General features: G+C 44.4%; 2 protein-coding genes, 1 long non-coding RNA gene and 1 pseudogene across 4 annotated transcripts; 1 reads left to right on the forward strand and 3 right to left on the reverse strand.

Moving 5' to 3' along the window:
- Window positions 1–7,990: 7,990 nt before the first annotated feature.
- On the reverse strand, window positions 7,991–49,973 carry LOC147341349 (zinc finger protein 75D-like). Its single transcript, XM_086389197.1, has 6 exons — window positions 49,390–49,973; window positions 17,414–17,937; window positions 16,048–16,237; window positions 15,255–15,346; window positions 14,800–14,926; window positions 7,991–11,475 (listed from the first exon to the last, which is right to left on the reverse strand). The coding sequence occupies exons 1-6, from the start codon at window positions 49,409–49,411 to the stop codon at window positions 11,249–11,251; spliced, it is 1,182 nt and encodes a 393-aa protein (XP_086245323.1). The 5' UTR covers window positions 49,412–49,973; the 3' UTR covers window positions 7,991–11,248.
- Window positions 49,730–49,965, reverse strand: LOC147341350 (small integral membrane protein 10-like protein 2A; annotated as a pseudogene).
- Window positions 49,974–52,745: 2,772 nt separating the features above from the next.
- Window positions 52,746–87,474, forward strand: LOC147341351 (uncharacterized). Of its 2 annotated transcripts, none has more exons than XR_015159600.1 (3): window positions 52,746–52,914; window positions 84,282–85,669; window positions 86,219–87,474. It is a non-coding gene; the product is annotated as an uncharacterized LOC147341351 (long non-coding RNA). The 2 variants fall into 2 exon arrangements; XR_015159599.1 differs by lacking the exon at window positions 52,746–52,914 and adding an exon at window positions 82,790–83,735.
- Window positions 87,475–126,074: 38,600 nt separating this feature from the next.
- On the reverse strand, window positions 126,075–136,055 carry LOC147341352 (zinc finger protein 75D-like). The gene is made up of 5 exons (XM_086389198.1): window positions 135,501–136,055; window positions 134,135–134,324; window positions 133,342–133,433; window positions 132,887–133,013; window positions 126,075–129,561 (listed from the first exon to the last, which is right to left on the reverse strand). Exons 1-5 carry the CDS (start codon window positions 135,945–135,947, stop codon window positions 129,335–129,337), a joined length of 1,083 nt encoding a protein of 360 aa, XP_086245324.1. The 5' UTR covers window positions 135,948–136,055; the 3' UTR covers window positions 126,075–129,334.
- Window positions 136,056–144,179: the final 8,124 nt, after the last annotated feature.

Consider the following 144,179-nt stretch of genomic DNA (forward strand, 5'->3'; position numbering starts at 1 on the left):
CCCACGAAGTGATGGGACCAGATGCCATGATCTTCGTTTTCTGAATGTTGAGCTTTAAGCCAACTTTTTCACTCTCCTCTTTCACTTTCATCAAGAGGCTTTTTAGTTCCTCTTCACTTTCTGCCATAAGAGTGGTGTCATCTGCATATCTGAGGTTATTGATATTTCTCCCGGCAATCTTGATTCCAGCTTGTGCTTCTTCCAGTCAGTGTTTCTCATGATGTACTCTGCATATAAGTTAAATAAGCAGGGTGACAATATACAGCCTTGACGTACTCCTTTTCCTATTTGGAACCAGTCAGATAACCCCTTATTCTGGCTTGTATATCTGGCACATATATCTTATATATATTCTGGCTCATCTCTGGCTTGAGACCTTGTTTTCAAGGTCTATAGGTGCCTCTCAAGTGCACAGTCTCAACATTAACTGCAGGGTTTTAATCTGTTGCACCTGTCACTTCCATAGTAGTTCCCCCTTCTTTGTTTATTTTGGCTTCCTCTGTTTGCAAGTCTCTTCCATGTCTAATTTCTGCCCTGATACAAGGGGGCGAAGGTGGCCACTTATTTAGGCTCACTTGTTTAGTTGTGTTGTGGGGAGGGAAGGGCACTGCAAACAAATACCACTGGCATGTGTGGGGAGTGCTTGCAGTGGATGGACCACACTGGGTTTGCCACAGCCCAAGGCGGCGTGTCCTTCCTGGGTCCACCCTGCTCAGGCTCCAGGGTGCTCTGCAAGGGCATTGTCCCAAGTGGGCCCTGCATTTTGTGCACTTCCCGGGTCTAAGCCACTCAGGTTCTAGGGTGCTCTGCAGGGGCACAGACCCAGATGGGCTGTGGGTTTTGTGCCTTTCCCAGGTCTGAGCAACTCAGGTAACTGGGCGCTTGGTGAGTGCACTGTCCCAGGTGGGCCATGCATCTTGTGCACCGCCCTGGTCCTGGCCACTTGGTTTCCTAGGTGCACTGTGACAGCCTCAGGTGTGCTACGTATCTCCTCTGGGGAGCTGATCTCAGGTTGTGACACTCCTGGCAGATGTGAACTGTCCAGTATCCCAGAGACATGATTAGCAACTTGGAGCCTGCTCACAGTTTGATAGAAGATGCAGTCTCTGGGGCCAAGATTGCAGCAGCCCCTTGCCTTCCGGCTCTGGCGGTGACACAGCTGCCTCTCTGGCACTGGGGAGGGAGGGCCCTAAATGGCAGCTGGCTTGCTCTCATTTGGTATTCGCTCAATCCTTTGTTCTGTGAGCACACCAGGGGTCATCGTGTAGCATTAGAGCCTTTCACAGGAAAGGATTATTTCTTGTTTTTCATCTCTCTAGCAATCCCACGGTTTAGGTTGCTATCTCACATTGGCTTCCTCAGATTGTCCTCAGGGCATTCAGGCCTGGTCCTTACCGTAAGGACCGATGATGCAGCCTGTACCTCCCAGTCCAGCCCCCACCTGCTGCTGGTGGAAGAGAGTGTCTGTGCCGCTTCTCCATCTCTGCTTGTAGTTGTGGTGAGGCGCATATTCTGTAGGGCATCCCCCCCGTTCTGTTATGTTGCCCGCTGAGATCCCAAAACTCCCCACAGACACACCTATGAAAGGGTTTTCTACAATGTGGAAACTTCTCCTTCACGACTCCCTTTCCAGGACGGGTCTCTGTCCCTAAATCTTTTGTCTGTTTTCATCTTTTATATTTTGTCCTACCTCCTTTTGAATAGATTGGGATGCTTTTCTGGGTGCCTGGTGTCCTCTGCCAGTGTTCAGAAATTATTTTGTGGAAGTTGCTCAACATTCAAATGATCTTTTGATGAATTTGGGGTTGAGAAAGTGGTCTCGCTATCCTTTTCCTCCACCATCTTGGGACCACCCCCCTTCTCTTTCTCATCTTGCCCATATCAAAACTGTCTGTGCTGGATGGCTGTTCCTGTACCTGAAGGTCATGGACACACAACACCCACAAGGCTTTGTGATGTCCTTCAAGAATTCCACATGCAGATGGCGCTGCCCCACTAAGTTTTCCAGTTATATAAGTATCTACAGTCTCACATTGAGATATACTCCCCCTACTTTCTTCCTGTACCCCAAGACCTCTCTTCTCTTTCTTACCTTGCTCTTCTGAAGACAGAGTGTGCAGGAGGAACTGTCCCTGTGACTGAAGGCCTTGGCAACACAATACCCACAGGCTTTTCTGATTTAGTTCAACAAATCCACTAGCAGATGGTGCTGCTCCACTACATATCCTGAATTCTACCTGGCTCTACAGCCTCACATTGACATTTACTCTCCCACTCCCTTCCTGTGCCCCGAGACCTGTCTTTTCTTTCTTCTCTTGCCCTTATCAAACGTGACTGTGCAGGAGTGACTCTCCCTGTCGCTGAAAGCCTTGTTGACACAACACCTCCATGGCTCTCAGATGTAGTTCAAGGAATACACCATCAGAAGGCACTGATTCACTAGCTCTTCGAGTTCTACTTGGCTCCACAGTCTCACAGTGATATCTACTCCCACTCCCTTCCTGTGCCTCAAGACCTCTCTTCTCTTTCTTCTTTTGTCCATATCAAAATTGTGCGAGGGTGACTGTCTCTGTCTGAAGACCTTAGCAACACAATACTCCAAGGGACTTCTGATGTAATTCAAGGAATCCACCAGCAGATGGCTCTTCTCCACTAGCATAGAAATCGGAAGCACAGAATCAGTTAATAGGTTCCTTTTTTTATTTATGTATTTATTTGACTGTGATGGGGTCATCCTTGCTTCAGTGGGCTTTTATCTAGTTGCAGCGATCCAGGGCTTCTCTTGGTTCAATTTTATGAGCTTCTCATTGCTGTGACTTGTTTCCTAGCACAGGCCCTAGTGATGGCTTCAATAGTTGTGGCGCCCTGGCTTAGTTCCCCCTTGGCATGTGGGGTCTTCCTGTACCAGAAATTGAACCTCTGTCCCCTGCACTGGCAGGTGGAATCTTAACCACTGGGACCCCAAGGGAAGACCTGGAAGGTGAAGTCTTAACTACTGGACCACTGTGGAAGTTCCCCCAGGTCATAGATTTAGATGCAGACATATGACGGGAGCTTGGTCCAAGAAACAAAGCATGAACAGGGTGCAACTGACCAAAATCGTGAAGAAGTGCCTGAGCTGAAAATCAAGCAAACTGGCTGCTAACCTTGAATCTCCCACCCCTAGTTCTGTGGCTTTTGTACATCATTGTGAGTCTTTAAATTTTATTTTATTTTTAAACTTTACATAATTGTATTAGTTTTGCCTTAAACTCACTTAAAATACAGTTCACTTATGTTAACCTCTCGGTCCTCAAGCTACCAGGGTGTAGTGCTTCTCAAACTTTAATGTGCATGGAATCACCAGGCATATTATGAAAGTGCAAGTCCTGGTTCAATAGGCCTGTGATGGAGGCCTCAGAGTCAGAAATTCCCAGGTGATGCTAATGCTGCTGGTCCCTAGACCACACTTTGAGTAGCAAGCAAGCATATACTACAGAAGTGGCTTAAGGACTCTCACTGCTGGTGTGGATGGAAGGTCAGAGGCAGAACTTTAGTCACCATGCCCTTGCAGCTTCAGCCAGTGCCTTGCCTTTTGAGGTCCTGAGACTGTGGAGCTCGTCTGATCAGCTCTGAATCAAGCTGATCAGTAACAAAGATTTATCCTGGAGGATAGACTGCTTTCACGTGGTCAATGTTCCCCTTGGTCAGTGTTCATTGATTGATGTAAAATGAGTGGCCAACACATCCCCAGGGCTTTCTGATGTAGTTCATGAGATCCACCAGCAGATGGTAGGTTATTGAGTTACACTAGGCTCTACGGCCTCACATTGACATCCGCTCCTCCCACTCCTATGCTGTGCCCCAAGACCTCACTTCTCTTTCTCCTCTTGCCCTTATCAAAACTGACTCTTCTCAGGTGACTGTTCCTGTTGTTGAGGCCTTAGGAACACATCTCCCCTGGACCTTTCTGATGCAGTTCAAGGAATCCACAAGTAGAAGACGCTGCTCAAATATATTTTCGAGTTATACAAGATTCTATAGCCTCACGTTGACATCCACCACCACCCCCACTCCCTTCCTGTGCCCCCAAAGCTATCTTCTCTTTCTTCTCTTGACCTTATCAAAACTGGCTGTGCAGCAGTGACTGTGTCTGTGGTGAAGCCTTTGGCAACACAACACCCCAAGGGCTTTCTGATATAGTTCAAGGAATCAACCAGCAGATGGTGATGCTCCACTAACATAGATATCAGAACCTCATAATCAGTTCATAGGTTCTTTATAATTTTTTATTTATATATTTACTTTGGCTGTGCTGGGTCTTTGGAGAAGGCAATGGCACCCCACTCAAGTACTCTTGCCTGGAGAATCCCATGGATGGAGGAGCCTGGTGGGCTGCAGTCCATGGGGTCGCTAAGAGTCGGACATGACTGAGCGACTTCACTTTCACTTTTCACTTTCATGCATTGGAGGAGGAAATGGCAACCCACTCCAGTGTTCTTGCCTGGAGAATCCCAGGGACAGGGGAGCCTGGTGGGAGGCTGTCTATGGGGTTGCACAGAGTCGGACACAACTGAAGTGACTTAGCAGCAGCAGCTGGGTCTTTGTTGCTGTGCTGGGCCTTTCTCTAGCTGCGGTGAGCCAGGGATACTCTTTTTTGCAGCGTTCAGACTTCTCATTGCCCTGACTTCTCATTTCAGAGCACAGGACCTAGGGCACCAGGGCTTCCACAGTTGTGGAACCCAGCTTCGTTGCTCCGTGCAAAGTGGAATCTTCCCGGACCAGGGATCGAAGCCACGTGTCATGCACTGGCAGGCTGATTTTCAACCAGTGAACCACCTGGGGAGCCCCCGAGGCTGAAATCTTAACTACTGGACCTCCAGGGAAGTCCCACAAGTCATGGATTTAGATGCAGGGACATGTGACAGGGGCTTTGTCCCAGAAACAAGGCATGAACTTGTCCTCTGGGATCAGAGGGAATCTGCCACAGGGTGCAACTGACCAGAATAGTGCAGAAAAGCCTAAGCCGAAAGTCAGGAAACCTGGCTGCTACCTTGCATCTCCCACCCACTAGTTGTGTAGCTTTGGGTGCATCATTATGAATCTTCCTTAGTTTGTTTGTACAACACAGTTCACTTACGTCAACCTCTTGGCCCTCAAGCTTCCAGGGAGTAGTGCTTCTCAGTACTGCAGTACTTTGCAGGTGGCATGTATTTTGGTGTTGTCTCATGATATCTAGTTAATTTTTGTATGTTATGTGAGTTTTTTTGTTTTTAAAGATGTGCTTTTCCAATGTTTCCAGTATTTTGTTGAAAATGTTATTTTTCTCTGTTGTACTGCATTTACACCTCAGTCAGAAGGCAATAGTCCTTCTGACTTACTTCACTCTGTGTAATAGTTTCATCCATCTCTTAATTAGCTTCCAATTAAAATAAATTTAAAAAAAGGCAATCGTCCATATAGTTTTGAGTATATTGTGAACTCTGTTCTGATCCATTGATCTGTAAATCTATCTTTATACCAAGATCACACTGAATTATTGTTGATCTATATCAAGTTTTGAAATGAAGTAGTATAAATCCTGCATCTTTGTTCTTTTTCAAAAATTTTGGCTCTCCTTAGCCTTTTGTATTTCTATGGAAAGGTGGAATCACTTTGTCAATTTATTTTCAAAGTCCGACTGTTGCTTCATTGGGAATGCATTGAATCTATAGGTCAGTTTTCTAGAGCTCCCATCCAGCAATATTGAGTGTTCAAATCTGTGAGCATGAGATATCAATTTATGTTTGTAGTATTTAATTCCTTCTGTAATTTTCAGTGTACAGGTCTTCCAGAAATTTTGTCAAATTTATCCCAAAGTACTAGTATTTCTGCAAAGAAAACATGTAAATGGCTACCAAACAAATGAACAGATGCTCCACATCATTGAAAGTTGAAAGTGTCAGCTGCTCAGTCATGTCCAACTCTTTTGCAATTCCAGGGACTGTAGCCCACCAGGCTCCTCTGTCCATGAAATTCTCCAGGCAAGAATACCGGAGTGGGTAGCCATTACTTTCTCCAGGGGATCTTCCCAACCTAGGGATCAAACCCTGGTCTCCTGCACTGCAGGCAGATTCTTTACTGTCTGAGCCACCAGGAAGTCCAATTTCACATCATTAGCCTTAGGGAAATGCACATGAAAATTGCTTCACACATACTAGGATAACCGGAAATTAGAAAAGAAAAATAACAACTGTTGGAGAGTGTGGAATCATCATACATTACTAAGTGGGACTGTAAATGGTGCAGCCTCTATGTAAAACAGTTTGGTGAGTTCTTCCATTAGTTAAACACAGAATTAACATGTTATCCAGCAATTCTACTCCTAGTTGTGGACCCCCAAAATTGCAATCAGGTGTTCAAACAAAACCTGTACTTGAATGTCCATAGTAACCCTATTCACAATGGCAAAAAGGTAGAAACAACACAAATGTCCACAAACACATGACTGGATAAATAAAATGTCATATATCCATAAAATGGAATTTTATTCTCCCATTAAAAGAAACATACAATAATGTGAATGAACTACAGATAATGTGAATGAACTACAAAATATTACACTAAGAAGCCAGGTATAAAAGGTTACATATCATATGATTCCATTTGTATGAAATACCCATAAAAAGTATATACATAGAGACAGAAAGCATATTTCTATTTGCCAAGGAGTAGGGTAGGGAGGTAATGAAGACTGACAATGCACATGGTGTTCTCATCTGTGGTGATGGAAATATTCTAGAATTAGATAATGGTGATGGTTACATATTGGGGATGTACTTCATGCTACTGAATTTGATACTTTAAAATGGTTAAAATGGCGACATTTGTTGTGTATTTTGCCACAATAGAAGACCCATCTCATCATAAATTTAAGGATTTGTTCATACTTTCTCAATCTGTTCCACTGATCTACATGACTATCTTTGTACAAGATGCATACTGTTTTGATTGCTGTGGCTTGATGACTTCTGGAATAGGTATGATAAATCCTTCAACTGTTTTCCTTTTTCAAAATGTTTTGGCTATTTAAGGTGATATAAATGTATATTCCGCATACATTTTAAGATCAGCTTGTCAACTTCTACAGGAAATTCAGCTGAGATTTTGATAGATATTGGGCTCAATCTACAGATAAACTTGGGGAAGGTTGTCATATTGAGTCTCCCAATCCATGAACTATCTTTACTAAGTTTAAATTTTCTCAGCTATGTCTTATAATGTTTTAAGTAATTTTTAGTTTTCAGGTCTTATTCATTTTTTATGGGATTTATCCCTAATGTTTTATTCTTTTGAAGGCTATTGTGTATCCAGTTGCTTTCTTAATTTCATTTTTGGAATTTTTGGTGCTAGTATGTACAAGTATAAGTGATATTTTGATGTTGATATTGTGTCCTGTTGGCCTTGCTAAATTTGTTTATGGGTCTAGTGGCTTTTTTGTGTCTGTGCTTTACTTGTTATTTTCTCCATACAGGATGATCTGTGAATAAATAAAGCTTTATTTCTTCCTTTCCAATTCGGATGGATTTGTCAGGGTAGGGGGCTTATTCCATTTGCTCAAGCTTCCACTGCAATGATGAATAGAAATGGCAAGAGTAGACACCATGCATTGTTCCCAATATTAGGAACATTCTTTCACCATTAAATACTATGCACACTGAGGTTTTTTATAGACTATTTGCCAGAAGAATGAGTTCCTAACAATTTCAATGTTCTTAAAAGATGTTAAAATCATGAATGGGTATTGAATTTCACCAAATCCATGTTTTAAATCTTTTGGAATGATTATGTATTACCCCTTTGTTCTCTTAATATGAAGTATAACATTCACTGGTTTCCTGCCATGACCCCACCCAATTATAGCCCTCAGGATGCTCCCCTCCCCCAGCTTCTGGCCACCAGAGTCGGGTGAGCTCACCAACAGACCCTCTCCTCCAAGGGGGCACCACACCAGAAACAAGAGGCCTCCGTGTTTTTTTTTATTGAACTCAAATGATTTTTTTTTATTAACTTAGATAGACACGAGATTTGACAACACTGAAAACAAGAACATTTCTCTGACCAGACTGCGCTGACTGGTGGAGAGTTCATCACACACAGAAAAGGGAAAGCTGTCTTATTCAAGTCGGTGATGGCGTAGAACCTTCACTGCCTGAAAAAGAGATTGCAAATAAATAAAGTACACAGAGAGGAGAGCAGCAGAGGCCTAGTGAGGAGATGAGGAAGAGGTGGGAGAGCAGCAGCAGCAGCAAACTACTCAAGATCAAAATAGTAAGAAAAATAGTGGCAGGAGCACGTGCTGAGGACGTGTCCCCGCCCCTCCCACAGCCAATACCTTTGGGGGCGGACAGCCCCAGCCAGAGCCCCATGGGGAGGGGGGATTCTCTGCAGGTGATGATGGGTCTCTAAGCCCGGGGCCCCTGAATCTCCAACATACTTTCTCCACTTTGGGAAGCGGCCTCCCAGGGCCCAGGCAGCTCCAACAGAGCTGGGAGCCTGGGGAGGACAGGATGCCCGTCCCCCAGAGCACACCCACTGAACAGCTCAGCACCGTCTGCAACGCACAGCCACTCATGTGTGCATAAACACTCACACACACGCATTCACACATGCACACTGACATGTATATTCACACTCTCACACCCGTACCTTCACACACACACATCCGTGCATTCATCTGCACTCATACCCATACACTCATCCACATACACCCACACACACATCCCCACGCTCACACACTCAAGCCCTCATGCATGAACATGCAAATTCACACACACATCCCCACACTCACACATGCACTCAACATGCACACTCACACACCCATTCACACACAGGCACGCACATATTAAGTAAAGACCCTCCCTAGTGCCCTCCCCAGGTCCTCTCAGGCTGGCCCAGGAAGGGGCTGCAGCTGGGCATCCAGTCACACGGAGGATGAGATCCAAACTTGAAAAGGACATATTTATGCATCAGCCCCAAGGAGGCCCCTGGTCCTCCGCTCCTCTCCTCCCCTGCAGCCCATGTCACAGTCTCTCAGCTCCAGGGATGCAGTCCAAAGGCTGGCAGTCTCCCGGAAGTGGTCCTGGAGGGACACAGTTGGGGTGGAGGAGGGGCCACCAGGACCAGGGGTTTCCAGGCAACTTGGCACAAGGGAGGAAGCCATCAGCGCCCTTCCGTCTGTGGGAATCTGCGGGGCGCATGTGGTAGCCTGGGTGCAGCCTCAGGCCTCGGGGTGAGGCAGGCAGAGCTCTTCAGCCGGGCCCTGGGTGGCTGAGAAGGGCACATGGTGTGAGGCTCAGCCCCTCTGTCCCAGGGGCAACCAGGCTGCTGTGGTTCTTAGTCCCAGCAACTGAGGACCAGGACCGCAAGCAATCAGTGAGGGGGCAGATGTGGATGTGGGATGGGGGTGAGGGCCAGGGCCTCTCCCGGCTCCCCTCAGTGCCGCTCCTGGTGCACCAATCAGCAGCACAGCCAGGACCGCTGCAGGCCCATCCAGAGCAGATGCTCCTGTGTGATCCTAGCAGGAGGGGCAGCCTGGAGACAGAGACATGGGGTCATGTGTGGGTCTCAGCTCCACCCCACCCACTTGTATCCCTTCCCTCCTATTACACTCGGCCCCAGGAGCCAGCCGACACCCCCACCCAAACTGAGAGGCCTGTGGCACTCAACACCAAGGAACCCCTGGTTAAGCCTTGCATGGGGCTTGGGTTGGGGTGGGGAGGTTTGTGTGTAAGGACCTTGCTCCCCAAGGGGGTTCTGGGACTCATCTCTCCTGTGACCGTATCAGCTCAGACTGTCCCCCAGTTCTTGCCTGTGACTTGCTCTCACCTTCGCTGCCACGGGCCTCTCTCTCTCTCTAGATCTCTTGGGAGCCTGTGCTCCCCTCCCCCATCCCACTGTGCCAGGTCTCCCAGAGACTGGGGGGCAGGTAGGCCGTGCAGACCCAGAGGCAGGTTCAGCTCCCCCACTTCTGATCTATGTCACAAGGGCAAATGTCTCCCTTCCCAGAGCCCAGCAGGTGGGGAGAACCTGCTCCACCAGAGTGTCTCTAGCTCCATCCTTCCTTCCCCATGCCAGTACTGGATCACCAGGCCACCCCTTCCCTCGGGCTCTCCACCTGGAAGGCCCTGCCTCTCTTCGAGGGGTCAGGCAATTTTCTCGGGTGCTCCCCAGGCAACTCTAGGGTCAGGGGTGCCCCAGGCAGGGATTTGACTCTCTGGACAAGACCACGGAAGGGGCGGTTCACCTTCTATAAAACCAGTTCCTGCAAGAAAAACATGGGGACTTGAGAGTTGCCTCTTCACCCAGAGATGTCCCCGTCTCCCCAGTTGTTGCCTACCCTACAAGCCTCTTCTCCATCTGCTCTCCCACCCCGGCCTGACAGCTGCCCGCCACTCAAGGAGACCCCCACTTTCCCAAATCCTTTGGGACACAGGGGCTGCTGGAGGCTGTCCAGGACTGGAGCAGCGCATTCTGTGGCACCAGGAGGGTACTGGTAGGAGGTGGAGGGAGCGTGGCTGAGATGGGGCAGGGCTGGGAGGAACACGTCTTTCCCACTCTTCCCTGTCCCCTGATGCAAAGCTTTGGAGGGTGGAGAGGAGCAAGAGAGACAGCGGGAGCAGGCAGAGAGCAGTCCCAGAGACCTGCCAGGAGGAAGTCTTGTGAAGGGCTGAGAAAGTGACAGACCTGGGCTTGGGCCAAGAACACAACCATCTGTCCAGGCTGCCTCTCGAGGGGTGGAGGACAAGGGGGCCAGCATCCGCTCTCTTCTAGGGCTTTCTCAGGGCCTCTCCAGGGCCATTTCCCTCCATTCCCCCGTGTTCAGGTGACACTACCGGGGCCATGGGCCGAGGTGATGGGCTGACCCTCCGAGATGCCCAGGAAGCTGCCTCTCATCCCCAAGTTGGAAATATGACAAGGTTGTCCAGAGGGCCTGTGTGCACCCTGCCTTGCCTGCTCTTGGCTTGGCAGCTTTCCAGGCTGGCTTCCACGGGTGCCTTCCTCCCCCAAGCCCCCCAGGGGCTGGATATGTAGATGCCATGGCAACAGCCTCCCTCCAGCCCGCAAGTCCAACCTCTGGCCTCCTACCTTTTCGGTCAGGGTCAATCATTCATGTTTCTAATGAAAAATTTCTTCCTTCTGCTCCCTCCTTAGGCTAAAGTGAAACAACAGGTTGGCTGCACTCAGATAATTTCCTTGAGTTTCATGGAAAGGGCCCGTTTTGAGAGTTTCAGTGCAGTTTGTCACCAGCCACGAAGTGGCTGGCGAGAGCTGGGGCTTCGGGACTGCGAGGTCGTTTCCGTACCCTGCGTGTATCACCGTGATTTTCATTGCCCACTGTTATCTCAGCATCTTTCATTGTGGCCTTTCCTAATACTTCGCATCCTGATGGTTGTATCTCTAATGTAGGAAGAGATACAGGTGGGTCATTTCCAGTGTCATTTGTGAGCTTTAACCCTGTTGGAATAAACAGAAGAATCAGCCATCTGTTTCGCAGAACAAGAAAACTGTCGGCATGGAAGAAAAATCAATGCTGACAGCTTTTTAAAAATACAGGAAACAAGGGATTTTTGGTCCAATCTGGACAAAATGGCACAGACCCATTTTTCCCTGGTCTTCCTTTCTGGGCACAACTACAAATCCATTTAAGAATGCAAGATACAATGAACAGAGAATTCTATAAAGTGGTAAGAGGAAGGCAAAATGGTTTGGGACTCCAGGACTGGAAGAGTAACACAGTAGGTATCTTACATCCCCACATCCAGAAATGTAGGCAACCCAGATCTCGTGTTTTCCAAATCTCAACCGAGCAACAGAAGGGTACCTGAATAGGCTCACTCCATCCGCAATCGGAAACGGGAAACCATCTGACAACATCAGAACTCCAATCGGAGACGTAAGATTGGTCATGCAGAACTAGCAAGATGGACCTAGCTAACCAGCCACTAGCAGCCGGCCCCAGGAAGCCTCTTCATCCCTATGGGTAAGAGATTCCCACTGAGAGACACTCTAGCCTAAGTAAAGATCTTCCTCATTCCTCACTCTCTGGCAGCATGAGCAGGAGCACATGGGAATCCCAGCAGTACCACATAAATCGAGAAGACCAAAATAACATAAAGGCTCTGAAAATTAAGCTGTCACTAGACACATATTCCACAAAGTAGAAAAGACCCAGTGTAGCCAAAATAGGTAAGTAGGTAACATTTTTTAAACGATGAAAGAAATCAAAGAAAACTTGAAAAACATACTGTGTTCATTGTTTGGAAAAATCAACACAGTAAAGAGATCATTCCTCCTCAAATTCACATGTAGTTTAATGTTATTTCTAGCAAAATTCCAAAAAAGTTTCTTATAGGTAAGCGTATTCTAAACTTTACATGGAAAGGGACAGGCCCTAGCATAGCTTAAAATAAAATTAATCTTGACAAAAGAATAAAGTGGGAAGAAAGACTCACACATAACTCGATGGAACAAAACAGATACACAAGTATGCCCAACTGATTTTGACCAAAGTGCAAAAGCAATTCAATGGAGGAAGGCCAGCCTTTTCAATAAACAAGGCTGAAGCAACTGGACCTACACAGGCAAAAAAACAAATGAGCTTCAATCTAAATTTCGTATCTTATATAGAATCTACTCAATATGAATCACAGACTTAAATGCAAACTTAAAAAACTTTTAGGAAAAACTTAGAAAATTTTAGGGATCTATGGCTTGCCCTGATAGCAAACATACAATCAGTAAAAAGAAAAGTGAAAAACTGGGCATCAAAATAAAAAACTTACTCTGTGGAAACCCATGGGAAGCGGATAAAAAGAAAAATATACAGACTTGGGGAAACTACTTGCAAACCATATACGCTAGAAAGCACTACAATCTATACAAGAACTCTCAAAATTCAACAGTTAAAAAACAACCAAATGAAAACCATGGCAAAGGCCGTTCCACTGAAGATAATATAAAGATGGCAAATAAGCACATGAAAAACTACATATCATCAGCTATTAGCGAAATGCAAGTCCAAGCCACAATGAAATAACATTACATACTTAACAGAAAGCCAAAAAATTTTTAAGTGGTAATACTATTAAACAATGGCAAGAATGTGGACAAACGATCACATCCATTGCTGGCTAGGAAGGTCAAATGATGCAGCCACTCTGAAAACCAGTTTAGCATTCAACATCTGATTACCATATGAAACGGCAATTTCACTCTTTCACTCTCTATCCCAGAGAAACGCAAACTTACCATCTCTACACAAAATTCTGTACAGGAATGTTCATGGCAGCTTTATTCACAATAGCCCAAGACTGAAGACAGCAAAAATATCTTTCAATGGTTTATCAATATTACAGAACACTTCTCAGCAGTAAAAATGAATGAACTACTGATACACACAATAACTTAGATGAATTTCCAGGGAATTATTGTGAAGGAGAAAAGTTAATCTCCCAAAGCTCTATTTTTGAAATGACAAAATTTTTAAAAACTGTAAGCAGATCAGTGGTTGGCACAGGTTGGTGACGAGGTAGGGTGTGGGAGGGAAGGGTGTGTTGTTGTATTGATAAAAGGGCAACAGGAAGGATCCTTGTGGTAATGGATCTGCATTGGGGTGGTGAATATACAAACCTCCACGTGATCAAATCTTATATAACTAAATACATACACACCCACCAATGAATACAAGAAAAATGAAAATATGAATAAGGTCAGTGGACTGTACCCACTTTATTATCCTGGTTGTGACATCATGTACGTTTGCAAAAGTTATCACTGAGGAAAATGGGTAAAGTGTATATGGGTTCTTTGTGTTACATTTTAAATATGCATGTGAATCTACAAGTCAGTCAATAAAGAGGTTAATTTTTAAGAATATAGAGGAACAAAATCTTAAAATTGTTAAGCCTTTATAAAGGCTCCTATTAAGGAATTTTCTCCTCTTCCTATATGTACGTTTACCTCAAAGAGACTCTCGAAGAATGTCCTCGAACTCTTAGGGACGTTGGGTCTATGGTTCTTGCCCTTGTGCTAAACAGATCACTTTAAGTTTAGGGTGCAATGATAACACTCTGAGAATAAAACTTGGAGGTCATGGACTGCCATCTAAATTCCAGACTATTTTCAGAAAAAGTGAATAACTCCCTATACTTTTATTTACTCCAAACATTTAAATGGGCAGAATCTTAAACTCAGTATCTTCTTTATATTCTACCGTGGCTGTGGCTGGATGTGCAATGAGGAACCTAGGACCTAACCCTAAGGACACACGGAAACGTCGTGGGACAGGAGTCCTGTGATATTCCAGCAGACCTGGTTAGAGATGAGGCGGCGGAGACCAGGATGGTAAGAGCAGAAGAGGTTGAGACATGGTTGTATTCAGGAGCTCTTTTGAAGACAGAGTTAAGAGTACTTGCTCCCTGATTGGCTGGGGGGTAGGGGATAACCAAAGGACTGGAAAAAAGGATAACTGAGAGTTTTGGGGCCTGAACAACTGGGTAAACTGTGCTTTCTACGGACATGGAAAAGATCTGGCAAGAGTGGGCTTGCAGGGTAGGGCAAGAGTATGATAGATCAAGCAGTCTACTTAGGAGAAAGAGGTGTATCTGTAAAAAGCTCTCCAGGTGATCTGGATCTGCCTTCCCTCTCCCCTCACACCATCAAGCTGAGAACCAACCCACTGCTGGGACACTGGGACACTCTCACAGGTGTGCATTTTCCACGAACTGAGGATGTAACAGATTGCTCAATTGCTGTACAAAGGAAAGGAAGACTCTTTACCTAGAAAGGTGACATCCTCATAGAGTTCTTCCATTACATCAAAGTAGAGGGTTTTCTGATCAGGGGTCATTATTTTCCATTCTTCCTCGGAAAAATACAAGGCCACATCTTCAAATGTCAATGGACGCTAGAGAAGAGAGTAAGCTGTAGTTCAGTACTCGCTACAACAGAAGCCGTCCTATCACTCATTTCTGAATTACATGGGAGGCCAGTTACCAAAAACGTTAAGAGAAGATTCAAGGGAAAAGGAGTGAGAGACAGGAAAGGTGCCCAAGAGATCAGTACACAGCTTGGGAGGTGCCCAATCCCACAGCGCCAATCCTAGTTGTCTAGGGAACACCCGGGGCTAATGTGCCTCAGAGCATCTGCTGTGTAAGGCAGGATCATGGGCAGCAGAGAAAAGCAGACAAGGCCACATTCAGGCTGCCTGAAAATGCTTGTAAAGTACAGCTCACCTGGGACTTAGGCAAGGTGAGCTTAGATGCCAACTTGCAGCTTGGGGTGCTTTTCTCCTCAGAAAAGGTTGGACTCTCTTCAGCAGGCACAGCTGTGGGGAAGGAGCCAGAAAAAAGAATATATTTTCTGTTTAGGAACACCCCAAACCAACTTCTACAGTTTAGGACTCCCTCAGTAAAGACAGCTCACCTTCACGTGTGTGTGTGCACACACGAGCTCACACATGTGCACCACAAGTGGCCTTCTCATAAATTAGAACCAAAAAGCCACCACTCCATAGAACTGGTTCCCAGTTTTCATTAAATGAAAGGAAATCCACTGCTTTTCCTCTCATTAAAGAAAATGTTCACTGAACTAGGCAAGCATTAGAGGTGTTTGAAAATTAAAACCTTGGTGGGAAACATGGGAGATTTCTTTTATCACTTTTTTCCTGGTGTACAATTCTCTTCCCATTCTGCCACTGACAGCCCATTTCTGATCCCAATTTCTCCTCTAACTTCTAATGGTGAGATGACCCCAAACCCCCGCCTTGTCCTTGCTCTACCTTCTTCTCCCCTCTCAAATTTCTATAGAGAAAGGTCCACATTGTGAATATCAGGGTTCTGTGGTTTGGATGCTTCTGTACCCCAGAATGGCCTTCACCTTCACCCACCACGGACCTACTGTACTCCCACTAGACAGTCATCCTAACTGAAAGCATGACTGGGCACCTGGAAAATTCCCATGCAATGCTCCCTGAACCAATTACTATCACAGCTCCCAGGAGAAGATAATTATGATGAAACTCCTCACCTCCTTCATCCACAGGCTGGCTTTCTTTGTGAGTATTCCAGCGCGGATCCTGCAGTACCTGGTATATATTCGAACTTTCTCCCTGGAACACACCCATTGGTTGGGGCTCTGCTGGCTTCCACTTAAAGCCTGGGGCCACTGCTGTTCCTCCCAAGAGCACTGTGTCATTTCCCAGTTGGTGGGTTGTGACCTAAAAATAACCCCCATCCTCATTAGAAAAGAGCTTTTGGTTTCGGGGTGGTGATGGAAGAACAAACAAGAGTAGAGTCCAGGTTTGGGGAGTGTGTAAGGAAATTTTTAAAAATGAAGAGATATTGCGCCATGATTTTCTCACAAGGAACTGTACACATGATCTGGGAAAATCAGATTAAAATGAGAGAAGCTATGACTTGCTTGCCTCCACACCTCCTTGGACAGTCACAGCTCAGGCCAAGAGCAGGGTAGGGGTAGGCTGCCTGTTCTCTCACTGCCTCCAATCTCTTGCTTTCTAGACTTGGATCCTTGCTTTAGTGGACTTTTATTTTCTAGTTTCCTCTAAAGAATAAGAAAATGAATAAAAGAGAGTTTTCTGTCAGTTGGATTTTCCAATCCTCCCACGTCCAGGGAACAATTTCATGGACAAAGGGGATGCAGCGGAGGAAAAAATGGGGGAAGAGCTGGATTCAAATTTCCGCCATACACTTCAGGTGTATAAGACACTTGTGCTCCTCAAGGCGGGGCTCTCAAGGAGAAGTAGGCTGCCATCTCCCCAGGGCAGACCTGGTTACCTACTCACCAGCAAAGCCAAGGCAAAGCATGAAGGCAGGCCACGGAGACGCTTTTCTCCTGGCCCTGCGATGTGTGTTCCCAGCCCAGAGAGCACCACGCCTCAGCATTCTGATTTTCTCCATTTTACTGTGAGCTTATATCTTGTTTCTGATCCTTTTTCCCCTTTTCTTTTTCCATTTCTTCTCTTTCTTTGCAGTCTCCCCAGAAAGGTTTGATTTATACTTTGGCTGCTACACTCTCCTGCCTTTGACCTTTAAAACCCTGCATTTGGAGGTTTTTTCCTCCCTTCCTAGCATTTTCTTGCCTTTTATTTCTTGGCTGCTAAGTCCTGTCTCCTTGGCCATGCTAGGCCAGGCCCACCACCTTCAATTCACCCTGGCCCTAAAGAGGGCAAAATGCATTTCTTTTTCTAAGGCCAGGAAAAGACTCTCAGGAACTCCCCAACCTGGAAGCTGTCACTGCAAGCCTGTGATTTCAGATTGCACTTAGTTATTCTAAAGGAACAACAGAAGAGTGACTTAATCCATCTCATTCTCCAATTATTGACCCCACTTTCACCCTCTTTCACAGTGTACATGTAAGGAATCTTTCTGCTCACCTCATTGCTTATTCCACCACATTCTCTGTGAAAGCGGTCTACCAGGGCCACAGCCTCTTTGACGTTCTGTGGATGATACTTCTGCACCCAGTTCTGGATATGACTGGGCAGAACGTCCAGGAACTGCTCCAGCACCAGCAACTCCAAGATTTGCTCTTTTGAGTGGATCTCTGGCCTCAGCCACTGAGAGCATAATTCCTGCAGTTGGCTGACAGCCTCATACGGTCCAGGTGTGTCATGGTAACAGAAGCTCCGGAAGTGCTGGCGAGCACTCTCAGGATGAAGACTGCCCATCTGTGGGCTGGATTTCTTACTCTTATTGGAACTCTCTTTCACAGACCTCTTAGTCCCCTGTAAAACCTCCACATGTGGGTACAAGCATGCAGGCGCCTTCACAGGGCTCATCATTATTTGCTCTGGGAACAGCTTTTCTTCTATTTGTGACATCCTCCTGGGCCACCTGATAACTGAGGCCTTGTCAGCTTTGGTACAAAACCAATGAGTGGATCTTCTCCCCAAGGGCACTGAGAGAGGGGAGGAAAAAAAAAGTACACGTCAAGAAGAAAGCCACATGACGCACATTTACTTACTTATCAGAGAAGAACAACAGAAAGTTATCAGAAAAGGAGGAACAGAAGTAACCGTTCTGCCTCCTCTTTAAAATTAACTGCCACTCGTGAAGGCTCAAGACTCAGGACATGTTTTCAACCTTTCCTCTGTTACCCAACTTTGAAACAAATATACAACTCTGGAAAGACAAATGTTAGTTCATCACGTTTTCTTTAAGGTTGAGGAATAAAAAACTTACACGCATTTGCTAAAAGGAGCTTTGATGTTATCCAATACTTAATCTGTGCACTTCCTGTCCCACCTTTAAAAAAGGGGGTATTTGACTTTCTCTACATTTTAATAGATCATTCCAGTTTCTTATCCTCAGTGAGATGAGGGACAAATGCTCTGTCCCTTCACCTTTTATGCAGAATGATTCCTTTGCTCCATAGAACATCTAGATTCTCTTTCACATCATATTAATACTTGAAGTGAAACTGAGACACCCAGATCAGAAAAAAATAGAGAAAAAGTAACCTTATTCCTTTCAGCAAGTTTCCCCCTCTAAGCTATTAGATGCCATTAACACTGCTTCTTTGGGACCTCCTGGGAACACACATGAATGTCACTGTGCCCCTTGTTCACAGAAGGCAATGGCACCCCACTCCAGTACTCTTGCCTGGAGAATCCCAGGGAGGGGGGAGCCTGGTGGGCTGCCGTCCATGGGGTCCCACAGAGTCGGACACCACTCAAGCGACTTAGAAGCAGCAGCAGCAACAGCAGCAGCAGCCCCTTTCCACCTGTGTATAAAAATTTCTGCTCACTTTACTAGAAACACTGACAGCTGGCTTTGTTTCCAAGATATCCAAACGTCACACTCTTAAAACACACACACACACACACACACACACGGAGAAACAGGGACGATTAAGGTTGTTCGGAAACAAGAAAGGTCCTAGAAAAGGTAACCCTTGTTACAAGGCTGACAACGGCCTTGAGAGTCTCATTTTCTCAGAGGTGACCCAAGAGAAACAACAACAAGGCTCTTTCAAGGAAGCCACAGGTGTTCAAAGAAATGGCTCGAGAGGTACAGGGATGCTGCCTGCACTTCTCTGTCAGCACAAACTACTGTCTTGGAGGTTGAAATGACCTCTTTCTCGGAGCTTCCCTGCTAGTTCAGTTTGAGTAAAGAATCCGCCTGCAACGCAACGCAGGACACCCCAGTTCGATTCCTAGACCGGGAAGAATTGCTGCAGAAGGGATAGGCCACCCACTCCAGTGTTCTTGGGACTTCCCCTTTGTGGCTCAGGTGGTAAAGAACCCGCCCACAATGTGGGAGACCTAGGTTCGACCCCTGGGTTGGGAAGATCCCCTGGAGATGGGAAACGCTACAGTTTCCCCAGTGTTCTGGCCTGGAGAATTCCACGGACTGCATTCGCAAAGAGTTGGACACAACTGCGCGACTTTCAAGTTCACCAGTCATATGCGCATAAGCCAGCAGAAACGGGCAAGTTTCGCTGGGTGCACTGGTAGGCCTTTTCCGCCCTATGGCCCACCTCCACCTTCTGGGTCCAAAGTACCAAAAGCTCTCCACACACCAGCAGCCCCCGGAGTCTACTTCAGCAGCAACCCTGGGTTTTGTTTCCACACGGTGTCCAGAAGTTTGCTTCCAGAGCTTAGATATGACTGTAGGTGCCTGCCTGAGTACCGGCCTCCTCGAGAACAGGTATCGCTGGGTCTCAGACCCGCCCGCCGCCCGGCAAAGAAGCCACAGCGACATTGAGAAGGCCGCCCGCCCCGGCTAACTTCCGCCCTTTCCCCCACCCCCGCTGGCTCGTGAGGTATCTCTAAGGGTATGGCTCGTGATTTCTCGGCGCTCTCCTGACCAAACCCCCAAGGAAAATCAGCTTCTCGATTACCTCCACCCAGCTCTGGCTTCCGTGGACGCCAATTCCCTCTTCCTGGGCTCGGCTATCAAGTCACCACACCTCACGCCGTCGCGGGGAGGCAGGCAGGTGCGGGTTCCCGCGCCCCCGGGGGCGGTGCCGAGAAGGCGCGAGGCCCCGGGTGCGCGCGGACCTTGCGAGTTCAGTCTCCGGCGTGACCCGTCTAGCCCCTCGAGACGGCACCCCGGCTCGCCATTCTGGGGTCTCGTGCTGTGGGCCGGGCGCCCACCGGAAACGAAAGGACGGCTTCCGGTGGCTGCGTGATAGCCACGCCCATCACCCCCCCCTCCTCTGCCCCCCCAAACCTGCGTAGGCGCGCACACGCGAGTCAGGAAGCGTCCCGCACGGCCGTCCCATCCTGGGGTCAGCCCCGGATGCAGAAAAAAAGGACAGTTCAGGTCACCGAGTCTCGGGCTCACGGGAGTCCTGGCGGCGCCTCGAAGGAGGTTGTCTCCTGCGAGCGTCCGCGATCTCCGCCCCCCCGACTTGCCGGGTGTCTTGCGTCCAGATTACTGCCGAATCGCGTTCCAACAGCCAGTGGCCTTTTCTACCGCGCAGTTCGCCTGGCTAGGACCCTCGTCTCCGAAAGTCATCACTAGGATTGTCCCGGGGACTCGAGTTAGGAGGCTTTTGGTCCTCCTGGCCAGACCCCTCGCTGGATCAGGAGCAGCAGTCCCTGATACTTTTAAAATCCTTTTCTGGTTTGCAGGCACGTGCTTCCCAACTATTATTGTTTATTCTTGATGCTGCTGCTGCTGCTGCCGCCGCCACCGCCAAGTCGCTTGAGTCGTGTCCGACTCTGTGCGACCCCATGGACGGCAGCCCACCAGGCTCCCCCGGTCCCTGGGAGTCTCCAGGCAAGAACACTGGAGTGGGTTGCCATTTTCTTCTCCAATGCATGCAAGTGAAAAGTGAATGTGAAGTCGCTCAGTCGTGTCCGACCCTCAGCGACCCCACAGACTGCAGCCTTCCAGGCTGCTCCGTCCATGGGATTTTCCAGGCAAGAGTACTGGAGTGGGGTGCCACGGCCTTCTCCGTTATTCTTGTTAGCTAGGTTTGAACCTCGTGGTGTCCCTTCCGTTTATATTTCTCTTTGACGTATAAAGAATTTCAGATACAGGACTTGGCGTCCAAAGAGTCACGTGGATTACAGGTGGAAGATTTTAGACCAATTGTAGGTCTCCTGTTGTCACACCCCATGCTTTTGCTACTGAATTATACGTCCCTGAAGGACAGGACTCTTGTTTCATCTTACACGTCCTGTAGTGCTTAGCATAGTTCTTTGGAGAAGGCACTGGATATCTCAGGTTGTCTGTGTCTCCAATTTTCACCATTTACCTAGTACTGATCCATTTGGCGGAGAAGGCTATGGCACCCCACTCCAGTACTCTTGCCTGGAAAATCCCATGGACCGAGGAGCCTGGTAGGCTTCAGTCCATGGGGTCGCTAAGAGTCGGAGAAGTCTGAGCGACTTCACTTTCACTTTTCACTTTCATGTATTGGAGAAGGAAATGGCAACCCACTCCAGTATTCTTGCCTGGAGAATCCAAAAAACAGGGGAGCCTGTTGGGCTTCCGTCTATGGGGTCGCACAGATTCGGACACGACTGAAGCGACTTATCAGCAGCAGAGCCATTTGGACAAAATTTATCTATAAGAATCGAAGAGAAGAAAGTACGTGTAGCTCAGTTGTACGCTGGAGATGAAACTGACCTTAGTGTGAAAAATCAGTGTGAGAAACTCCTCTGGCAAGGATACCAGAGATCTACATGCCAAGGAGGAAAATAAACAAGGAGTGCCTGTCCCCCTTTTCACATGCAAACTAAGATTATACTCAGAAGATAAGGTTAATCCTTATTTGCAGAGCAAAGCTGCCCTAAAGTGTGAGAGGACACCGTGCATTATCTGTGATTGTAAAACTAGTAAACATGTTTGCTTCACCAAGGAGTCGTTTTCAGAATGATTCTTTCAAAGCTGTGTTCCTGAGGTCAGGCATTTTCAACCGAATGTTTTATGACAATGGAAGAAAAGTCAGAGCATTGTTGCTTCTGGATAATTCCAGGCTTACCTTTCAGCTGGGTCACTAACCATTGAGGATGGTCAGATAAAGGCATTTTCTTTTTCCTCTTTTTTAAATAGTGAGATTTGTAAACCATGTGAAATTTAATATTCATCTGCTCAAAGTTATCCCTTATAATTGTCTTCAATAGAAATTAGATTATACAGTTAGCCATTTAGAATGAATGTGGAAATAAGTATAATGATCTCTTCAGTTTTCCTTATAACCTACTATGGCTTATATGCTTCAAAGAAAAGAAAAAAAAAAAGTTTAAATGACTAGAGACTCCAGGAAGACAGGTTGTAATTCACTTAAATTTCATTACATATTATTAATATGATTAGTGGTTTAAGCATACATTGACCCGTTTTAAAACGTTTTTCCATTATAAACCTCTGCATAATTTAAGGTTTATAGTTTACTTATAATTTAAATCCATAACGCCCAGATCCCTTCCATACTTATGTTTTGTCTAATATGTTTGAAACACTAAGTAAAAAAGAGAAACTTTGTAAAATCTGTGTAAAAAGGATTTTCTTTCCTGTAAACACTTCAACTTTGAGTCACCCAAGGAATCAAGATGAGATCCTGAGCAGCAAACAACTTTATAGGTGGACGGAAGAATACTGGAGTGGGTTACCATGTCCTCTTCCAGCGGATCTTCTTGACCCAGGGATGGAACCCGTGTCCCTTACATCTCCTGCATTGGCAGATGGGTTCTTTACCACTAGTGAAAGCTTACAAGAAGAGGGGCTGAATTGGGGACTAGGTGAAGACCCCTGTTGGAATGCCTTTTTAGTGCCTAAGAGCAATTATATGGGCCTCCTCTTTGCTCCGGCGTCAAGGGAAACATTCCAAGTAGGAGCAACATCAGTTTGGTGATATCATAAGATCTGTATGGGGGCTATTACAGTGGCTACAGTGGGGAGAGGGTATATCCTTATGAGACTTACCATTCACATCAATTACCATCTTATCCAGACAGAACTGCATGCTCACTGGTTCCGGTTTTGTTCCCTGTGACTTCTGCACTGATGTTCTGCAGAACCGTGCTGGTCACCCTAACTTTGTCTCACTCTACCAGGAACTGCCCAACACCCCCACAATATCTGAACATGTATTGTGGCTCTCATGTGGTAGGCAAAAGGATCACTTCACATAGGAAGGTGTCAGATTACCTACCACCTTTCTTACCTTAACCAGGGGAGAACTTCAATTCCGGCCTGGAGAACCCTCCCCCTGCCACCCACCACCTCTCATCAATGCCCAGATTACGGAGCCCAGAGTCCCACTCGGTACCTGGTGTGATGCACACCCAGAGCCATATGTTCATCCATCACGCTTGTAGTCATCACAAATAATAACATCTACAAGTGGGTGCTTTTTCAACATACATATCTTACTGAAAAACATAAACATTTTACAAATGCTTCTGCCAGCTGGGTTTGTCTCCTCCAAAACACTTGGGAAAGGGCTTGCATGTATCTTTTCAAGCTAGCATTTTTCTTTTTCTTTTGTGATACATACCCAGGAGTGGAATTGCTGGATCATATGGTAGCTCTATTTTTTTGTTTGTTTGTTTCTGAGGAACATCCATATTGTTTTCCATAGTGGCTGCACCAATTACATTTCCACCAGTGGTGTAGGAAGATTCATATTTCTTCACATTTTTGTCAGTACTTGTTATAGCTCTTCTTTTTCATAATGGCCATTCTAACAAGTGTGACGTGATATCACATTATCATTTTGATTTGCATTTCCCTGATGGTTAAGAGCATAGTGCATCTTTTTTTCTATTTATTTTTTAATTAAAAGATAATTGCTTTACAGAATTTTGTTGTTTTCTGTCAAACCTCAAAATGAATCAGCCATAGGTATATATATGTCCCTTACTTCTTGAACCTCCCTTCTATCTCCCTCCCCATCCCATCCCTCTACTCTAGGTTGTGGGTCTCAAACAGAGACCCTGTTTGATTTCCCTGAAACATACAGCAAATTCCCATTGCCTATCTATTTTACATATGGTAAATTAAGTTTCCATGTTACTCTCTCCATACATTTCACCCTCTTCTGCCCTCTCCCTGTGTCCATTAGTCTGTTCTCTATGTCTGTTTCTCCACTGCTGCCCTACAAATAAATTGTTTGTTACCATCGTTCTAGATGTCGGGTATATGCATTCAGTATAATCGCTCAGTCGTGTCCGACAGTTTCCCATCCCATGGACTGCAGCATGCCAGGCTTCCCTGTCCATCACCAACTCCCGGAGTTTACTCAAATTCATGTCCATTGAGTCGGTGATGCCATCCAACCATCTCATCCTCTGTCATCCCCTTCTCCTCCCGCCTTCAATCTTTCCCAGCATCAGGGTGTTTTCCAACGAGTCAGTTCTTTGCATTGGGTGGCCAAAGTATTGGAGTTTCAGCATCAGCATCAGTCAATGAATATTCAGGACTGACTTCCTTTAGGACTGACTGGTTAGATCTCCTTCCAGTCCAAGAGACTCTGAAGAGTCTCCTCCAACACCACAGTTCAAAAGCATCAATTCTTCAGCGCTCAGCTTTCTTTATAGTCCAACTCTCACATCCATACACGACTACTGGAAAAACCATAGCTTTGACTAGATGGACCTTTGTTGGCAAAGTAATGTCTCTGATTTTTAACATGCTGTCTAGGTTGGTCACAGCTTTTCTTCCATGGAGCAAGCGTCTTTTAATTCCATGCCTGCAATCACCATCTGCAGTGATTTTGGAGCCCAAGAAAATAAAGTCTGTCACTGTGTCCATTGTTTCCCCATCTATTTGCCATGAAGTGATGGGACCAGATGCCATGAGCTTAGTTTCCTGTATGTTGAGTTTTAAGCCAGCTTTTTCTTTCTCCTCTTTCACTTTTACCAAGAGGCTCTTTAGTTCTTCCTCGCTCTCTGCCATAAAGATGGTGTCATCTGCATATCTGAGGTTATTGATATTTCTCCCAGCAATCTTGATTCCAGCTTGTGCTTCATCCAGCCTGGCATTTCTCATGATGTATTCTGCATAGAAGTTAAATAAGCAGGGTGACAATATACAGCCTTGACATGCTCCTTTCCTGCTTTGGAACCAGTCTATTGTTCCATGTACAGTTCTAACTGTTGCTTCTTGACCTTGACCTTCTTGATATATGTATTAGTGTATGACATTTATTTTTCTCTTTCTACTTACTTCACTCTGATAGGCTCTAGTTTCATCCACCTCATTAGAACGGACTTAAATGCATTCCTTTTATGGCTGAGTAATATTCCATTGTGTATATGTACCACAACTTCTTTATCCATTCATCTGACAATGGACATCTAGGTTGCTTCCATGTTCTAGCTATTGTAAATAGTGCTGCAATGAACAGTGGAGTACATGTGTCTTTTTCAATTTTGGTTTCCTCAGGGTGTATGCCTCTGAGTGGGATTGCTTGGTCATACGGTGGTTTTATTCCTGGTTTTTTAAGTAATCTCCATACCATCTTCCATAGTGTCTGTATCAATTTACATTCCCACCAACAGCACAGGAGGGTTCCTTTTTCTCCACATTTATTGTTTGTAGACTTTTTGATGAGGGCCATTCTGACTGGTGTGAGGTGATATCTCATTGTAGTTTTGACTTGCATTTCTCTAATACTAAGGGATGTTGAGCATCTTCTCATGTACTTGTTAGCCATCTGTATGTCTTTGGAGAAATGTCTGTTTAGGTCTTTTCCCCACTTTTTGATTGGGTTGTTTGTTTTTCTGATATTGAGTTGTATGAGCTGCTTATATATTTTGCAAATTAATCCTCTGTCAATTGTTTCATTTGCCATTATTTTCTCCCATTCTGAGGGTTGTCTTTTCACCTTGTTTATAGTTTCCTTTGCTGTGCAAAAGCTTTTAAGTTTAATTAGGTCCCATTTGTTTACTCTTATTTTTCTTTCTATTACTCTAGGAGGTGGATCATAGAGGATCTTGCTTTGATTTATGTCATCAAGTGTTCTGCCTATGTTTTCCTCTAAGAGTTTTATAGTTTCTGGTCTTACATGAATGTCTTTAATCCTTTTTGAGTTTATCTTTGTGTGTGGTGTTAGGAAGTGTTCTAATTTCATTCTGTACATGTAGCTGTCTAGTTTTCCCAGCACCACTTATTGAAAAGGCTATCTTTGCCCCATTGTATATTCTTACCTGCTTTGTCAAAAATAAGGTATGGATAGATGCATGAATTTATTTCTGGATCTTTTTCCATTGGTCTATATTTCTGTTTTTGTGCCAGTACCATACTGTCTTGATGACTGTAGCTTTGTAGTATTATCTGAAGTCAGGAAGGGTGATTCCTCCAGCTCCATTCTTCTTTCTCAAGACCGCTTTGGCTATTCGGGGTCATTTGTGTTTCCAAATGAATTGTGAAATTTTTGTTCTAGTTCTGTGAAAAATGCCATTGGTAATTCAATAGGGATCACATTGAATCTGTATATTGCTTCTGGTAGTATAGTCATGTTCACAATATTGATTCTTCCTACCCAGGAACATGGAATATCTCTCCACCTGTTTTTTTAATCTTTGATTTCTTTCATCAGTGTCTTATAATTTTCTGTATACAGGATACAGTTCTTTTGTCTCCTCGGGTAGGTTTATTCCTATATATTTTATTCTTTTTGTTGCAATGGTGAATAGGATTCATTCCTTAATTTCTTTTCCTGATTTTTCATTGTTAGTGTATAGGGATGCAAGTGATTTCTGTGTATTGATTTTGTATCCTGCAACATTGCTAAATTCACTGATAAGCTCTAGTAATTTTCTGAGAGTATCTTTAGGGTTTTCTATGTATAGTATCATGTCATCTGCAAACAGTGAGAGCTTTACTTCTTCTTTTCCAGTCTGGATTCCTTTTATTTCTTTTTCTTCTCTGATTGCTGTAGCTAGGACTTCCAAAACTATGTTGAATAACAGTGGTGAGAGCATCTTTTAATGTACCTGTTGGCCATCTGGGCTTCCCTGGTAGCTCAGAAGTAAAGAATCTGCCTGCGATGTGAGAGACCTGGGTTTGATCCTTAGGATGGGATGATCCGCTGGAGAAGGGAATGGCAACCCACTCCAGTATTCTTGCCTGGAGAAGTCCATGGACAGAGAAGCCTGGCCAGCTACAGTCCATGGAGTCTGCAAAGAGTCAGACACAAGTGAGTGAGTAACACTGGTCATCTGTATGTCTTTGGGAAAATTTCTATTTGGATCCTCTGCCCAGTTTTAATGGCACTATTCACTTTTCTGCTCTTGAGTTGTATGAGGTTTTAACATATTCTATTTCTTCCTTCAGGTGATCTTCCCTACCCAGGGGTCAAATCTGGGTCTCCTGAGTTGCAGGCAGATTCTTTACCATCTGAGCCACCAGGGAAGTTCCCATATTTTTTTTTTTGGATATTAGCCCCTTATCAGATATATGACATGCAAGTATTTTGACCCATTTCATTTCATTGATGGTTTCCTTTGCTGGGCAGAGGCCTTTCAGTTTAATATAGCCCTGCTTGCTTATTTTTTGCTTTTGTTCCTTTGATTTTGGTGTCAGAACCTCCTGACTTCTTCTGTGACCATGCATAGGAGCATACCAATCACTCTAATTCTGCCTTACCTTAGCAGGGTCAGGAGATTTCCTTAAACATTCTTATAGTCCTCAAATATGTATGTGTGGCCTTTGTGTTGTGGCCCAAAGGATAATTTCTTATAGGGATCTATTTATTTACTTACTCTCTTTCTTTCCTTAATGAATTGTTAAGCCTCAGAAATCACCAGTTATGCAGGGCAGCTTGAGAGACCTGGTATCTCACAGTGGGGCATTTAGTCATCTAGTATCAGGGAGGCAATGAAAAGATGAAGAAAGCATGCTGTTCCTCTAGTATATGCCAGGAAGACTCTCATCTATTGGATTGACATAGGCTTCTTACAGCCACCTGATATGCCCTACAGCACCATCACACAGCACACCACATGGCCTAGTACACTCACTTGCATTGGCTGGAGTCAACTGCAAGTTTCTTTTCCTATAAGGCTGTGTATTGTTCATGGACCTAGAAACTGAAAACATTATTCCTGCATCGGGGATGTCTGAATTATCTCACAAGCCAATAAAATGGAGGAATACAACAGATCCAAAAATTGCTTATTTAGTGTTATTCATAAGGCCTTCCAGTTCACCTTTGAAAGCAATTTCCTGCACGTACTCATATAGGGTTGATTTTGAATTAATTGCATGGTAGTAGGAAAGAGACGGAGAAGGCAAAGGCACCCCACTCCAGTACTCTTGCCTGGAAAATCCCATGGGCGGAGGAGCCTGGTAGGCTGCAGTCCATGGGGTCGCTGAGGGTCGGGCACAACTGAGCGACTTCACTTTCACTTTCCTGCATTGGAGAAGGAAATGGCAACCCACTCCAGTGTTCTTTCCTGGAAAATCCCAGGGACGGGGGAGCCTGGTGGGCTGCCGTCTGTGGGGTCACACAGAGTCGGACACGACTGAAGTGACTTAGCAGCAGCAGCAGGAAAGAGAAGGGGGCAGAGATCGATTCTGATTGCGTATGGGTTGATACTTATTGCTCATAGATGATGAGAACATGCAGTATCTCTGTATTATTTTTCAACTTCCATGTGTTTTGATCATTGTCATGAAGTTTGTGAAATGCAATCTGTTTGGCGAGAAGCTACAAGTTCAGGCCCTGGTGCACACGAAGTGCTCTTTTAGCTCATTAGTCTCTGGAGAGCAAGAAAACAAACCTCACAGTGCACAATGTGCATCAGCGAGACGGGGTCAGAGGTGCTCTGGAGATGCAGTTTCATCCTAAACTTTGGGATTTGTTGAGAGATATTGAGAGAAGAATGGGATGGCTATATTTATGAACCATGTTATCTAGGAGAAGGAGGGTGAACTTGGCATTGGTTGGGGTGGGCCTGAAAACCTGGGAATGGGTAGACAGTGACAGGAAACTTGTAGAGAGTCAACAGCAACATAAGTTGTATCTAAACCGAAGCAAGGCTGATGGGGGATGGATTCAAGAAACAACAGGAAGTGGAGTCTTACTAACTGGATGCATGAGGGAGAAGGACACAGGCAGTAAAGAGACGACTCCTGATTTTGGAGTGGATGGTGGTGACACCACACAAGATAGGGAATCAAAAAAGAAAAGAAGGGTATTTTGGGTTTTTAGAAAAGACAAATTCAACTTGGAACAGTTGACTATGAACACTTGAGTGTGCCCAAAGCAGCTAGATCTCTGATGAGAATCTGCTTGGTTACCACTAAGGGTTGGCTCTTGATATTGCAGGGTAATGAACTCATTTTTGCAAGAGTCAAAAATTAAGATATACTCTCCAGAGACTGATCTACAAGCTAGAATGCCAATCAGAACTACAGTGGGAACTATAATGGTCAGGGTAAAATACCAGCACGAATTAGAAAGCAGAAAGTAGGGAGGAGCCAAGATGGCGGAGGAGTAGGACGGGGAGAACACTTTCTCCCCCACAAATTCATCAAAAGAGCATTTAAATGTCGAGTAAATTCCACAAAACAACTTCTGAATGCCGGCAGAGGACATCAGGCACCCAGAAAAGCAACCCAACTCTTCGAAAGGAGGTAGGAAAAAATATTAAAAACAAATAAAAAAAAGAGACAAAAGAGGGAGGGACGGAGTTCCCTCCCGGGAAGGGAATCTTAAAAAGAGAGAAGTTTCCAAACATCAGGAAACCTTCTCACTGCCGAATCTGTGCCGAGCTTTGGAAGCACAGAGGGCAACATAACAGGGAGAAAAAATAAATAAACAATTTAAAACTCGCAGATTGCGAGCCCTATGGTAACTCCCCCAGCAGAGAAGCAGCGCAGACGCCTGCATCCGCCATTAGCAAACCGGGGCTGGGCAGGGAGGCGCGGCGTGGGCTGCATCGCTGAGAGTAAGAATCTGGCCTGAATACCCTGAGCGCTATCTGAGCGAAATAATTTGAGCTAGCAAACCAGACTGTGGGATACCTACCACGCGAAAAGCCAGCCCTAACCTAAGACCGCCAGGCCCGCGCACGGAACAAAGGACTGAACAGAGATAGCCGGCTGCAGACCTTCCCCCTCCGGTGACAGGCAGCCAGAGCCGGAAGGGGGCAATCGCAGCCCCAGAGAGACATTATCTATAAAATTGTAAGCAGGCTTCTTTGCTAACTAAAACTTCTTGGGGGTCTGGACGGTCAACATCTGCCTGAGAAGGTGCGCCGGTTTTACATCCAGATAACCGAGTGGCGGGGAGGCGATAAGTCGCAGCATTGGCGCTCGCCTGGGAAGAGCAAATTGGCGCTCGGACCTGGGAAGAGCACAAAACGCAGGCCCAACTGAGTCTGCGCCTCTGAGGACTACCCGAGTGCCTGAACCTGAGCGGCTTGGACCTGGGAGGTGCATGCAGCCCAGGGCCAGCCTCGGATTGTTCCCGGCGGAACAACCTAGAGTCCGAGCAGTGTGGACAGGGAGGCTACACGCGCCGTGAGCGGGGGCAGACCCAGGGTGGCTGAGGCACTGCGAGCCCACGCCAGTGTTATTTGTTTGCAGCATCCCTCCCTCCATCCCCACAGCGCGACTGAACAAGTAAGCCTAAAAAAAAAAAAAAAAAAAGTGTCCTCCACCGTGCCCTTTGAGTCAGGGCGGAAACCAGATACTGAAGAGACTAGCAAACAGAAGAAGATATAACAGAGGGAAACGCCTTGGAAGCTACAGGCAATAGATCAAACCCTGTGGTTACTACGGACTACATAGGAAGGGGCCTATAGATCTTGAGAAATATAAATCTGACCAAGGAACTAGCCAAAAATGAACTGAACCCACAACACCCACACAAAAAAAAACAAAAAAGTCCTAGATATATTTTTATTATTTTTACGATCATTCTTTCTTTTTTTTTTTAACTAAAAAAAAAAAAAATTTTAAGTCCTCTATTGTTCCTTTAATTTTCACTTTTATAACCTATTACTTTGCAAAAAAAAAAAAAAAAGACCCTATTTTTTTCTTCTTCAGCAAACTTCATATATATATATTTTATAATTTTTTGACCTTGTTTTTTTTTTTGTTTTGTTTTTTGTTTTTTTCTTCTTTTCTTTAACATTGTATTTTTGAAATTCCAAACTCTACTCTAGATTTTTAATTTTTGCTTTTTGGTATATGTTATCAATTTTGTACCTATAGTTTTTTTTTATATAATTTCTGTGACTTTTTTTTTTCTTTTTTTTTCTTCTTCTCTGTTTCTTTCTCTTCTTCTTTTATATAACATTGTATATCTGAAATTCCAAACTTTACTCTAGATTTTCAATTTATGCTTTTTGGTATTTGGTATCAATTTTGTACCTGTATTTTCTTTATAATTTTTGTGACATTGTTCATATTTGTTTGTTTGTTTTCTCTCTTTATTTTTCTTCTTCTTCTTTTTTTTTTTTAACATTGTATTTTTGAAATTCCAAACTCTACTCTAGATTTTTAATTTTTGCTTTCTGGTATTAGTTATCAATTTTGTACCTGTACTTTCTTTATAATTTTTGCGACCTTGTTTGTTTTTGTTTGTTCGTTTTTTTCTCTCTTTCTTTTCCTTCTTCTTTTCTTTAACATCGTATTTTTGAAATTCCAAACTCTACTCTAGATTTTTAATTTTCGCTTTCTGGTATTAGTTATCAATTTTGTACCTGTACTTTCTTTATAATTTTCGCGACCTTGTTTGTTTTTGTTTGTTCGTTCTTTCTCTCTTTCTTTTCCTTCTTCTTTTCTTTAACATCGTATTTTTGAAATTCCAAACTCTACTCTAGATTTTTAATTTTTGCTTTTATGTATTTGTTACCAATTTTGTACCTTTAAGGACCCAATCTTCAGGACCCATTTTTCACTAGGGAGTGAGATTACTGGCTTGACTGCTCTCTCTCCCTTTGGACCCTCCTTTTTCTCCACCAGGTCGCCTGTGTCTCCTCCCTAACCCCTCTCTACTCTACCCAACTCTGTGAATTTCTGTGTGTTCCAGATGGTGGAGAACACTTAGGGAACTGATTACTGGCTGGATCTGTCTCCCTCCTTTTCATTCCCCCCTTTTATCCTTCTGGCCACCTCTGTTACCTTCCTCCTTCTTCTCTTCTCTGTATAACCCCGTGAACATCTCTGAGTGGTCCAGTTGCGGAGTGCACATAAGGAAGTGACTACTGGCTAGCCCACTCTCTCCACTATTGATTCACCTCATCTCATTTGGGTCACCTCTAACTCCCTCCTCCCTCTTCTCTTCTCCATGTAACCCTGTGAACCTCTCTGAGTGACCCTCACTGTAGAGAAACTTATCATCTTTAATGTAGATGTTTTATCAATGGTGCTGTATAGAAGGAGAAGTTTTGAAACTACTGTAAAAATAAGACTGATAATCGGAAGCAGGAGACTTAAGTCCAAACCCTGACTCCAGGGAACTCCTGACTCCAAGGAACATTCATTGACAGGAGCTCATCAAATGCCTCCATACCGACACTGAAACCAAGCACCACACAAGGGCCAATAAGTTCCAGGGCAAGACATACCAAGCAAATTCTCCAGCAACAAAGGAACACAGCCCTGAGCTTCAAGATACAGGCTGCCCAAAGTCACCCCAAAACTATAGACATCTCATAACTCATTACTGGACATTTCATTGCACTCCAGAGAGAAGAAATACAGCTCCACCCACCAGAACACCGACACAAGCTTCCCTAACCAGGAAACCTTGACAAGCCACCTGTACAAACCCACACACAGTGAGGAAACGCCATAATAAAGAGAACTCCACAAACTGCCAGAATACAGAAAGGACACCCCAAACTCAGCAATTTAAACAAGATGAAGAGACAGAGGAATACTCAGCAGATAAAGGAACAGGATAAATGCCCACCAAACCAAACAAAAGAGGAAGAGATAGGGAATCTACCTGATAAAGAATTCCGAATAATGATAGTGAAATTGATCCAAAATCTTGAAACTAAAATGGAATCACAGATAAATAGCCTGGAGACAAGGATTGAGAAGATGCAAGAAAGGTTTAACAAGGACCTAGAAGAAATAAAAAAGAGTCAATATATAATGAATAATGCAATAAGTGAAATTAAAAACACTCTGGAGGCAAAAGATAGTAGAATAACAGAGGCAGAAGACAGGATTAGTGAATTAGAAGATAGAATGGTAGAAATAAATGAATCAGAGAGGATAAAAGAAAAACGAATTAAAAGAAATGAGGACAATCTCAGAGACCTCCAGGACAATATTAAACGCTACAACATTCGAATCATAGGGGTTCCAGAAGAAGAAGAAGACAAAAAGAAAGACCATGAGAAAATACTTGAGGAGATAATAGTGGAAAACTTCCCTAAAATGGGGAAGGAAATAATCACCCAAGTCCAAGAAACCCAGAGAGTCCCAAACAGGATAAACCCAAGGCGAAACACCCCAAGACACATATTAATCAAATTAACAAAGATCAAACACAAAGAACAAATATTAAAAGCAGCAAGGGAAAAACAGCAAATAACACACAAGGGAATTCCCATAAGGATAACAGCTGATCTTTCAATAGAAACTCTTCAAGCCAGGAGGGAATGGCAAGACATACTTAAAATGATGAAAGAAAATAACCTACAGCCCAGATTATTGTACCCAGCAAGGATCTCATTCAAATATGAAGGAGAAATCAAAAGCTTTTCAGACAAGCAAAAGCTGAGAGAATTCTGCACCACCAAACCAGCTCTCCAACAAATACTAAAGGATATTCTCTAGACAGGAAACACAAAAATGGTGTATAAACTCGAACCCAAAACAATAAAGTAAATGGCAACGGGAACATACTTATCAGTAATTACCTTAAATGTAAATGGGTTGAATGCCCCAACCAAAAGACAAAGACTGGCTGAATGGATACAAAAACAAGACCCCTACATATGTTGTCTACAAGAGACCCACCTCAAAACAGGGGACACATACAGACTGAAAGTGAAGGGCTGGAAAAAGATTTTCCATGCAAATAGGGACCAAAAGAAAGCAGGAGTAGCAATACTCATATCAGATAAAATAGACTTTAAAACAAAGGCTGTGAAAAGAGACAAAGAAGGTCACTACATAATGATCAAAGGATCAATCCAAGAAGAAGATATAACAATTATAAATATATATGCACCCAACACGGGAGCACCACAGTACGTAAGACAAATGCTAACAAGTATGAAAGGAGAAATTAACAATAACACAATAATAGTGGGAGACTTTAATACCCCACTTACACCTATGGGTAGATCAACTAAACAGAAAATTAACAAGGAAACACAAACTTTAAACGATACAATAGACCAGTTAGACCTAATTGATATCTATAGGTCATTTCATCCCAAAACAATGAATTTCACCTTTTTCTCAAGTGCACATGGAACCTTCTCCAGGATAGATCACATCCTGGGCCATAAAGCTAGCCTTGGTAAATTCAAAAAAATAGAAATCATTCCAAGCATTTTTTCTGACCACAATGCAGTAAGATTAGATCTCAATTACAGGAGAAAAACTATTAAAAATTCCAACATATGGAGGCTGAACAACACGCTGCTGAATAACCAACAAATCACAGAAGAAATCAAAAAAGAAATCAAAATTTGCATAGAAACGAATGAAAATGAAAACACAACAACCCAAAACCTGTGGGACACGGTAAAAGCAGTCCTAAGGGGAAAGTTCATAGCAATACAGGCACACCTCAAGAAACAAGAAAAAAGTCAAATAAATAACCTAACTCTACACCTAAAGCAACTAGAAAAGGAAGAAATGAAGAACCCCAGGGTTAGTAGAAGGAAAGAAATCTTAAAAATTAGAGCAGAAATAAATGCAAAAGAAACAAAAGAGACCATAGCAAAAATCAACAAAACCAAAAGCTGGTTCTTTGAAAGGATAAATAAAATTGACAAACCATTAGCCAGACTCATCAAGAAACAAAGGGAGAAAAATCAAATCAACAAAATTAGAAACGAAAATGGAGAGATCACAACAGACAACACAGAAATACAAAGGATCATAAGAGACTACTATCAACAATTATATGCCAATAAAAAGGACAACGTGGAAGAAATGGACAAATTCTTAGAAAAGTACAACTTTCCAAAACTGGACCAGGAAGAAATAGAAAATCTTAACAGACCCATCACAAGCATGGAAATTGAAACTGTAATCAAAAATCTTCCAGCAAACAAAAGCCCCGGTCCAGACGGCTTCACAGCTGAATTCTACCAAAAATTTAGAGAAGAGCTCACACCTATCCTGCTCAAACTCTTCCAGAAAATTGCAGAGGAAGGTAAACTTCCAAACTCATTCTATGAGGCCACCATCACCCTAATACCAAAACCTGACAAAGATCCCACAAAAAAAGAAAACTACAGGCCAATATCACTGATGAACATAGATGCAAAAATCCTTAACAAAATTCTAGCAATCAGAATCCAACAACACATTAAAAAGATCATACACCATGATCAAGTGGGCTTTATCCCAGGGATGCAAGGATTCTTCAATATCCGCAAATCAATCAATGTAATACACCACATCAACAAATTGAAAAATAAAAACCATATGATTATCTCAATAGATGCAGAGAAAGCCTTTGACAAAATTCAACATCCATTTATGATAAAAACTCTCCAGAAAGCAGGAATAGAAGGAACATACCTCAACATAATAAAAGCTATATATGACAAACCCACTGCAAACATTATCCTCAATGGTGAAAAATTGAAAGCATTTCCTCTAAAGTCAGGAACAAGACAAGGGTGCCCACTTTCACCATTACTATTCAACATAGTTTTGGAAGTTTTGGCCACAGCAATCAGAGCAGAAAAAGAAATAAAAGGAATCCAAATTGGAAAAGAAGAAGTAAAACTCTCACTATTTGCAGATGACATGATCCTCTACATAGAAAACCCTAAAGAGTCCACCAGAAAATTACTAGAAATAATCAATGACTACAGTAAAGTTGCAGGATATAAAATCAACACACAGAAATCCCTGGCATTCCTATACACTAATAATGAGAAAACAGAAAGAGAAATTAAGGAAACAATTCCATTCACCATTGCAACGGAAAGAATAAAATACTTAGGAATATATCTACCTAAAGAAACTAAAGACCTATATATAGAAAACTATAAAACACTGGTGAAAGAAATCAAAGAGGACACTAATAGATGGAGAAATATACCATGTTCATGGATTGGAAGAATCAATATAGTGAAAATGAGTATACTACCCAAAGCAATTTATAGATTCAACGCAATGCCTATCAAGCTACCAACAGTATTCTTCACAGAGCTAGAACAAATAATTTCACAATTTGTATGGAAATACAAAAAACCTCGAATAGCCAAAGCGATCTTGAGAAAGAAGAATGGAACTGGAGGAATCAACCTACCTGACTTCAGGCTCTACTACAAAGCCACAGTTATCAAGACAGTATGGTACTGGCACAAAGACAGAAATATTGATCAATGGAATAAAATAGAAAGCCCAGAGATAAATCCACGCACATATGGACACCTTATCTTCGACAAAGGAGGCAAGAATATACAATGGATTAAAGACAATCTCTTTAACAAGTGGTGCTGGGAAATCTGGTCAACCACTTGTAAAAGAATGAAACTGGACCACTTTCTAACACCATACACAAAAATAAACTCAAAATGGATTAAAGATCTAAACGTAAGACCAGAAACTATAAAACTCCTAGAGGAGAACATAGGCAAAACACTCTCTGACATACATCACAGCAGGATCCTCTATGACCCACCTCCCAGAATATTGGAAATAAAAGCAAAAATAAACAAATGGGACCTAATTAACCTTAAAAGCTTCTGCACATCAAAGGAAACTATTAGCAAGGTGAAAAGACAGCCTTCAGAATGGGAGAAAATAATAGCAAATGAAGCAACCGACAAACAACTAATCTCAAAAATATACAAGCAACTCCTACAGCTCAACTCCAGAAAAATAAACGACCCAATCAAAAAATGGGCCAAAGAACTAAATAGACATTTCTCCAAAAAAGACATACAGATGGCTAACAAACACATGAAAAGATGCTCAACATCACTCATTATCAGAGAAATGCAAATCAAAACCACTATGAGGTACCATTTCACACCAGTCAGAATGGCTGCGATCCAAAAGTCTACAAATAATAAATGCTGGAGAGGGTGTGGAGAAAAGGGAACCCTCTTACACTGTTGGTGGGAATGCAAACTAGTACAGCCACTATGGAGAACAGTGTGGAGATTCCTTAAAAAACTGGAAATAGAACTGCCTTATGATCCAGCAACCCCACTGCTGGGCATACACACTGAGGAAACCAGAAGGGAAAGAGACACGTGTACCCCAATGTTCATCGCAGCACTGTTTATAATAGCCAAGACATGGAAGCAACCTAGATGTCCATCAGCAGATGAATGGATAAGAAAGCTGTGGTACATATACACAATGGAGTATTACTCAGCCATGAAAAAGAATACATTTGAATCAGTTCTAATGAGGTGGATGAAACTGGAGCCTATTATACAGAGTGAAGTAAGCCAGAAGGAAAAACATAAATACAGTATACTAACGCACATATATGGAATTTAGAAAGATGGTAACAATAACCCGGTGTACGAGACAGCAAAAGAGACACTGATGTATAGAACAGTCTTATGGACTCTGTGGGAGAGGGAGAGGGTGGGAAGATTTGGGAGAATGGCAATGAAACATGTAAAATATCATGTAGGAAACGAGTTGCCAGTCCAGGTTCGATGCATGATGCTGGATGCTTGGGGCTGGTGCACTGGGATGGCCCAGAGGGATGGTATGGGGAGGGAGGAGGGAGGAGGGTTCGGGATGGGGAACACATGTATACCTGTGGCGGATTCATTTTGATATTTGGCAAAACTAATGCAATTATGTAAAGTTTAAAAATAAAATAAAATTGGAAGAATTAAAAAAAAAAAAAACTAAAAAAAAAAAAAAAAAGAAAGCAGAAAGTATTCTTGAGGGAAAGTGATGCCAGAACAGATGTATTTTAACTGGGGACCTCAGAAGCCCCAGGTGAAAAATAATAGTCTGCAGTTCCATAAATCTTCCAGAGGAAAACAATGTGGTTGACTTTGCAGGTTTAAGTCCTCTGTGGCATAAAAGGCTGAGCAAATCCGTATGCTCCATGGAGCACACAGGTGATGGAAAAGCATAGATAGGGATTGGTGGAGGCAGAGGGCAGAACCGAGGGAGGGCAGGAATCTAGTGGAGCTCTCAGACTTCAGTTGCCCTCCCGGCGGCCCCCCTCCCCGCACCCAGAAGGAGAGGCAGTAGTACCAACTGGCTTGCTCCTGTGGCTGCGGGAGGCCAAAGCTTCAGGTACACCAAAGAGACAGCAGGGGGAGGCTGTGAGGGGGTTTCAGCTGTAGGACACCCTGAAAGTCGCAGGGTGGCTTTGTCTTTCCCAAATCCAGGGAAGGTTGATGAATAGAATCCCTTCCATTTCCTGTGTTCTTTTTTCTTCCTTTGGATCTCGGCTACCCACTCTGTGCAGCTGAGGGCAAGCAGATGAGAACTGGGTGAAGGAGCTACAGATGAGGCGGAAGGAGTGAGTTGTTTCGGATGGTGCGCAGTGAAGGCGCCCCCGCAGCCGGATTCACACAGAAGCTGCCACCTACCGAACCCGTCCCAGGACGAGCCAGGCCCTTACCCATGCTCACGGCCGCACTGGACCCACGACAGTCGCCAGGTGGGTGCTACCCACGCCAATTTGACCAGTCACGAAGCTGCGGCTCAGAAAGGCCGAGTGGCCTGCCCTGGTTAAGTGGTAGAGCTGCTGTGTCTAAATAGAGAGTTTATGCCCTTGACCCTGACACAGTGCTGCGTTTTGACGCCCTGAGACTAAGCAGCTCTTCTGACCAGCTCAGAATCAAGCTGATCACTAACGAAGACGGGTCCTCGTGGATAGACCGCTTCTGCGTGTCAGCCACTGTGCTCAGTGTCCACTGATTGATGTGATGTGAATTGCCAACACAACACCCCCAGGTTTTCTGATATAATTCAAAGAATCCACCAGTAGATGGCGCAGCTCCACTGGGTTTTCGAGTTATAGGAGGCTCTGCACACTCACGTTGACATATATTACTCCCACTTCCTTCGTGTGTCCCAAGGCCTCTCTTCTCTTTCTTATCTTGCCCTTATCAAAACTGGCTGTGCACGGATGACTGTCCCTGTCGCTGAAGGCCTTGGCAACACAACACCTTTAGGGCTTTCTGATGTAGTTCAAGGGATCAACCAGCAGGTGGCGATGCTCCACTCAGAAATCGGAAGAATGTAATCGGTTCCTGCTGCTGCTGCTAAGTCGCTTCAGTCGTGTCCGACTCTGTGCGACCCCATAGATGGCAGCCCACCAGGCCCCGCCGTCCCTGGGATTCTCCAGGCAAGAACACTGGAGTGGGTTGCCATTTCCTCCACCAATGCATGAAAGTGAAAAGTGAAAGTGAAGTCGCTCGGTCGTGTCCGACTCTTAGCGACCCCATGGACTGCAGCCTACCAGGCTCCTCCGTCCATGGGATTTTCCAGGCAAGAGTACTGGTGTGGGGTGCCATTGCGGTTCCTAAGTTATTTATTTTGGCTGTGCTGGGTCTTTTCTCTGGCTACAGCGAGCCAGGGCTACTCTTGGTTTCAGTACGTGGGCTTTTCATTGCCGTGGCTTCTCTTGTTTCGAAGCACAGGCTCTAGTGCCAGAAGGCTTCAACGGTTGTGGCCACCTGGCTTCGTTGCTCTGTGGCAAGTGGGATCTTCCTGGACCAGAGATGGAAGCCTTGTGCAGTGAACTGGCAGGATAATTCTCAACCACTGAACCATCAAGGGAGCACTGGAAGGTGAAATCTTAACTGCTGGATAACCAAGGAAGTCTCACAAGTCATGGATTTAGATGCAAGGACATATGACAGGGGCTTGGTTGCAGAAACAAGACATGAACTTGTCCCCTGGGACCAGAGGGGAATCTGCCACAGGGTGCAACTGATCAGAATCGTGCAGAAAAGCCTGAGCTGAAAGTCAGGAAACCTGGATGCTATTCTTGGCTCTGCCACCCATTAGTTTTGTGGTTTTGGGTACGTCACTGTACGTCCTTTTTCAGTTCATTTAAAATACAGTTTACTTATGTCAACCTCTCGACTCTCAAGATATCAGGGAGTAGTGCTTTTCAAACTCTAATGTGCACTGGAATCACCAGTTATTATGAAAGTGTAAGTCCTAATTCAATAGGCCTGTGGTGGAGGCCTCAGAGTGACAAGTTCCCAGGTGATACTGATGCTGCTGGTCCCTGGACCACACTTTGACTAGCAGGCAAGCGTCCACTACAGAAGTGGCTCAAGGGCGCTCACTGCTGGTGTGGAGGCCAGAGGCAGGACTCTAGTCACCAGCCCCTCCCCAGCTTCAGCAAGAGCAGCTTGTCTTTTGATGTCCTGAGACTGAGCAGCTCTTCTGACCAGCTCTGAATCGAGCTGATCATAACAAAGATGGGGTCTTGTGTACAGACCACTTCCACGAGTCAGTCACCGTGCTCACTGTTCAGTGATTGATGTGTACTGGTTCACATGTTCCTCAGAGAACCATGGAATTACTCACCATCTCGCAGACGAAGTGAACGACAGAGAATCTGAATGTGCTCAGTCGCTCAGTCCTGTCTTACCCTTTATGACCCCCCATGGACCATAGCCCGCCAGGCTCCTCTGTCCTTGAAATTCTCCAGGCAAGAATGCTGGAGTGGGTAGCCATTCCCTTCTCCAGAGGATTTTCCTGACCCAGGGATCGAACCTGCCTCTCAAGCGGGTTTCAAGCAGATTCTTTACCACTCAGCCACCAGGGAAGCCCAGAGAGTCTGAAGGACCTGGCCAAAGTGACTCCGCTCAAGAGTCTGGGTTCGAACCCAGCTAGTTTCCCCTCCCAAGTCTGCTCCAAGCACCACGTGCCTGGTGTATAAGAGGTAATGACAATTTCCAGTACTGCTGGTGTTCTGAAAAGTCCCTGGTGACTTAAGGGGGTACCCTGCATCCCAGATGTATTTGCAAATCTTGTGGTGTGCATAGAAATCTGAAGCACATGGTCAGTTCATAGATTCTTATTTGCTCAAGATCTTGCACCTCCTATAACTTGAAAACCTGTATATCTCGTCCTCACGGTTTGTTCATTACAGAAAGCAAATTCTGCCAAAACTTGGTGAAGGCTCCATGCTCCAGTCCAAGGCTGGCCAGAGCTGGTGGATCCCTTGAACTATATCAGAAAACCCTGTGGGTATTGTGTGACCAAGAACTTCATTGACAGAAGCAGTCATGCATATGCAGTCAGCTTTGTTTTTTAAATTGAAGTACAGCTGATATACAATATTGTGTTAGTTTTAGGAGCACAGCAAAGTGATTCAGTTTTATATACGTATATTCTTTTAAAAACTTTTCTGAGTTATTAGAAAATAGTGAACATCGTTGCCTATGCTTTACAGTAAATCCTTGTTTATTTAATATATAGTAGTGTGTATATGGGAGAAGGCGATGGCATCCCACTCCAGTACTCTTGGCTGGAAAATCCCATGGACAGAGGAGCCTAGTAGGCTGCAGTCCATGGGGTCACGAAGAGTCGGACATGACTGAGCGACTTCGCTTTCACTTTTCACTTTCATGCATTGGAGGAGGAAATGGCAACCTACTCCGGTGTTCTTGCCTAGAGAATCCCAGGGACAGCGGGGCCTGGTGGGCTGCCGTCTATGGGGTCGCACAGAGTCGGACACAACTGAAGTGACTTAGCAGCAGCAGCAGTGTGTATACGTTAATACCATACTCCTAATTTATCAAGTGTTTAATTTCAAAAATATACAAACAAATCAGGAAACTCAATATAAAAAAAATGAAAAAAAATGGGCAGAAAAGCTAAACAGACATTTCTAAAAAAAAGACATAGATGCTAAGGGGATGAGAAGAGAGGTCTTGGGGCACAGAAAGGGAGTGGGAGGAATGGTGCCAAGATGAGGTTGTAGAGCCTCTGCTTTAGCCATATGACTGGGATTCCCAGGGTGACAGAGACTGGCTTTCTGTTAAATTTGACCTTGCAGAAAGGGCGCCCGGCAAGGCAAGGTCAAACTGCAGTATTTCGCAGGTGGCATGTACATGGAGAGTTGCCATCATCATGAAGTCATAGAAAATGAGAAAACAGAAACATAGAGAAAATAGTCTACTGGTCTCAAAACATCAAAGAGAACTGAGAAGTTGCTTCCCTGGGGCCTGCACTACTGTGCCTGTAGGCCAGGAAACGGGTGTAGGGAGGCACAGTGCCATGCCCACATGCCCAGAGCTGGTGATCTGTGGAGCTGGAACCCACCCGGCCTTTCATTCCTGGACTGGGGCTCTGCCCTCTGTACTCCTGGGTGCAAAACCCTGTTGTAGAGAGAGGTAGGAAAAGCAGGATGGAGAACACTCCACGGGGTCTGGGTTAAGGATGTGCACAACATCTGAATAAAAAATGCTTTAAAAAGTGCTCTGATCTGCCGTGGTATTCACCTGGAAACAACTTTCGATAAGACTTTCCAAAAAAATTGCCTCGAGAACATCGATGGAATTACCTTCCAGTTGTATCTGGGGCATTCATTGGAATTCCTGCCACATGTGTCCTGACATTTCTTTTTAATCTGCACCATGTTAAAATGCAATCTTTGGCTGCCAGTCTCTGGGAACTGGGAAAGTCACCTATTGCCGGGGTCCAGCCCTGGCTGATCCAGGGTATTTGAAGGAGAGATGGCCTAGGCGACTATTTATAAGCTAATTAGAGATATAAAGAGTAATAGAATGAGCATAGCTCAGTCGGAAAATTCAGTGGAGAAAAGAGGCTGAGTAGCTTGGTTTACGCGGAAAATCAATATAACCAGTGACACCAGGTTAGCTCTGACCACGGAGGCCGCAGGCGCTCTCTCGAATAGCGGAAGGTGCCCCACCTTAGACACCTTCTCGAGTGGGTCTTAGAAGCCCAGGCAAATAAATGGTCACAGAGGATATCCGCGCTCCAGATCGAGACTTCAGCCAGAAGTTAAAGGGAAGAATGACATGGGGAGACCAAGCGTTGGGGAGCAAGGCCCGTAGCTTTATTTTTAACAGGGGTTTTTATACCCTAAGTTACACATAGAGGATAATAGGGGATGCAAAGTCAGCAGTTTTTGATCCTTATCAAAAACCAGGGTTTCTTTCCTGCAAATGTATCATATACAAATGGTTTAGGTGATTTACATCATCTTCTGGCCAGAAGGCCTATTAACATTTTATGACTCTTGACAAGGACTTATCAACAAAGACTTATTTTCTCTAAGAGTAATTATTTTAAGGTTTGGCACCATCTTCCGAAGATAAAATTGCATTCCTATAGGGCGAATGTGTAATCGGTTTACAACAAAGGAAAGAATTTATTACTTTAAGGGTCTAAAGTTATTAACACCAAGGCCACTACTTATTTTTTCTACATACCAACTATTAATTAATACATATCCAAGGATACAATTCAGGGGATGTGAAAACTTGGCAGCAGGCATTGACTCATCAATGAAATCTTTTACTAGTTTTATTCTGACAGTTTCTAACTCTCTGAGAGGCTCTAAGCTATTTGAATATCTTAAGCTTCCCGAGCCTCTCAAGGCTGGGAGACTGTAAACAATCCTTTGCATAGCTGTAGGAGTCCGGGTAAACTTGTCAGGCGAGTTAGAGAGCCATCTGAGGGGTTTGGATTTAAACACTCCTAATTGCCCAGGAATTTTATTAATTGGAGCTGTAAGTTAACTTTGACAGAGAGAGCGAGATGGTGGTGGGGGACAGCCCCCCAGTAAAGTCAGAGGTGAGAGCACAAAGCAATAAAGTAGGCAGACTCTGGTTTTTTGGGGGTAGATGCTCAAGAATATCTGGGCGGACTCCTGAGGCTCGATCCCGCCTTTGCGTATACCGAGCCTCCTTCCTCATGACCTTTGTCACGAGTGGAATGCCTCACCGGCTCCCGGGAACCTATGGCTCTGCTGGTCTGGGTGGCCAGGCTGCTCTGAGTTAACCTTGGACCTGGAGCTGGCCATAGCAATGACACCCCAGATTACTTCCTGGGTACACGAGGGGTCACATTCCTCCTGGCTGAACCCTCCCATGAGCCCTGCACCTATTATGCTCTCACATGGTCTGTGTGGGCTCCTCTGTCTGGTCCATGGGTTCAGTGCTCAGGGCCTACTTTGGGGTCGGGCATGGAGAGGAGCCCAGGAAATATGTCTTGCCAAATGAGCGGCTCAGGGTCTCTGAAGAATCGCCTTCCCTGAGGCCCTCTGGGTGCCACTGTGACCCCATTATCAGGGTGAATGTTAATGAGCTACAGGGGATGTGTGGCATAAATTGGGGTGTGGGAGGCAGGGCAAGGAGGGATTCCTGAGAAGACCTTGGATTTCTGGGTAAGGGGTGTTGTGGGTGGATGAGCATGGCGGTTGCTGCAGATGGACCCTGTGGTGGCCACAGAGAGGGAGGGCTGTCATGGCAGCCACTGAGGGAAGCCTCGAGAAAGGCTTGGTGACCAGGCAAGGGAGAAGCTGGCCTGAGGTAGCCTTGGGGACTGCTCTGCAGAAGAGGTAGAGGCTCCCAGGTTCAGTCTGGTTCCCAGTGCTGAGGTGGAACACAGCCTCAAGATAATCAGGGGCTTCTGCCACTGTCAGCGGGGCAGTGGGGAGTGAGATTGTCTCTGAGTGCACAGGGTTGGGGGGGATACCCAGTGCCTTGGTGGGGAGCTGTGGCCCATGGAGGCCTACTGTTTGTGGAGGTTGGGAAAGTCGGTCATAGGCCCCAGGAGGCGCTCTGGCCAGAGGGGAAGCCCCACCATGCTGGCTTTCATGGGTAGGCACTGTCTGGGCATCTTCCTCCTGCCTGGTTGGGTGTGGGGGGCAGCAGAAGGGCCAGAATGGGCCTCCCTGGAGGGGCTGGGCAAGTGGGTGCAGGGAGCTGAGAGCTGGATGGGGTGCAGGGTGCAGGCTCAGAAGCAGCCTCAGGCCCAGGAAAATCATGGGTGCCAAGAAGGAGACCCAGAGGCAGCGAGAACACTGGACCAGAAGCCACAGGCTGTGCCTGGGCCCAGATGCTGAGTCAGCCCTTAGCTCAGGGTGGTGGAAGTGAAAGAGCAGAGCAGGAGGTGACAGGAAAGACACAGCAGCAGAGGTCTGGCTGAGACCAGAGGCTGAGGCTAAGGAGGGAGAGCAGACAATCATCTCTTGGGGGGGGCCGAGGGTGCCCAGATAAGGGCTGGGGAGGCTGTGTGCTCTTCCTCCCTGCCTGGGTAGGTGAATGCAGGCGTGGAGGTGGGGTCTGAGCTGGATCCTGGTCTAAGGGTGGGCAGAGTCAGGAGGCAGACAGGGAGGATGGGGAGCAGAGAATGAGTCCCTCCAGTGGGGTGACAGGACCCTCAGGGAATGTCAGGGCCAGGCCTTAAGATCTGCCAGTAGCTCAGAGCCTTGGTCCTGTCGTGGGACTCTGCTTAAGCACAGGTATCAGCCACCCCACCACCTGATGTTTCTGTTTCTGTGCGCAGAAGAGGGCCCTACCTTCCTTCCTCTGAGGTGGGTGCTGTGCTTCTCTGCAGGCCTCCCTCCCACAGCCTCTGACCACCACCCCCGCTCCCTCTGCAGCAGTCTCGGAGTCCCCACCCCGGGCCCTGTGATGGGACAGCTTGAGTCTAAGGTGGAGGGAAGGGAAGCTGGTCTCTGGTCCCCAACGTTGATCTTCTTCAAACCTGGGCACCAACCTGGCTGCCAGGGAAGCGATGGGTCCCTGCCACCTGCTGCTGCAGAGAGGCCTCTGGGTGACACAAAATGATCTGCAGACGGCCCATTTCACCTCACCTACCCCAGCCCATCCTTGGGGTTCAACTGAATTAAGTGCTTTCTAACACCAGGCTTTAAAATAAAGAAAACACTTAGCTGTCTGGTTATTCAAATAGTTTGTGAATGGGACAAACTGGGACACTCGCTACATCTTAGGCCAGGCCTGTGCTGCTGACTTCTCATCATGGGAGCAGCGCTCCAAGTCAAGTCCTGTCTCAGAGCATCTTCTGAACAGGCCACCATCCCTGCCATGACCCTACCCACTTATAGCCCTCAGGATGCTCCCCTGCCCCAGCTTCTGGCCACCAGAGTAGGGTGAGCTCACCCCCAGCCCCTTTCCTCCAAGGGGGCACCACACCAGAAACAAGAGGCCTCCAGTTTTCATTTTATTCAATTCAAAGAATATTTTTTATTAACTTAGACAGACACAAGATGTGACAACACTGGAAACAAGAACATTTCTCTGACCAGACTGCGCTGACTGGTGCAGAGTTCATCACACACAGAAAAGGAACAGTGGTCTTATTCAAGTCAGTGATTGTGTGTAAGCTCCACTGCCTGAAAAACAGACTGCAAATAAAGTGCAAAGAGAGCAGCAGGGGCCCAGTTGGGAGATGAGGAAGAGACGGGAGAGCAGAAGCAGCCAACGACTCAAGATCAAAACGGTAAGAAGAGCAGTGGCAGGAACACGTGCTGAGGACGTGTCCCCGCCCCTCCCACGGCCAACATCTTTGGGGGCGGACAGCCCCAGCCAGAGCCCCACAAGGAGCGGGGATTCTCTGCAGGTGACGAGGGGTCTCTGAGCCTGGGGCCCCTGAATCTCCAACATACTTTCTCCACGTTGGGAAGCAGCCTCCCAGGGCCCAGGCAGCTCCAACAGAGCCACGAGCCCGGAAAGGACAGGGAGCCCGTCCTGCACTGCACACCAGCTAAACAGCTCTGCACCCTCTGCAGCGCATAGTCACTCGTGTGTACACAAGCAATCACACACTTGTGCACAGACACCCATTCACAAATGCACACTGACACATGTATTCACACACACACACTCACATCCGCACATTCACACACAAACATCTGTGCATTCGTGCATCTGTACTCATACCCACACACTCATCCACACACCCCCTCACACACTCACACACTCAAGCCCTCATGCATGTGCATACATACTCGCACATACATGCCCACACCCACCCCACACTCACACATGCACTCAACATGTGCGCTCACACACCCATTCACACACAGGCACACACATATTAAGTAAAGACACTCCCTAGTGCCCTCCCCAGGTCCTCTCAGGCTGGCCCAGGAAGAGGCTGCAGCTGGGGATCCAGTCACCCAGAGGGTGAGATCCGAACTTGAAAAGGGCACATTTACGCATCAGCCCCAAGGAGGCCCCTGTTTCTCTGCTCCTCTCCTCCCCTGCAGCCCAAGTCACAGTCTCTCAGAACTCCAGGGATGCAGTCCAAAGGCTGGCAGTCTCCCGGAAGTGGTCCTGGAGGGACACAGTTGGGGTGGAGGAGGGGCCACCAGGACCAGGGGTTTCCAGGCAACTTGGCACAAGGGAGGAAGCCATCAGCACCATTCCATCTGTGGGAATCTGCGGGGGGCATGTGGTAGCCTGGGTGCAGCCTCAGGCCTCGGGGTGAGGCAGGCAGAGCTCTTCAGCCGGGCCCTGGGTGGCTGAGAAGGGCACATGGTGTGAGGCTCAGCCCCTCTGTCCCAGGGGCAACCAGGCTGCTGTGGTTCTTAGTCCCAGGAACTGAGGACCAGGACCGCAAGCAATCAGTGAGGGGGCAGATGTGGATGTGGGATGGGGGTGAGGGCCAGGGCCTCTCCTGGCTCCCCTCAGTGCCGCTCCTGGTGCACCAGTCAGCAGCACAGCCAGGACCGCTGCAGGCCCATCCAGAGCAGATGCTCCTGTGTGATCCTAGCAGGAGGGGGAGCCTGGAGACAGAGACATGGGGTCATGCGTGGGTCTCAGCTCCACCCCACCCACTTGTATTCCTTCCCTCCTATTACACTCAGCCCCAGGAGCCAGCCGACACCCCCACCCATACTGAGAGACCTGTGCCACTCAACACCAAGGAACCTCTGGTTAAGCCTTGCATGGGGCTTGGGTTGGGTGGGGAGGCCTGACTGTGTGTGAATACCTTGCTCCCCAGGGGTTCTGGGACTCATCTCTCCTGGACCATCTCAGCTTAGACTGTCCCCTGGTTCTTCCCTGTGACTTGCCATACACCCCACCTTCCCTGCCACGGGCCTTTCTCTCTAGATCCCTTGGGAGCCTGTGCTCCCTTCCCCCATCCCACTGTGCCAGGTCTCCCAGAGACTGGGGGGCAGGTGGGGAATTCAGGCCCGGAGGCAGGTTCAGCTCCCCCACTTCTGATCTATGTGACAAGGGCAAATGTCTCCCTTCCCAGAGCCCAGCAGATGGGGAGAACAGAGCTACGCCAGAGTGTCTCTAGCTCCATCCATCCTCCCTCATGCCAGTACTGGATCACCAGGCCACCCCTCCCCTTGGGCTCTCCACCTGGAAGGCCCTGCCTCTCCTTGAGGGGTCAGGCCCTTCTCTCGTGCGCTCCCCAGGCAACTCTAGGGGCAGGGGTGCCCCAGGCAGGGATTTGATTCTCTTGACCACAGAGGGGGCAGTTCACCTTCTATAACACCAGTTCTTGCAAGAAAAACATGGGGACTTGAGAGTTTCCTCCTCACCCAAAGACGTCCCTGTCTCCCCAACTGTCGCCTACCCTACAAGCCTCTTCTCCATCTGCTCTCCCATCCCAGCCTGACAGCTGCCCTCCACTCAAGGAGACCCCCACTTTCCCAAATCCTTTGGGACACAGGGGCTGCTTGAGGCTGTCCAGGACTGGAGCACCGCATTCTGTGGCACCAGGAGGGCACTGATAGGAGGTGGAGGGAGCGTGGCTGAGATGGGGCAGGGCTGGGAGGAACACGTCTTTCCCTCTTCCCTGTCCCCTGATGCAAAGCTTTGGAGGGTGGAGAGGAGCAAGAGAGACAGCAGGAGCAGGCAGAGAGCAGTCCCAGAGACCCGCCAGGAGGAAGTCTTGTGAAGGGCTGAGAAAGAGACAGACCTGGGCTTGGGCCAAGAACACAACCATCCATCCAGGCTGCCTCTCGAGGGGTGGAGGACAAGGGGGCCAGCATCCGCTCTCTTCCAGGGCTTTCTGGGCCTCTCCTGGGCCATTTCCCTCTATTCCCCTGTGTTTAGGTGACACTACCGGGGCCGTGGGCCAAGGTGATGGGCTGACCCTCGGAGATGCCCAGGCAGCTGCCCCTCATCCCCATCTTGGATATATGACAAGGGAGTCCAGAGGGCCTGCATGCACCCTGCCTTGCCTGCTCTCGGCCAGGCAGCTTTCCAGGCTGGTTTCCTCAGGTCCCTTCCTCGTCTCCCCAAGCCACGCGGCAGCCTGGACATCTAGATGTCATGGCCACCACCTCCCTCCAGCCCGCCAAGTCCAACCTCTGGCCTCCTACCTTTTCGGTCGGGGTCAGTCATTCATGTTCCTACTGAAGAATTTCTTCCTTCTGCTCCCCGCTTCGGCCAAAGTGAGGCAACAGGTCGGCTGCACTCAGATAATTTTCTCGAGTTCGATGCAAAGGGCCCGTTTTGAGAGTTTCAGTGCAGTTCGTCACCGGCCGCGAAGTGGCTGGCCAGAGCCGGGGCTCGGTGGCTGCGTCCTCCGCGGAGGTCTAGGGCCCGGAGGCCTGATCCGCTCCTTCCTCGTCCCCCGGAGCGTCCCGGCGGCCCCCGGCCCAGTGATCCTTCATGCTGATGCCCCTGCCGTCGCGGCCGGGCGGAGGTGGTAGCGGGCGTTCACTCGATCCTCACCTGCAGGCGCACGTTGAGCATCACCGGGCCACGATATAGAAATAGGGGAAGTTCCTGCGCAGACGCCAGGCCAGGTCGAAGAAGGCGATCAACGTGCGCGTGAGCCCCTTTCAGAAGGCACCGTAGGAGCCGCGGATCGCGGCTGAGCGCGCCAGCCGCACTGCCACGCCCGACAGGGCCGCTGCTGCCACCGCCGCAGACAGAGCCCCAGACGCCGCCATGGGCCCGGGCCGGCGCGGGCCCCGCGGACCGACCGCAGCACGAGCTGGCGGACAGGTGGACGCGAGGCCTGGAGCCGCTGGCCAACAGCAGTCGCGTCCCACTCCGCCCTGTTCTGCCGCGCCCCGCCTTCAGTCTCCCCTCAGGGGCTGGGCTCCCGATGACTCCTCCGCCACAGCCAAGGCCCCACCTGAGCTGCCTAGGGACAGCTCCGCCCCCTCGCCTGCACGCACATTGGCGACCGCCTGCGCAGCTCCGCCCCTAGCATGGCCCTGCCCCTTGTCCGGTACCACAGAGCTGCTGCCAACGACTCAGCCCCACCCCCGGTACCTGCCCCTCCGAGAAGCCCCGCCTCCTCCCAGACTCCTAAGAGAGCCGGCGGGCCTGAAAGCTTTTTTTTGTCAAGTGCTGCCCTCCTGGGATCCTTTTGCAGAATGCGCTATTCTGCAAGGAAGGCCCACCGGGAGCTCTTTATCCGTTTACACCATCCCCTTTCCCTCACTGTCTCCGCAGAAAATCTGGCCAGCTAGCCACTGCACTTTTAATTCATGTTTTTTTCTGGTAACTCTGCACTGTGGAATTTCACCAAACCTACATGCTCATTTTCCCCCCGTTCATGTGTATTTCGTGAATGCTCCTTTACCCCCATTGTCCTTACCTTTCATCCCATGGTGATTTCTATGCACTCCTCTTAGTCTGTCTTTGCCCTGGATGCTGCGCAAGGTCTTCTCAGCTGTACATTTGCCCTCATTCATTGCTGTTTATCTGCTCTTGGGTTTTAAAGCCCTTTCGTGGTTTCACCTAATGTTTATCTAAACCAAATCCAATTCAAAGTCCATGACATTTTCAGAATTATTGAAATGTGCTTGCTTCATTGTAGTCAGGACTTTTAAAAAGCCGTCTGCATTATGTAAAGATTAAAAATAAAATAAAATTAGAAAAAAAGAAAAGCCGTCTGCAAAAGTTGATTCATGAAGATTTCATCCCAGTTTTCACAAGGAGGGCTGGCCTAAGTTAATACCTTACTAATTCCTCTCAGAATGCCTGTTCAGTCATACTGAATATCTCTGTGACATCTGTATAAATGTTTAAGAAACCCAGCAGATTCATATACACTGATTGAGCAGTTGTCCTGGAGAAGAGAGAGTTTGAGAGGCACTAGGTTATTGGATCACAACAATATAACCATGCATGAATACGAATGCATAAAAAAATCAGGGTAGATAAATGTCACATTATTGAACATCATTTACTCTGGTTAAGGAAGTAGGAAGAAAGACATACCTTTTGTTTTTCGTGTATATGTATGTATATCCATTTGTGTATCTGTAACTATTACTTGTATAATACAACAAAAATATTTGAAACAGAAGGGGCCACATGAATATAGACTTAAGCTACATAGAAACCTTTTTTTTTTTTTTCCTAGACTGGATCCTGCCTCATTCATGTGCAGAGCCTGTTCCCTCCAATCATTTCTGAAACCTCTTCTTGGCCACATCTCATTTATCTTTAGCATTTTATTTTGAAATAATTATAGACTCAGGGAAGTTGCACAAATAGCACAAAAAAGACCTTGTGCCTTTTACCCACGTACCCCAATGGTGACATTTTCTGTAGATGCAGTATAATATTAAAACTAGGAAACTGACACTGGTATATTACTCTTGACTAGACTACAGGCCCAATTCGGGTTTCTCCATTTTTCTAACCTGCATTAATTTGTGTGTATGTGTGCCTGTATCGCTCTAGCAATTTTATCCCATGTCAGGATTCATGCAACCACCACTATGATCAAGATACAAAAATATTCCAACACCACAAAAGAACTGATTTGAGCCACCTCTTTGTACTTACTCAGCAACCCTATACATATTTTGTTAGAGTTTCATCTATTTCATTTCCTTTAGAATGGCTGTAAATGGTACTGTGTGCTTAATTTTGGTTTCCACATGTTCACTTTTCATATACAGAATGCAATTATTTTTAAAATTTATTTATTTGGCTGCACCAAGGTCTTAGTTGTGGCACACAGGATCTTCCGTCTTCGTTGTGGCATGTGGGATCTAATTCCCTACCCAGGGATAGAACCTGAGTCCCCCTGCGCTGGGAGATCAGGGTCTTAGCTACTGAACCACCAGGGAAGTCCCTGCAATTGAATTTTTAATGAAACTTTTTATTTAGAGGTAACTGTAGATTTACATACAGTTGCAAGAAAAAAATAGATCCCGCGTACATTTTACCCAATTTTCCACAGTTTTCCACATCTTTCAAAACTGCAGTATGGTGCAATATCAAAATCAGGACATTGACACAATCTACCGATCTTGTTCAGATTTCCCCAATTTACTTTTTCGTTTGTGTGTGCATGTTTGTGAATTGTTCTATGCAGTTTTATCACATATGTGCGTTCATGCATCCACCATCACAGTCAAGATACAGAACAGTTTCATAACTATAAGGATCCCTCATGTTGCCCTTTTTTTTGACCACACCCACTTCTCTCCTGTTCGCCTTCCTTAATGCTTCACAACCACTAATCTGCTGTCTATTTCTATAATTTAGTCTTTTTGAGAATGTTGTAAAAATGGAATCTTATAGGATGTAACTTTTGGGGATTGGGTTTTTTTTTTTTTTTTTTTTTTTACTTTGGAGATTGGCTTTTTCACTCAGTCTGGGATTTTTTTTTTCTCATTCTTCTTTGGAGAGTCATCCAAGTTGCTGGAAATGTCAAGTGTCAATAGTTCACTGCTTTTATTGCTAAGTTAGTATTCCTTCACATGATTTCACCAGAATTTGTATACCTCCTACCCAAGAAGGACACCAGGGCTTCCAGTTTGGAACTATTAGGGATAAAGCTGCTGTGAATATTTGTTCACTGATTATTGTGTGAACAAAATTTTCTCTTTATCTGGGATAAATGCCCAAGAGTACAATTTCTAAGCTGTATGGTAAGTGCCTGTTTAGTTTCATAAGACTCAGTTAAAATTTCCAATGTGGCTGTAACATTTTACACTCTGGGTCAGCAATTTCTGAATATATTGTTTCTCTACATCCTTGTCAGCCTTTGATGTTATCACTATTTTTAAAAATTTTAGCCGTTATGATAGGTGTATTGTGATATCTTATTGTGGTCTTAATTTATATTGGGGTTAGCCTAAAAGTTAATTGAAACTTTTTGGCTAACCCAATATTTCCCTTATGGCTAATAATGGCAAAAATCTTTTTATGTGCTTATTTTGTATCTGTATATTGTCTGTGCATGCACGCTAAGTCGCTTCAGTTGTGTCTGACTCTTCACGACCCTATGGACTGTAGCCTGCCAGGCTCCTCTGTCCATGGGATTCTCCTGGCAAGAATACTGGAGTGGGTTGCCATGCCCTCCTCCAGGGAATCCATGGATCAAACCCGCATCTCTTATGTCTCCTGCATTGGCAAGTGGGTTCTTTAAAACTAGCGCCACCTGGGAAACCCCATATGTCCTCCTTAGCTAAATGTCTTGTCATGTTCTAATTGAACTGCTTGTTTTTATTATTAAGTTTCGTGAGTTCTATATAATATATTCTAGATATGACTCTTTTGTTGGATAGATGGTTTGCAAATATTTTTCCACCCAATCTGTAGCTTGTATTTTCATTCTGTTAACAAGGGCTTTCTCACAGCACAATTTTTGATTTGATGAGGTCCAATTTATTTATGGATCATGGCTCTGGTATTATATGTCAGAACTTTTTACCAGGCCTTAGGTCTCAAAGATATTCTCCTATGTTTTCTTTTAAATTTTTTAAAGTTTTATTTCACATTTAAGTCTGTAGTCCATTTTGAGTTCATATTTATGTAGGGTTTGGAGGTTTAAATCCAGGTTCACTTTTTGACTAAAAATGCCCAATTGCTGGAGCACAGTTTGTTTAAAAAAGCTATCCCTCCTCCCTTGAATTTTTTTTCTTTCATCTTTGTCAAAAACCAGTGGAGCATATTTCTGTGGGTCTATTTTGATGTTCTCTCTTCTGTTGCTTTGGTCTATGTGTCTATCCATCCTCTCTCCAATATCACACTATTTTGATTACTGTAGCTATAGAGTATATGTTACTATTGGTTAGAGTGATTCCTCACACTTTATTTTTCTTCTTCAACATTTATTTCGCTATTCTAGGGCTGGTGTTCATCTGTACAAATTTTAGGATAAACTTGTCTATGGGTACAAAATGCTTGCTAGCAAGTGTTAAACTTACAGATCAGTTTGGGTGAGAATGGACATCATTTATATGTTTAATATTTCAGTCCATGAACACAGTTGTTATTGTTGCTGTTCAGTCGCTAAGTCATGTCCAGCTCTTTGCAACTCCATGAACTGCAGCAGGCCAAGTTCCCTGTCCTTCACCATCTCCCAGAGTTTTCTCAAACTCAAGTCCATTGCATCGGTGATGCCATCCAACCATCTCATCCTTTGTCATCCCCTTCTCCTCCTGCCTTAAATCTTTTCAAGTTTCAGGGTCTTTTCCAAATAAGTCAGCTCTTCGCATCAGGTAGCCAAAGTATTGGAGCTTCAGCTTCAGCATCAGTCCTTCCAATGAGTATTCAGGATTGATTTCCTTTAGGATTGACTTGTTTGATATCCTTGCAGTCCAAGGGACTTTCAAGAGTCTTCTCCAGAATCATAGTTCGAAAGCATCAGTTCTTTGGCTCTCAGCCTTTTTTATGGTCCAACTCTCACATCTGTACATGACTACTGAAAAACCACAGCATTGACTATATGGACCTCTGTTGGCAAAGCAATGTCTCTGCTTTTTAGTATGTTGTTTAGGTTTGTCAATAGCTTTTCTTCCAAGGAGCAAGCATCTTTTAATTTTGTGTCTGCAGTCACTGTTTGCAGTGATTTTGGAACCCAAGAAAATAAAATCTGTCACTGTCGCAATTTTTTCCCCATCTATTTGCCATGAAGTGATGGGACCAGATGCCATGATCTTGGTTTTTTGAATGTTGAGTTTTAAGCCAGCTTTTTCACTCTCCTCTTTGACCTTCACCAAGAGGCTCTTTAGTTCCTCATTGCTTTCTGCCATTAGGGTGGTGTCATCTGCATATCTGAGGTTGTTAATATTTCTTCTGGCAATCTTGATTCCAGCTTATGACTCATTTGGCATTTCCCATGAGTATATCTCTTTATTTATTTATTTAGATCCTTGATTTCTTTCACCAAAATTTGTATAATTTTCTGCATTCAGATCCTGTACATGTTTAATAAATTTCACCAAAATTTGTATAATTTTCTGCATTCAGATCCTGTGTATGTTTAATAAATATGTTCTTAGGTATTCATTTTCTTTGAAGCAATTATAAATTATATATATATATATATATATATATATATATATTAGTTTACATTTTTACATGCTTATTGTTACCATATAGAAATTATGGAGAATTAATTAGAAGTGTGGTTTTTTTCAACACATTTGGAGACTTTCTTGCTGTCCTTCTGTTATTAATTTCTAGTTTGATCCCATTGTGGTCAGAAATTAAACTCTGTATACTTTCAATTCTTTTAAATACTTAAAGATTTGTTTTATGACTTTAAGAAAAGCATTCTTCTGGAGTGTTTCCAGAGGAAGGCAATGTGGGTGATAAAAGAGCTGGATCCATGTCTTGTGATGAATGGATGAAAGAAACATTTGTGGTTTAGAGCAGCAGAGAATTGGTTGCCAACAGACCTTTTTGGCACCAAGGACTGATTCTGTGGAAGACAATGTTTCCATGGAACAGTGTTGGGGGGTGGTTTCAGGATGACTCAAATGCATTGCATTTATTGTGCACTTTATTCCTATTATTATCACATCAGCTCCACCTCAGATCATTAAGCATTAGATCCCGGAGGTGGGGGACACCTGGTTTAGAGATCAAAGACTTGGAAAGGACATATGACAGCATGTTCAAATACTTGAAAGTTTACCAGGCCCAAGAGAAATGAAATTACCACTGTACTATTGCATGGTTTGGAATTAAGACCGGAGGGCTGCAACCGTCCTTGGTCAACCTAGGGAATGGATAGACTTGAGGAGTAGTGAGACGACTGCCATCTTAAGTATACTAGCATCACCTAGAAATTAATTGTTGGTCTAGGATATTATTAAACTAAGTTTTCCATGATGAGGCCATTAAACTAGATGGCACAAAAGATCCTTCACAGTTCCAGGCTTGGTTGCTTTCAAGTTCACCATTGTTTATGTTATAAAATAAAGTAATTTTAGTTGTTGTGTGTAAGAAGCATAAAACTATGCTTAGAATGAATAAATCTTTAAAACACCATGAAAATTTGAAGTGAGGTTCTTGTGTACAGCATAGAATTTGGTGGTGTTTTTAAAAAATCTACTCTGCTAATTTCTTTTAATTGTTATTCCTACACCATTTACATTTAAAGTAATTATGTCATATTTAAGCTTAAGTCTGCTGCTTTATTATTTGTTTTCTGTTTCTCATTCCTCTGTTTTCCTTTTCTTGCTTTCTTGTAGGACACCTAAGCATTTTTTGGAAATTACTTTTGAATATAGCTCTTCATATGGTTTATTTTATTGTTTTATTTTATAGTTTTCAATGCAATATACATGTGTACATATCCTGGTTTACTGGTATCATCATTTCAATCACTTCATCAAGTAGAAAAATTTTGCTTCCATTTTGGTTCCTCTATCCTCCCACATTTAAATAGAAATAACTTAAGTATTTCCTCTGTGCACATTGAACTCACATCACATGATGGTACAGTTTTTGCTTTAACGATGAAACATGATCTTAAAAAATTCATGAGGAGTATTCTATTTGCCTTAACTTTTACTCACTTTATCGCTCTTCTTTCCTAAAGACCCATCCTTGTTGTGTTATAATTTCCTTTCTGGTTAATTGCCGGGGACAAGCCCCAGCTGATCCAGGGTATTCGAAGGAGAGACGCCCTAGGCGACTATTTATATGCTAATTAGAGATATAAAGAATGATAGAATGAGGATAGCTCAGTAGGAAAATTCAGTGGAGAAAAGAGGCTGAGTAGCTTGGTTTACGCGGGAGACCAATAAAACTTCAAGACAAGAAGTTTGCACCACTTACGTAGGCCGCAGGCACCCTCTCGAATAGCGGAAGGTGCCTCACCCTAGACACCTTCTCGAGTGGGTCTTAGAAGCCCAGGCATAATTAGTAAGCGTGGTGGGTTCTGCGTTCCAGATGGAGACTCAGCTGGAAGTTAAAGGGAAGAATGACATGGGGAGACCAAGCGTTGGGGAGCAAGGCCCGTAGCTTTATTTTTAACAGGGGCTTTTATACCCTAAGTTACACATAGAGGATAATAGGGGATGCAAAGTCAGCAGTCTTTGATTCTTATCAAAAACCAAGGTTTCTTTCCTGCAAATTTATCGTATACAAATGGTTTAGGTGATTTACATCATCTTCTGGCCAGAAGGCCTACTAACATTTTATGACTCTTGACAAGAACTTATCAACAAAGACTTATTTTCTCTAAGAGTAATTATTTTAAGGTTTTGTGCCATCTTCCAAAGATAAAATTGCATTCCTATAGGGCGGATGTGTAATGGGTTTACAACAAAGGAAATAATTTATTACCTTAAGGGTCTAAAGTTACTAACACCAAGGCCACTACTTATTTTTTTCTATATACCAACTATTAATTAATACACATTCAAGGATACAATTCAGGGGATGTGAAAACTTGGCAACAAGCATTGACTCATCAATGAAATCCTTTACTAGTTTATTCCGACAGTTTTTAACTCTCTGAGAGGCTCTAAGCTATTTGAATATCTTAAGCTTCCCATGCCTCTGGAGGCTAGGAGACTGTAAACAATCGTATGCATAGCTGCAGGAGTCCGGGTAAACTTGTCAGGCGAGTTAGAGAGCCATCTGAGGGGTTTGGATTTAAACACTCCTAATTGCCCAGGAACTTTATTAATTGGAGCTGTAAGTTAACTCTTTGACAGAGAGAGAGAGATGGTGGTAGGGGACAGCCCCCAGTAAAGTCAGAGGTGAGAGCACAAAGCAATAAAGTAGGCAGACTCTGGTTTTTTGGGGGGAAAATGCTCGAGAATATCCGGGCGGACTCCTGAGGCTCGATCCCACCTTTGCATATGCCGAGCCTCCTTCCTCATGACCTTTGTCATGAGCGGAATGCCTCACCGGCTCCCGGCATGTCCCCCTTTTTTATTTCTTAAAACAGCCAGATGTAGCTCAGTCGCGAGCCTCTGAATGCTCTGCGGAAGAATCCTGACAATACAAGGAAGAATGATTATTAGAAGTAAAATTAAAACAGCCAATGTAGCATAGCCAAGGAAGGTAGACAGAATATTTTTTCCTGAAATGTAGTTAGAGAATGTATGGAAGAAATCATTTGCTGTTCCAGCGGCAGTAAAATCTAATCGGGAGTGTTCCAGGGTTGCTATTTGATTGTGAAGTTTCCCTAAGTCTAAGCCAATGTCAGAGCTGTTCCAGATACCTGAAATATGGTTTTTAATCTTTTCCCATTCAAAATCTGTCTCATTTACTTTCAGGGGTGTTACACATATCCACCGGTAGTCAGCATGACAGGACAATGCCATTTTCACCTTTAAAGCCTGCAATTCAGTCCCAATATGTATTACTGCTTCCTCTAGGGCATCTACCCTCATTTCTAATTTTCTGTCTATAGCTTCCTGTGTTGCCAATGCTAAAGAAACATTTTTGGACATAGAATCAACATATTGAGCAGTATGTACTTGTTGAGTCAATGATATTGCTGCCACAGTAACAGAAGTAATTGCACTTATCAAAGCTGCTATTCCCAAGATAAGTAAGCCCACAAACCGTCGTGTTCGCATTAAATCCTGCAGTTGTTGTAATACAGCAAGAGCATAATTCAATAAGTGGTTACATCATAAGATAAGGTGGACGTTGTAACATTACAAAGGAGCAAACATTATATTGAGGATTTAAACAAGATGAGAGCATACATTTGTTCACACCACCACCACAAAGGAGCAAACATTATATTGAGGATTTAAACAAGATGAAACAAGGAGCAGCTGAAGGCATCGGCTCGGCGGAGCAGTGTCCGCAGCATCAGGAGGCAGAACGGGAACGGCAGGCTGTGGGCCGCGGCATCTACGGCGGGCAGAGGGGCGGGGTTCGCGGACTCGGGCTAGCCGCTGCCACTTGGGCTCCGGGCGTTTTCCTGTCGCCGGCGGGAGCGCGCTGGTCTGGACTGCATTCCGCGGGCGCGCTTTCCTCTCTGGCCCTCACTCGCCGCACAGACTTCTTGCTCTAGGTCGCAGGGTGCAGCAAGGAGGGTGCGGGGCGCCGCTGGCGGCGTGGAGGAGAGAGCTGGCTGGGGGAGGGGGAGCGAGCGAGTGCGCGCGCCGCGAACCTGGTCTTTGGGGAATGTGACATGACGAATTTTTCTGAGATCCAAATCGGAGAATCTGCATTCTGTAGAAATATATAAGCATACCCTCTCCCACAAGTTAGCAACACATCTGGCCTTTTACACTCTCCAGTAAGGAGGTCTTTTTACTTGACCAGGGGCCGAGTCGTAGCCTGTAATTCAGGCATCTAGTGTCTCATCATTGTAGTCTGCCCCTGTGTGTTTACGTTTAAGTGATTAATTACAATTTGGACATAACTTTTTGTCCAGCTGTTTCCCTAGGGATATGAAATTTATACCTTAAACCAGCTGCATTTTGATGGTGAATTTTGCGAGAATTTTTGGCCTTATCAATCTTTTTATGTAAGTTTAAAACAATTACTTTAGTCAATGCATCTACCAAGGCATTTCCTTCATGTAAAGGGCTGGGCAAGTTGAAATGGACTCTAATATGTCCCACAATATATTTTTTATCTCTGTGTTTAATCTCTTTTTGTAAATCAGATAACAAGGAGAAGATAGTAGTTTTATTTTTTGGAATATTAGCAGTTTCAATATGAGGAAATAACCCCACAATATATCTGGAGTCAGTCAAAAGATTAAAGGTGTGGTCTCTTAAATGTTGAAAAGCCTAAATAACTGCTCAGTCTTGACATTTTATTCCCTTGAATTAAAAGATCTTTTAAAGGCCTTGGAACTGTAACTTCCTGCACCCAAAAGGCTAGATCACTAGATCCAAATGTTTTGTGGCTCCTAGCTTGAGAAGTCAAGTTTTTTCTTGTCTGATAGTAAGGTAAAAGTAAAAGCTGTGTTACTCTTTGACCTTTATTAATTTGTACAGTTTTGTTAGGCGGTGAGATCAAAACTTTTAATTTTTCCAATATAATCAGAATCTACTACACCATGCACCACCGAAATTTCTTTTCTCTCTCTTTTTTTTTTTATTTTGAAAAGAAAGTGAGCTACGCCCCAGGACAAATCTTACAATGTCCTCAGGTAGGGGGCCAGCCACTCCCGTTGGAATTGGAGTAAGCGGCACATCAGGGGTTAATATTGTTGCTAAATCCCCTTTCGCTTTTTTCCTAGCCTGGATGAGACCCCCCTGAGGAGGTTTTCTCTAAGGAGCATGCTCTGCATATTGTGCACGCAGTCTGTTTTAAAAGCTCCACTGTTCAAAAAACTTTTTATCTTCCTCAGGCTTAGGCAACGCTTTGAGAGGCTTTGGGGGCAAAGTGGGGAACTCCTGGGTCCTGGGAAGCACCAACAGAGGTGGTGGCGATCACCTTAAATCAGAAAGTGGTGGATAAGTTTTTTAAAGGTTTGTGCAGAGGGGGAGGGAGCTCTCCAGGGCGCTCGGCCACAGCGTCCTGTAAACCCTCTCCTTCCTCGGGAGGTAAAGCACTTTCTCCCTCCTTTTTTTTTTTTTTTCCAATAGCAGAAATTATGATCTATGCAGAAAGTGGAGACTCACCACCATCTACCACTATAGCCTCCCTCAAAGGCTATTTAACAGCCTCATGACAGGGGTCCAGGACATTTCTAATCATATTTCACAGAGCCAATAAACATTTGTCTATTCTTAGATGCAGAGAAACCCATTTTTTTAAATTTTTTTTTGAGAATATTTTTATTTATTTTGTATCTTCTTTACCCTATCTAAACTGCAGAGGGGACTAGAAAAGAAGCCTCAAGGTTAGGATCAAATTTATCCTCGGGACTAGAGAAAACCCTTCTCCAGGAAACTCCTAGAGGAGGCCCTTTACCCCCACACGGAGGAGGAGGCATGGAGGCATGGGAGCGTCCCGTATTTCTCTTCTCCTGCTCCGGAGATCCTTTAACTGTTTGGTGACTAAATCTTACAAACTGTCTGATCGGGGATGTTTCCCTCAAGCTCCTAGGAGCGGATGGTCTGACAGGGGAAGTTTCTCTTAGGCCTTTTGGGGCATCTTTGTTAAGAGATGCCAATCTCCATCAGAGTGATATTTAGCTGTTATCTCGCCTAAATTCTCTTTTTCTTTTGGGGAAGGCTGATCTTGTTCCTCATCCCTATCTTTAGGTTGTTCCTGAGTAGTCATGGCTGCTAACATTTTTCTTAGTTGCCGATAGTCAGGCGGGTCTTCGTTTTTCTCATTTTCTTCAGGTTTAACTACAGTTTCGACCTCATTTTCCTCTTTAAAAGTTACTCTTTTAGATTCAGGGGCAGGTTTAGCTACAGCATTTTCTTCACTATCACTTTTAAGATGTACATTTTCTGAATCAGGGGCAGGGTCTAAGACATCTCTAATGATATTCCATAAGGAAAAGGCGTCATTAGGCACCTTTTCTGAGCCATGTTCGGCATGGTAAGTTTTTAGCTGTTTTCCTACTTTTTCCCAGACATCTAAGTTAACAGAGCCTTCGTCTGGAAACCAGGGACAGTGCTCTTGTACAAATGAAAAAAAATGATTGAATGGCAGATTTTTTAACTTTGATTCCTCTTTTACCTAATAACTGTAAAATTACTCCTATAAAGAGCTGTCTTTCATTTGATTCAGTATTACCCATGTCAGAAAATTAAGTATAGTAAAAGATTTTGCTTTAAGCTATCAAAAGATCAGGCTTTTCTTTGGCCTTTTAACTTCAGAAACTGTTTTCTCTCTCTAAGTCTAACTCTTTAACACTTTCAACACTTCCCACTCCTCTCGCCCTGTCTATCCTACAGGGGGGACCGCGGCACCCTTGAGTGGGGTCCTAGCCGTCCCGAACACTGGAAGAACAATAGGGCTGGTGACCCAGATTGTTCCGGGGGAGGAACAGTAGGCTGATGGCCCAAACTGTTCCAAGGGAGGAGCAGTAGGGCTGTTGACCCAAAGTGCTCCGTGGGGGAACAAGAGGGCTGATAACCCAGTTGTTCCGAGAACGGGGAGCAATAGGGCTGGTGACCCCAATTGCTGGGAGCTTACCTTCGAAAACACCTGTCTCGGGCGCCACTTGCTGGGGACAGGCCCCAGCTGATCCAGGGTATTCGAAGGAGAGACGGCCTAGGCGACTATTTATATGCTAATTAGAGATATAAAGAATGATAGAATGAGGATAGCTCAGTAGGAAAATTCAGTGGAGAAAAGAGGCTGAGTAGCTTGGTTTACGCGGGAGACCAATAAAACTTCAAGACAAGAAGTTTGCACCACTTACGTAGGCCGCAGGCGCCCTCTCGAATAGCGGAAGGTGCCTCACCCTAGACACCTTCTCGAGTGGGTCTTAGAAGCCCAGGCATAATTAGTAAGCGTGGTGGGTTCCGTGCTCCAGATGGAGACTCAGCTGGAAGTTAAAGGGAAGAATGACATGGGGAGACCAAGCGTTGGGGAGCAAGGCCCGTAGCTTTACTTTAACAGGGGCTTTTATACCCTAAGTTACACATAGAGGATAATAGGGGATGCAAAGTCAGCAGTCTTTGATCCTTATCAAAAACCAAGGTTTCTTTCCTGCAAATTTATCGTATACAAATGGTTTAGGTGATTTACATCATCTTCTGGCCAGAAGGCCTACTAACATTTTATGACTCTTGACAAGAACTTATCAACAAAGACTTATTTTCTCTAAGAGTAATTATTTTAAGGTTTCGTGCCATCTTCCAAAGATAAAATTGCATTCCTATAGGGCGGATGTGTAATGGGTTTACAACAAAGAAAATAATTTATTACCTCAAGGGTCTAAAGTTGCTAACACCAAGGCCACTACTTATTTTTTTCTATATACCAACTATTAATTAATACACATTCAAGGATACAATTCAGGGGATGTGAAAACTTGGCAACAAGCATTGACTCATCAATGAAATCCTTTACTAGTTTATTCCGACAGTTTTTACCTCTCTGAGAGGCTCTAAGCTATTTGAATATGTTAAGCTTCCCGTTCCTCTGGAGGCTAGGAGACTGTAAACAATCGTATGCATAGCTGCAGGAGTCCGGGTAAACTTGTCAGGCGAGTTAGAGAGCCATCTGAGGGGTTTGGATTTAAACACTCCTAATTGCCCAGGAACTTTATTCATTGGAGCTGTAAGTTAACTCTTTGACAGAGAGAGAGAGATGGTGGTAGGGGACAGCCCCCAGTAAAGTCAGAGGTGAGAGCACAAAGCAATAAAGTAGGCAGACTCTGGTTTTTTTGGGGGAAAATGCTCGAGAATATCCGGGCGGACTCCTGAGGCTTGATCCCGCCTTTGCGTATGCCGAGCCTCCTTCCTCATGACCTTTGTCACGAGCAGAATGCCTCACCGGCTCCTGGCAGTTAATGAATTTCCTTAAGCCATTCTTTAAAGGTAGGTCTGTTGGCAACCAACTCTCTTAGATTTCCTTCATCTGAGAATATATTTATTTCACTTTCATTCCTGAAGGTTGTATTTGCTAGATACAGAATTGGCTGTTGACATAAAAAGGAACGAAATGTGCTATTTGAAGAAACATGGATGGATCTAGACACTGTCATACAGAGTGAAGCAAGTCAGAACGAGAAAAACAAATACTGTATATCACTTATATGTGGAATCTAGAAAACTGATGCAGATGAACTTATTTGCAAAGCAGAAATAGAGACACAGATATAGAGAACAAACATATGGATACAAAGAGGGGAAGGGGGTGGGATGAATTGGGAGATTGAGATTGACATATATACTCTACTATGTATAAAATAGATAACTAATGAGAACCTACTTGTATAGCACAGGGAACTCTACTCAATGCTCTGTGGTAACCTAAATGGGAAGGAAACCCAAATCCACAAAAGTTATATGTATATGTATTGGAGATGGAAATGGCAACCAACTTCAGTATTCTTGCCTGGGAAATCCCATGGACAGAGGAGCTAGGCAGGCTACAGTCCATGGGGTTGCAAAAGAGTTGGACATGAATTAGGGACTAAACAACAGCAACATTTATATGTACAGCTGATTCATTTTGCTGCACAGTGAGAAACTAACAAAACATTGTAAAGCAACCATACTCCAATAAAAATTAATTTAAAAATAAAAGCTAAAAACTAATAATAATTGGCTACTGACAGTGGGTAGAAAAGCAAAGGATTGATTAGTCCTGCCCTCTTATTTTCATGAGGAGGTTGAAGCGGGTATTGAAGACCAGCTCCCCACCCAGCCCTGCTGAAACTGCAGAAAAGAGACTTGGAGGAAGGTGACTATTGGCAAAAAGGTGCCCTGCTCTGTTAGGCCACCTTTTCCCAGTCCCTTGGTTATGGGGAAGAGCTTTTCTTGGAGCTTTTCTTTGTTGATGGTTCTGGATTGCAGGCTCCTCCAGTGCCCTTTTGGGGATATGTGAGAGGCAAAATAACACCCAGGGAGTTCACTGCCAGGCCTTTCCTTAAGCCCCAGGGTCCTGATGGAGTCCCTACTTCCACCTTTTCCTGTGTTTGAGGCATAATTAACATACAATGAAATGCAGTGCTAATAAGAACACATTTTGATGAGTTGTGTTAAAAGTATTCATTCCCCTGTGTAGCTATTGCCACAATCAAGATACCGAATATTTCCATCACAGCAGAAATTTCCTTTCTACAGACAATGCCTTCTCTTCATGCCCAGTCCACCCTTGATCTGTTTTCTGTCATTCTACATTTGTTTTTGCTATTATAGATTTGTTATTCTGTTTCACATAAATGGAATTATACACTACGAAATCTAGCTTCCTGTGCTAAGCATATTATTTTTTGTTGTTTTGTTTTTTAATCTTTTTAAATTTGAACTAAAAAGCCTCTTGATGAAAGTGAAAGAGGAGAGTGAAAAAGTTGGCTTAAAGCTCAACATTCAGAAAACGAGGATCATGGCATCTGGTCCCATTACTTCATGGGACATAAATGGGGAAACAGTGGAAACAGTGTCAGACTTTATTTTTTGGGCTCCAAAATCACTGCAGATGGTGATTGCAGCCATAAAATTAAAAGACGCTTACTCCTTGGAAGAAAAGTTATGTCCAACCTAGATAACATATTGAAAAGCAGAGACATTACTTTGCCAACAAAGGTCCGTCTAGCCAAGGCTATGGTTTTTCCAGTGGTCATGTATGGATGTGAGAGTTGGACTGTGAAGAAAGCTGAGCACTGAAGAATTGATGCTTTTGAACTGTGGTGTTGGAGAAGACTCTTGAGAGTCCTTGGACTGCAAGGAGATCCAACCAGTCCATCCTAAAGGAAATCAGTCCTGGGTGTTCATTGGAAGGACTGATGCTAAAGCTGAAACTCCAATACTTTGGTCACCTCATGCGAAGAGTTGACTTACTGGAAAAGACTCTGATGCTGGGAGGGATTGGGGGCAGGAGGAGAAGGGGACGACAGAGGATGAGATGGCTGGATGGCATCACTGACTTGATGAACATGAGTTTGAGTGAACTCCGGGAGTTGGTGATGGACAGGGAGGCCTGGTGTGCTGCGATTCATGGGGTCACAAAGAGTCAGACATGACTGAGCAACTGAACCGAACTGATAGTTGATTTACAATATTATGTTAGTTTCCGGTGTACAGCAAGGTGATTCAGTTATACATACACATGTATTTTTTCCCCAAATTCTTTTCCCATTTAGGTTGTTACATAATATTGAGCAGAATTCTCTGTACTATACTGTAGGTCCTTGTTTTCTTACCCATTTTAAATATAGTAGTGTGCATATAAGCATATTATTTTTGAGATTCATCCTTGTTGTTGCAAGTAAATATTTAATTCCTTTTTATTGCTAAGTAGTGTTCTATTATATGGATATGTCACTAATCACTGAGCAATTCATGTATGGTAATCAGCCTTTAAGACTGCACCTAGTGATCCCAGCTGCTTGGTATCCACTCCCTTGGACCATTGCAGTCTTGAATGTAGGCTTGACCTACTGACATACATTTAATAGCAACCCTTGGCAGTTTGATTCTTTTTTGAAAAATTAATTTGTTTTAATTGGAGGCTAATTATTTTACAATATTGTGGTGGTTTTTACCATACATTGACATGCATCAGACTCGGGTGTACATGTGTTCCCCAACCCTGAACCCCGTCCCACCTCCCTCCCCAGCCCGTCTGAAGTGAAAAGTCGCTCAGTTGTGTCTGCTCAGTTGTGTCCGACTCTTTGTGACCCCCTGGACTATACAGTCCATGGAATTCTCCAGGCCAGATTAATGGAGTGGGTAGCCTTTCCCTTCTCCAGGGGATCTTCCCAACCCAGGGATTGAACCCAGGTCTCCCGCATTGCAGGCAGATTCTTTACCAGATGAGCCACAGGGGAAGCCCAAGGTCTCCCGCATTGCAGGCAGATTCTTTACCAGCTGAGCCACAAGGGAAGCCCAAGAATACTGGAGTGGGTAGCCTATCCCTTCTCCAGTGGATCTTCCTGACTCAAAAATCCAACCAGGTCTCCTACATTGCAGGTGGATTCTTTACCAACTGAACTATCAGGGAAGCCCTTACATATGGTAATAAACATGTTTCAGTGCTGTTCTCTCAAATCATCCCGCCCTCGTGTACTGATATTTCACTGTGGATTTCTTTTGCATTTCCCTTACAAGTAATGATGCTGAGTATCTTTTCATGTGCGTGTTTGCCATTCAGTATCTATTTTCTTGTAGGGTATCCATTCAAATCTTTTACTCCTTTAACAAATTAGCTTGTTTACTTATTATTGAGTTGTAAGAGGGCTTTATGGGTTTCACTGGTCGCTCAGTGGTAAAGAATCTGCCTGCCAATGCCGGAGACATGGGTTTGATCCCTAGGTCAAGAAGATTCCCTGGAGGAAGGCATGGCAACCCACTCCAGTATTCTTGCCTGGGAAATCTAATGGACGAGGAGCCTGGCAGGCTATAGTCTGTGCATTAGCAAAAGAATCGATCGTGACTTAGCAACTAAACAACAACAATAAGAGGGCTTTATATTGGTATATTCTAGATATCAAGCATTTGAGGGATATATGTTTTGAAAGTACTTTTTCCCACTCTGTGGCTTGCCGTTAAGTATCACAAAGTATTTCAAAGATGACTTTTCTTTCAAATTTTGATGAAATTTATCAGTGTTTTCTTTATGGTTCATGGTTTTTGATGCTATGTAAGAAATCTGTGCATGTTAAAAAGTTGCCAAGACCTCCTAAGCCTTGTTTTTTAGTTCTTTTAGTTGTACACTTTGATCTGTTACACACTTCAAAATAATTTTTGGTTTCCCCTGCTCTGCTGCAGTGGTGGCTGGGCACTTCTTGCTCATGGTGCAAAGGACTACCAAGAGAGTAGGCAGGTGGGCCCGCTGGAGTTGTCTGCACACAGGAGAGAATTTGCCTGGTCTGGCCAAATAATGTGTGCATATGGCATGAAATAAAAGAGAATGTTCATTTTATTTTTTTAGCCACTTTTATTGAAGTAAAATTGACTCACAATATAAGGAATATATTTAAAGTATATGATTTAATAACTATTAAAGTATGTATGCCCACTTGAAACTATCAATCAGTACAATCAAGTGAATGTATCCATCACCCACAGGTCTTCTCAGGCCCCTTTGTAATTTCTTCCTCCTGTCCTTTCCTGCTTCCCACTTCTCATCAACCACCGATCTAGTTTCTGTCATTACAGATTCATAGAGGAAGGGGCACTCACCAGCAGCCACAATTGCGGAGGGACACAGCCACTGCGAGAGACACAGTGGAACTGAGTAGGACCCTATGGGGCCATACCCCTCCCCCATATCCTTTACTTTAGTTTCTCTCTGAAGTACCTAGATGATGCTATGTGATGCAAATTTCCTGAGTTTTTCCGATGCTAAACCCACCAAAATCAAATGGATGAAATTAACTGCTTGAGGATCATGATCACTAGCCCCTAGACCTTCTGGCGCCTAAGAATTGATCACCACCAGCCAAGCAGAGAATTGTGCACAAGCTGATCATAGGCCCTGACACATGCCTCCCTCACTTGGCCTTTAAAAATGCTATGCTGCAACCTTCTGGGGAATTCAGGGTTTTAAAGTAGGATGCACTTGTCATCCTTGTATTGGAACCCTTAGGAAAAATGCTGCATTTTCCTTCACCACAACCTGGTGTTAGTATTCTGGCTTGACTGCCTGTGGATGGATGGACCCAAGTTTGGTCTGGTGACAATAATGACAATTCAGGGTTGTGGTAGGGATTAAACACTTTGGCCTCTCCCCTCCCCCATCCTTGGAATTCGTGAAGTTGCTTACCGTTGACCAAACCCAACCACCAGCCAGAGGCTGAGGGAACCCAGTCTGTGAGTTCCAGTCTTCTGGTACACATAGCACACAGCGATAGTTACGTGTACAGAGCATGCACAATAGTCAATTTTTCAGGACCTGTTGTTGGAAAAATTCAATACTGGTTAGCCTAGGGACTTGTGAAGAAAGTGGAGCCAGACCTAATTGTCAAGACCAGCCAGAAAAGTAGTACATCTCTATTTAGGGAGGTAGGAGTACTGGCAGAGGCAGCAATTCTCTCCTATCCTCTGTGCCATCACTAAAGTTGGTGCTGAAATGCATTCCCTGGGTCTCTAGAGACAGGAACTAACAGTAGGGGTAGGGTCACTCCAGGGCATTGCTGATTTGCTCCATAGTAGAGACAACCTACTCCTCTCACTGGTCAGTAGCATCTTTTTCCAGTCTATTTGTGTTCCTCTGTTCACTGTGGGTGCTGCTGTAACAAACAGATTGAGTTTATTAGATGGTTCTCATTTAAAATTAATCTAAGTTTGACCTTCTCAGCATCAAAGTTCTGGTCTTTATTCTTCTAAGCACCAAAGTTCTGGTCTTTATTATTATGATTTACTAAAAAAAAAAAAAAAAAAAAGCCTTATCTTACTTGAGATAAATGCTCCAAGTGGTGTTATCAGAATGTCTTCCATCTCCCTGGTATTGATTAGCCAGTATGTAGCAGGGCTCTGGTAACTGGATCTGAGGACTTGTTTTTGCATTTTTAATCCTCTCAGCTTTGAATCTGTTCAGTTACTACTCAGTTCGTGGTTTGGGAGGAAATATAATTAAGACAGTTAGCTAGCTATTCAATTTAAAAACACACAACCCATGTGATGTGTCATCATCTTATAATCAGTAATCCCATGTGGGGAAAACTATTTCCACTCCTTGCATGTAAAAAATAATTTAACCTTTGATGTTAAAACACGTGGCATAACACAGAAAGCATCTGCAATGAATGAAAGATACTTTCAATAAAACATAATTTACACACAAAAAAGAAAGCCTCACCATAGTAGGAAGCAGCAGGAAGATGGACTGGACAGGAGTGTACAATAGGAGGACTCCTCTGGTGGCTTTGAGGAAGCTCACAGGTTGCTCAGTGGTAAAGAATCTGCCTATTGTGTAGGAGATGCAGGTTCGATCCCTGGGTGAAGAAGATCCCTTGGAGGAGGAAATGGCAACTCACTCCAGTGTTCTTGCCTGGGGAATCCCATGGACAGAGGAGCCTTGGGTCTACAGTCCATGGGGTCACAAAGGGTTGGACAAGACTGACTGAATGTGAATGGCTCAGGTGCCTTTGTCCCTGGGGTGAGGATGTAGATCTAAATATTATTTATTTCATGAATTTTTTGTGGGGGGAGGTCCCAAGGCAGCAGAGGAATAGGCCAGGGAGACCACTTTATTCCCCCCAAATTCATCAAAAGATCATTTGAATGTTGAGCAACTTCTACAAAACAACTTCTGAACGCTGGTGGAGGACACCAGGCACCCAGAAAGGCAGCCCAATCTTTTCAAAAGGAGGTAGGACAAAATATAAAAGACAAAAACAGAAACAAAGGATTTAGGAACAGAGACCCATCCTGGGGAGGGAGGGGTGAAGAAGGAGAAGTTTACACACAACAGAAAACCCTCTCATGGGCACGTCAGTGGGGAGCTTTGGGATCTCAGAGGGTAACATAACTGAAAAAAAAACACCCATAGAATACATGCCTAACCACGAATATTTGTGGAGAAGCAGCTCAGAAGTTCACATCTGGCAGCAGTGAGTGGGGCCTGGGCAGGGAAGCATGGGCTGATTCATCGGTCCTTAGGGTAAGGACCAGACTTGAATGCCCTGAGGACAATCTGAGGGAGTTAATGCGACATAACAACCCAAACCTTGGGATTGCGAATGAGACAAGAAAAAAAAAAAAGGACCTTTCCTACGAAAGGCTCTAATGCCATATGGTGACCCCTGGCATGCTCAGAGAACAAAGGGTTGTGCCCTAGAGAACAAGGAGAACAAGCCCGTTGCTGTTTAGGGCCTTCCCTCCCCAGAGCCAGAGAGGCAGCTGTGTGACAGCCAGAGCCAGAGGGCAAGGGGCTGCTGCCCTCTTGGCCCCAGAGACTGCAGCTTCCACCAAACTGTGAGCAGGCTCCCAGTTGCTAACCGTGTCTTCCTGGAATCCTGGGCAGTTCACATCTGCCAGAAGTGTCACGGCCTGAGATCAGCTCCCCAGAGGAGTCACACAGCACACCTGGAACTGTACCCTCACCTGGGAAACCAAGCAGCCAGACCGGGGAAGTGCATAAAACTCATGGCCCACCGGGTGCTCGCCAAGCACCCAGTCTCCTGAGTGGGTTGGACCAGGGAAGGGCACAAAACTCACAGCCCTTCTGGGTCTGTGGCCTTGTGGAGCACCTGAGAACCTGAATGGCTTAGACCTGGGAAGTGAATAAAACACAGGGCCCACTTGGGACAATTCCCTTGCAGAGCACCCTGGAGCCTGAGCAGCGTGGACCCAGGAAGGACACGCCGCCTTGGGCTGTGGCAAACCCAGTGTGGTCCATCCACTGCAAGCACTCCCCACACATGCCAGTGGTATTTGTTTGCAGTGCCCCTCCCTCCCCACAACACAACTAAACAAGTGAGCCTAAATAAGGGGCCACTTCGCCCCCTTGTATCAGGGCAGAAATTAGACATGGAAGAGACTTGCAAACAGAGGAAGCCAAAATAAACAAAGGGGGAACCACTCTGGAAGTGACAGGTGCAACAGATTAAAACCCTGCAGTTAATGCCGAGACTGTGCACTTGAGAGGCACCTATAGACCTTTTGAGAACAAGTACAAGCCAGAATAAGGGATTATCTGACACTGAACTGACCCCACACTGGCCACAACAGCTCTAGAGAAATACCTAGATATATTTTTACTATTATCATGTTTAGAGTTTTAAAAATTTTGATTCTTTATTACTCCTTTAACTTTCATTTTATAGCCTATAACCTTTCTTTAAAAAAAGCCCTATTTTTAAAGACAATCTCTTCAACAAGTGGTGCTGGGAAAACTGGTCAACCACTTGTAATAGAATGAAACTAGAACACTTTCTAACACCATACACAAAAATAAACTCAAAATGGATTAAAGATTCAAATGCAGGACTAGAAACTATAACATTCCTAGAGGAGAACATATTCAAAGCACTCCCTTACATAAATCACAGTAGGATCCTCTATGACACACCTCCCAGAGTAATGGAAATAAAAGCAAAAATAAACAAATGGGACCTAATTAAAATTAAAAGCTTCTGTACAATAAAGGAAACTATAAGCAAGGTGAAAAGACAGCCTTCAAAATGGCAGAAAATAATAGCAAATGAAGCAACTGACAAAGAATTAATCTCAAAAATATACAAGCAACTCCTGCAGCTCAGTTCCAGAAAAATAAACGACCCAATCAAAAAGTGGGCCAAAGAACTAAATAGACATTTCTCCAAAGAAGACATACAGATGGCTAACAAACACATGAAAAGATGCTCAACATCATTCATTATCAGAGAAATGCAAATCAAACCACAATGAGGTACCATTTCACGCCAGTCAGAATGGCTGCTATCCAAAAGTCTACAAGCAATAAATGCTGGAGAGGATGTGGAGAAAAGGGAACCCTCTTACACTGTTGGTGGGAATGCAAACTAGTACAGCCACTATGGAGAACAGTGTGGAGATTCCTTAAAATAGAAATAGAACTGCCATACGACCCAGCAATCCCACTGCTGGGCGAAACCAGAATTGAAAGAGACACGTGTACCCCCAATGTTCATCGCAGCACTGTTTATAATAGCCAGGACATGGAAGCAACCTAGATGTCCATCAGCAGACGAATGGATAAGAAAGCTGTGGTACATATACACAATGGAGTATTACTCAGCCATTAAAATGAATACATTTGAATCAGTTCTAATGAGGTGGATGAAACTGGAGCCTATTATACAGAGTGAAGTAAGCCAGAAAGAAAAACACCAATACAGTATACTAACACATATATACGGAATTTAGAGAGATGGTAACAATAACCTTGTATGTGAGACAGCAAAAGAGACACAAATGTATAGAACAGTCTTTTGGACTCTGTGGGAGAGGGCGAGGGTGGGAAGATTTGGGAGAATGGCATTGAAACATGTATAATATCATATGTGAAACAAATCGCCAGTCCAGGTTCAATGCATGATACAGGATGCTCTGGGCTGGTGCACTGGGATGACCCAGAGGGATGGTACGGGGAGGGATGTGGGAGGGGTGTTCAGGATGGGGAACACGTGTACACCTGTGGCGGATTCATGTTGATGTATGGCAAAATCAATACAATGTTGTAAAGTAATTAGCCTTTAATTAAAATAAATAAATTTATATTAAAAAACCCCTATTTTAAAAATCAATTCCATATATATTTTTCAATTTTTGTGATTGATTTTGTTTCATATTTTTTATATTGTGTTTTTGAGAGTCTAACTTCTAGGTTTTTAAACTTTGCTTTTTGATATTTGTTATCAATTTTGTACCTTTAAGAATCTAATCTTCAGTATCCATTTTCACTTAGGGATATGATTACTGGCTTGATTGCTCTCTCCACTTTTGACTCTCCCTTTTCTCCTCATGATCACTTCTATCTCCCTCCTCCCTCATCTCTTCTCTATATAACTCTGTGAATCTCTCTGGGTATTCCTGGCTGTGGAGAGTTGTTTCACCATTAACCTAGGGGTTTTATCTTCTGTGCTGTATGGATAGAGAAGTCTGGAGGCTACCGTAAGAGGAGGACCAAAACCCAGAGGCAGGAGGCCCAACTCCAGAACTTTAGAACATCAGAGAACTCCTGACTCCAGGGAACATTAATAAACAAGAGCTCACCCAAAAGTCTCCATACCTACACTGCAACCAAGCCCCACTCAAGAGCCAACAAGTTCCAGTGCAAGACACACCAGGTTAATTCTCCAGCAGAACAGGAACGCGACCCTGAACATTAATCGATGCCCTGCCCAATACATACCAAACCCATAGATACCCCCAAACTCACTACTGGACACTTCATTGCATTCCAGAGAGAAGAGATCCAACTCCACCCACCTGAACTACAGCAAAATGCTCTGAAGTTGTTGTGTTGGCAAGGCCTTCAGGCACAGGGACAGTCATCCTTCACAGACAGTTTTGATAAGAGCAAGAGGAGAAAGAGGAGAGGGGTTTCGCCACAGGAAGGGGGTGGGAAGAATAGATGTCAATGTTAGGCTAGAGCCTCATAGAACTTAAAAACGGAGTGGAGCACTGCCATCTTCTGGTGGATAAATTCTACATCAGAAAGCAGTTGGAGTGTTGTGTTTCTAAGTCTTTAAGTCAAAGAGTCAGTCTTCCGTGCACAACCAGTTTTTATAAGGGCAAGAAAAGAAAGAGAAGAGAGGTTTTGGGTCACAGGAAGGGACTGGGGGAAGTAGATGTCAATAGTTGCTTGTACAGCCCCATGCAACTAAAAAACCTAGTGATATTTCACCATCTGCTTGCAGATTACTTTGAAGTACATCACAAAGACATGGGTTATTTTGGTGCTATGGCCTGCAGTGGCATGAAATGTCACCTCTGCACAGCCAGTTTTGATAAAGACAAGAGAGGAAAACAAAGACATGTCTTGGGGCACAGGAAGACAGTGAGAGGGAGTAGATGTCAATAAGAATTTGTAGAGCCTCCTATAACTTGCAAACCTGGTGGAGCAGCCCCATATGCTGTTGCATTTCTTGGTATACATCAGAGAACCATGGGGGTGTTTTGTTGTCAAGGCCTTCAGCGACATAGACCACTGTGTACACAGCCAGTTTTCAGAAGGGCAAGAGACTGATAAGAGAGTTCTTTGTGCAAAGGAAGGTTGTGGGTAGATGAGATGTCAATGTGAGGTTATAGAACATCGTATCACTGGAAAACATAGTGGAGCAGGGCCGTCTACTGGTGGATTCCTTGAAAGACAGCAGAAATCCCTAGGAAGATGTGTTTTCAAGGCATTCAGTGGCAGGGACAATCATCTATGCACAGTCAGTTTTGATACGGACAAGAAAAGAAAAAGAAGAGAGATCTTGGGGGCACAGGAAGGGAGTGGTAGGGATATATGTCAATGTGATGCTTTAGAGCCTCATATAACTCGAGAACTTAGTGGAGCTGTGCCATTTGCTGGTGGATGCCTCGAGCTATATAAGAAAGCCTGGTCGGTGTTGTGTTCCAAAGCATTCAGTGACCAGGTCTGACTCCCCTGCACAGACAGTTTTGATAAGGGCTAGAGAAGAAATAAAAGAGAGATCTTGGGCACAGGAAGGGAGTGGGTAGAAGATGTCAATGTGAGGCTGTACAGCCTCATATTATTAGAAAACCTAAGAAACACAAGCTGGAATCAAGATTGCTGGGAGAAATATCAATAACCTCAGATATGCAGATGACACCATCCTTATAGCAGAAAGTGAAGAGGAACTCAAAAGCCTCTTGATGAAAGTGAAAGAGGAGAGTGAAAAAGTTGGCTTAAAGCTCAACATCAGAAAACGAAGATCATGGCATCCGGCCCCATCACTTCATGGGAAATAGATGGGGAAACAGTGTCAGACTTTATTTTTGGGGGCTCCAAAATCACTGCAGATGGTGACTGCAGCCATGAAATTAAAAGACGCTTACTCCTTGGAAGGAAAGTTATGTCCAACCTAGATAGCATATTCAAAAGCAGAGACATTACTTTGCCAACAAAGGTCCGGCTAGTCAAGGCTATGGTTTTTCCTGTGGTCATGTATGGATGTGAGAGTTGGACTGTGAAGAAGGCTGAGCGCCGAAGAATTGATGCTTTTGAACTGTGGTGTTAGAGAAGACTCTTGAGAGTCCTTGGACTGCAAGGAGATCCAACCAGTCCATTCTGAAGGAGATCAGCCCTGGGATTTCTTTGGAAGGAATGATGCTAAAGCAGAAACTCCAGTACTTTGGCCACCTGATGCGAAGAGTTGACTCATTGGAAAAGACTCTGATGCTGGGAGGGATTGGGGGCAGGAGGAGAAGGGGACGACAGAGGATGAGATGGCTGGATGGCATCACTGACTCGATGGACGTGAGTCTCAGTGAACTCCGGGAGTTGGTGATGGACAGGGAGGCCTGGCGTGCTGCGATTCATGGGGTCGCAAAGAGTCGGACATGACTGAGTGACTGAACTGAACTGAAGTGACTGAATGGAACAATACTATGTATGGGTGGTTTCCTTGAAGTCTATCAGAAAGTCCAGGGAGAGATGTTTTGCCTAGGCCTCCAGCGACATGGACAGTCACCCAACCACAGCTAGATTTGTTATGTGCAAGGAAGAAAGAGAAGAGTAGTCTTGGGTCGCAGAAAGAGATTGACGGGGAGTAGATGTCAATGTGAGGCTGTAGAGCTGCATATAACTCGAGAACCTAGAGTAGCAGCATCATCTGCTGGTACCTTGAACTACACCACAAAGACAAGAGTATTGTGTTGCTAAGGCATTCAGCGACAAGGACAGTCATCTGTGCACAGCCAGTTTTGATAGAAGCAAGGGAAGAAAGAGAACAGAGGTCTTGGTGCACAGAAGGGAGTGGATGGGGTAGATGTCAGTGTGAGGTGGTTGGTTGAGCCTCCTATGACCCCAGAGCTTAGTTGACCAGTGCAGTCTGCTGGTGGATTTCTCAAACTACAGCAGAAAATCTTGTGGTTGCTGTGTTACCAAGACCTTCAGCCACTGGGACAGCCATCCAGCATGGACAGTTTTGATAAGCACAAGAGAAGAAAGGGAAGATACATGTTGGGCACAGGAAAGAAGTGGGAGAAAAGAAAAGAGAAGAAAGTTAAGTTGCTCAGTCGTGTCTGACTCTTTGCAACCCCATGGACTGTAGCCTACCAGGCTCCTCCATCCATGGAATTTTCCAGGCAAGAATACTGGAGTGGGTTGCCATTTCCTTCTCCAGGGCATCTTCCCGACCCAGGTTTGAGCCTATCAGCGGAAAACCTAGTAGAGCAGCGCCATCTATGGGTAGATTCTTTGAACTACAGTAGCAAGCCCCGAGTGAGATGTGTCGCCAAGGCCTTCATTCACATAGACAGTCATCAAAGCACAGCCAGTTTTGTTAAAGGGAAGAGAGGAAAGAGAAGAGAGGTCTTGGCACACAGGAAGTGAGTGAGGGGAGTAGATGTCGATGTGACTCTGTAGAGCCTTGTATAACTCAAAACTCTAGGGGAGCAGCACCATGTGCTGGTGGACTCCTTGAAGTACATCAGAAGGACATGGGTGTACTGTTTTGCTAAGTACTTCACCGACAGGAACAGTCACCTTTAAACGCCTTATGTTAAGGGCAAGAGAAAAGAGGTCTTTGGGTACAAGAAGGGAGTGTGTAGACTAGATGTCAATGTGAGGATGTAGGGCATCGTATAACTGGAAAACCTGTGGACCAGAGCCATATGCTGTTGGATTTCTTAGTATATATCAGAGAGCCAAGGGTGTGTTTTGAGCTGTCAAGGTCTTCAGCGATGATGACAGTCACCCAAGCAAAGCCAGTTTTGTTAAGAGAAAGAAAAGAAAGAGAAGGGACATCTTGGGGCACAGGAAGGGAGTCAGTAGTAAATGTTAAGAGGAGAGTGTAGAAACTTGTATAGCTCTTAAATTTAGTGGAGCAGCTCTATCTATCAGTGGATTTCTTGAACGACTGCAGAAACCTCTGTGGAAGATGTCTTGCCAAGATATTCAATGATAAGGATAATCACCCGTTCACAGCCAGCTTCGATAAGGACAAGAAAAGAAAGAGAAAAGAGGTCTTGGGGCAAAGTAAGGGAGTGGGTAGACAAGATGTCAATGTGAGGCTGTAGAGAAAACCTAATGGAGCAGCCTCATCCATTGGTGGATTCCTTGAATTGCAGCAGAAAGCATTTTAGAAGATGTGTTGCCAAGGCCTTCATTGACATGGGCAGTCACCCAAGCACAGCCAGTTGTGTTAAAGGAAAGGAAAGAAAAAGAAGAGCAGTATCAGGGCACAGGGTGGGAGTGGCAGAAGTATATGTCACTGGGAAAGTGTAGAGGCTCGCGTAACTTGAAAACCTGTTAAAGGATCGCCATCTGCTGGTGAATTCCTTGAACTACAGCAGAAAGCCATAGGAAAGATGTGTTGCCAAGTCCTTCAAAGACATGGGCAATCACCCAAGCACAGCCAGTTTTCTTCAGGGAAAGAAAAGAAAGAGAAGGGACACGTTGTTTCACAAGAAGGGAGTGTGGTAGTAGATGTCAATGGGAGTGTGTAGAACTTTTTATGACTCGAAAAATTGGTGGAGTTACACCACCTACTGGTGAGTTCCTTGAAAGACAGCAAAAGCCCGAGGGGAAGATGTGTTTCTAAGGCCTTCAGCAACAAGAACAATCACCCGTCCACAGCCAGATTTGATATGGACAAGAAAAGAAAGATAGGGGAGGTCTTGGAGCACAGAAAAGTGTGGGGTAGTACATGTCAGTGGGAGAGTGTAGAGCATAGTATAACTTGAGAACCTAGTGGAACAGCATCATTTGCTGGTGGAATGCTTCTAGTATATAATAAAGCCGTAGAGGTGTTGTGTTGCCACGTCTTTCAGAGACAGGGAAACAACCATGCACAGACAATTTTTTAAGGGCAAGATAAAAAAGGGGAAAAGGTCTTGGGGCACAGGAAGGGAGTGGGTAGAATAGATGTCCATGTGAGGGTGTAGAGCCTGGTATCAGTGGATAGCCTAGTGGAGCATGTCATAGGCTGTTGGACTCCTCCACCTGCAGCAGAGAACGTTTGGGAAGATGTATAGCCAAGACCTTCATTGATGTGGACAGTCACTCAGGCACAGCCTGTTTTGTTAAGAGCAAGGAAAAGAAAAAGAAAAGAGGTATTGGGGAAGAAGGAAGTGGGGGAAATAGATGTCAATGAGAACCTATAGGGTTTCACATAACTTGAAAACCAAGTGGAGCAGCGCCACCTGGTGGTAGTTTCCTTGAACTACAACAGAAAGCCATTGGAAGGATGTGTTGCCAAGACCTTCATTGCCACGGGGGCTTCCCTTGTGGCTCAGCTGGTAAAGAATCTGCCCGCAATGTGGGACACCTGGGTTCGATCCCTGGGTTGGGAAAGATCCACTGCAGAAGGGAACCGCTACCCACTCAAGTATTCTGGCCTGGAGAATTGCATGGACTGTAAAGTCCATGGAGTTGCAGAGTCAGACATGACTGAGTGACTTTCACTTACTCATTGGCATGGACAATCACCCAAGCACACCCCGTAGTGTTAAGGGAAGAGAGGTGGTGGCACAGGAAAGGAGTGGTGGGAGTAGATGTCAATGGGAACATGTAGAGACTTGTATAACTTGATACCGGCTAGAGTAGCACAGTCTGATGGTGGATGCCTTGAACTACAACAGAAAGCCATGAGAAAGAAGTGTTGCCACGGCCTTCACGACATGGGAAAACACTCAAAAACTGCCATTTTGTTAAAGGAAAGAAAAGAAAGAAAAGAGATCCTGGGACACAGGAATGGAGTGGGTAGTAGATATCAATGGAATGTATGAAATCTTGTATAACTGGAGAACTTAGTGGAGCAATGGCATCCATTGGTGAATTTCTTGAAAGACAGCAGAAATTCCAGGGAAAGATGTATTTCCAAGGCACTCAGAGGAAGGGACAATTAGCTGTCCACAACTAATTGTGATATGGACAAGAGAGGGTAGATAAGAGAGGACTTGGTGCATAGGAAGGGAGTGGGGATAGTCGCTGTCAATGGGAGGGTGTACAGTGTCATTTAACTCGAAAAGGTAGTGGAGCAGTGCCATCTGCTGGTGAATTCCACGAACTACATCAGGAACCCTACAAGTGTTTTATTACCAAAACTTTCAGTCACAGGGATAGTCATGAAAGTTTATCCTGTATGGGACTCTTTCTGCCTCTTGGACTTAACGGCTATTTCCTTTTTCATGTTGGGGAAGTTTTCAACTATAATCTCTTCAAAAACTTTGTCGTACCATTTGTTTTCCTCTTCTTCTGGGAAGCCTGTAGTTCGAATGTTGGTGTGTTTGATGTGGTCCCAGAGGTCTCTGACACTGTCCTCATTTCTTTTTAATCGTTTTACTTTATTCTTCTCTTCTGAAGTTATTTCCACAGTTTGATCTTCCAGCTCACTGATCCATTCTTCTGCCTCAGGTATTCTGCTATTGATTCTTTCTAGAGTATTTTTGATTTCAATAATTTTGATTTTTTGTCTCTGTATGCTTCTTCTTTAATTCTTCTAGGTCTTTGTTAATTGATTCTTGCATTTTCTCCATTTTGTTTTCAAGGCTTTTGATCATCTTTACAAACATTATTCTGAATTCTTTTTCAGGTAATTTTCCTATTTCCTCTTCAATTATTTTGACTTCTGTGTTTCTAGTTTGTTCCACCACTTGTGCAGTATTTCTCTGCCTTTTCACTTCTTTTTAAGTTATTGTGTTTGAGGTCTCCTTTTTTCAGGCTTCAAGGAAAGTTGAAATCTTCCCTTGAAGAAGGTTGAATTCTTTCTTCCTTTTGGAAGAAAACTCTGAGCCAGTCTCATCAAGAAAAAAAGAGAGAAGAATCAAAGCAACAAAGTTAGAAGTGAAAAAGGAGAGGTTACAACAGACAATGCAGAAATACAAAGGATTATAAGAAACTATTATGAACAACTATATGGCAATAAAATAGATAACCTGGAAGAAATGGACAGATTCTTAGAAAAGTTCAATCTGCCAAGACAGAACCAGTAAGAAATAGAAATTATGAACAACCCAATTACAAGCACTAAAATTGAAGCTGTGATAAAAAAAAAAAAAAAAAAAAAACTCCCAAAAAACAAAATCCCAGGACCAGATGGTTTCACAGGAGAATTCTATCAAACATTTAGAGAAGAGCTAATGCCTATCCTTCTAAAAGTCTTTCAAACATTTGCAGAGGAAGGAACACTTCTAAATTCATTCCACAAGGCCACCATCACCCTGATATGGAAACCAGACAAAGACAACACACAAAAAAGAAAATTACAGGCCAATATCACTGATGAACATACATGCAAAAATCCTCAACAAACTTTTAGCAAAAAGAATTCAGCAACACATCAAAAAGCTCATACACCATGATCAAGTTGCGTTTATTCCATGGATGCAAGGATTCTTCATTATATGGAAATCAATCAATTGATATACCGTATTAACAAATTGAAAGATTAAAACCATATGATTATCTCAATAGATGCAGAAAAAGCTTTTGAAAAATCAGCACCTATTTATGATTAAAACTCTTCAAGAAAGGATGACATAGAAGGAACAAGAAGGACATAGAAGCAACCAAGCTCAACATAGGAAAGGCCATATTTGACAAGCCTATAGCAAACATTCTTCTCAATGGTGAAAAATGGAAAGCATTCCTCCTAAGATCAGGAAGTAGACATGGGTGTCCACTTTCACCACTATTATTCAACATAGTTCTGGAAGTCCTAGCTACAGCAATCAGAGAAGAAAAAGAAATAAAAGGAATCCAGATCAGAAAAGAAGAAGTAAAGCTCTCACTGTTTGCAGATGATATGATACTGTACATAGAAAACCCTAAAGATAGTATGAAAAATTACTAGAGCTAATCAGTGAATTTAGCAATGTTGCAGGATACAAAATCAATACACAGAAATCACCTACATTTCTATATACTAACAATGAAAAATCAAAAAGTGCAATTAAGGAATAAATCCCATTCACCATTGCAACAAAAAAATAAATATCTAGGAATAAACTTACCTTAGGAGATGAAAGAACTATAGATAAAAACTATAAGACTCTAGTGAAAAAAATCGAAGATGAGATGGACAGATGGAGAGATATTCCGTGTTCCTGGGTAGGAAGACTCAATATTGCGAAAATACTACCAAATGCAATCTGCAGATTTAATGCAATCCCTATCAAATTACCAGTGGCATTTTTCACAGAACTAGAACAAAAAATTTCACAATTCATATGGAAACACAAACGTCCCCAAATAGCCAAAAGAGTCTTGAGAAAGAAGAATGGAGCTGGAGGAATCACGCTTCCTGACTTCAGGTTATACTACAAAGCTACAGTCATCAAGACAGTATGGTACTGGCACAAAAACAGAAACATAGACCAATGGAACAAGATAGAAAGCCCAGCAATAAGCCCATGCACCTATAGGTAACTTATTTTTGAGATAGGAGGCAAGAATATACAATGGGGCAAAGACAGTCTCTTCAATAAATGGTGCTCAGAAAACTGGACAGCTAAATGTAAAAGAATGAAATCAGCACAGTTCCTAATACAATACACAAAGATAAACTCAACATGGATTTAAGACCTAAATGTAAGGCCAAAAGCAATAAAACTCCTAGAGGGAAATATAGGCAGAACACTTGATGACATAAATCAAAGCAAGATCCTCTATGACCCACCTCCTAGAGTCATGGAGATAAAAACAAAAGTAAACAAGTGGGACCTGATTAAACTTAAAAGCTTTTGAACAGCAAAGGAAAGTATAAACAAGGTGAAAAGACAACCCACAGAATGGCTAGTTACAGAAGTGCAGTGGATATCCGGTATAATTTTCATTCAAATGTTATTCAGTCTGCCCCCGGATATTATGCGACACATTCAAATCAAAGAAATTAAGATGCACCTTTCCCTATAAAATGTACAATGATGATTGAAAAATCTAACATTAAAAATGCAGGGAAACAGGTACTTGCATTCCATTCATGAGTGGATCTAATATGGGAGACATCTTTTTAGGAGGTTTGCACACATTATGTAAAGTTGAGAATGTGAATGAATTTTGTAAGTGTGTGTGCGTCAGGGCTTCCACACGTGCAGGCACACACACACACACAGAACTAGAACAAAAAATTTCACAATTCATATGGAAACACAAACGTCCCCAAATAGCCAAAGATATGGATTATGTACATGAATGGTAAGTAGAAAAATAATCAGAGAAAGTAGACTCTTGGTGCAGCTAGCATGATACAGTCTCTAGAAAGGAGGGTGTATTTGCCCAGAGACATGCATGGTGATAAAGTAACAGTCCTAGGTAACTTTCTTAACCATTTCTTAACCATTGAGAGTGTTTCTGTTATTTTCCACGTGAAAGGAGAAAGTAAGTCTCTGAGGGCATTCGGGCGCTATTTCGAAAGCTGACAGACCTTGGCTGCCTTGGTGTTCTGTGTTTCATTTAACAACTTGGCTTTAAGTTTAATATCATTTCTTTGTTAACTTTCAGATTAGTCTCCTTCGTGGTTTTGCCTTAAAATGGAACACAAATCCTGAGAATGTTAACGAGAAAATTGAGTACACAGACCGCTTGATCGGCTTGGGGCTTGTTCACAGACCCTGGACATGGTCTTCAGTCACCTTTGAAAGCAGTTTTGCATTTTGTGTGTATTTAAGATCGTTCTGTTCAAGCACAAATGGCCCTTAAAATACTTGGTGATGTTTGAAGGTTACAAATAAGAGAAGAGCCTTCTCTTGGGCTGTTGCTTTCTTTCAAACTGAGAAGGATATCATGCACCCAGCGTTCTCCTTTTGTTTTCATTATACATTATAATGGAGTGGGCCTTTTTAGGGCGTTGAAATCATTTGACTTTGCTTAACTGCGATCTTCGTCGTGTTTCACAAATACTCTTCAAATAAACGTATTTTCAGTGGGCATATTCTGAATTGAATGGACCGGCTGGGTGCTCGAATGTGCACAGTCACTGTGGATGTGCATGAGCCCCTCTTGTCAGCCAAGACTGGATGCTCTTAACATTTTCATTTTACATGTTCATCCCACTGCATTCAGTAAATTGTGTCCCTGGGGCACCCTAGTATTTCTTTAAATAGTTTTGTGCAAATTTCAATTGAGAGGAAATGAACTTCACTTCTGATTATGCTTTAGTTTGTATTATAATTTCTTGTTTGATAGAGTAATTTTGTTTATATTCTGGTATTGTTCCTTCTTCATAAACATCCTTGAGAATAAACATTGGGGCATAGTGTTGATTTTTAAATGCAGAATTAATCATATGACTTTGTCTTTGATGTGTTATGACACCGAATGCATTTCATCTGACTACGTCTGCGATTAATGGAGTTTGGGATCTTCTGCCGAAAATGTAAGTGTTTGGTGTCATTTAACCCAGTTACATGTAGGTCCAGGGCTGTTTCATAAGTTTTCTGTAAAAGTTTTCCATTATCTTTTTTGCATAAATAAGGAAAAAATTTTCTGATTGGTTTTTTAACCCTTGTTTAACAGCAGCGACTGATGTCAAACTGTCCACTGGCCCAAGCTCTGAGAAAAGAAAAAGTAAAAGGTGTTCTCTGAGACTGTCCTTCTTCAAGTGTCATGGCCTTTCACTGTAATGTTCCATAATTACTCTGTGATATTTGGTTAAAGCAGGATGAACCAGTGGTTCATTTTCAAGAGGCAGCCATATCTCTGAAGATCAGTCTCTGTCTTATGTTACCTTTCATAACATTTGGCCTACTTGATCATGGGAAGATGTAGCATGATTGGGTTCCAGAGCTCAATGTTTTTGGAAGCTTCTCTACATAAGGGAAACGGTGTGTTTGCCCCAGACACCCACCTATATGAATTTTCAAGTTACTTGATTTTCCTGCAGTTGTGCTAGTCTGTCTACCCACAGGCAGTCTTCTTGCAGGTCTCCTCTAGGACGTGTGATGGAAAAGTCCAGTGCTGGTCAGCCTAGGGGACTGTCAAGTGAAGAGTGGATTTGGAACCAACTGGCCTGATCCACTAGACACGTAAGATCAAACTTATGTTATGTGGGCCAAATATGCTGGGCAGAGGGTAAGATTTGTTTCCTGTCACCTGTAGCATAACTGAAGATGGTGCTGAAATGCTTTTCCTGGGTCCCTAAGAAAACAGTGTCGAGGTCTCTCCCTGGACATGGTTTGCTAATTCTGTGGTGGAAGCTGTTAATTGAATCAGTTCCTTAAATAAGACAGTGGTATCTTTTTCCAGTCCTTAATCATGATCCTCTGTTCATTGTTGCCTGTGTTGCAGACACATTGACTTTTAGAATGTCAGTTTTCAAAATCACATGATTTTGATGGTTTACCATCAAAGGGTTGATCTCTCTTTTTATTCTGCTTGGAAATACATGTACTAGCTGGCAGCAGAGAGATAGACTGGCTTGGCCTGTTGAAAATAAACCACATGAATGAGGAATTTGTGCTGCCTGGGTGCCATTTTCCCAAATATGACAATATGGATCTGAAGGTAATTGAAAATATTTCTGTCTATGAAAAAGTCTAAAATGGAACCTGTGGACCAAGCGGGTGGTGGTCAGTGGTGGATTCCCAGACCCCTTTTACATGTGATAAGGTTCCTGGGAATATAATAGAAGTGATTGTCAAGTCAGGAATCAATACTTCTTCAAATTTTCACCCTTCAAGTAATTCTTGGCTGTGTGTTTCCTTGCAGACATTGCTGGGATTATACTAAGTGTTTCATACACAAAAAGCCTCCAGTATCTGAATCTGAAAGTCTCTCAGCTCTCTCTTAGTATCACATTTGAGCTTGACTCCCCCCTCTTTTGCACAATGGGATCTCTAGCATGCTGTCTTGGATGTTGTGAGAATCCAGTGTGATAACCTTTATTAAGTACTTCGGGTACAGTTGGTGCTCAAGGAATATTGTCCCCCACTTTGTGAATCCACCTGCTGGAGCAGAAAGGGATGGTATTAGGTTCAACTCCTTTTCTTGCCACCGTTTCCTTTTCCTGCCCCAGCTCTTTACACTTTGGCATCATTTCATTTACACGCTTGTTTCCTTTCTCTGGTCCCTCAAGTTACCTCAGGAGTTACTGAAGAATCTTATTGGAAACCACAAGTCCTTAGTCCTGCTGTAAAGCAAGAGGCAGCCCTGGACTCGGCTTTTCCTTACTGAGAGTGACATTCTGCACTGGTCAACTTAGACACCTCATGTGGCGGCTGACATGGCTTCACACCTGCACCTGTGAAGAGTTTCCAGGGTGTGAACCCTCTGCTGGCCAGAGGGTGACTGTTACCTGGCAGTGACAGAAAGGTTTCTACTCTTCCTCTTTGTATATTAAGTTATTTCTTTTCTCTGTGTTGATTAATTTATCAACATTCAGGCGAGGTCATTTGCTCAACTGAAGTGGGAGGAGAAAATGTTCAGTAGAAATGTACTCAAAGAGCCTTCTAACCTTCGGTCTCAACAGACAGCTCTGGTTCCTCTGGTTTATTAGTGGTACAAGTTTGAGTCAGAAGCTGGCATCACAAGTCCTGAATTTCACCCACCGATGTTCAAATTACACATTTCCTTTTTGGTGGGAAACTAGAGTGTGTGGCCTTTTCCCAGCACATTGACATTCATCCTCTTTTCTTTTACACTTTTAATGGGTTAAATTACTTTAAATCCTTGGATGATGGGTGTCACTGTGGATTCCTCATGCGGTGACAGACTGAAATGTATAATACTGAGAGAAAGGTTTCTCCTAACCTGTGTTCAGTCACCATGAGACATGATGGTGACCAAGCCCGGCTCATCTGCTAGACAAAAGAGTTGTGAAACTTAACACTAACCGTGGCCCCTTCTCTCCTTTCCACACAGGCTTGTACTGGCTGCCCATTGCATCCCAGTCATCCTGAATCTCTTCTTTGGAGGGGGAAGGGCCTCAGTGAATTTTTTCATGCGTACTTCTGCTGACTATTGTCTTCTTAGGAAGCAGTCACAAGGCAGAGCACTCGCAAAGAGTGTTTTGCCCATTGGCGGCAGTCTCAAGAACTGACAGTCTTGAGCAAGACAAGTGGACGCTACTCAGTACAGGTCAGATGTGACCTGGCTCCTCTGTGCTATTCCTGGTGCTGTTCCCTAGCCCTGCATAGTCACTTAGCCTCCTGAGGCATATATTTGATGAATGTTTTCTCTCAGGTGGGAATGGTAATGTCTTCAGTCTAAGGTCTTCAATCTAAATTATATTTATCAAGCTCAATCGATGAATGTATCAAGTTATCTGTGTCAAGTTATCCGTATCAATGAATGAATTTATCAAGTTACCTGTATCAAGTTCAAATAATGAATGTTTTCTCTCGGGTGGGAATGGTAATGTCTTCAATCTAAGGTCTTCAATCTAAGTTATCTGTGTCAAGCTCATGCTTGCCCCTGATTTCTGTGGGTGACAGAGAAATGGGAAATATTTGGCATCTGAAGGCGATTATTTTGCAATGGGGTATCTTTCTTTTTTATACTGCTTTCCTGTTATGTGCAGAAACTAGATTCATCAGGATACCAGCAGTCATTTGGAGTGGCATGTTAGCCTACTGGAAATGACGATGATGATGGTGGCCATGATAGTGCTTTTGCTGGTGCTGATGCTATTAAGAAATCCACCACAACCACCACTGATACGAAGGCTAATAGAAGCAAGAACTATCCTCAGTTCTTTTCATTGGTTTATTTCTTAATCTTCTCAAATCCTGTGATTTGAGTACTCTTTGTAAGAAATAGATAAAGCTCTATTTTGCAGGGGACATTCGTTGTATAGAATGGATCATTACATTGCCATGGTAACAGAGCTCCTCCCCCCACATATGGTGTAGATGGGTGTTACAGCTGGGTTTAGCTGGCCCCATATCTGGTGATGTTATTTATGAAGCTGTGAGAAGCCTTCTTAAGTAATATTTTCTTGCTTCAAAAGTCAGTGGTTCCCACACCTCCATCTCCACTTCATTTCCAGTCAACATCGTTATCTGGGGGTGACACAGTGTGTTTTTACTGTAGTAGAAATAACGGGTAAGGTAAATGTTCCCCAAATTGGGGAGAATACATGTTGAAATAAATGGATTTCATGGCTGATTGGCCAGCCAGTTTGATTGTCTCTTCTTTCAGAGAGGCTTATAGAGGTTACTGGGTCACACGAGGGCAGGAGTCTCTGATCAGGAAAGATGGAATGGCATATAGACCGTGGTCTCTCCTTCTGAGGCCTGCGGGTTGCAGGTGGGCAGAGGGTAGGGCAGAGCAGCACTGGATGCAGCTGCTCATAATGATTAAGGACAAAGCACTGTGGTGTGAAAAATACGAGAAGCTTCCTGTATCCAAAAAGTGTTTTCTTCCCCTTCCACATACTTGTCCCTGCCTGGGATCGGCAAAGCATGAAGACCAATGATAGAAATGCACATCCTTGAGTGAGACATGAGACTACATTGCCTTCAGGCACAGGTGAGACTTTTATAACGGGGGCTTTACCCTTCTTTACAGCATTCCTCAGACTATTAGATGTCACTGCTAGACAAGTTCTTGTGTTCCTGCTTCAGTCTGGGCACTGCCTTAGGCTGTTAAAAACAGCTCAGGAAACGTGGCCACTGCCCCTCCTATACTGTGGCCTAGAAGAGTATTCTGAGGGTCTCCTGGGAGGTGCCCATTGAGGTTGACTGTACTTGGTTGAGCTCAGCTCTCCTGTTGAGATGTCCCTGTTTGCCATAAAGAGACAGCTGAAAGTCAGCAGCTATTCTTGGTATGTTCTACTGAGATACCTGCCAGACTCTACTTCCTTCAAAGCTCACACAACCCAAGTGCCTTGTGAAAGTCCTAAAGAAGGCCCAGAGTGGCATTGGTAGCTTGTGGACATGGCGATTGTTGTCAGAATTCTGTGTACTATGGTGCTTGGGGAAAGTTGGGTGTGGGTGGTAAGATGGCACTGGCCTGAGTTAGACTCTGTGTCACAAGAAGGTCATGGTAAATATTGGGTCTGGGGAAAAAGTTTGCTCTAGCCTGAGTCAGACGTTTGTGTTACACAGGGCCATAGAAATGTTGGATCCTGAACGTCAAATGGCTCTAATTTGAGTCAGACTTCCCTTTTCCCACCGGCATGGGGAATGCTGGGTCCGGGTGGTGAGTTTGCTCTGGCATGTGTCAGACTTGTGTATCATGAATGGCATAGAAAATGTGGGGTTCCAGGCCTAAGGTGGCTCTGGCCTGAGTCAGACTTCTCTAAAGCAAGGGTCATGGGAAATGTTGGGTCTGGGTAGTAAAGATTCTCTGGCCTGATTCAAACATCTGTGCCACATAGCGGATCGCAAATGTTAGGTTGGGGTAGTAAGTCAGCTCTGGCCTGAGTCATACTTCACTAAAGCAAGGATCATGGGAAATGTTAGGTCCAGGTGTTAAATAGGCTCTTTCCTGAGTCAGACTTCTCTGCAAGGAGCATGCAAAATGTTGGGTCAGGAGCATAAGTTACTTCTGTCCTGAGTCAAACTTCTGTGCCACAAGGACCATGGAAAATGTTGGGTCTGGGTGTTAAATTAGCTCTGGCCTGAGTCATACTTTCTGTCATAAATGACATAGGAAATGTGGGTTTCAGGAAATAAATTGATTCTGGCCCAAGTCAGAGTTTTCTAGAGCATGGGTCATGGGAAATATTGGGTTCAGGTTGTAAGGTAGCACTTTCCTGTGTCAGACCTGTGTACCGCAAGGAGAAATGTTGTTGAGCATGGAAAGAATTGGGGATTCTTGGCCTCCAGAGGAGAGGAATTCAATTCTGCGCCAGTGATGAAGCCTAATCACTCAGAGTGCTTGTGTAATACAGTTTTATAAATGTATGAAGTAGATAGTGTAAGCTTGTGATGTAGACATCAGAAGGGGGCAGAAAGAGTGTCCCCATGCTAGTCTTTAGCCAGAAGTTACATCGCTAACTCCAGTACTTTGGTCACCTCATGGGAAGAGTTGACTCATTGGAAAAGACTTTGATGCTGGGAGGGATTGGGGGCAGGAGGAGAAGGGGATGGCAGAGGATGAGATGGCTGGATGGCATCACTGACTCAATGGACGTGAGTCTGAGTGAACTCTGGGAGGTGGTGATAGACAGGGAGGCCTGGCGTGCTGTGATTCATGGGGTCGCAAAGAGTCGGACACGACTGAGCGACTGAACTGAACTGAACTGATATCACTACCAGCATGCTGCTAATTAGAGAAAGGAAACGTCTCACAACTCAGAGACTGGCACCAGGCTCCTCACCCACATCATGCATTTTGTGATAGCATTGGCACAAGGTGAGTTGTCCTGTGCCATAAAACCATTGACATGAATCTTGAAGAAAGGCAGGTTTCCAAGCAAAGTGATAGCCTCCTTGAAGCATAGCTTAAAAGAACACTTGCAGGACTAAAACATCCTGGCTTGTCAAGTCCCTTCTGAGTCTTAGGCAGAACCAATGTGAAGAAAGACAGAGTCTAGGGTAAATACATAGTTCACTAACATAGCTTAAGAAAAACATTTCCATAAGAAAAATGTATGGTTACCTCAGGGTTTGAGGCAAGTTAAGTTCAGGTGGAACCAGGTAAAGTCATGGCAACACAAAATTTTAAAAGAAATTAGAGAAGGGAAAAATCTGACATTTGTAGTTTGTTTCCTCCTGCTGCTTAAGGGAGAGAGAAAAAGTGTCTGACACTTGCTGCCTATCTCCTCCATTTGGAGACGCCTTTCCTTCCTGCCTGATACCCTCTCTAAAGGACATAGGAAATGTGGGGTTCAGGGTGTAAGTTGGCTCTGGCCTGAGTCAGAATTCTCTAAAGCAAGGGTCATGGGAAATGTTTGGCCCAGCTCTTAAGTTCCCTTTGGCCTGGGTCAGATTTCTGAGCCACAGAGGTCATAGGAAATGTGGGGATCAGGGCATCAGTTGTCTCTCACCTGAGTCAGACTTCTCTAAAGTCAAGGTCATGGGAAATGTTGCATCCAGATGGTAAGATAGCTCTGGTGAGTCAGACTTCAATGCCGCAAGGGACATTCAAAATGAGGGGTTCTGGGTGTAGTGAGCTCTGGCTTGTGTCAGACTACTCTAAGCAAGGGTTATGGGAAATGTTGGGTCTGGACGGTAAGCTACCTCTGGCCTGAATCAGACATCTGTGCCGCAAAAGCCTTGGGTAATGTAAGCTCTGGGCAGAAGTTGAAAGTCGCTTGTTGTCAGAATTCTGTGCCATTGTGCAGAGCAGGGATATTGTGAATTGTGAGGTGTCTCATCTCTGTGTGTGGGTATGTTTTTAGAACTTTCCACGTTTGTTTTTGGCACTCTTCCGCTGAGCACACTCTGCACATTGGTTGGAAAAAGGAAGTCAAGTAGGTCTTGTCAATGAGCCGTCCTTGATACAGGCCTTTGTTTCCTTCCGGGCATGCACCAATGAGCCTGGATGTCCAGGAAACTCCTGAGTCAGGTGTGACGACTGGAGGATGAAAACCTTGGTTTCCTCTTGCTGGAGAGGGCTATGCCCCCAGGCTGTATCTGTCTCTCCCCTTGTGGATCTGCTAGATAGCCTTTTCTGCTAGGTGGTGGCTTCACTTCCATATGCGTCTTCAGGTTGGTGGGAATGATACTGCCTCAAGGGGACCTTATCTGCACTCTCAAGGAAGAAGGTGTTGTTAGTACCACAGTGAAGGGGAAGTTACACATTGTTTGTGGTGTTGTGCTACAGGAGTGGGTGAGCAGAAAGGGGAGCTCATTTTGGGGAGGGAAAGGGCCCAGTAGTTCCCCCATTTAAGGTCTTGCTTCCTCTTGATTAGGGAAATTTGGGTCAGCAGGGGTATGAGGAAGAGGCTCGGAGAGTGGACTGACAGTGGAGAGGACAAGGATCTTTGGTATGAAACATATGGGAGACACTGTGAGTTCAGGGCTCTTTCTCCTGTCATCTAATCGTGTTCACTCCCACTACCATTGGGTGGCCATAACTGTGATATAGAAGATAGTAAAGCACGTGGATAGGTGTGAAGTTTGTGAATTTGGACCTCTATTGAATGTTAGGCATTAATATTGGGTTCAAGTCTTCACTTTTCATTTTCCTAGTGAATTGTGGTCCTCTCTGCCAGGAGATGATTTCCCTACCCCTGCACTTTCTGCACACTGTTTAATTTTGTCTATAATGTTTCCTCCTCTTGTATAATAACATAACCTGAGGGAGTTCTGAGAAGGAACACCTCTTGCTTCTGCGGATGCTGTAATCCTCCTGAGATGCTACCTTCCCTCACCTTTTCATGATTTTCTCCTGCAGCTTTACTGACTCTTGTGCACTGCTTTGATGGTCTTTTCTTTCTCTGAGTGTCCAGGAGCTCTAGCACTTTCTGGTTTCAACTGCTTAAGTTGTTCTCTGACCTAGCACCCCGCTTTGCAAGGATTTTCCTGCCAGGTCCTTAAAGGAGCATTCCTGAGTTGTCAAATTGGCAAGAGGCTTATTGAGCTTTTTAAATGATTTCCACACATATAAAGAGGCAGATGAAGAACTGACACGTTTTCCAAAGTTAACCTTCTAAAGCAAATGGAGGAGTGAAGGTGTGCTGTCAGTTTTTAATGGGGAAAATTAAAGCTTTGTTTCTTACGTAGCTTTGTATTTGCCTCCAATACCCTAACATGAGAAATCAGGTCTCTGCAGGTTTCTGTCCCCCACAAATTGTGATTGCCGCACCCTGGGCAAAATTCAGGCCACAGGGAACTTCTTTCAGTGGAACTTGTGCCAACAGTACCACAAGCAAGAGGAATAAGTAGGAGCCATTGTTCACCCTCCAGTTCATTTATATGTTGACCTTGTCCAACATGGGGTGGGTGGCTACCCATACTGCTCCTCGGGCGAAGCCATGGTCCTTGTCTTCTATGTGCACATGCACAGTCACACCCTGTTCCACATGGCCGCCACACATGTAGGGCACATGCTTGCACAAGGCTCATGTAACTTTGGATTGAGGGGGCAAACTTGGGTGCCTGGACAGCCTAAGGCAAGGAGGGCTAAGGAGGTCATTAAAACCTTGTGCTCATTGAAATCATCCTCCTGAGGAAAATAAAGCAAGACTGTGACAGTCTGTCCTGATTGAAGATATGCCCACTGGGTGGTGGGCTCAGGTTTCTCCCCGATTATTCAAAAGGACCTTCAAGACTGCAGGTGTCAGCAACACACATCTTGCCATCACGGTCAAGGGATCCCCAAAGCTGCAATGTGTGACCTCCCGCCCAAGGGGTTCCTCTGTATGTGGAGGTTGAAGGTCTTCTATACAGTCATTACAGCTGAAATTTCTTTCTTTGTCTCAGTATAATGACCTACTGGTGTTAAAGAATAACTTATCCATTAAGATGTGAGCTACCAGACTTAGCTATGCAAGTCCAAGTCAGCAGGCAGGAGAGAAACATGCTGAGATTTGGATGATGGAGCAGGTGGGACTACTTCTCACCAGTACTCCAAATACAGGATCTGTGGTTATCAATTACAAAATTAATCAATGGGCATGTTTCCTGTGTTATAAGAGACCAAGGCATTTTGAACCTGGGGAAGACTTGAGAGAGTGAGCATAATTTTTTCCATTTATTGAGGGCTTTTTATGGGCCAGGCTGTATGTGTCTCCCTCATAACTATTGATGTGAGGATAAATGTGATGATGCAAGGGCATCTATGTGAAACACAGGATATCCTGACACTCAGAAGGAGGGTCTCAGTGCACAGGCACATTCATAAAGCAGCACACATAACTCCTGAACCTGGTGTGCACCTTTAGAACTCTGTTCTTCTGGTGGAGGTCAAGGACCTTGTAAATCGCTAAGGCTCACCTGCCCCTTCCACACCCCACCTCCCCCCACCCCCCCCCAACACACACACATTCAGAGAGCAGGGGATCGCTGCCTAATTCTACTCATGTTTTTCCTTGAATGTGGTCTCACCTAGGAGATAAATGAATGGGTGACAGGTAGGTTATAGGAGAACAGGATCAGTAGGGACCTGCCCATTCTGGGTTCCTTTTCTGCTTTTTGTTCTGATTCTTTTCCCCACCGAAGGAATGCCAAGACATGAAAGGCCTAGACCACCTTTCTGCCAAGACTTTGGGATTGACTGGTGGTCATCTCATGATATTTGGGATGGATCTCCAGGCACGGAGGTATTCTGGTGATGCTTGGAGGAAGGGTGGACTCAGACTGGAAAGGCTGTGAGTATCTTGGAAGCCCCTAGGGCACAAGTCTCCTATAGACAGAGGCAAATGCAGGCTAGTCTGTGCCTTGCTTCCAGTACTGGTGTCCTCTCAGCCTTCCTCCTGCCTCCCCATTCGTTTTTCTGTCACTATATCCCTCCAGCGATTTCTTTTTCCATCTGTCTGTATCCCATGGACACAGGTTAGGACACAGGCTACAATTTCGTCCTAGTCTCAAGCCACAGTGGCACCGACATGAAGGTCCAGTTCCTGCTATGTGTGGTCTGAGTTTCTCTGCTGATTGTGACAAGTGATGTGGGTCTACTGGGGCAGCCATTACTCTTCCAGATGTAGATCTACTCTTAGTGACTGAACCAAGTCCAAAAAGATGACACACGACAATTTTCATACCCTGATCCAGCCCTATGTTGTGGCAGCATGGAGCCCATCTCCTGAGGGAAGGACAAGGGTGGCAACTCTCTCACTAAGGATTCCCGGTTCCACTGAACTTCACTGGTTAATGTCACTGTCCTAAGCCAGAATGCCATCACTACAAAAACCAGACACAAGTCTGGATTTACCAGGGACACCCTCACACTGACCAATGATCGATGGGCCAAGTTCTTGATCAGGCAATCCACAGAGAAGAGTTCCAGAAGTCCAGTGAATATCTGGTATAATTTTCATTCAAATGCTTTTTGTCTGCCCCCAAGTATTATTCAAACACATGCAAACCAAAGAACTTAAGACTCGCCTTTTCCCTATAACATGTACAATGTTGGTTGGAAAATCTAACATTAAGAAAGCAGGGAAACCGGTGCTTTCACTTCATTCATGAGTGGATCAAATTTGGGAGACATCTTTTGTAGGAGCTTTGCACATATAATATAAAGTTGATATTGTGAATGACCTTTTGTCAGTGTGTGTGTGTGTTTACCTACACGTATGGAAGCCCTGGTGAACACTACTTCAGTGCAGACACTCAATGCTTTGACAGAAGGAGGAGCATCAAAGATGTGGACAGGCAGGCAAGTAGTGTCAGTAACAGGCCCACACCTGACCCCAGGAAGGGATGCCAGGAGGTGTGGCCATGCCAGGCCTCCCAAGGGAGGTACCAGAAGCATGGCTTAGGCAGGCAGATCCTCTAGGACATCTGGAGGCCAGCCCTCAGCCAGGTGGTGAGGGCTAAGTCTAGAGTCTGCCTCAGGGAGGCAGGATAGAGATCTGGCTCACGGGCTCTTGGAGAGATCCACTAAGGGCTGCCAATCCTTGGGGTCTCCATGCATGGCTGCTGAAACTCAAAATGCACCTGACACTTGCATTCAAGCACTACTGCAGGTGGCCACGGAGGTGGTCATTCCTCTTCTCAAGATGGTCCCGACAGGACTGACCTGGTTTAACATGTGGTTAATGGTTGCCATTATGGCTTCTCTGGTGACACCATGGTCCTTGCCTTCGATGTCTGCACCCACAGCCACACCCTGTTCCACGGGGCAGCAGACATGTTGTGCTTGTGCATGTGAAAGGCTCACGTGGTGTTGGAGCACGGTGACCATGGGTGCTCTGTCTCCCTCTTCTTCTGACCCTGCACTGACGCCCAAATGGTAGATTTGAAAAGAAATTGGATCTCAGTGGAGCTTACCACATCCAACTCATGTTTCTTTGCCTTGGGCCACTTATCTTTTTTCCCTTCATCATTTGCAAGTTATATCATTAACTCTCTTCGTCTCCCATGAGGCCAGAATATGTGTTCTTCCCTGAGAAGGCCATGTTCTTTCACATTCATGCTCCTCTGCACTCAGTTCAGTTCAGTCACTCACTCTTGTCCGACTCTTTGTGACCCCATGAATCGCAGCACACCAGGCCTCCCTGTCCATCACCAACTCCCGGAGTTTACCCAAACTCACGTCCATCGAGTCAGTGATGCCATCCAGCCATCTCATCCTCTGTCATCCCCCACTTCTTCTGCCCCCAATCCCTCCCAGCATCAGGGTCTTTTCCAATGAGTCAACTCTTTGCATGAGGTGGCCAAAGTATTGGAGTTTCAGCTTCAGCATCAGTCCTTCCAGTGAACACCCAGGACTGATCTCCTTTAGGATGGACTGGTTGGATCTCCTTGCAGTCCAAGGGACTCTCAAGAGTCTTCTCCAACACCACAGTTCAAAAGCATCAATTCTGATGAGGAAACCAGAATTGAAAGAGACACGTGTACCCCAATGTTCATCGCAGCACTGTTTATAATGGCCAGGACATGGAAGCAACCTAGATGTTCATCAGCAGATGAATGGATAAGAAAGCTGTGGTACATATACACAATGGAGTATTACTCAGCCATTAAAAAGAATACATTTGAATCACTTCTAATGAGGTGGATGAAACTGGAGCCTATTATACAGAGTGAAGTAAGCCAGAAAGAAAAACACCAATACAGTATACTAACGCATATATATGGAATTTAGAAAGATGGTAACAATAACCCTGTGTACGAGACAGCAAAAGAGACACTGATGTATAGAACAGTCTTTTGGACTCTGTGGGAGAGGGAGAGGGAGAGCGTGGGATGATTTGGGAGAATGGCATTGAAACATGTATAATATCGTATATGAAACGAGTCACCAGTCCAGGTTCGATGCACGATACTGGATGCTTGGGGCTGGTACACTGGGACGACCCAGAGGGATGGTATGGGGAGGGAGGAGGGAGGAGGGTTCAGGATGGGAAACACATGTATACCTGTGGCAGACTCATTTTGATATATTGCAAAACCAATGCAATATTGTAAAGTTAAATAAAATAAAAAAAAACATTATTATTCCAATTCTTAAAAAAAACCAACAAAACAAACAAACAAACAAACAAAAAAACAAAAGCATCAATTCTTCAGCGCTCAGCTTTCTTCACAGTCCAACTCTCACATCCATCCATGACCACTGGAAAAACCATAGCCTTGACTAGACGGACCTTTGTTGGCAAAGTAATGTCTCTGCTTTTGAATACGCTATCTAGGTTGGTCATAACTTTCCTTCCAAGGAGTAAGCATCTTTTAATTTCATGGCTGTACTCACCATCTTCAGATTTTGGAGCCCCCCCCAAAAAAGTCTGACACTGTTTCCACTGTTTCCCCATCTATTTCCCATGAAGTGATGGGACCAGATGCCATGATCTTCGTTTTCTGAATGTTGAGCTTTAAGCCAACTTTTTCACTCTCCTCTTTCACTTTCAACAAGAGGCTTTTTAGTTCTTCAGTTTCTGCCATAAGGGTGGTGTCATCTGCATATCTGAGGTTATTGATATTTCTCCCGGCAATCTTGATTCCAGCTTGTGCTTCTTCCAGCCCAGTGTTTCTCATGATGTACTCTGCATATAAGTTAAATAAGCAAGGTGATAATATACAGCCTTGACGTACTCCTTTTCCTATTTGGAATCAGTCTGTTGTTCCATGTCCAGTTCTAACTGTTGCTTCCTGACCTGCATATAGGTTTCTCAAGAGGCAGGTCAGGTGGTCTGGTATGCCTATCTCTTTCAGAATTTCCCACAGTTTATTGTGATCCACACAGTGATCCTCACCCATAGTTTGGAACTAATTTTCATATATTTGTTTTTGCTGTTTCTTCCAAGTTCTATTTGAGGACTATGAAGCCAATTCCAATAATAGCACCTGTCTGCCATATTCCAGGTTAATCATTCAGAGTTTTCAAAGAAACAGAACCAATAAGAAATATTTTATTTCTATATTTCTCTCTGTGTGTGTGTGTGTGTGTGTGTATATATATATATATATATATATATATATAGAGAGAGAGAGAGAGAGAGAGAGAGAGAAAGGCAGAAAGAGAAGTATTTCTACAATATATGTGTATATATACATATATGAGGAAGGTTTACCTTGAGGAATTTAGTTCCCTCTTTATGGAGGCTTAGAAATTCCACAATCTCCTGTCTAAAGGTGTAATGCCAGGAAAGCCAGTGATATAATTCTGTCCCAGTGTGTAGGCATGTGAACCAGGGGGTCTGGGGGTGTGAATCTTAGTTGTAGAGAAGGAGAAAATGGGGAGAAATGTTCTATCTCAAGGAATGAGTTAGGAAAAAGGGGAAGAATTCTTCCTTTCTCTTCCTTTTGTTCCCTTTGGGCCCTCAACAGGATTGGACGATGCCCACCCACATTGGGAAAGGTCTTCTGTTTTACTAAGTCACCAATTCAAATGTTCATCTCATCCAGCAACACCGTCACAGATAAAACCAGAAAAAATGTTTAATATGGACGTTCCATGCCCAGTCAAGTTGGCACATAAAATTAGCCATCCCGTTGGGTAAGGCAACATCATGGACTGCTGCATAACACTATTCACACCATGAAGTCTCAAACACCCTCCATGATGATCCTTCCCATGGGAAGGACAGTGCTACCATCATATCATCTTTCCTAGAAGCACTGTGCAACTTATGACCATGCACTCCAGCTAAGGGACCCAGGGGTTTTGTGGTCCACACACCCTGTAGTGTGTAGATAACGTCAACACTCAAGGTAGTCAAGCCAAGGGGAGTTGCACCTTGTTTGTACAACTCACAAATGGAGGACAGGTGCCGAAATCTCTCAGCAGGAGGCATCCAGGGAACAAAGTTGGCTTCTAGTCTCACTCTGACTATCTGTGACGTTCCGCAACCTTTGCAGCAGAGATATGAAGTCCTCATATGTTTCTTCCTATAGCAACAGGAGAAATAACGCTTCTTGTGGTTGGGGTGGGAACATGAATTCAGGAACAGAGGTAGGGAAGGGATTTATGCCTGGGCCTTGTAGGGAGGGTAAAATAGAAAAGCAGGGAAGGATATGAAAATCGTGAGAAGTGTGGTACCAATCCTAGGAGGCATCTATGAGTTAGCTTGTTGTCAGTGTTCCTGGTCTTCCCAAAATGTGTGCAACCTGAACTGACTTGCCACATTTCCAAGTGCAAACCTTGGTTCCTTCACACTGTGCCCAGCCCAGTACTGTCTGATCCCAGAGCTCATAAACAGTTCCCCTGCAATTCTGTTCTGGTATATCTCCATGTCCATATCTAACATGAAGAACTCACGTTACACCTGGAAGGAGTAAGGCTTGGATGGCTTCCTGGATGGGGAGGTAATTGAACCATGCCTGGGTTAACTGAATGTGCATGCTTTCCAAAATCTAAGATGACAAGAAACAAAGCAAAAGATCTGTGCAAAGACCCAAGACGTAGAGCTAGGCATTGAGGGATGGACACAGATATAGAAAGTGATAGGAATATGACCACAGATTTCATTATTTCAGCTGGGCCTTGGGAAAGGGACTATTTCCCACCAGTAGACCTACCTGAGACGAATGGCCAATCTCCCCGTCAATCATCACAGGCCCACTAATGACGACGTTCGGAGGCGGGGCCGTGGAAATGTGGAAGATGCCATAGCGTGGGAGTAAGCACGATGATTAAGCTCCGGACTGTCTGGGTTGTCCTGTGGGTCTTCCGTCCACCATTCTCCTCGGTTAGGATTTGACGTGGCGGCTTCCTTTCCCGAGATCCCAAAAGTGCACGTTTTACTTGCTTTGTTCATATTTTGCTGTCTGGGGTGTGATTTGGAGAGTCGGGTAGATGGTGTGTCCTAATGGACCTTTTGTCCGACGTGTCCGTCAGCTCCAGGTTGATGGCAGAGAATGTCTCTCAGGCACTTCAGGGTTTGGTGTTTGGAGTTGTTGTAACAGCCTGCTGAAACTTGGAGAGGAATTTGTTTGTTTAATTGTGGGTCTCGGAGACCCCCTTCGTATTCATGGTCTTAATGTTTTGTAGTGTTTGTCGCTTACTGTGAGGAAAGGATGAATGCGGTTGGCTGGGTGGTGTGGGGATACCAGACAGTCGGGTGACCTTTGGTCGCCACGGAGCTGATTCTGCCTTGTATTTTGCCTTGCACGTTTGGGGTGGATATATCGTTGCCGGGTTGGTTCAAATGTTGATCTTGGCCATTTTTGCGACCTTTCTTAACTATTGAGGGTGTTTTTGTTATTTTCCACGTGAAACGAGAAAGTAAGCCTCTGAGGGAGAGTGTGCCCTGTTATGTCAGCTGACAGCCCTTGGCTGCCTTGGTGTTTTGTGTTTTACTTCACAACATGGCGCTAAGGTTAAGATCTCATTTATTGCATTATTCATTATATATTGACTCTTTTTAATTTCTTCTAGGTCCTTTTTAAACCTTTCTTGCATTTTCTCGATCCTTGTCTCCAGGCTATTTATCTGTAACTCCATTTTGTTTTCAAGATTTTGGATCATTTTCACTATCATTATTTGGAATTCTTTTATCAGGTAGATTCCCTATCTCTTCCTCTTTTGTTTGGTTTGGTGGAAATTTATCCTGTTCCATTGCCTGCTGGGCATTTCTCTACCTTTTCGTCTTGTTTATATTGCTGTGTTTGGGGTGGCCCTTCTGTATTTTGGCAGTGGTGGTTCCTCTTTATTGTGGAGGTTCCTCACTGTGGGTGGGGTTGGACAGGTGGCTTGTCAAGGTTTTCTGGTTAGAGAAGCTTGTGTCGATGTTCTGGTGAGTGGAGCTGGATTTCTTCTTTCTGGAGTTCAATGAAGTGTCCAGTAATAAGTGTTGAGATGTCAGTGGGTTTGGTGTGACTTTGGTCAGCCTGTATATTGAGGCTCAGGGTTATGTTCCTGTGTTGTTGGAGAATTTGCATGGTATGTCTTGCTCTGGAGTGAAGATTTTAATAAATAAGGAAAATTAAAAGCCTGTCTTAGTATCATGTTTGAGGTATTTTTAGAAAACAGCTAAAGCCAATTTAAAAGTTCATGTCATTTCCCATACCGAATCTTCTACTTTGACATAAGAGGAACAAGAGTTTATGTACGTCTTGGTTAGAGGCAAGGCAAATTTTTGGCAATTTTTTTGTTCAAACATACTAATCAGCATTATTTCTTAATTCAGCTATACAGTTTTAAATTTTTTGAATGAAAGTGAACCAAATATATTTGAAAATGTTTGATTTTTAGGATTAGCATGCATATTATTGTTTTAAACCCTGGTGTGTTTTAAACAAACCATATATTTGAGGCACAGTTCCTGCCCCCCAAATATATGAATTAAAAAAATTATATATAATCTTTATATATATCTTTTACTAACTGAAAAGCAAAAACTGTACCCCAATTCATAAATTAATGCCTAGTATTATTTACTGAATATTTGTGAAACTGAGTTCCTTTCTTCACTAATTTGTTCATAACCGTACAAATTAAGCTAGTGGCTTTAATTCTCAATTCAGTTAAATTCTCCAAACACATATTGTCTCTCTACTATACACAAAGCTGCATATTTTATTAGGAACATTTCATCAGAAATACTTCAGCAACAGTATTTCAGAGTTATTTCCTCAGGGAAATACATAGCTTGCCAAGATTACAATTGCCACTTTACATACAATGATATTTAGGTTGCTGGAATTATTTACCTATCAGTCAAATGAAACTCTCCATTCTCCAATCTCTCCATGATTCCCCATCCCACTTTCCAATTTCTAGTCAAAAGAATCTATTTTAAAATCGGAAGGAACATCATTTTTTTCTAGATATTTGATGTAACTATTTTGGGTTCACATTCTCAACTTCCTTTAAATCTATTTGTTTCACGTCCTTAATTAAAACCCTGATCAATTTTATCTACCACTGATTTTTGCTCTTCTCTGACGTTTTAAAAATTGAAGTGTAGTTGATTTATGTGTTTCCACTATGCCTCAGTGGTAAAGAATCTGCCTGCAATGCAGGAGATGCAGGAGACATAGTTCAATCCCTTGGTCGAGAAGATCCCCTGGAGGAGGAAATGGGAACCCACTCCAGTATTCTTGCCTGAGAAATTCCATGGACAGAGGAGCCTGGCAAGCTATGATCCATGGGGTCACGAAGAGTCAGACACAACTGAAGCGACTGAGCACGAACATAGTTGATTTACAATTTTGTGTTAATTCCTTGTGTGCAGCAAAGTGATTGAGCTATATATAGGACTTCCCTGATAGCTCATTCGGTAAAGAATCTGCCTGCAATGCAGGAGACCCAGGTTCAATTCCTGGATTGGGAAGATCCCATGGAGAAGGGAATGGTAACCCACTCCAGTATTCTTGCCTGGAAAATCCCATGGACAGAGAAGCCTGGCAGGCTACAGTCCTTAGAGTTGCAAAGAGTCCGACATGACTGAAGGACTATCACTTTCACTATATATACATTCTTTGCTGGGCTTCCCTGGTGGCTCAGCATCTGCCGGCAATGCATTTGATCCATCAGTCAAGAAGATCCCCTGGAGGAGGGCAGGGCAACCCACTCCAATATTCTTGCCTGGAGAATCACATGGACAGAGGAGCCTGGTGGGCTACAGTCTATAGGGTTGCAGAGTCAGGCATGCCAAAAGCGACTGAGCACGCACATACATTCTTCGTTATAGTCTTTTTCATTATGGTTTATCACAGGATATTTAATATAAGTTTCTTTTTTTTACTGTTTGGGATGTAACACAAAAAGTAAATGGGTATTGACTGCTTGATAACCCTACAGTATAATCTGCAAATAAACTACTTCAAGCAAGTGATATACCTGTTAACTCTTTAAAAATCTGGAAAAGCTATAAAAAGTCATTTAAACCTGCAGTCAAGTCTCAGAAATCCTAGCAGAGGCTGAGAGTTGCCCTAAAACATTCAAAAGTTGAGCTTAAATAATATATGAAAAAAGTCAAAGAGTTGGTTGCTAGGTTGTGTCTGACTCTGTGACCCCATGAACTGTAGCTGGCCAGGCTCCTCTGTTCATGGAATTCTCCAGGCAAGAATACTGGAGTATGTTGCCATTCCCTTCTCCAGGGGATCCTCCTGACCCAGGCCAGGGATTGAACCCATGTCCTGCATTGGCAGACGGATTCTTTACCATTGAGCCACCAGGGAAGCCATATATATATATATATATATATATATATATATATATATATATAATTATATGCATATATATAAATAATTTAAAGTATATTTTAAAAGATAGATACTTTCCTTATTTCTATGTTCACCAGCAGCACAAACGGAGATGAGAAAGCAATTACCTGCACCAAGTAGAGACAGGAATGCTATGCCAACAAGATGCTACTCCCTTAGAACTAGATGTTTTAAATTTACTTTAAGACTAGGTACTCCGTAGTTGTGTTCATCTATGTCCCTTCCCTACTGTCCCCATCACAAAATCAGAATGTCTAAGAATTTGTAACATTTGAGTGTAGAAGAAACTCATGCCCAGTCAAAAATGTCTCCAGGGAGCTTAACTTCAGTGTCTTTCCCCTCAAGGAAAAGGACCAAGTCCTGCCTAATATCAGCCCCAGGGAAAGACTTCAGAACCAGGAAGAATTTACAAAATTCATGGAAGCAACCTAGATGTCCATCAGCAGATGAATGGATAAGAAAGCTGTGGTACATATACAAAATGGAGTATTACTCAGCCATTAAAAAGAATACATTTGAATCAGTTCTAATGAGGTGGATGAAACTGGAGCCTATTATACAGAGTGAAGTAAGCCAGAAAGAAAAACACCAGTACAGTATACTAACGCATATATATGGAATTTAGAAAGATGGTAACAATAACCTGGTGTACGAGACAGCAAAAGAGACACTGATGTATAGAACAGTCTTATGGACTCTGTGGGAGAGGGAGAGGATAGGAAGATTTGGGAGAATGGCATTGAAACATGTAAAATATCATGTAAGAAACGAGTTGCCAGTCCAGGTTCGATGCACAATACTGGATGCTTGGGGCTAGTGCACTGGGATGACCCAGAGGGATGGTATGGGGAGGGAGGAGGGAGGAGGGTTCAGGATGGGGAACACATGTATACCTGTGGTGGATTCATTTTGATATTTGGCAAAACTAATACAATTATGTAAAGTTTAAAAATAAAATAAAATTTTAAAAAAATTGCCCTCTGTTTATACTTTAATTTTGAAGACTCAACAACACCTTTAAATTCTGCTCAATGCCTTAACTGGAGTGTTTCCATATTGAAAGCATTAAGCGGAATAGCCTCTGGCTGGAAAAATACAAAGTTTCCATTATCTCCATCACTAAGAACCAGAGAACAAGACCCCACCCTGCCTGGCAAACAAGCAATTAGCTTCTTCTTGGATTTATGCAGCTAGTTAATGAACTTGCTCATATTCATGGCCTATTGACAAAGGAGCTGATCCCTGGGACCCACAGATGCCCCAGGAGCAGTGGAAGCTGCCCTCAGATTGTTTCAGCACCCTCGATCCCACTATTTTCAAAAATCACTTCATGGTCTGTGAGAGAAGAACATTCAATACTAACAAGCATCTCAAAAGCCAGAAGCTGTCCAGTGCATCCAAACAATAGGGCCCTTCAAAACAGGGCCTGAAACAAAATGTTAAGTCTCCCTTGGGGCAGGACCCCCTTACCCTTCATGACTTTACATTCCTTAGGATCCAATCACCTTCCCCTTACAAGACTCTCGGCTTTATCCTTTCGTTACATGAATCCCCTCTTCATTCACACCTATTACTTGAAAATGGGTTCGTGTGCAGCATTGGACCAGGTGACTGGATAATGTTCTGTGTCAGGCCAAAGACTGGAAAATGATTCCTTTTGACTGTTTTCAAATTGTATACTTCCTTACTATGGTCAAATAAGCTCTAATTTAGATGGCGCTTCTGGATAATGTTGCCTGTTGGTTTGTTGTTGAATATTCACGTATCTCTTTTCAACTCTAATTCTTTGTTTGTTTGAACTAGTCTTAGCTACGGTTGGTGGTGAAAAGCAAAGGGCTAGTTTCAGCAGATGTCTGAGGGCATCGAGGCTGAGAGCTCTGCAGGGAGTCTCTAGACAGACCCCTGTGGAGGATGAGGGGGAAGGAGCTGGGGGGCAGGGTCATAGGTAAATGGGCATCAGCTTCCAAAGGAGTGAAAGCAGAATCAAGCCAGGGTCTGGTCCTGGATTGAGAAAGGTGTCACCCAGAGAGTCAGAATGTTGGAATAGAACACAGATGGAGGAGGTGATGAAGGGGATGAGAGCAAAAAGACACTGCAACAACAACTAAGTGTACAGATTGGCTGAGAACAGGGCCAGATCAAGCTGGACTGTGAGTGGGTTGGTACGGTCTATGACAATGAGGCACGGGATACAGGATGTGTGCGCTGTTTCCCTGGGAGTGATCACTACGCAGATACTGTCAACCTACCAGTTTGGAAATGCACCTCCTTGAACCAAAAACAAGTCAATTAGAGAATGGGCAGGTTGCATGTGCCTCCGTCTATCCACACGTCTATCTATTTGTCTATTGCTGGACAAATAGAACATACTGCATATGAGTCAGCAGCACCTTGCACATGAAGGGCCCTTCAGTTCAGTCCAGTTCAGTCCAGTTCAGTTGCTCAGTTGTGTCCGACTCTTTGCGACCCCATGGACTGCAGCACGCCAGGCCTCCCTGTCCATCACCAGCTCCCAGAGTTTACTCAAACTCATGCCCACTGAATTGCCGATGCCATCCAACCATCTCATCCTCTGTTGTCCCCTTCTCCACCCACCTTCAATCTTTCCCAGCATCGAGGTCTTTTCATATGAGTCAGCTCTTCGCATCAGGTGGCCAAAGTATTGGAGTTTCAGCTTCTGCATCAGTCCTTCCAATGAACATTCAGGACTGATCTCCTTTAGGATGGACTGGTTGGATCTCCTTGCAGTCCAAGGGACTCTGAAGAGTCTTCTCCAACACCACAGTTCAAAAGCATCAATTCTTCGGTGCTCAGCTTTCTTTACAGTCCAACTCTCACATCCATACATGACCACTGGAAAAACCATAGTCTTGACTAGATGGACCTTTGTTGGCAAAGTAATGTCTCTGCTTTTTAATATGCTATCTAGGCTGGTCATAACTTTTCTTCAAAGGAGTGTCTTTTAATTTCATGGCTGCAGTCACCTTCTGCAGTGATTTTGGAGCCCACAAAAATAAAGTCTGTGACTGTTTCTGCTGTTTGCCCATCTGTTTGCCATGAAGTGATGAAGGGCCCTTAGAGCATTCATTTCCAGACTCATCTCCTCTGCATCAGCTCAGAAAGGACCCTTGCCCCTTTGTTCGCTTCAAAATAGATTGATCTGCATCTGAGAGATGCATCTATCAGATGGGGCCAGATGATTCACCAGCTAATTCGGGAGCTATTAAGGCAGCTGCCGCCACCACTGCCACTAAGTCACTTCAGTCGTGTCCAACTCTGTGCGACCCCATAGACCGAAGCCCACAGGCTCCCCAGTCCCTGGGGTTGTCCAAGCAAGAATACTGGAGTGGGTTGCCATTTCCTTCTCCAATACATGAAAGTGAAAAGTGAAAGTGAAGTCGCTCGGTCGTGTCCGACTCTTAGCGACCCCATGGACTGCAGCCTACCAAGCTCCTCTGTCCATGGGATTTTCCAGGCAAGAGTACTGGAGTGGGGTGCCATTGCCTTCTCTGATTAAGGCAGCTAGGACCACAGAAATACAAAGAGTATACAAATGAAGGTAACCTTTCTGCCGCAAAGGGTCCCTGCCAATTAAAACTTGTGAAAGTTGTCTTTGTCCCCCTGTGGAATAGCCTTATTGTTAAATAGGTGCCATTCCATTGTTTGAACTTTAAATTGAATATTGAAAATATGTACGTAATGCCTCTTCAAACGATATTGAAATTTTCAAAAATACATATATTTAAATTACATTCTCATTGTGTGAAATTAGAGGACATGAACAAAATGTTATTTTTGTTAGCAAGTGAACTCCTCACGTAGTAATTTCAAAGGGTCACTTAATCAGCAGAGAGATCTCTGGGTTTATCATATGTGCTTTTTACGCTGAAGAATTGATGCTTTTGAACTGTGGTGTTGGACAAGACTCTTGAGAGTCCCTTGGACTGCAAGGAGATCCAACCAGTCCATTCTGAAGGAGATCAGCCCTGGGATTTCTTTGGAAGGAATGATGCTAAAGCTGAAACTCCAGTATTTTGGCCACCTCATGTGAAGAGTTGACTCATTGGAAAAGACTCTGATGCTGGGAGGGATTGGGGGCAGGAGGAGAAGGGGACGACAGAGGATGAGATGGCTGGATGGCATCACTGACTCGATGGACGTGAGTCTGAGTGAACTCCGGGAGTTGGTGATGGACAGGGAGGCCTGGCGTGCTGTGATTCATGCGGTCACAAAGAGTCGGACACGACTGAGCGACTGAACTGAACTGAAATGAACCCCAACATTGTATTGGCAACTGTGTGGAGAGTTTACATTGTGCTTTTTGAAAACAGGGACTATTAGGAATTGCTTTCCCTATGAATAATACATCAGAAAGAAAACATGGCCCTTTTCACTATCATTGTCAAGTACCTTATTCCAATCATTTTGAGACAATTGAACATTCATCATCTTTGTCTCTTTTATGATTATAAAAGCACTGCATGTCTTTGTAGAAAATTGAAAAGTTTGAAGAACATGTTTAGAAAAACAATCTCATCAGGAGAAGCAATCATGAGCCTATCTTGGTACATTTCCTTTCATTTATGTTTCCTTTACATTATTGAAACCACATTGTGCATAACAATTTTACATTCTGCTTTTAGAAATTAATATTACATTTCTTCTTCAAGCAATTGAATAACATTCCAAAACCTGATTTTAATAGCTGCATAATAACATATTATATGAAGGTATCATAATTTATTTAAAAATACACCTATTATTAGTCTCTCCCATGGCTCAGAGGTTAAAGCGCCTCCCTGCAATGTGGGAGACCCGGGTTTGATCCCTGGATCGGGAAGATCCCCTGGAGAAGGAAATGGCAATTCACTCCAGTATTCTTGCCTGGCGAATCCCATGGACGGAGGAGCCTGGTTGGCTATAGTCCACAGGGTCACAGAGTCGGACACGACTGAACAACTTCACTTCACTTCACTTCACTTCACATCTATTATTGGACACTTATGTTGTTTCTGCTTTTCCTTATTAAAATGTGATGATTGCCTTTTGCGTGAGATGATTGCTTTAGAATAATGTCAAAGAAATGATTTGCATGAAACTACTTCCTTAAAATAGAATCAAAGAAATGAAATTAATTGTAAGGTAAAGAAAAGACTTACGGCTCTTGACACACATTGTCAAATTAACAATGAACTAAACAATGAACTGAACTGAAAATGACTAAAAACTATTTTTCATGATTAAATTCTTCACTTAGATTTTTCTCTGGCCAGTTCTTCAGTAGAATAGAACTTGAATAACTTTAAAAGAAAGCATATTTACTTACAGTTGAGCTTTGTTTTTCTTGTTCAGTCCTGAACTTCCTGCTATCAACAAGTCAATACCCTAATACATATGAGTATTGCTAGACTTCTGGATAGTCAGACCTTGGAGGCATCTCAGTGAGCATCTCATTTCAATCCCTTTTAAAATAGGGGATTTGATGAGCAAAGAGAGCATGGGACATGCCCCAAGTGACACAGGGAATCTTGACACGGCTGAGACTAAACTGCAAGTCTCCTTAATCCCAATCCAGTGTCCTTTTCATTGTACTGTACTGTAAACCAGGGTTTTATTTTAATATTAAAAATCTCTACAATTTTAAACGTTGACCAACCAGTCCATTAGCATCTCTCTATTTCAATAACAAAAGCCAGAGATTTTTTTTCATCACAATTAATCAAAGATTTAACAGAGCAGGGGCTCTGAAATGGGATATATGTAACATGAGTGATCACGTTCTGTAACTCTTTGTTGATCCATACTGTGAACTTTTCTCTAAGTATGTTATACTGAACACAGTTAAAAGTCATATATTATATAGAGGCAAGAAATCTCCAACTCAGTAAGTCAGGTATGGGACCAAAAGTATTCTCTCATATGCAAGCAAGAAAACTGTCAGTACATTCACTGGAAGATAAAATATTACAAGTTTTATATTTTAATTAAGAAATAATTGCAGTCACCTGAAAATTGAAGGAGGAAGAAGAATTCCTTCTCCTTATAGCAAGGAGAGATAAGAAAGCCTTTCTCAGTGATCAATGCAAAGAAATAGAGGAAAACAACAGAATGGGAAAGACTAGAGATCTCTTCAAGAAAATTAGAGATACCAAGGGAGCATTTCATGCAAAGATGGGCTCAATAAAGGACAGAAATGGTATGCACCTAACAGAAGTAGAAGATATTAAGAAGAGATGGCAAGAATACACAGAAGAACTGTACAAAAAAGATCTTCATGACCCAGATAATCACAATTATATGATCACTCACCTAGAGCCAGACATCCTGGAATGTGAAGTCAAGTGGGCCTTAGGAAGCATCACTATGAACAAAGCTAGTGGAGGTGATGGAATTCCAGTTGAGCTATTTCGAATTCTGAAAGATGATGTTAAAGTGCTGCACTCAATATACCAGCAAATTTGGAAAACTCAGCAGTGGCCACAGGACTGGCAAAGGTCAGTTTTCATTCCAATCCCAAAGAAAGGCAATGCCAAAGAACACTCACACTACCGCACAATTGCACTCATCTCACATGCTAATAAAGTAATGCTCAAAATTCTCCAAGCCAGGCTTCAGCAATATGTGAACCGTGAACTTCCAGATGTTCAAGCTAGTTTTAGAAAAGGCAGAGGAACCAGAGATCAAATTGCCAATATCCACTGGATCATCAAAAAAGCAAGAAAGTTCCAGAAAAACATCTACTTCTGCTTTGTTGATTATGCCAAAGCCTTTGACTGTGTGGATTGCAACAAACTGTGGAAAATTCTGAAAGAGATGGGAATCCCAGACCAACTGACCTGTCTTTTGAGATATCTGTATGCAGGTCAGGAAGCAACAATTAGAACTGGACATGGAAAAACAGACTGGTTCCAAATAGGGAAATGAGTATGTCAAGGCTGTATATTGTCACCCTGCTTATTTAACTTATATGCAAAGTACATCATGCAACATGCCAGGCTGACTAAAGCACAATCTGAAATCAATATTGCTGGGAGAAATATCAATAATCTCAGATATGTAGATGACACCACCCTTATGGTAGAAAGTGAAGAAGAACTAAAGAGCCTCCTGATGAAAGTGAAAGAGGAGAGTGAAAAAAGTTGGCTTAAAGCTCAACATTCAGAAAGCTAAGATCATGGCATCTGGTCCCATCACTTCGTGGGAAATAGATGGGGAAACAGTGGAAACAGTGTCAGACTTTACTTTTGGGGGGCTCCAAAATCACTGCAGATGGTGACTGCAGCCATGAAATTAAAAGATGCTTACTCCTTGCAAGGAAAGTTATGACCAACCTAGATAGCATATTAAAAAGCAGAGACATTACTTTGCCAACAAATGTCTGTCTAGTCAAGGCTATGGCTTTTCCAGTGGTCATGTATGGATGTGAGAGTTGGACTGTGAAGAAAGCTGAGCACCGAAGAATTGATGCTTTTGAACTGTGGTATTGGAGGAGACTCTTGAGAGTCCCTTGGACTGTAAGGAGATCCAACCAGTCCATCCTAGAGGAAATCAGTCCTGAATATTCATTGAAAGGACTGATGCTGAAGCTGAAACTCCAATGCCTTGGCCACCTGATGCGAAGAACTGACTCATTTGAAAGACCCTGATGCTGGGAAAGAGTGAAGGCAGGAGGAGAAGGGGACGACAGAAGATGAGATGGTTGGATGGCATCACGGACTCAATGGACGTGAGTTTGAGTAAACTCTGGGAGTTGGTGATGGACAGGGAGGCCTGGCGTGCTGCAGTCCATGGGGTCGCAAAGAGTCAGACACAACTGAGCAACTGAACTGAACTGAAGAACTCACAATTAGAGGTAGTACATTAAAAATTATAGATTGCACAAAAAATGGAAACCAATACACTTAATATTAAAGCTATGAAATTTATCCAAATAAGTTTTCCGAGGTAAATAGATGCTTTTTAATATTTTTTAAAATTTTATTGAAGTATAGTTGATTTACAAAATTGTGTTTAATTTCTCCTGTATAGCAAAGTGACTCTGTTATCATTTAAAAAGTGAAAAGAAAATAAAAATTGACTTTAAATTAAAAAAAAAAATAGAGGCTTTCTCTGGTGGCATAGTTGCTAGGATTTTGGGCTTTCATTGCTATGACCTGGGTTCAGTCCCTGGTTAGGGAACTGAGATCCCCTAAGCTGCATGGTGCAGTCAAATAGAAAAAAGAAATAAAATTTAAAAAAATAAAATTAAGTGACTTCCCTGAGTGATTAAGACTCTGTGCTTCCAGTGCAGTGGGCGTGGGTTTGGTCCCTGGTCAGAGCACTAAGATACTGAGGGCCACAGCCAAAAAACTGAAAAACTAACTAACTAAGAAAGAAAATGAGGCAGTATGCTATATGTTGTAAACCTGGGCCCTAGAATCAGGTTCAGTTCAGTCGCTCAGTCGTGTCCGACTCTTTGTGACCCCATGAATCGCAGCACACCAGGCCTCCCTGTCCATCACCAACTCCTGGAGTTCACGCAAACTTATATCCATCGAGTCGGTGATGCCATCCAGCCATCTCATCCTCTGTCGTCCCCTTCTCCTCCTGACCCCAATACCTCCCAGCATCAGAGTCTTTTCCAATGAGTCAACTCTTCGCATGAGGTGGCCAAAGTACTGGAGTTTCAGGTGGCCAAAGTACTGGAGTTTCAGCTTTAGCATCATTCTTTCCAAAGAACACCCAGGGCTGATTTCCTTTAGAATGGACTGGTTGGACTGCAGTTCAAAAGCATCAATTGTTCAGTGCTCAGCTTTCTTCACAGTCCAACTCTCACATCCATACATGACCACTGGAAAAGCCATAGCCTTGACTAGACAGACCTTTGTTGGCAAAGTAACGTCTCTGCTTTTAATATGCTATCTAGGTTGGTCATAACTTTCCTTCCAAGGAGTAAGCATCTTTTAATTTCATGGCTGCAGTCACCATCTGCAGTGATTTTGGAGTCCCCTAAAAATAAAGTCTGACACTGTTTCCACTGTTTCCCCATCTATTTCCCACGAAGTGATGGGACCAGATGCCATGATCTTCGTTTTCTGAATGTTGAGCTTTAAGCCAACTTTTTCACTCTCCTCTTTCACTTTCATCAAGAGGCTTTTTAGTTCCTCTTCACTTTCTGCCATAAGGGTGGTGTCATCTGCATATCTGAGGTTATTGATATTTCTCCCAGCAATCTTGATTCCAGCTTGTGCTTCTTCCAGCCCAGCGTTTTCCATGATGTACTCTGCATAGAAGTTAAATAAGCAGGGTGACAGTATACAGCCTTGACGTACTCCTTTTCCTATTTGGAACCAGTCTGGTGTTCCATGTCCAGTTCTAACTGTTGCTTCCTGACATGCACATAGGTTTCTCAAGAGGCAGGTCAGGTGGCCGCATCCAAATCTCAGTGCTATCACATTCACAGTACTAGGAGTTGAGCAGGCTGTTTCACATCTCAGAAATTTAATATTCTGCTCTGAAAAAAAAAATCAGGTTAGTGAATATTTTCTGTAAAGGACAAGACAAAATATTTTAGGCTTTGTGGCCTACATTCAGTCTCAGTCTCAAACACTCCACTCTGCCACCGTTGCACAAAAAGCAGGGTATGTATTAATGAGTGTAGCCATGTTGCCCCTGTTTCATTAAAATCTTATTTACAAAAACAGGCAACTAGAGGCCAGATTTTGTCCCATGTGGGCCATGATTTCATGACCTCTAAATCACAGTGTTTTCATGATAATTTAATTAAATATATAATAAAATATGTGAAGTACTCTACTGAGAAAAGTAGAGTAGTGTAGAAAATACACAGGTATACATGCTTATAGGGCTTCCCTGATAGCTCAGCTGGTAAAGAATCTGCCTGCAATGCAGGAGACCCCGGTTTAACTCCTAGGTTGGGAAAATCCACTGGACAAGGGATAGGCTACCCATACCAGTATTCTTGGGCTTCCCTTGTGGCTCAGCTGGTAAAGAATCCACCTGCAATATGGGAGACCTGGGTTTACTCCCTGGGTTGGGAAGATCCCTGGGGAAGGAAAAGACTACCCACTCCAATATTCTGGCCTTAGTCCATGGGGTCGCAAAGAGTCGGACACAACTGAGCAACTCTCACTTCACTTCACATATATATTTCACAGATATATATGTTCATATATATATATATATATGTATATATTATGTGTGGGTGTATGTGTGTGTATATATATGTGTGTGTGCATGTGTGCTCAGTAACTAAGTTGTGTCCAACTCTTTGTGACCCCATGGACTGTAGCCAGTCTCCTCTGTCCATGGGATATTCTAGGCAAGAATACTGAAATGGGTTGCCATTTTCTCCTCCAGGGGATCGGGAGATTCACGGATCAAACTCACATCTCCTGCATCCCCTGTATCTCCTGCACTGGCAGGCAGATCCTTTACCACTGAGCCACCTGGGAAGCCCAAGTGTATATGTATATATGGTGGTGGTGATGTAGTTGCTAAGTCATGACTGACTCTTGTGACCCCCGTGAACTGTAGCCTGCCAGGCTCCTTTGTCCATGGGAATTTCCAGACAAGAATACTGGAGTGGGTTGCCATTTCCTTCTCCCAGGGGATCTTCCTGACCCAAGGATCGAACCTATGTCTCCTGCATTGCAGGCAGGTTCTTTACTGCTGAGCCATATGTGTATATATCCTATATATATACAGATATAAACATATTCCCACTCTAAATCCCATTTGGTCATGGAATATAATCTTCTATGTATGTTACTGGATTCAGCTTGCTATCATTTAGTTGATATTTATAGCATTAATATTCATAAAGAATATTGGTCTGTAGTTTTCTTATTATGCATTCGTCTGGTTTTGAGATCAGGGTAATGCTGGCCTCATAAAATGTGTTGGAAAGTGTTCCCTCATCTTCTGTTTTCTGGAAGTTTAAGAAGGATTGGTGTTAATTCTTCTTTAAATGTTTGGTACAGTTAAGCCCCATGAAGTCATGTGAGCCTGGTTTATTCGCTGTGGTAAATTATTTGAGTTATGAAATTCAATCTATTAACTTTTTAAAGCCCAGTTAGATTTCTTATTTCTTTTTGAATCAGTTTTGATATTTTGTATCTTTCTAGGAATGTTTCCATCTCATCTTGGTTATCTAATTTCTTGGCATACAACAAGTTCCTAGTACTCCTTTATAATTTTCTTTTTGACTGTCTGCATGCCATGTGAGATCTTAGTTCTCTGACCAGGGATCGAACCCAGGCCCCTGCATTGGGAGTGCAGAGTCTTAAGCACTGGACCACCAGGGAAGTCATCCACTTTATTGTTGTTGTTGCTCAGCCACTAAATACTGTCTGATTCTTTGTGACATCATGTACTGCAGCACGCCAGGCTTCTCTGTCCTTCACCATCTCCCAGAGCTTGCTCAAACTCATGTCCATTGAGTCAGTGATGCCATCCAACCATCTCGTCCACTGTCGTCCCCTTCTCCTCCTGCCTTCAGTCTTTCCCAGCATCAGGGTCTTTTCCAGTGAATAGGCTGTTCACATCAGGTGGCCAAAATATTGGAGCTTCAGCTTCAGCATCAGTCTTTTCAACAAATATTCAGGACTGATTTCCTTTAGGATTGACTTTTTTAATATCCTTAAAGTGCAAGAGACTCTCGAGTCTTCTCCAACACCACAGTTCAAAAGCATCAATTCTTCAGCGCTCAGCCTTCTTTATGGTCTGCATCTGACACCCAACACGACTACTGGAGAAACCATAGTTTTGACTATACAGACCTTAGTCGGCAAAGTAATGCCTTTGCTTTGTAATATACTGTCTAGGTTTGTCATAGATTTTCTTCCAAGGAACAAGCATCTTTTAATTTCATGGCTGCAGTCACCATCTGCAGTGATTTTGGAGCCCAAGGAAATAAAATCTCCCACGGTTTCCACTTTTCCCCCTTCCATTTGCCATGAAGTGATGGGACTGGGTGCCATGATCTTTGTTTTTTTGAATGTTGAGTTTCAAGCCAGCTTTTTTGCTCTCCTCTTTCACTTTCATCAAGAGGCTCTTTAGCTCCTCTTCGCTTTCTGCCATAAGGCTGGTGTCATCTGCACATCTGAGGTGATTGATATTTCTCCCAGCAATCATGATTCCAGCTTGTGCTTTACCCAGCCTGGCGTTTCACATGATGTACTCTGCATAGAAGTTAAATAAGCAGGGTGACGATATACAGCCTTGATGTTCTCCTTTCCCAGTTTTGAACCAGTCCGTTGTTCCATGTCCAGTTCTAACTATTGCTTCTTGACCCACATACAGGTTTCTCAGGAGACAGGTAATGTGGTCTGGTATTCCCATCTCTAAGAATTTTCCACAGTTTGTTGTGATCCACACAGTCAAAGGCTTCAGCATAGTCAATGAAGCAGAAGTAGATATTTTTCTGGAATTCCCTTGCTTTCTCTGTGAGTCAACGAATGTTGGCAATTTGATCTCTGGTTCCTCTGCCTTTTCTAAACACCCACTGTATAATGCTTTTTATTCCTATCATATCAGTAGTGAAGTTCCATCTTTCATTCCTGATTATAGTAATATGAGTCTTCTCAGATTTTCCTTGGTCTACTTATCTGAAGGTTTGTCGATTTGATTGATCTTTTCAAAGAACTAGTGTCTTTGGTTTTTCTGCTCCCCTCACTTCTCTGAGCTCTAAATCTCTAAACATGAAGCTAGGTAAGAAATGGTGACAGCCTGCTTCCCCTGGGGAGAAATCTTAGCCCGTGGTCCTGAACTGCAGCCCAGAGGATTTGAGCTTCCAACATGCCAAAGTGGGAGTTGGATAAGGGAGCTGTTCTTACTGAGATTTAGTAGATTTTTTTTTTTAATAAAGGTTTCCCTATTTGCTGAATACTCTCTGAACTTTCAGAGACTTGAAATGGTAGTGTCCTTCAGAAACATTCAGCTTTATGGTTGTTTCACTGGGAAGAAGGAACAGAGCTCTTCATGTTGCCATTTTATACATTTCTGCTCCAGCCTGGCATTCTTTTTGATACCCAAATGAATCTCTTCCATTTTAAATGAGCCCCCGTTCTTGTGCTGGGTCCTCCCTGAACTTGTCCAGCTCTCTGTATTCTCTTTACCTCAGTGTGTTGTGGAGTCATGAGCCAGCAGAGTCCCTGGTTTGTTCCTGTCAGCGTGAATTTGGTGACAATTTGGTTCTCTTTACTTGGGTCTTTACTAAGCTCTTTCCCTTCCATTCTTCTTGCTGCTGCCCATGTAGCTTCTAAAGTGGAATCTTCCATGCTTCAGGAGGCAGGCCCCTGGGCATGATAAGCCAGTTGGGGAGGGAGTGATGTAAGGTCCAACTTCTTGCCAACTAAGGACATATAAAAGCAGTTCAGTTAACATCTATGTAGTCGCCACTGTCTCAGAAAGCATAGATATTTCTTCTCAGGAAAGTAGGAAAATTCAAAATATTACATTAAAACATTTTGAAAACATTTTACTAATGAAACACTTCACATTGTCCTGTGGTTCATGGATGGTCACACAGCAAGCACTGGACCATGTGAGGTCATTCTGGAAGTACTTAGCTAAAGAACACACCTAGCTGAACCCTCAACCCCCACCCTCCCCCCATCTTGCCACAATAACTGCACCACAACTCTCCTAACGCCCCCTCCCCTGTGCTCTCTGGCACATTCTTATAATTGGACATTTATTGATGATGAGTTGGACTGCCTTTCAAGACAGTGACCATGTTAAAAGCAAGGATCCCATCTTCCTCATCTCTGTGTGCCCAGCCAGGAACAGGTGCTGGGACTGGCAGAAAGTAGAGTCTCCACAAATGTTTGCTGAATGAGTGGATGGATAAGTGAAGGATAAGTCAATGAATTGTTGCCCGTTGTCAGAATCATAAAATCAACTTCTTAGTTGGTATTGGGGCCATCCTGATCTGGCCGCTGCACCATGTCCTACTGATCTTATCACTGTAAACTCTCCTTCTCAACGTGGACTCCATTCCAGCCCAACCAGTCTGTTTTCTCATCTTCAGAAATGTCCCACATGATTTTGTCTTGCCCACAGCTCCGCTTCTTGGATGGTCTTCCTCCTCTACTTATGACCACTCTTGAGCCTGCCAAGACCTTTTCACAGAAATGGATGTCTCCTCAGAACAGACCAGGCCTATTTCTATAGGTTTGGTATGTTTGGGGTCGTGTTCCTGTTTTGCCAGAGAATTAACCTGGTGTGTCTTGCACTGGAACTTGTTGGCTCTTGAGTGGGGCTTGGTTGCAGTGTAGGTATGGAGACTTTTGGGTGAGCTCTTGTTTATTAATGTTCCCTGGAGTCAGGAGTTCTCTGATGTTCTAAAGTTCTGGAGTAGGGCCTCCTGCCTCTGGGTTTTGGTCCTCCTCTTACAGTAGCCTCCAGACTTCTCTATCCATACAGCACAGAAGATAAAACCCCTAGGTTAATGATGAAACAACTCTCCACAGCCAGAAATACCCAGAGAGATTCACAGAGTTATACAGAGAAGAAAAGAGGGAGGAGGGAGATAGAAGTGATCATGAGGAGAAAAGGGAGAGTCAAAAGTGGAGAGAGCAATCAAGCCAGTAATCATATCCCTAAGTGAAAATGGATACTGAAGGTTCGATTCTTAACGGTACAAAATTGATAACAAATATCAAAAAGCAAAGGTTAAAAACCTAGAAGTTAGACTCTCAAAAACACAATATAAAAACTACAAAACAAAATCAATCAAAAAAATGAAAAATACATATGGAATTAATTTTAAAAAATAGGTTTTTTAAAAAAAGAAAGGTAATAGAAGGCTATAAAACTGAAAGTTAAAAGAGTAATAACCAAAATTTTTAAAAAAACAAAAAATGATCATAGTAAAAATACATCTAGGCATTTCTCTGGACCTTTTGTGGGCAGTGTGGCGTCAGTTCAGTGTCAGTTCAGTTCAGTTCAGTCGCTCAGTCATGTCTGACTCTTTGCGACCCCATGAATCGCAGCACGCCAGGCCTCCCTGTCCATCACCAACTCCCGGAGTTCACTCAGACTCACATCCATCGAGTCAGTGATGCCATCCAGCCGTCTCATCCTCTGTCGTCCCCTTCTCCTCCTGCCCCCAATCCCTCCCAGCATCAGAGTCTTTTCCAATGAGTCAACTCTTCACATGAGGTGGCCAAAGTACTGGAGTTTCAGCTTTAGCATCATTCCTTCCAAAGAAATCCCAGGGCTGATCTCCTTCAGAATGGACTGGTTGGATCTCCTTGCAGTCCAAGGGACTCTCAAGAGTCTTGTCCAACACCACAGTTCAAAAGCATCAATTCTTCGGCACTCAGCCTTCTTCACAGTCCAACTCTCACATCCATACATGACCACAGGAAAAACCATAGCCTTGACTAGATGAACTTTTGTTGGCAAAATAATGTCTCTGCTTTTGAATACGCTATCTAGGTTGGTCATAACTTTCCTTCCAAGGAGTAAGCGTCTTAATTTCATGGCTGCAGTCACCATCTGCAGTGATTTTGGAGCCACCAAAAATAAAGTCTAAGCCTGTTTCCACTGTTTCCCCATCTATTTCCCATGAAGTGATGGGACCAGATGCCATGATCTTCGTTTTCTGAATGTTGAGCTTTAAGCCAACTTTTTCATTCTCCTCTTTCACTTTCATCAAGAGGCTTTTAAGTTCCTCTTCACTTTCTGCCGTAAGAGTGGTGTCATCTGCATATCTGAGGTTATTGATATTTCTCCCGGTTATCTTGATTCCAGCTTGTGCTTCTTCCAACCCAGCATTTCTCATGATGTACTCTGCATATAAGTTAAATAAGCAGGGTGACAATATACAGCCTTGACGTACTCCTTTTCCTATTTGGAACCAGTCAGATAACCCCTTATTCTGGCTTGTATATCTGGCACATATATCTTATATATATTCTGGCTCATCTCTGGCTTGAGACCTTGTTTTCAAGGTCTATAGGTGCCTCTCAAGTGCACAGTCTCAACATTAACTGCAGGGTTTTAATCTGTTGCACCTGTCACTTCCAGAGTGGTTCCCCCTTCTTTGTTTATTTTGGCTTCCTCTGTTTGCAAGTCTCTTCCATGTCTAATTTCTGCCCTGATACAAGGGGGCGAAGGTGGCCACTTATTTAGGCTCACTTGTTTAGTTGTGTTGTGGGGAGGGAAGGGCACTGCAAACAAATACCACTGGCATGTGTGGGGAGTGCTTGCAGTGGATGGACCACACTGGGTTTGCCACAGCCCAAGGCGGCGTGTCCTTCCTGGGTCCACCCTGCTCAGGCTCCAGGGTGCTCTGCAAGGGCATTGTCCCAAGTGGGCCCTGCATTTTGTGCACTTCCCAGGTCTAAGCCACTCAGGTTCTAGGGTGCTCTGCAGGGGCACAGACCCAGATGGGCTGTGGGTTTTGTGCCTTTCCCAGGTCTGAGCAACTCAGGTAACTGGGCGCTTGGTGAGTGCACTGTCCCAGGTGGGCCATGCATCTTGTGCACCGCCCCAGTCCTGGCCACTTGGTTTCCTAGGTGCACTGTGACAGCCTCAGGTGTGCCACGTATCTCCTCTGGGGAGCTGATCTCAGGTTGTGACACTCCTGGCAGATGTGAACTGTCCAGTATCCCAGGAAGACATGATTAGCAACTGGGAGCCTGCTCACAGTTTGATAGAAGATGCAGTCTCTGGGGCCAAGATTGCAGCAGCCCCTTGCCTTCCGGCTATGGCTGTGACACAGCTGCCTCTCTGGCACTGGGGAGGGAGGGCCCTAAATGGCAGCTGGCTTGCTCTCATTTGGTATTCGCTCAATCCGTTGTTCTGTGAGCACACCAGGGGTCATCGTGTAGCATTAGAGCCTTTCACAGGAAAGGTTTATTTCTTGTTTTTCATCTCTCTAGCAATCCCACGGTTTAGGTTGCTATCTCACATTGGCTTCTTCAGATTGTCCTCAGGGCATTCAGGCCTGGTCCTTACCGTAAGGACCGATGATGCAGCCTGTACCTTCCAGTCCAGCCCGCACCTGCTGCTGGTGGAAGAGAGTGTCTGTGCCACTTCTCCATCTCTGCTTGTAGTTGTGGTTAGGTGCATATTCTGTAGGGCATCCCCCCCGTCCTGTTATGTTGCCCGCTGAGATCCCAAAACTCCCCACAGACACACCTATGAAAGGGTTTTCTACAATGTGGAAACTTCTCCTTCACGACTCCCTTTCCAGGACGGGTCTCTGTCCCTAAATCTTTTGTCTGTTTTCATCTTTTATATTTTGTCCTACCTCCTTTTGAATAGATTGGGCTGCTTTTCTGGGTGCCTGGTGTCCTCTGCCAGTGTTCAGAAATTATTTTGTGGAAGTTGCTCAACATTCAAACGATCTTTTGATGAATTTGGGGGTGAGAAAGTGGTCTCCCTATCCTTTTCCTCCACCATCTTGGGACCACCCCCCTTCTCTTTCTCATCTTGCCCATATCAAAACTGTCTGTGCTGGATGGCTGTTCCTGTACCTGAAGGTCATGGACACACAACACCCACAAGGCTTTGTGATGTCCTTCAAGAATTCCACATGCAGATGGCGCTGCCCCACTAAGTTTTCCAGTTATATAAGTATCTACAGTCTCACATTGAGATATACTCCCCCTACTTTCTTCCTGTACCCCAAGACCTCTCTTCTCTTTCTTATCTTGCTCTTCTGAAAACAGAGTGTGCAGGAGGAACTGTCCCTGTGACTGAAGGCCTTGGCAACACAATACCCACAGGCTTTTCTGATTTAGTTCAACAAATCCACTAGCAGATGGTGCTGCTCCACTACATTTCCTGAATTCTACCTGGCTCTACAGCCTCACATTGACATTTACTCTCCCACTCCCTTCCTGTGCCCCGAGACCTGTCTTTTCTTTCTTCTCTTGCCCTTATCAAACGTGACTGTGCAGGAGTGACTCTCCCTGTCGCTGAAAGCCTTGTTGACACAACACCTCCATGGCTCTCAGATGTAGTTCAAGGAATACACCATCAGAAGGCACTGATTCACTAGCTCTTCGAGTTCTACTTGGCTCCACAGTCTCACAGTGATATCTACTCCCACTCCCTTCCTGTGCCTCAAGAGCTCTCTTCTCTTTCTTCTTTTGTCCATATCAAAATTGTGCGAGGGTGACTGTCTCTGTCTGACGACCTTAGCAACACAATACTCCAAGGGACTTCTGATGTAATTCAAGGAATCCACCAGCAGATGGCTCTTCTCCACTAGCATAGAAATCGGAAGCACATAATCAGTTAACAGGTTCCTTTTTTTATTTATGTATTTATTTGACTGTGATGGGGTCATCCTTGCTTCAGTGGGCTTTTATCTAGTTGCGGCGATCCAGGGCTTCTCTTGGTTCAATTTTATGAGCTTCTCATTGCTGTGACTTGTTTCCTAGCACAGGCCCTAGTGATGGCTTCAATAGTTGTGGCGCCCTGGCTTAGTTCCCCCTTGGCATGTGGGGTCTTCCTGTACCAGAAATTGAACCTCTGTCCCCTGCACTGGCAGGTGGAATCTTAACCACTGGGACCCCAAGGGAAGACCTGGAAGGTGAAGTCTTAACTACTGGACCACTGTGGAAGTTCCCCCAGGTCATAGATTTAGATGCAGACATATGACGGGAGCTTGGTCCAAGAAACAAAGCATGAACAGGGTGCAACTGACCAAAATCGTGAAGAAGTGCCTGAGCTGAAAATCAAGCAATCTGGCTGCTAACCTTGAATCTCCCACCCCTAGTTCTGTGGCTTTTGTACATCATTGTGAGTCTTTAAATTTTATTTTATTTTTAAACTTTACATAATTGTATTAGTTTTGCCTTAAACTCACTTAAAATACAGTTCACTTATGTTAACCTCTCGGTCCTCAAGCTACCAGGGCGTAGTGCTTCTCAAACTTTAATGTGCATGGAATCACCAGGCATATTATGAAAGTGCAAGTCCTGGTTCAATAGGCCTGTGATGGAGGCCTCAGAGTCAGAAATTCCCAGGTGATGCTAATGCTGCTGGTCCCTAGACCACACTTTGAGTAGCAAGCAAGCATATACTACAGAAGTGGCTTAAGGGCTCTCACTGCTGGTGTGGATGGAAGGTCAGAGGCAGAACTTTAGTCACCACGCCCTTGCAAGCTTCAGCCAGTGCCTTGCCTTTTGAGGTCCTGAGACTGTGGAGCTCGTCTGATCAGCTCTGAATCAAGCTGATCAGTAACAAAGATTTATCCTGGAGGATAGACTGCTTCCACGTGGTAAATGTTCCCCTTGGTCAGTGTTCATTGATTGATGTAAAATGAGTGGCCAACACATCCCCAGGGCTTTCTGATGTAGTTCATGATATCTACCAGCAGATGGTAGGTTATTGAGTTACACTAGGCTCTACAGCCTCACATTGACATCCGCTCCTCCCACTCCTATGCTGTGCCCCAAGACCTCACTTCTCTTTCTCCTCTTGCCCTTATCAAAACTGACTCTTCTCAGGTGACTGTTCCTGTTGTTGAGGCCTTAGGAACACATCTCCCCTGGACCTTTCTGATGCAGTTCAAGGAATCCACCAGTAGAAGACGCTGCTCAAATATATTTTCGAGTTATACAAGATTCTATAGCCTCACGTTGACATCCACCACCACCCCCACTCCCTTCCTGTGCCCCAAAAGCTATCTTCTCTTTCTTCTCTTGACCTTATCAAAACTGGCTGTGCAGCAGTGACTGTGTCTGTGGTGAAGCCTTTGGCAACACAACACCCCAAGGGCTTTCTGATATAGTTCAAGGAATCAACCAGCAGATGGTGATGCTCCACTAACATAGATACCAGAACCACATAATCAGTTCATAGGTTCTTTATACTTTTTTATTTATATATTTACTTTGGCTGTGCTGGGTCTTTGGAGAAGGCAATGGCACCCCATTCCAGTACTCTTGCCTGGAGAATCCCATGGATGGAGGAGCCTGGTGGGCTGCAGTCCATGGGGTCCCTAAGAGTCGGACATGACTGAACGACTTCACTTTCACTTTTCACTTTCATGCATTGGAGGAGGAAATGGCAACCCACTCCAGTGTTCTTGCCTGGAGAATCCCAGGGACAGGGGAGCCTGGTGGGAGGCTGTCTATGGGGTCGCACAGAGTCGGACACAACTGAAGCGACTTAGCAGCAGCAGCTGGGTCTTTGTTGCTGTGGTGGGCCTTTCTCTAGCTGCAGTGAGCCAGGGATACTCTTTTTTGCAGCGCTCAGACTTCTCATTGCCCTGACTTCTCATTTCAGAGCACAGGACCTAGGGCATCAGGGCTTCCACAGTTGTGGAACCCAGCTTCGTTGCTCCGTGCAAAGTGGAATCTTCCCGGACCAGGGATCGAAGCCACGTGTCATGCACTGGCAGGCTGAGTCTCAACCAGTGAACCACCTGGGGAGCCCCCGAGGCTGAAATCTTAACTACTGGACCTCCAGGGAAGTCCCGCAAGTCATGGATTTAGATGCAAGGACACATGACAGGGGCTTTGTCCCAGAAACAAGGCATGAACTTGTCCTCTGGGATCAGAGGGAATCTGCCACAGGGTGCAACTGACCAGAATAGTGCAGAAAAGCCTAAGCCGAAAGTCAGGAAACCTGGCTGCTACCTTGCATCTCCCACCCACTAGTTGTGTAGCTTTGGGTGCATCATTATGAATCTTCCTTAGTTTGTTTGTACAACACAGTTCACTTACGTCAACTTCTTGGCCCTCAAGCTTCCAGGGAGTAGTGCTTCTCAGTACTGCAGTACTTTGCAGGTGGCATGTATTTTGGTGTTGTCTCATGATATCTAGTTAATTTTTGTATGTTATGTGAGTTTGTTTTTAAAGATGTGCTTTTCAAATGTTTCCAGTAGTTTGCTAAAAATGTTATTTTTCTCTGTTGTACTGAATTTACATCTCAGTCAGAAGGCAATAGTCTTTCTGACTTACTTCACTCTGTATAATAGTTCCATCCACCTCGTAATTAGCCTCCAATTAAAATAAATTTAAAAAAAGGCAATCGTCCATATAGTTTTGAGTATATTGTGAACTCTGTTCTCATCCATTGATCTGTAAATCTATCTTTATACCAAGATCACACTGAATTATTGTTGATCTATATCAAGTTTTGAAATGAAGTAGTATAAATCCTGCATCTTTGTTCTTTTTCAAAAATTTTGGCTCTCCTTAGCCTTTTGTATTTCTATGGAAAGGTGGAATCACTTTGTCAATTTATTTTCAAAGTCCTACTGTTGCTTCATTGGGAATGCATTGAATCTATAGGTCAGTTTTCTAGAGCTCCCATCCAGCAATATTGAGTGTTCAAATCTGTGAGCATGAGATATCAATTTATGTTTGTAGTATTTAATTCCTTCTGTAATTTTCAGTGTACAGGTCTTCCAGAAATTTTGTCAAATTTATCCCAAAGTACTAATATTTCTGCAAAGAAAACATAAATGGCTACCAATCAAATGAACAGATGCTCCACATCATTGAAAGTTGAAAGTGTCAGCTGCTCAGTCATGTCCAACTCTTTTGCAATTCCAGGGACTGTAGCCCACCAGGCTCCTCTGTCCATGAAATTCTCCAGGCAAGAATACCGGAGTGGGTAGCCATTACTTTCTCCAGGGGATCTTCCCAACCTAGGGATCAAACCCTGGTCTCCTGCACTGCAGGCAGATTCTTTACTGTCTGAGCCACCAGGAAGTCCAATTTCACATCATTAGCCTTAGGGAAATGCACATGAAAATTGCTTCACACATACTAGGATAACCGTAAATTAGAAAAGAAAAATAACAACTGTTGGAGAGTGTGGAATCATCATACATTACTAAGTGGGACTGTAAATGGTGCAGCCTCTATGTAAAACAGTTTGGTGAGTTCTTCCATTAGTTAAACACAGAATTAACATGTTATCCAGCAATTCTACTCCTAGTTGTGGACCCCCAAAATTGCAATCAGGTGTTCAAACAAAACCTGTACTTGAATGTCCATAGTAACCCTATTCACAATGGCAAAAAGGTAGAAACAACACAAATGTCCACAAACACATGACTGGATAAATAAAATGTCATATATCCATAAAATGGAATTTTATTCTCCCATTAAAAGAAACATACAATAATGTGAATGAACTACAGATAATGTGAATGAACTACAAAATATTACACTAAGAAGCCAGGTATAAAAGGTTACATATCATATGATTCCATTTGTATGAAATACCCATAAAAAGTATATACATAGAGACAGAAAGCATATTTCTATTTGCCAAGGAGTAGGGTAGGGAGGTAATGAAGACTGACAATGCACATGGTGTTCTCATCTGTGGTGATGGAAATATTCTAGAATTAGATAATGGTGATGGTTACATATTGGGGATGTACTTCATGCTACTGAATTTGATACTTTAAAATGGTTAAAATGGCGACATTTGTTGTGTATTTTGCCACAATAGAAGACCCATCTCATCATAAATTTAAGGATTTGTTCATACTTTCTCAGTCTGTTCCACTGATCTACATGACTATCTTTGTACAAGATGCATACTGTTTTGATTGCTGTGGCTTGATGACTTCTGGAATAGGTATGATAAATCCTTCAACTGTTTTCCTTTTTCAAAATGTTTTGGCTATTTAAGGTGATATAAATGTATATTCCGCATACATTTTAAGATCAGCTTGTCAACTTCTACAGGAAATTCAGCTGAGATTTTGATAGATATTGGGCTCAATCTACAGATAAACTTGGGGAAGGTTGTGATATTGAGTCTCCCAATCCATGAACTATCTTGACTAAGTTTAAATTTTCTCAGCTATGTCTTATAATGTTTTAAGTACTTTTTAGTTTTCAGGTCTTATTCATTTTTTATGGGATTTATCCCTAATGTTTTATTCTTTTGAAGGCTATTGTGTATCCAGTTGCTTTCTTAATTTCATTTTTGGAATTTTTGGTGCTAGTATGTACAAGTGATATTTTGATGTTGATATTGTGTGCTGTTGGCCTTGCTAAATTTGTTTATGGGTCTAGTGGCTTTTTTGAGTCTGTGCTTTACTTGTTATTTTCTCCATACAGGATGATCTGTGAATAAATAAAGCTTTATTTCTTCCTTTCCAATTTGGATGGATTTGTCAGGGTAGGGGGCTTATTCCATTCGCTCAAGCTTCCACTGCAATGATGAATAGAAATGGCAAGAGTAGACACCATGCATTGTTCCCAATATTAGGAACATTCTTTCACCATTAAATATTATGCACACTGAGGTTTTTTATAGACTATTTGCCAGAAGAATGAGTTCCTAACAATTTCAATGTTCTTAAAAGATGTTAAAATCATGAATGGGTATTGAATTTCACCAAATCCATGTTTTAAATCTTTTGGAATGATTATGTATTACCCCTTTGTTCTATTAATATGAAGTATAACATTCACTGGTTTCCTGCCATGACCCCACCCAATTATAGCCCTCAGGATGCTCCCCTCCCCCAGCTTCTGGCCACCAGAGTCGGGTGAGCTCACCAACAGACCCTCTCCTCCAAGGGGGCACCACACCAGAAACAAGAGGCCTCCGTGTTTTTTTTTATTGAACTCAAATGATTTTTTTTTATTAACTTAGATAGACACGAGATTTGACAACACTGAAAACAAGAACATTTCTCTGACCAGACTGCGCTGACTGGTGGAGAGTTCATCACACACAGAAAAGGGAAAGCTGTCTTATTCAAGTCGGTGATGGCGTAGAACCTCCACTGCCTGAAAAAGAGATTGCAAATAAATAAAGTACACAGAGAGGAGAGCAGCAGAGGCCTAGTGAGGAGATGAGGAAGAGGTGGGAGAGCAGCAGCAGCAGCAAACTACTCAAGATCAAAATAGTAAGAAAAATAGTGGCAGGAGCACGTGCTGAGGACGTGTCTCCGCCCCTCCCACAGCCAATACCTTTGGGGGCGGACAGCCCCAGCCAGAGCCCCATGGGGAGGGGGGATTCTCTGCAGGTGATGATGGGTCTCTAAGCCCGGGGCCCCTGAATCTCCAACATACTTTCTCCACTTTGGGAAGCGGCCTCCCAGGGCCCAGGCAGCTCCAACAGAGCTGGGAGCCTGGGGAGGACAGGATGCCCGTCCCCCAGAGCACACCCACTGAACAGCTCAGCACCGTCTGCAACGCACAGCCACTCATGTGTGCATAAACACTCACACACACGCATTCACACATGCACACTGACATGTATATTCACACTCTCACACCCGTACCTTCACACACACACATCCGTGCATTCATCTGCACTCATACCCATACACTCATCCACATACACCCACACACACATCCCCACGCTCACACACTCAAGCCCTCATGCATGAACATGCAAATTCACACACACATCCCCACACTCACACATGCACTCAACATGCACACTCACACACCCATTCACACACAGGCACGCACATATTAAGTAAAGACCCTCCCTAGTGCCCTCCCCAGGTCCTCTCAGGCTGGCCCAGGAAGGGGCTGCAGCTGGGCATCCAGTCACCCGGAGGATGAGATCCAAACTTGAAAAGGACATATTTATGCATCAGCCCCAAGGAGGCCCCTGGTCCTCCGCTCCTCTCCTCTCCTGCAGCCCATGTCACAGTCTCTCAGAACTCCAGGGATGCAGTCCAAAGGCTGGCAGTCTCCCGGAAGTGGTCCTGGAGGGACACAGTTGGGGTGGAGGAGGGGCCACCAGGACCAGGGGTTTCCAGGCAACTTGGCACAAGGGAGGAAGCCATCAGCGCCCTTCCGTCTGTGGGAATCTGCGGGGCGCATGTGGTAGCCTGGGTGCAGCCTCAGGCCTCAGGGTGAGGCAGGCAGAGCTCTTCAGCCGGGCCCTGGGTGGCTGAGAAGGGCACATGGTGTGAGGCTCAGCCCCTCTGTCCCAGGGGCAACCAGGCTGCTGTGGTTCTTAGTCCCAGCAACTGAGGACCAGGACCGCAAGCAATCAGTGAGGGGGCAGATGTGGATGTGGGATGTGGGTGAGGGCCAGGGCCTCTCCCGGCTCCCCTCAGTGCCGCTCCTGGTGCACCAGTCAGCAGCACAGCCAGGACCGCTGCAGGCCCATCCAGAGCAGATGCTCCTGTGTGATCCTAGCAGGAGGGGCAGCCTGGAGACAGAGACATGGGGTCATGTGTGGGTCTCAGCTCCACCCCACCCACTTGTATCCCTTCCCTCCTATTACACTCGGCCCCAGGAGCCAGCCGACACCCCCACCCAAACTGAGAGGCCTGTGGCACTCAACACCAAGGAACCCCTGGTTAAGCCTTGCATGGGGCTTGGGTTGGGGTGGGGAGGTTTGTGTGTAAGGACCTTGCTCCCCAAGGGGGTTCTGGGACTCATCTCTCCTGTGACCGTATCAGCTCAGACTGTCCCCCAGTTCTTGCCTGTGACTTGCTCTCACCTTCGCTGCCACGGGCCTCTCTCTCTCTCTAGATCTCTTGGGAGCCTGTGCTCCCCTCCCCCATCCCACTGTGCCAGGTCTCCCAGAGACTGGGGGGCAGGTAGGCCGTGCAGACCCAGAGGCAGGTTCAGCTCCCCCACTTCTGATCTATGTCACAAGGGCAAATGTCTCCCTTCCCAGAGCCCAGCAGGTGGGGAGAACCTGCTCCACCAGAGTGTCTCTAGCTCCATCCTTCCTTCCCCATGCCAGTACTGGATCACCAGGCCACCCCTTCCCTCGGGCTCTCCACCTGGAAGGCCCTGCCTCTCTTCGAGGGGTCAGGCAATTTTCTCGGGTGCTCCCCAGGCAACTCTAGGGTCAGGGGTGCCCCAGGCAGGGATTTGACTCTCTGGACAAGACCACGGAAGGGGCGGTTCACCTTCTATAAAACCAGTTCCTGCAAGAAAAACATGGGGACTTGAGAGTTGCCTCTTCACCCAGAGATGTCCCCGTCTCCCCAGTTGTTGCCTACCCTACAAGCCTCTTCTCCATCTGCTCTCCCACCCCGGCCTGACAGCTGCCCGCCACTCAAGGAGACCCCCACTTTCCCAAATCCTTTGGGACACAGGGGCTGCTGGAGGCTGTCCAGGACTGGAGCAGCGCATTCTGTGGCACCAGGAGGGTACTGGTAGGAGGTGGAGGGAGCGTGGCTGAGACGGGGCAGGGATGGGAGGAACACGTATTTCCCACTCTTCCCTGTCCCCTGATGCAAAGCTTTGGAGGGTGGAGAGGAGCAAGAGAGACAGCGGGAGCAGGCAGAGAGCAGTCCCAGAGACCCGCCAGGAGGAAGTCTTGTGAAGGGCTGAGAAAGTGACAGACCTGGGCTTGGGCCAAGAACACAACCATCCGTCCAGGCTGCCTCTCAAGGGGTGGAGGACAAGGGGGCCAGCATCCGCTCTCTTCTAGGGCTTTCTCAGGGCCTCTCCAGGGCCATTTCCCTCCATTCCCCCGTGTTCAGGTGACACTACCGGGGCCATGGGCCGAGGTGATGGGCTGACCCTCCGAGATGCCCAGGAAGCTGCCTCTCATCCCCAAGTTGGAAATATGACAAGGTTGTCCAGAGGGCCTGTGTGCACCCTGCCTTGCCTGCTCTTGGCTTGGCAGCTTTCCAGGCTGGCTTCCACGGGTCCCTTCCTCCCCCAAGCCCCCCAGGGGCTGGATATGTAGATGCCATGGCAACAGCCTCCCTCCAGCCCGCAAGTCCAACCTCTGGCCTCCTACCTTTTCGGTCAGGGTCAATCATTCATGTTTCTAATGAAAAATTTCTTCCTTCTGCTCCCTCCTTAGGCTAAAGTGAAACAACAGGTTGGCTGCACTCAGATAATTTCCTTGAGTTTCATGGAAAGGGCCCGTTTTGAGAGTTTCAGTGCAGTTTGTCACCAGCCACGAAGTGGCTGGCGAGAGCTGGGGCTTCGGGACTGCGAGGTCGTTTCCGTACCCTGCATGTATCACCGTGATTTTCATTGCCCACTGTTATCTCAGCATCTTTCATTGTGGCCTTTCCTAATACTTCGCATCCTGATGGTTGTATCTCTAATGTAGGAAGAGATACAGGTGGGTCATTTCCAGTGTCATTTGTGAGCTTTAACCCTGTTGGAATAAACAGAAGAATCAGCCATCTGTTTCGCAGAACAAGAAAACTGTCGGCATGGAAGAAAAATCAATGCTGACAGCTTTTTAAAAATACAGGAAACAAGGGATTTTTGGTCCAATCTGGACAAAATGGCACAGACCCATTTTTCCCTGGTCTTCCTTTCTGGGCACGACTACAAATCCATTTAAGAATGCAAGATACAATGAACAGAGAATTCTATAAAGTGGTAAGAGGAAGGCAAAATGGTTTGGGACTCCAGGACTGGAAGAGTAACACAGTAGGTATCTTACATCCCCACATCCAAAAATGTAGGCAACCCAGATCTCGTGTTTTCCAAATCTCAACCGAGCAACAGAAGGCTACCTGAATAGGCTCACTCCATCCACAATCGGAAACGGGAAACCGTCTGACAACATCAGAACTCCAATCGGAGACGTAAGATTGGTCATGCAGAACTAGCAAGATGGACCTAGCTAACCAGCCACTAGCAGCCGGCCCCAGGAAGCCTCTTCATCCCTATGGGTCAGAGATTCCCACTGAGAGACACTCTAGCCTAAGTAAAGATCTTCCTCATTCCTCACTCTCTGGCAGCATGAGCAGGAGCACATGGGAATCCCAGCAGTACCACATAAATCGAGAAGACCAAAATAACATAAAGGCTCTGAAAATTAAGCTGTCACTAGACACATATTCCACAAAGTAGAAAAGACCCAGTGTAGCCAAAATAGGTAAGTAGGTAACATTTTTTAAACGATGAAAGAAATCAAAGAAAACTTGAAAAACATACTGTGTTCATTGTTTGGAAAAATCAACACAGTAAAGAGATCATTCCTCCTCAAATTCACATGTAGTTTAATGTTATTTCTAGCAAAATTCCAAAAAAGTTTCTTATAGGTAAGCATATTCTAAACTTTACATGGAAAGGGACAGGCCCTAGCATAGCTTAAAATAAAATTAATCTTGACAAAAGAATAAAGTGGGAAGAAAGACTCACACATAACTCAATGGAACAAAACAGATACACAAGTATGCCCAACTGATTTTGACCAAAGTGCAAAAGCAATTCAATGGAGGAAGGCCAGCCTTTTCAATAAACAAGGCTGAAGCAACTGGACCTACACAGGCAAAAAAACAAATGAGCTTCAATCTAAATTTCGTATCTTATATAGAATCTACTCAATATGAATCACAGACTTAAATGCAAACTTAAAAAACTTTTAGGAAAAACTTAGAAAATTTTAGGGATCTATGGCTTGCCCTGATAGCAAACATACAATCAGTAAAAAGAAAAGTGAAAAACTGGGCATCAAAATAAAAAACTTACTCTGTGGAAACCCATGGGAAGCGGATAAAAAGAAAAATATACAGACTTGGGGAAACTACTTGCAAACCATATACGCTAGAAAGCACTACAATCTATACAAGAACTCTCAAAATTCAACAGTTAAAAAACAACCAAATGAAAACCATGGCAAAGGCCGTTCCACTGAAGATAATATAAAGATGGCAAATAAGCACATGAAAAACTACATCATCATCAGCTATTAGCGAAATGCAAGTCCAAGCCACAATGAGATAACATTACATACTTAACAGAAAGCCAAAAAATTTTTAAGTGGTAATACTATTAAACAATGGCAAGAATGTGGAGAAAGGATCACATCCATTGCTGGCTAGGAAGGTCAAATGATGCAGCCACTCTGAAAACCAGTTTAGCATTCAATATCTGATTACCATATGAAACGGCAATTTCACTCTTTCACTCTCTATCCCAGAGAAACGCAAACTTACCATCTCTACACAAAATTCTGTACAGGAATGTTCATGGCAGCTTTATTCACAATAGCCCCAGACTGAAGACAGCAAAAATATCTTTCAATGGTTTATCAATATTACAGAACACTTCTCAGCAGTAAAAATGAATGAACTACTGATACACACAATAACTTAGATGAATTTCCAGGGAATTATTGTGAAGGAGAAAAGTTAATCTCCCAAAGCTGTACTTTTGAAATGACAAAATTTTTAAAAACTGTAAGCAGATCAGTGGTTGGCACAGGTTGGTGATGAGGTAGGGTGTGGGAGGGAAGGGTGTGTTGTTGTATTGATAAAAGGGCAACAGGAAGGATCCTTGTGGTAATGGATCTGCATTGGGGTGGTGAATATACAAACCTCCACGTGATCAAATCTTATATAACTAAATACATACACACCCACCAATGAATACAAGAAAAATGAAAATATGAATAAGGTCAGTGGACTGTACCCACTTTATTATCCTGGTTGTGACATCATGTACGTTTGCAAAAGTTATCACTGAGGAAAATGGGTAAAGTGTATATGGGTTCTTTGTGTTACATTTTAAATATGCATGTGAATGTACAAGTCAGTCAATAAAGAGGTTAATTTTTAAGAATATAGAGGAACAAAATCTTAAAATTGTTAAGCCTTTATAAAGGCTCCTATTAAGGAATTTTCTCCTCTTCCTATATGTACGTTTACCTCAAAGAGACTCTCGAAGAATGTCCTCGAACTCTTAGGGACGTTGGGTCTATGGTTCTTGCCCTTGTGCTAAACAGATCACTTTAAGTTTAGGGTGCAATGATAACACTCTGAGAATAAAACTTGGAGGTCATGGACTGCCATCTAAATTCCAGACTATTTTCAGAAAAAGTGAATAACTCTCTATACTTTTATTTACTCTAAACATTTAAATGGGCAGAATCTTAAACTCAGTATCTTCTTTATATTCTACCGTGGCTGTGGCTGGATGTGCAATGAGGAACCTAGGACCTAACCCTAAGGACACACGGAAACGTCGCGGGACAGGAGTCCTGTGGTATTCCAGCAGACCTGGTTAGAGATGAGGCGGCGGAGACCAGGATGGTAAGAGCAGAAGAGGTTGAGACATGGTTGTATTCAGGAGCTCTTTTGAAGACAGAGTTAAGAGTACTTGCTCCCTGATTGGCTGGGGGGTAGGGGAAAACCAAAGGACTGGAAAAAAGGATAACTGAGAGTTTTGGGGCCTGAACAACTGGGTAAACTGTGCTTTCTACGGACATGGAAAAGATCTGGCAAGAGTGGGCTTGCAGGGTAGGGCAAGAGTATGATAGATCAAGCAGTCTACTTAGGAGAAAGATGTGTATCTGTAAAAAGCTCTCCAGGTGATCTGGATCTGCCTTCCCTCTCCCCTCACACCATCAAGCTGAGAACCAACCCGCTGCTGGGACACTGGGACACTCTCACAGGTGTGCATTTTCCACGAACTGAGGATGTAACAGATTGCTCAATTGCTGTACAAAGGAAAGGAAGACTCTTTACCTAGAAAGGTGACATCCTCATAGAGTTCTTCCATTACATCAAAGTAGAGGGTTTTCTGATCAGGGGTCATTATTTTCCATTCTTCCTCGGAAAAATACAAGGCCACATCTTCAAATGTCAATGGACGCTAGAGAAGAGAGTAAGCTGTAGTTCAGTACTCGCTACAACAGAAGCCGTCCTATCACTCATTTCTGAATTACATGGGAGGCCAGTTACCAAAAACGTTAAGAGAAGATTCAAGGGAAAAGGAGTGAGAGACAGGAAAGGTGCCCAAGAGATCAGTACACGGCTTGGGAGGTGCCCAATCCCACAGCGCCAATCCTAGTTGTCTAGGGAACACCCGGGGCTAATGTGCCTCAGAGCATCTGCTGTGTAAGGCAGGATCATGGGCAGCAGAGAAAAGCAGACAAGGCCACATTCAGGCTGCCTGAAAATGCTTGTAAAGTACAGCTCACCTGGGACTTAGGCAAGGTGAGCTTAGATGCCAACTTGCAGCTTGGGGTGCTTTTCTCCTCAGAAAAGGTTGGACTCTCTTCAGCAGGCACAGCTGTGGGGAAGGAGCCAGAAAAAAGAATATATTTTCTGTTTAGGAACACCCCAAACCAACTTCTACAGTTTAGGACTCCCTCAGTAAAGACAGCTCACCTTCACGTGTGTGTGTGCACACACGAGCTCACACATGTGCACCACAAGTGGCCTTCTCATAAATTAGAACCAAAAAGCCACCACTCCATAGAACTGGTTCCCAGTTTTCATTAAATGAAAGGAAATCCACTGCTTTTCCTCTCATTAAAGAAAATGTTCACTGAACTAGGCAAGCATTAGAGGTGTTTGAAAATTAAAACCTTGGTGGGAAACATGGGAGATTTCTTTTATCACTTTTTTCCTGGTGTACAATTCTCTTCCCATTCTGCCACTGACAGCCCATTTCTGATCCCAATTTCTCCTCTAACTTCTAATGGTGAGATGACCCCAAACCCCCGCCTTGTCCTTGCTCTACCTTCTTCTCCCCTCTCAAATTTCTATAGAGAAAGGTCCACATTGTGAATACCAGGGTTCTGTGGTTTGGATGCTTCTGTACCCCAGAATGGCCTTCACCTTCACCCACCACGGACCTACTGTACTCCCACTAGACAGTCATCCTAACTGAAAGCATGACTGGGCACCTGGAAAATTCCCATGCAATGCTCCCTGAACCAATTACTATCACAGCTCCCAGGAGAAGATAATGATGATGAAACTCCTCACCTCCTTCATCCACAGGCTGGCTTTCTTTGTGAGTATTCCAGCGCGGCTCCTGCAGTACCTGGTATATATTCGAACTTTCTCCCTGGAACACACCCATTGGTTGGGGCTCTGCTGGCTTCCACTTAAAGCCTGGGGCCACTGCTGTTCCTCCCAAGAGCGCTGTGTCATTTCCCAGTTGGTGGGTTGTGACCTAAAAATAACCCCCATCCTCATTAGAAAAGAGCTTTTGGTTTTGGGGTGGTGATGGAAGAACAAACAAGAGTAGAGTCCAGGTTTGGGGAGCGTGTAAGGAAATTTTTAAAAATGAAGAGATATTGCGCCATGATTTTCTCACAAGGAACTGTACACATGATCTGGGAAAATCAGATTAAAATGAGAGAAGCTATGACTTGCTTGCCTCCACACCTCCTTGGACAGCCACAGCTCAGGCCAAGAGCAGGGTAGGGGTAGGCTGCCTGTTCTCTCACTGCCTCCAATCTCTTGCTTTCTAGACTTGGATCCTTGATTTAGTGGACTTTTATTTTCTAGTTTCCTCTAAAGAATAAGAAAATGAATAAAAGAGAGTTTTCTGTCAATTGGATTTTCCAATCCTCCCACGTCCAGGGAACAATTTCATGGACAAAGGGGATGCAGCGGAGGAAAAAATGGGGGAAGAGCTGGATTCAACTTTCCGCCATACACTTCAGGTGTATAAGACACTTGTGCTCCTCAAGGCGGGGCTCTCAAGGAGAAGTAGGCTGCCATCTCCCCAGGGCAGACCTGGTTACCCACTCACCAGCAAAGCCAAGGCAAAGCATGAAGGCAGGCCACGGAGATGCTTTTCTCCTGGCCCTGCGATGTGTGTTCCCAGCCCAGAGAGCACCACGCCTCAGCATTCTGATTTTCTCCATTTTACTGTGAGCTTATATCTTGTTTCTGATCCTTTTTCCCCTTTTCTTTTTCCATTTCTTCTCTTTCTTTGCAGTCATCCCAAAAAGGTTTGATTTATACTTTGGCTGCTACACTCTCCTGCCTTTGACCTTTAAAACCCTGCATTTGGAGGTTTTTTCCTCCCTTCCTAGCATTTTCTTGCCTTTTATTTCTTGGCTGCTAAGTCCTGTCTCCTTGGCCATGCTAGGCCAGGCCCACCACCTTCAATTCACCCTGGCCCTAAAGAGGGCAAAATGCATTTCTTTTTCTAAGGCCAGGAAAAGACTCTCAGGAACTCCCCAACCTGGAAGCTGTCACTGCAAGCCTGTGATTTCAGATTGCACTTAGTTATTCTAAAGGAACAACAGAAGAGTGACTTAATCCATCTCATTCTCCAATTATTGACCCCACTTTCACCCTCTTTCACAGTGTACATATAAGGAATCTTTCTGCTCACCTCATTGCTTATTCCACCACATTCTCTGTGAAAGCGGTCTACCAGGGCCACAGCCTCTTTGACGTTCTGTGGATGATACTTCTGCACCCAGTTCTGGATATGACTGGGCAGAACGTCCAGGAACTGCTCCAGCACCAGCAACTCCAAGATTTGCTCTTTTGAGTGGATCTCTGGCCTCAGCCACTGAGAGCATAATTCCTGCAGTTGGCTGACAGCCTCATACGGTCCAGGTGTGTCATGGTAACAGAAGCTCCGGAAGTGCTGGCGAGCACTCTCAGGATGAAGACTGCCCATCTGTGGGCTGGATTTCTTACTCTTATTGGAACTCTCTTTCACAGACCTCTTAGTCCCCTGTAAAACCTCCACATGTGGGTACAAGCATGCAGGCGCCTTCACAGGGCTCATCATTATTTGCTCTGGGAACAGCTTTTCTTCTATTTGTGACATCCTCCTGGGCCACCTGATAACTGAGGCCTTGTCAGCTTTGGTACAAAACCAATGAGTGGATCTTCTCCCCAAGGGCACTGAGAGAGGGGAGGGGAAAAAAAGTACACATGAAGAAGAAAGCCACATGACGCACATTTACTTACTTATCAGAGAAGAAGAACAGAAAGTTATCAGAAAAGGAGGAAGAGAAAGTAACCGTTCTGCCTCCTCTTTAAAATTAACTGCCACTCGTGAAGGCTCAAGACTCAGGACATGTTTTCAACCTTTCCTCTGTTACCCAACTTTGAAACAAATATACAACACTGGAAAGACAAATATTAGTTCATCACGTTTTCTTTAAGGTTGAGGAATAAAAAACTTACACGCATTTGCTAAAAGGAGCTTTGATGTTATCCAATACTTAATCTGTGCACTTCCTGTCCCACCTTTAAAAACGGGGGTATTTGACTTTCTCTACATTTTAATAGATCATTCCAGTTTCTTATCCTCAGTGAGATGAGGGACAAATGCTCTGTCCCTTCACCTTTTATGCAGAATGATTCCTTTGCTCCATAGAACATCTAGATTCTCTTTCACATCATATTAATACTTGAAGTGAAACTGAGACACCCAGATCAGAAAAAAATAGAGAAAAAGTAACCTTATTCCTTTCAGCAAGTTTCCCCCTCTAAGCTATTAGATGCCATTAACACTGCTTCTTTGGGACCTCCTGGGAACACATATGAATGTCACTGTGCCCCGTGTTCACAGAAGGCAATGGCACCCCACTCCAGTACTCTTGCCTGGAGAATCCCAGGGAGGGGGGAGCCTGGTGGGCTGCCGTCCATGGGGTCCCACAGAGTCGGACACCACTCAAGCGACTTAGAAGCAGCAGCAGCAACAGCAGCAGCAGCCCCTTTCTACCTGTGTATAAAAATTTCTGCTCACTTTACTAGAAAAACTGACAGCTGGCTTTGTTTCCAAGATATCCAAACGTCACACTCTTAAAACACACACACACACACAGACACACACACGGAGAAACAGGGACGATAAAGGTTGTTCGGAAACAAGAAAGGTCCTAGAAAAGGTAACCCTTGTCTGGACTTGGTATTTCCTCAGGGTCATAAGAGTTTTTTAAACAAGGCTGACGATGGCCTTGAGAGTCTCATTTTCTCAGAGGTGACCCAAGAGAAACGACAACAAGGTTCTTTCAAGGAAGCCACAGGTGTTCAAAGAAATGGCTCGAGAGGTACAGGGACGCTGCCTGCGCTTCTCTGTCAGCACAAACTACTGTCTTGGAGGCTGAAATGACCTCTTGCTCGGAGCTTCCCTGCTAGTTCAGTTTGAGTAAAGAATCCGCCTGCAACGCAACGCAGGAGACCCCAGTTCGATTCCTAGACCGGGAAGAATTGCTGCAGAAGGGATAGGCCACCCACTCCAGTATTCTTGGGACTTCCCCTTTGTGGCTCAGGTGGTAAAGAACCCGCCCACAATGTGGGAGACCTAGGTTCGACCCCTGGGTTGGGAAGATCCCCTGGAGACGGGAAACGCTACAGTTTCCCCAGTGTTCTGGCCTGGAGAAGTCCACGGACTGCATTCGCAAAGAGCTGGACACAACTGCGCGACTTTCAAGTTCACCAGTAATATGCGCATAAGCCAGCAGAAACGGGCAAGTTTCGCTGGGTGCACTGGTAGGCCTTTCCGCCCTATGGCCCACCTCCACCTTCTGGGTCCAAAGTACCAAAAGCTCTCCACGCACCAGCAGCCCCCGGAGTCTACTTCAGCAGCAACCCTGGGTTTTGTTTCCACACGGTGTCCAGAAGTTTGCTTCCGGAGGTTAGATATGACTGTAGGTGCCTGCCTGAGTACCGGCCTCCTCGAGAACAGGTATCGCCGGGTCTCAGACCCGCCCGCCGCCCGGCAAAGAAGCCACAGCGACATCGAGAAGGCCGCCCGCCCCGGCTAACTTCCGCCCTTCCCCCCACCCCCGCCGGCTCGTGAGGTATCTCTAAGGGTACGGCTCGTGATTTCTCGGCGCTCTCCTGACCAAACCCCCAAGGAAAATCAGCTTCTCGATTACCTCCACCCAGCTCTGGCTTCCGTGGACGCCAATTCCCTCTTCCTGGGCTCGGCTATCAAGTCACCACACCTCACGCCGTCGCGGGGAGGCAGGCAGGTGCGGGTTCCCGCGCCCCCGGGGGCGGTGCCGGGAAGGCGCGAGGCCCCGGGCGCGCGCGGACCTTGCGACTTCAGTCTCCGGCGTGACCCCTCTATCGCCTCGAGACCGTACCCCGGCTCGCCATTCTGGGGTCTCGTGCTGTGGGCCGGGCGCCCACCGGAAACGAAAGGACGGCTTCCGGTGGCTGCGTGATAGCCACGCCCATCACCCCCCCCCACCTCCTCTGCCCCCAAAACCTGCGTAGGCGCGCACACGCGAGTCAGGAAGCGTCCCGCACGGCCGCCCCATCCTGGGGTCAGCCCCGGATGCAGAAAAAAAGGACAGTTCAGGTCACCGAGTCTCGGGCTCACGGGAGTCCTGGCGGCGCCGCGAAGGAGGTTGTCTCCTGCGAGCGTCCGCGATCTCCGACCCCCCCCCCCCGACTTGCCGCGTGTCTTGCCTCCAGATTACTGCCGAATCGCGTTCCAACAGCCGGTGGCCTTTTCTACCGCGCAGTTCGCCTGGCTAGGACCCCCGTCTCCGAAAGTCATCACTAGGATTGTCCCGGGGACTCGAGTTAGGAGGCTTTTGGTCCTCCTGGCCAGACCCCTCGCCATCAGGAGCAGCAGTCCCTCATGTTTTTAAAATCCTTCTCTGGTTTGCAGGCACGTGCTTCCCAACTATTGTTGTTTATTCTTGTTGCTGCTGCTGCCGCCGCCGCCGCCGCCAAGTCGCTTGAGTCGTGTCCGACTCTGTGCGACCCCATGGACGGCAGCCCACCAGGCTCCCCCGGTCCCTGGGAGTCTCCAGGCAAGAACACTGGAGTGGGTTGCCATTTTCTTCTCCAATGCATGCAAGTGAAAAGTGAAAGTGAAGTCGCTCAGTCGTGTCCGACCCTCAGCGACCCCACGGACTGCAGCCTTCCAGGCTCCTCCGTCCATGGGATTTTCCAGGCAAGAGTACTGGAGTGGGGTGCCACGGCCTTCTCCGTTATTCTTGTTAGCTAGGTTTGAACCTCGTGGTGTCCCTTCCGTTTACATTTCGCTTTGACGTATAAAGAAATTCAGATACAGGACGCGGCGTCCGCAGAGTCACGTGGATTACAGGTGGCAGATTTTAGACCAATTGTAGGTCTCCTGTTGTCATAGCCCATGCTTTTGCTACTGTATTAGGCGTCCCTGAAGGACAGGACTCTTGTTTCATCTTACACGTCCTGTAGTGCTTAGCATAGTTCTTTGGAGAAGGCATCTTTCTAAGAACCTGGATATCTCATGTTGTCAGTGTCTCAAAATTTTCATTGTTTACCTAGTATTGAGCCATTTGGCGGAGAAGGCAATGGCACCCCACTCCAGTACTCTTGCCTGGAAAATCCTATGCTCGGAGGAGCCTGGTAAGCTGCAGTCCATGGGGTCACTAAGAGTCGGAGAAGTCTGTTCGACTTCACTTTCACTTTTCACTTTCATGTATTGGAGAATGAAATGGCAACCCCCTCCCGTATTCTTGCCTCAAGAATCCCAAGGACAGGGGAGCCTTGTGGGCTTCCGTCTATGGGGTCGCACAGATTCGGACACGACTGAAGCGACTTTTCAGCAGCAGAGCCATTTGGACAAAAGTTATCTATAAGACTTGAAGACAAGAAAGTATGTGTAGCTCAGTTGTACACTGGAGATGAAACTGACCTTAGTGTGAAAAATCAGTGTGAGAAACTCCTCTGGCAAGGATACCAGAGATCTACATGCCAAGGAGGAAAATAAAAAAGGAGTGTCTGTCCACCATTTAACATGCAAACTAAGATTACACTCAGAAGATAAGGTTAATCCTTATTTGCAGAGCAAAGCTGCCCTAAAGTGTGAGAGGACACCGTGCATTATCTGTGATTGTAAAACTAGTAAACATGTTTGCTTCACCAAGGAGTCGTTTTCAGAATGATTCTTTCAAAGCTGTGTTCCTGAGGTCAGGCCTTTTCAACCGAATGTTTTATGACAATGGAAGAAAAGTCAGAGCATTGTTGCTTCTGGATAATTCCAGGCTTACCTTTCAGCTGGGTCACTCACCAGTGAGGATGGTCAGATAAAGGCATTTTCTTTTTCCTCTTTTTTAAATAGTGAGATTTGTAAACCATGTGAAATTTAATATTAATCTGCTCGAAGTTATTCCTTATAAGTGTCTTCACTAGAAATTAGATTATACAGTTAGCCATTTAGAATGAATATGGAAATAAGTATAATGATCTCTTCAGTTTTCCTTATAACCTACTATGGCTTATATGCTTCAAAGAAAAGAAAAAAAAATTTAAATGACTAGAGACTCCAGGAAGACAGGTTGTAATTCACTTAAATTTCATTACATATTAATATGATTAGTGGTTTAAGCATACATTGACCCGTTTTAAAACGTTTTTCCGTTATAAAACTCAGCATAATTAAAGGTTTATAGTTTACTTATAATTTAAATCCATAACGCCCAGATCTCTTCCATACTTACGTTTTGTCTAATATGTTTGAAACACTAAGTAAAAAAGAGAAACTATGTAAAATCTGTGTAAAAAGGATTTTCTTTCCTGTAAACACTTCAACTTTGAGTCACCCAAGGAATCAAGATGTGATCCTGAGCAGCAAACAACTTTAAAGGTGGACGGAAGAATACTGGAGTGGGTTGCCATGTCCTCTTCCAGCGGATCTTCTTGACCCAGGGATGGAACCCATGTCTCTTACATCTCCTGCATTGGCAGATGGGTTCTTTACCACTAGTGAAAGCTTACCAGAAGGGGGGCTCAATTGGGGACTAGGTGAAGACCCCTGTTGGAATGCCTTTTTAGTGCCTAAGAGCAATTATATGGGCCTCCTCTTTGCTCCGGCGTCAAGGGAAACATTCCAAGTAGGAGCAACATCAGTTTGGTAACATCATAAGATCTGTATGGGGGCTATTACAGTGGCTGCAGTGGGGAGAGGGTAAATCCTTATGAGACTTACCATTCACATCAATTACCATCTTACCCAGACAGAACTGCATGCTCACTGGTTCCGGTTTTGTTCCCTGTGACTTCTGCACTGATGTTCTGCAGAACCGTGCTGGTCACCCTAACTTTGCCTCACTCTACCAGGAACTGCCCAACACCCCACAATATCTGAACATGTATTGTGGCTCTCATGTGGTAGGCAAAAGGATCACTTCACATAGGAAGGTGTCAGATTACCTACCACCTTTCTTACCTTAACCAGGGGAGAACTTCAATTCCGGCCTGGAGAACCCTCCCCCTGCCACCCACCACCTCTCATCAATGCCCAGATTACGGAGCCCAGAGTCCCACTCGGTACCTGGTGTGATGCACACCCAGAGCCATATCTTCATCAATCATGCTTGTAGTCATCACAAATAATAACATCTACAAGTGGGAGCTTTTTCAACATACATATCTTACTGAAAAACATAAGCATTTTACAAATGCTTCTGCCAGCTGAGTTTGTCTCCTCCAAAACACTTGGGAAAGGGCTTGCATGTATCTTTTCAAGCTAGCATTTTTCTTTTTCTTTTGTGATACGTACCCAGGAGTGGAATTGCTGGATCATATGGTAGCTCTATTTTTTTGTTTGTTTGTTTCTGAGGAACATCCATATTGTTTTCCATAGTGGCTGCACCAATTACATTTCCACCAGTGGTGTAGGAAGATTCATATTTCTTCACATTATTGTCAATACTTGTTACAGCTCTTCTTTTTCATAATGGCCATTCTAACAAGTGTGATGTGATATCACATTATCATTTTGATTTGCATTTCTCTGATGGTTAACAGCATAGTGCATCTTTTTTTTTCTATTTATTTTTAATTAAAAGATAATTGCTTTACAGAATTTTGTTGTTTTCAGTCAAACCTCAAAATGAATCAGCCATAGGTATATATATGTCCCTTACTTCTTGAACCTCCCTCCTATCTCCCTCCCCATCCCATCCCTCTACTCTAGGTTGTGGGTCTCAAACAGAGACCCTGTTTGATTTCCCTGAAACATACTGCAAATTCCCACTGCCTATCTATTTTACATATGGTAATTTAAGTTTCCATGTTACTCTCTCCATACATTTCACCCTCTTCTCCCCTCTCCCTGTGTCCATTAGTCTGTTCTCTATGTCTGTTTCTCCACTGCTGTCCTGCAAATAAATTGTTTGTTACCATCGTTCTAGATTTCGGGTATATGCATTCAGTTCAATCACTCAGTCGTGTCCGACTGTTTCCCAGCCCATGGACTGCAGCATGCCAGGCTTCCCTGTCCATCACCAACTCCCGGAGTTTACTCAAATTCATGTCCATTGAGTCGGTGATGCCATCCAACCATCTCATCCTCTGTCATCCCCTTCTCCTCCCGCCTTCAATCTTTCCCAGCATCAGGGTGTTTTCCAATGAGTCAGTTCTTTGCATCGGGTGGCCAAAGTATTGGAGTTTCAGCATCAGCATCAGTCAATGAATATTCAGGACTGAATTCCTTTAGGATTGACTGGTTAGATCTCCTTCCAGTCCAAGAGACTTTGAAGAGTCTCCTCCAACACCACAGTTCAAAAGCATCAATTCTTCAGCGCTCAGCTTTCTTTATAGTCCAACTCTCACATCCATACATGACTACTGGAAAAACCATAGCTTTGACTAGATGGACCTTTGTTGGCAAAGTAATGTCTCTGATTTTTAACATGCTGTCTAGGTTGGTCATAGATTTTCTTCCATGGAGCAAGCGTCTTTTAATTTCATGGCTGCAATCACCATCTGCAGTGATTTTGGAGCCCAAGAAAATAAAGTCTGTCACTGTGTCCATTGTTTCCCCATCTATTTGCCATGAAGTGATGGGACCAGATGCCATGAGCTTAGTTTCCTGTATGTTGAGTTTTAAGCCAGCTTTTTCTTTCTCCTCTTTCACTTCTACCAAGAGGCTCTTTAGTTCTTCCTCACTCTCTGCCATAAAGGTGGTGTCATCTGCATATCTGAGGTTATTGAGATTTCTCCCGGCAATCTTGATTCCAGCTTGTACTTCATCCAGCCTGGCATTTCTCATGATGTATTCTGCATAGAAGTTAAATAAGCAGGGTGACAAATAGAGCCTTGACATGCTCCTTTCCTGCTTTGGAACCAGTCTATTGTTCCATGTACAGTTCTAACTGTTGCTTCTTGACCTTGACCTTCTTGATATATGCATTAGTGTACGACATTTATTTTTCTCTTTCTACTTACTTCACTCTGATAGGCTCTAGTTTCATCCACCTCATTAGAACGGACTCAAATGCATTCCTTTTATGGCTGAGTAATATTCCATTGTGTATATGTACCACAACTTCTTTATCCATTCATCTGTCAATGGACATCTAGGTTGCTTCCATGTTCTAGCTATTGTAAATAGTGCTGCAATGAACAGTGGAGTACATGTGTCTTTTTCAATTTTGGTTTCCTCAGGGTATATGCCTCTGAGTTGTATTGTTTGGTCATACGGTGGTTTTATTCCTGGTTTTTTAAGTAATCTCCATACCATCTTCCATAGTGGCTGTATCAATTTACATTCCCACCAACAGCACAGGAGGGTTCCTTTTTCTCCAGGTTTATTGTTTGTAGACTTTTTGATGAGGGCCATTCTGACTAGTGTGAGGTGATATCTCATTGTAGTTTTGACTTGCATTTCTCTAATACTAAGTGATGTTGAGCATCTTCTCATGTACTTGTTAGCCATCTGTATGTCTTTGGAGAAATGTCTGTTTAGGTCTTCTCCCCACTTTTTGATTGGGTTGTTTGTTTTTCTGGTATTGAGTTGTATGAGCTGCTTATATATTTTGCAAATTAATCCTCTGTCAGTTGTTTCATTTGCTATTATTTTCTCCCATTCTGAAGGTTGTCTTTTCACCTTGTTTATAGTTTCCTTTGCTGTGCAAAAGCTTTTAAGTTTAATTAGGTCCCATTTGTTTACTCTTGTTTTTATTTCTATTACTCTAGGTGGTGGATCATAGAGGATCTTGCTTTGATTTATGTCATCAAGTGTTCTGCCTGTGTTTTCCTCTAAGAGTTTTATAGTTTCTGGTCTTACATGTATGTCTTTAATCCTTTTTGAGTTTATCTTTGT

This window comes from Bos grunniens, chromosome X (genome assembly GCF_055505025.1).
Source record: "Bos grunniens cultivar Pamir isolate PY7600 chromosome X, Bosgru_T2T1.0, whole genome shotgun sequence".
NCBI lineage: Eukaryota > Metazoa > Chordata > Mammalia > Artiodactyla > Bovidae > Bos > Bos grunniens.

Coding starts and splice junctions, on each gene's coding strand:
- LOC147341349 (XM_086389197.1), bottom strand. CDS start 49,411: ATGACTGACCCCGACCGAAAAG. Junction 17,938..49,389: donor GACTGACCCCGACCGAAAAG/GTAGGAGGCCAG, acceptor CCCCTCTCTCAG/TGCCCTTGGGGAGAAGATCC. Junction 16,238..17,413: donor GTGGTGGAATAAGCAATGAG/GTGAGCAGAAAG, acceptor GGTTATTTTTAG/GTCACAACCCACCAACTGGG.
- LOC147341352 (XM_086389198.1), bottom strand. CDS start 135,947: ATGTCACAAATAGAAGAAAAGCTGTTCCCAGAGCAAATAATGATGAGC. Junction 133,434..134,134: donor CCAGCCTGTGGATGAAGGAG/GTGAGGAGTTTC, acceptor CCTTCCCCACAG/CTGTGCCTGCTGAAGAGAGT. Junction 129,562..132,886: donor TGAGGATGTCACCTTTCTAG/GTAAAGAGTCTT, acceptor TTATTCCAACAG/GGTTAAAGCTCACAAATGAC.